Source organism: Muscardinus avellanarius, assembly GCF_963383645.1.
Source record: "Muscardinus avellanarius genome assembly, chromosome: 12".
Classification (NCBI taxonomy): Eukaryota; Metazoa; Chordata; class Mammalia; order Rodentia; family Gliridae; genus Muscardinus; species Muscardinus avellanarius.
In genome coordinates this window covers 746,144-890,322 of record NC_137798.1, presented here as the reverse complement: position 1 = coordinate 890,322, position 144,179 = coordinate 746,144, and the positions used below count along the sequence as shown (strand labels likewise).

Here is a 144,179-nt window from a genome sequence, read left to right as displayed (position 1 = left end):
GTGTATTATATCAGAGTTACATTTCCTTCATAGTGCTTTACAAGCACCCTATTAATGTTATGTATTAAAATATAAACCACTTATTAGATGCTTATCTTCTATAAGTATTTTCCCTTTTTGTCATTTCCAATTTATTTTATGATTTCAATCATGCATGACCGTCAAAATTTGATGTATTTAAGCCATTTTCTTTGCCATTTCTTCCTTTCCTGTGATGCTAAGGACTATTGTACTAGTGTATTTATGCTTCATCTTTTTATGTTTGAATCTTTAAAGCATTTTGGGTGAAGTTCATCACATTCTATCAGGGTACAGTGTGACTCTAAGATTATTTTTAGGTTTAATGAGTTGTCTGCTTGCCATTTATTAATCAGTTCTCTCTTTCACTGATTTATTGATACCATTTTATCATCTAGTAAATTATTGTAAATTATTCTAGGTCTAAGGATTATATAACTTTTGCAATTGTCCTATCTGTCATTTCTTACCATATCATAGTTTACTACAAATTTGTAATGCCATTTAGAGAAGATTTCTCTCTTACAATTTCAATTTCTTTACTTTTTAAATATATTTGTTACATTTGATGACCTTGCAATTACCGACAGTCATATTAATAGTCATATCCACACAATGGAAAACCATTCAGCAAGAAAAAGGAACAAACTACTGATCGTGCTTCGCTTTAGGTGAACCCTGAAGACACTGTTAATTGAAAGAGCCAGAGACACGTAATGAAGCAATGTATGCTTACAGTTTTATGAAATTTATAGAAAAAGCAAATGTATAGAGACACAAATTAAATTCATTATATGAGGGTAGGAATTAACTGTGAGAATAAAAGATCTTAATTAAAGAGTATGTGACATTGTCAAACACTGGTCTGAGATGGTGGCTGCACCCCACGGTAAAGTGGAACACACTGGAAAAAAATCAGTGAATTGCATTGGAAATCAGAGGACTTTATGATACATGAGGTATGTCTCAGAAAATTGTTATTAAAGAGATTATTCTGGCAAGCTAAAGGCTAATGATTACTGTGCTTCATTTGGAATTGAATTGCATTTATGTATTAATTTCAGAATTAATCTCTTATCACATTTGGTTCCTCTGCTAAAATATGAAGAATGTTGTAAATGTATTTACTGGAATTTTTTCACATAATTATTCCTACAAATTTACCATTTTCCCATTAATATCTTAGATAATTCAACTTTTTGCTTGTTTTATTTTTGGGTGGTTTTTATTGGTTGATAACTTTCCCTGTTAAATAAGAATAACTGTTGGTAATGCTTGATTATTGTTCATACGCACACATACAGTTCTGATAATGAAATCACTTATTAGTGCTAACGTTCTGAGATGTACAGAAAGGTATGTGTTATATTGAGAATCTGAGCCGGGCATGGTGGCGCACGCTTGTAATCCCAGGATTTGGGAGGCTGAGACCAGAGGATCGCGGTTCACGGACAGCCTCAGCTACTTAGTGAGGCCCTCTGCGACCCAGTGAGACTCTATTTCAAAATAAATAAAAAATTGGACAAGGGGTATAGCTCAGAGGTCAAATGCCTCTGGGTTCCATCCACAGACCCACCAAAAAAAATAATAATAATCTGGCCCATGGACTTTAGGATGACAGTTAGAGATTTAGTCAAAAATTGAATAATTTTGCTGTGAGGTTCCCCCTCCCAGACTTATTAAATGGACGTCACCTGATCCTGGAGATTTATTAACATTAAGTTTGTCAATTTTCTTTAGAATATTTACTATCAATATCAGATTGTAAACCTATTACTTACCAACATGAAAACAGTTTTAGAGTAGAGATTTTTATAACAGCATGCTTAATAAATTATCACAGCGATTACCATTTCATCGGATTCAAGCATATGTTAAGAGATCATAATCAGAACTCTAGCCATCAGGCGAATTAACAAACCATTTTGCTGGGAGTAGAGTGATTAGCACTGACTGGAATAATCTACCCTGTTGCTGGTGGTTATTGGGAATGAGACAGTTATCTCATATCTCCAAGTTTCAGTAAATATTGAGCAAACCTTTACTGTAGTAGGAAAAATTAGTTGCTTATAAAGGATGTAAACGTGTTTTCTATTAAAAGACGATCTCTTGTACTAACGTGCACTCTAATTGCTAGATAAAGTTGCATGAGAGACGGTGAGAAAGAAAAGTGGTGATCAGTATGGAGAATCCTCAGAAGAATGGGAACAAATCTACCATTTGATCCAGCAATTCCACTTCTGGGTATCTACCCAAAAGAAAGGAAACCAAACTACCAAACTAATGCATATGTATCCATGTTCATAGCTGCACAATTCACCATAGCCAAACTATGGAACCAGCCAAGATGTCCATCAACAGACGAATGGATTACAAAACTGTGGAATATGTACACAATGGAATTTTACTCAGCCATCAAAAAAACCTCAATTACATCATTTTCAGGGAAATGGAAGGAACTGGAGGACATTATGCTAAGTGAGACTAGTCAGTCACAAAAAATAAGAAATCAGATGCTTTCCCTAATATGTGAGAGTTAGGGAGAATTGGGTCATAGGAGGAACTCTAGATGAAAAAGAAAATCCTATGGAGGAGCAAACAAGACAAGCTAAAGGAGGAGAAAGGAGGGGGGAAGAGGAAAATCTCTAAAACACACAATGTACTTAAACATATCAAAGTCAACCACTAAGCCAAGCAAGGGAGGGAGGGATGGGGAGGGAATGGGGTGGGAATTGTGTAGGGGTTAAATCAGTAATGTGTGCATGTCTCTACACACAAGTTTTTTACCCCAATATGATGTATGAATATAATGCACCAATAAAAATTAAAAAATAAATAATATATAAATAATAAAAAAGAACAGTGGTGATCAATTTATAAAAAGAAGAAACAGAAAAAAGGAAAGGGGTTTCTTGGAATTCACTTAGATATGTGAGGCAATATGAGGCTTGAAGTAAATTTGGATAAACTGATCAAGGCTCAGGGATCAGCTTGGGATCTGAAATGAAGCCAAAATAGTAACTTCAACACTTCAATACTTCTGTTGTATCTATTTTATTCAGAAAATTTAATCCATAACTTAACTAGCTATGATCCTATCTTTTGTCATATTTTGGGCCCTGTAAATTGTTAAATTGTTATGCTATCCCATAGTGTGCATGTTCTTATATTTTTCATCATTTGTATTCTAAGCAATAAAAGTGACCCTGGAATATTTGAGCAGAGAAAGTATTAAAAGAATAACAAAGCATATTAGTTCTGTTTATGTGGACTTATGACTTTCATCTGTTTTTGTTTTGATTTGGTTTGTTTTGGTGTTGGGGATTGAACCCAGGGGCATTCTACCTCTGAGCTATACCTCCATCCCCTTTTAGTTTTTAAATTCTGAAACAGGGCCTCCTGGTTACCACATGCTGGCCTCTAACCTGTGATCCTCCTATACCTAATACTTCCAGGAAATTTTAGTCAGTGGTTTAATGTATATAAAATATATAGATGCATTTTAGAAATATGATGTTTCCATCTGAGCACCTCCCACTGTATAGTTTAACAATGTTTCACAGGAAAATTAAGAGTATCTCTCTAGCCAATCAATATTGTATTCTTTGATATATTCCATTTACTTTTGGAAAAAAGACTCCAAAATTATTTGTTTGTAGTCTCAGTTTATTATTTAACTTGCTCACATTCCATTATGAAAGTGTGTATTTCAGAGTTACAAAACCTTTATGTCAATAAAACCAGACTTTGCAGGTTTATCCTGAATCGGCCCATCGGTGCTGGAGCCTTTATAAAGCTCCATGAACCAGGCTTCAGAGTTAGGAAGACAAAGATGAATCCATATTGTGGGATCTATGTGTGAAATCCCCCCCACCCCGCTTTCTTGGTCCTCTTATCCATAGTCCTGTAGCATGCAATATTTTATTTATTTGGTCATTAAGTGAGATTAGTCAGTCACAAAAAATGAGAAGTTAGATTTCTTCATATGTGGAAGGTAGGGAGAAATTGGAGCACTGGAGGGACTCCAGATAAAGGAAGAAAACCCATGGTGGAGTGAGGGAGGGAACCTGAGGAAGATGAGAGTGAGGAGTAAGACTTGAGGGAAAATCTCAATGGCCCTGATGCACATACACAGACTTATCAAAGCCAGTCACTGCACTGAGCACAAGAGGTGAGGAGGGAGAGGGAGTGGGGTGGGAACTGGGGAAGGACTCAATGAGTATGGTATACATGTATGCCTCTATCACCCTGAACTTCATCAAAATGGATGATCACAATGCACTGATAAGAAAAATAGAGCCTTGTTTGTACTGGAGACATTTTGGTAAGAATTCAAATGAAATGCATGTATTTCATGCTCTGGTTCTATCCTGGGAGGTCTTCCTAATCCTTGTTGACCTCAGTCTTTGGCTCTTAGTCTACGTAATTCCAGGTATGTTGGGGAGTGTTGAAAATGATCACTGAAAAGCATATACACTGGGAATGGAAGCAACCCCTTTTGGAGCTGTTTTGAACCTTAAGATCTACTACGCATTTTCATTCAAAAGCCTAAATGTACAACTCTGATAACAATGAATTAAAGTCTCTTATTATGATCAGAAGCAGGCTTCCCAGCAGACTTTGTTTTGCTCAGAAGGAGATACCAGCTTTGAGTCAAAGGTTCTGTTCCACACAGACATTCTTACAAAGTCTGGAACAAGTGTCAATCTGCTCTCTCTATATATCTTTTTGTTTTTAATGCATTGTATTTATACATCTTAATGAAGTACAAGATAGTAGAGGCACATATCCACACATCACTCATTTAGTCCTTCTTCAGTTCTTTCCCCTTTTTCTCTCCTCCCTCCTTCTTATATTTGGTTTAGTGATTGACCTTGATAGGATTGTGAATGTAAATTATATACATTAGGGGATTTTCCTCTTCCCTCCCTCCCATCTCACTCAGTTAGGTTGCCTTATTTACTCATCTATGGTTTCTACTTTGTCTAGAGTTTCTCCTACGACACATATTCTACCAGGCTTCCACATATCAGAGAAAGCATCTGATTTTTTACTTTCCATGATTAACTAATCTCAGCATAATGTTCTCCAGTTTCAATTATTTCCCTGCAAATAACATAATATTGTCCTTTTTATGGCTGAGTAAAATCCATTGTATGAATATCACATAGTTTTGTAATCCATTCATCTGTTGATGGATATCTTGGCTGGTTTCATAGCTTGGTAATTGTGAATTGTGCAGCTATAAACATAGATACACATGCATTAGTTTGGTAGTTTAGTTTCCATTCTTTTGGTAAATACCCAGAAGTGGTATCGCTAGATCATATGGTAGGTTCATTCCCATTCTTCTGAGGAGCTCCATACTGTTTTCCAAGTGGTTGCACTAATTTACAATCCCACCAGCAATAATGTATTAGAGTTCCTACTTCTCTACATCCTTGCCAGCAGTTGTTATTTGTGTTTTTAATGATTGCCATTAAAATGGTGTTAGGTAAAATCTCAGGGTAGTTTTGATTTGCATCTCTGATTGCTAATGATGTCGGACATTTTTTCATACATTTGTTGGCCATTTGATTTCTTCTTTTGTGAAGTGCTATTTAATTCATTTGCCCATTTTTTGATTGGGTTATTTGTTTTCTTAGTGGTGAGTTTCTCGAGTTCTCTGTGTATTCTGGATATTAGTCCTCTATCGAAGGAATAGTTGGCAAAAAAATATCTCCCATTCTGTCAGCTCTCTGTTTACATTCTTGATGGTTTTTTTCTTTTTTTTTTTTTTTTTGCTGTACAGAAACTCTTCGGTTTAATGCAATCCCATGTATTGATCTTTTTTAAGAAATATTTTGTGCCTTTGGGTCTTGTGTAAGATTTTACCGGAGCCCATGTATTGAAGTGTCTGTCTTTCAAGACATGCAAATGTGCATCAAACTCACTGAGAACTGTCTTCCAACAAGTGCATTATCATTTTCTATGCTGCTGGATTGGATTGCTAATATTTAGCTTAGAAATTTTATATCTATTTTCATGTTTGTGATTAGCCAGTACTTTTTATTTCTTGTAATGTTTTAGTCTTTTCTGGAGTCAAGTTACTTTAGCTTCATAAACTAGTTGAGATTATTTTGTCATTCTCTAGAAAAAAAATTGAAGAAGTTTGGTGTTATTCACTTTACATATTTAATGGAATTTGCCAGTTAAAACATCAAGGCTTGGAGTTCTCTAACTGGGAGAGTTTTAATTATAAATATTATTTTAGAAAATATAGAACTATTAATATTTTCTAATTTTTTCTTGTGTCTATCTTGGCAAGCAGCCTGTTTACATATTTGTCAAATTTATATATTGCTATACTTTCATTAATCTTTCTAATGAAAATATTTATAGAATTTACAGATTCCCTTTGCATACTCTATTTTACATTACTTTGCTTGATTAGCTTTTCTAGGTTATATCAACTTTATTAAAATATTCAAAGAACTAATTTATGACTGTTGGTCCTCTGTTTAGATTTTTTCTAATTCATTAAGCTCTGGTTTTGATACTATTATTCCCTTCCTTCTCCTTTCTTAGGTTTAATTTCTTGTGCTTTTTCTAACTTCTTAAAATGAATATGTAGGCCACTGGCATTCATGCTTCTTTCTTTTCAATAACCTCACTTAAAGTCACAAATTTTATCTAAAAATGCTATTAGCTACAGAACACAAATTTTTGACATGTAGTGTTTTCATTATTATTAAGTTTGAAATGGACTTTATTTTATTTTTTCTAACTAACAACACAGTTTCAAAACATACAATGGTTATATAGATATCTGTTTAGTTTTTATTTCTAGCTTAATCATATTGTGCAAATAATATATATTTTATTCTGCTGTCATTGAGTATAATATTCATAATATTCTAGTTGAACACGATGTTCAAAATTTTATATTCTTTTTATCAGTTCTAGAAAAGGTATTTTTAAGTCTCCAAGTATCATTGTGCATTAGTACATTTCTCTTTTTATTTCACTTTCACCTTTGTCTTATATGCTTTACATTACACTCATTGATACAAATTTATATTTATATTTCTGGTAATATATAATAAATTATATCATGATTTTTAAGTAGCGATGCTACTCGCCTTAAATTATACTTTGTTTTTAAGTATTCTATTTTCTTTTTTTTCTTTTTGGTGGTACTGGGGTTCCTGGAATCCCTTCTACCTCTGGCCTACACTCCCAGACCTATTTTATATTTTGGAAACAGGGTCTCTTACGCCAGCGCGGCTGGCTTCGAACCTGCACGATCCTCCTGTCTCCGCCTCCCAAGTGCGGGGATTACAAGCGTGCACCACCACGCCCAGCAAGTATTCTATTTTCTGATACTAATATCATGAATGTATGTTTATATGTATTCATAGTATATATAATATATAGGAGGGATATTGTTCACATTTGTACATAATATCATTTTCTAATGTAACATATTTTAATCCCAATCACTTTAAGAGCACTTACATTTCCTACTCTGACTTTCTCTTCACCATACTTCCAAAATTAGAAAATTTACATATAAAAGACACTTGAGAGGTTTTCTTAGATTTGACAATATCCTAAGATTTTATAATATAAAAAATGAATTGTGAAACTGAAAAGTATTGGGAAAAAAACCCAAATGCACATCACCTAGGAAGTAGATAAACTGTAATAACTTCATGCAATGGAATGTTGTTCAGCAATAATGAAGAGTGAACTACTGATATATAAAACTATATAGATGGACTCCAAAAGCATTATGTTAATTGAGAATACAAAACACAAAAAGTCACAGCATATACCCCATTAATATATTATGGGGAAGATAAAAAATTAGGGACAGAATTTAGAGCCAGGTTATAGGAGAGGAATTAAAATATTACTAGAGGCATGGGAAATATTTGCAGGAACAGAATATGCAGGTCACAGTGGTAGTTCCATGACTTCAAATCATTAGTTAAAATCATGCATATCAAAAGAGTTACTTTTTATATATGAATTCAACTTCAATAAATCAGATTTAAAGGTTTATGTGTACCATTCAAAATTCCCATACACTAAGAAACTAGTGATCAATTTAACAAAAATATGCAAAATATATAAGAAAATATTCAACTTTGTTGAGAGGCATTAAAAGACCTAAGTAAATTTAGAAATATAATATTTTAAAGAATAGAAATAGTCAACTCTGGTCATTTATCCTCAAAGTGTTTCACAAATTCAACTTAACTTGAATTAAACCCAGAGGGATTCTTACAGTACTTAACCACTAATTTTAAATATGTATAGAAACATGAAAGGGCTGAGAGTAGCTAAGGTGTTGAAGAAAAACAAAGCAGAGGGACTGGCATTCCAGTTGTCAGACTTGAAGAGCTACCCGAACGGAGTGTGAACTGGCATGGGGATAGGAGAAGAGAGGCCAGCTGAAGAGATTCCGTGGTTATGAGCACTTTACGACAGATGTGAGATGTTAAATCACATATAAGAAATGAAGGACTTTTGATAAATTGGGGCTTGAGTATTCGTATAAAAATGGACTCTCACATACAAAATCCCATTTGATTAGAGAGCTAAATGTAAATGACAAAACTACGCAAACTATAAAAATGTTAGAAAAATTGCACTTTTCAGTCTGGCTAAAAGTTTTAAAGTCTAGCAATATTAACATTGGCAAGCATGGCAAGCAATACAAACTCAGTCTGCTTGTTCGTGTAAATTTGATTTGGAATATAGTGCGGTGATATGTGTTATATTTCAACTAAAAGCATCTCTTAGAGCCCAACAGTTCCCCTGTCAGCAGCATCCTTTGTAATAGACAAAAATTAGGATTGCCCCAAATGCTTACCAACACTAGGATAACTACCTAAAATATGCTAAGTACATAGAGTGTAACAGTATGCAGTAATCAGAATAAACTACGTGCAACACCATGGATTGATTTCAAAATGTAACATTAAGTGAACAGAGCTATATGCAAAAGAAAGCTTTGTATGATTATATTCACATACAGTTCAAATCAGGGGCTGACTACTCCTGGAGGAAGAAAAAGTATTGGATTTTGGGGGGACACTCAGAGAAAGGGTGTTTCTATGGTGCTTGTATTATTCTCTGTCAACCGAGAGGAGTAATGGGCGTTAGCTTCAAAATTACATGTTAACTAGTATGAATATTTTGGGGCTTTCTCTCTAAGTAGATTATGTTTTATGCAAGCATAAATTTAAAAGTAAGGCACAAAACAGAAATGTTTGGGCACTTGCCTCATGACCTCCATGCTTATTTGCATTTTTTCTAACACTTGAAGTGGAAGCTAACAGTGGCCTCAGCAGTGGAGCAGTTACTCAAACTGACTGGTCAAAGCTTCAGTGGGCTGGTAATTGGCTTTATCATGCCACGATTAGAGTAGTTATACATGTCTTTATCCCAGCGTACAGCTCAGTGATTAGCACGTAAAAACTTCTTACTGCATGATCTCCGAATGAACAGTTACACAAAGGAACGGCAAATGAACCCACAGTGCCGCTCGGGTGAAGCCTGCTGACCCACTATGGAGCCTGCAGGACCTGTTGACTTCTCTGGTCTAGTCCCTCAGTGGAGAACGACAGATTAACATAAAGAAAGAAGAATCTAACTTGGTGTACTTTGGAGTAAATTTTAAAATCATCTATGGACCTTAAAAAAAAAAAAAAAACACAGAAAGGAACTGAGCCCTATTTGAGAATTACTGAGGCAGTGCACTGTTAGGATCCTGTCTGGTGGTTTAAGAACACCAGACTGTCTTCTGATACATCGCCCTTATATGGCATGCTGCAGAAAAAAAAAGGCTGACGAGTCATGTGTGCTCGTCTTGATGTTATCTGAAAATCTGAGAGTATCTTTTTTCCTCTCTTTATATATTTCAGTATATTTCTGTAAAATATACCATATCAACCTACTTTCCATCTTTTGTCAGTTACAGATCCCTATTCAGAAGCAAAATAGCTCTGCATGGTAAGCAAATATGTAATTAAGATTTACTTTGGTTCAGTGAAAATATGCCTTCTTTCTACAAGAAGTCCCTAAGGCTAAGTTCAAAGTAGGCAAGGTTAGATATGGTGGATTTATCAGTAAATTTAGCCCAATTTAACAGGCATGCCTTCAAACCTATTAAAGATGGTGCTTATGTGATGTTCTGTGATGTCTTCCGCCGGAGGATTTGGGCAATCCATGCAGTTTACTTTAGCCTTGAAAGTGGATCTATATGAGAGAAAATGAAAGTGCTGAGAATTTTTTCCCCCCGGTCTAACATCTTCCCTTTGACCGCATAATAGTCCAAAAATTCACACAAGCAGTTCCATATGGAGGGGAGAATGTCTAGCCAAAACAAGTTGTTCAGCTTATTAGCCTTGGGCTGAATAAGTTTCTCAGAATATCTGGCATGGCTACCCCCATTTAAAAGGGAGGGTGGGTGGCTATGTTTGCCTCTTCATTCTTCCCCTAGAGTTTGAGATGAGAAAACAAATGTTTAGTGAGGCAGTGAAGCAGGCCAGAAGCCCTATGCTGAACCATTTTCTCTGAACATTTGAAGTCTCCCAAGAGCAACAACACAGATTTCTTTGCACTCAACTGGCTGCAGAGAGACAGGCACATCGCACACTTTCCATTGTCTCTTCACATTCGATCTGTCTTGGACAAGACTATCAAGTTGCTTTGGTGTGAATCTTGGCAAAAGTCTCTTCCCTCCAAGAATCTGAAATACTGTGAACAGCAAATAAATTGGCTCCAACTGTAATTTCTATCATAAAAGAGATGGAAGATGGAAGAAGGAGAATTAGGGTGTATGCTTAAGATCTCCTCAAAATTAATTTTATTTTTTCAAGGAGTAGGAAATGTAAAATCACACGCGAATTTAATAGTAATACATTTCAAAGTCTCCTCCAGTCCAGTCAGTAGGAAACCCGGTCAATGTTTTTGTCCGTAGTTCGAGTATTAATTGCCATGTCATGTAATTTTGCCTGCCACTTTTGGCATTATTCAGATTCATAAAAATCTCCCTTCCTCTCTTCTTTCCTTCTTCCTTCCCTGCACCTTCTTGCTTGCTTCTACTCTTTTTTTTCTCTTAAAAAAATAAAAGCATACACATTCCTTCTTAGAGAGTTGCAAAGATTTTAAAGCTAATTCTGAGCAATGTTAAAGATGTATAATGCAAGACCCATTTATAAACATAATCAAATTATAAAAAATGCCTAAAGCACACCAAATTTCTAATTTCCTGCCTTTTTTTTTTCACTCTACAAGTTATTGACAGTCTTTTGTGGAAGATCACCTAGTAAATAATTCTGATTTATGCAGCTTTTTTACTAAGCTAACACAGCATGACATCCACATGGAAGATCCTGGTAGAAGAGTGTGTGTTGAGCTACATATCTACTTGGCCTGCAAAATAATTTTATGTACCATCAATCCAATCCAATGAAACCCAACAGACTAAGTGACACTTACAGGCAGCACTTAGGAGCAATTGTGGCAACCACCCACAACAGGGCTTATTTTGCTTGGTTGCAAGCATTTGCACGGTATACAATTTGCCAATAATTACCCTGATATTTTGACGGGGCCTGGCTTGCATATTTGTAAATATTTGTGGTTGCTAAGTTACCAGCTATAGTTATTTGTGTTTGTGTACCATGTCATTTTGTGGCAAAAGGAGATGTTTTAGACTTCACAGCAAGAGACTCCTACCTTCTAATGGATGCCTTTTCAGGATTTTCCAATACAAGTCTTTTAAAATATGTTTATACTGGAAAATTTCAACACTTTTAATGGCTGAGCATTTGTTTTTTTTTTTTTTCTTTTTGTTTTTTAACTTGGTGAACTTGGTGTATTGTATTTTTTCATCATATTGGGGTATAGGGTATTAGACAGATGCATGCACATCGTACTTGGTGCCCTCCCCACCAAACCCCGCTCCCATGAATGTCTTTGATATTGGATTTGATAGATTTGTATACATTCATAGCATCATTTCTTTCTTTTATTTGCCGTACTGAGGATGAAACCCAGGGACATTCTACCTCCAAGATACAACCCCAGCCCTACTTTTTATTCTTTATTTTGAAACAGGATCCGAGTTGCATAGGGCTTCACTAAGTAGCTGAGGCTGTCCACGAACTGCAATCCTCCTATCTCAGCCTCCCAAATGCTGGGATTACAAACGTGCACCTCCGTGCCTAGCTGCATTATTTCACACATTACACTCCTTATGACTAATGCCCCTCAGTCATTCCCCTGGAGTCTCTGCTTATCTGTCTGATATTGCCCTTATTTTGAATCGTTCTCTAGACTTCATATGTAAGAGAAAACATCCATTACTTGTTTTTTTAGATTGGCTACGTTCGTTGAATATGATATTTTCAAGTTTCTTCCATTTTTCTGCAAATGGCATGATTTTATTCTTTATGGCTGGGCAAAATTCCATTGTGTATATAGCGCAGTTTTGTGATTCATTCATTTGTTGATAGATGCCTAGGCTGGTTCCATAATTTGGCTATTATAAATGGTGCTGTTATAAATGTGGATATGCAAGTATCATTCTAATATTCTGATTTCATTTTCTTTGGAAAGATGCCTATTGGCACTATGGCTGGGTCATATGGTGGTTCCATTCTCAGTCTTTTGAGGACCCTCCAGATACTCTCCCCTGGAGCTGTACTCATCTGCAGCCCCACCAACAGTGTATTATGGTTCCTATTTCCCCAAATCTCACCAGCATTTATTATTTGTGTTTTTGATGATTACTGTAGTTAGATGGAATCTCAGTGTAGTTTTAATTTGCATTTCCCTGATTGCTAAAGATGTTGAGCATTTTTTTTCACCTATTTGTTGACCATTTGTACCTTTTCAGTTCTGTTGCCCACATTTTGATGAATTATTGGTTTTAGTGTTAAGATTTTTAAGCGCTGGGCGTGGTGGCGCACACTTGTAATTCCCGCGCTTGGGAGGCCGAGATAGGAGGACCGCGCAGGTTCGAAGCCATCTGAATTTTATAACTATGTCTGAATTTTATCCAAATAAATTGTATAACTATGTTTTTATATCTGTCAGTGAAAAATGATGATGGTATTTTGATAAAAAATTGCATTGAATGTGCAGATTATTGAACGTGTAGATTAAGAGACCCTGTTTCTAAATAAAAATGATATAAAATAGATCTGGGAGTGTAGCCCCGAGTAGAAGGGCTTCCAGAAATCCCAGTACCACAAAAAAAGTAAAAAAAGAAAAGATTTTTAAGCTCTTTGTATATTCTTTATATTAGATCTCTGTCTGGTGGTGAGTGGTAAAAATCTTCTCCCATTCTGTAGGCCTTCTCTCTACATTCTTGATGATTTTCTTTGCTGTGCAGATGCCTTTTAGTTTAATACTATCCCATTCACTGATTCTTGTTTTAATTTCTCAAGCTTCCAGGATCTTACTGAGAAGGTTTTACCTATACCTATACGTTGGAGTATTGGTCTTATGCCCTCTTTTAGCAATTTCAAAGTTTCTGGTCTGATTTCCAGGTCTTTACCCCTAGTTGACTTCTGGGTAGGGTGAAAGATTAGGGTTTAGTTCCAGTTTTTATTTTATTTTAATTTATTTTTTTAACATATGGATAGCCAGTTTTATCAGCAATATTTTTGTTGAAAAGGCTATCCTTTTTTAGTTGATGTCTTTTATGCCTTTATCAAAGATCAACTGGTTAAACATGTGAGACTTTGTTTCTGAGTCTTCTATTTTGTTTCACTGGTCTTTGTGCCAAAATCATGCTGTCTTTTTTTTCTATAATGGGGCTAGAACCCAGGGGCATTCTACCTCCACGCTACACCCCTAGCCCTATTTATTCTTTATTTTGACACAGAGTCTTACTGAGTTGCAAAGGTCCCCATTAAGTAGCTGAGGCTGTCCCTAATCATGATCCTCCTGTTTCAGCCTTCCAAATGTGAACCACCATGTTTGGTTTACCATGCTGTTTTAACTACTATTGCTTTGCAATATAATTTGAAGTCTAGTCTTGTGATGTCTCTGGCATAGTTCTTATTTCTGTGGATTGCTTTGAATATTCTAGGTGGTTTTTTTTCCAAGTGAATTTTATAACTATGTCTGAATTTTATCCAAATAAATTTTATAACTATGTTTTTATATCTGTCAGTGAAAAATGATGATGGTATTTTGATAAAAATTGCATTGAATGTGTAGATTATTTTTGGATATAATCGCTATTTTAATTATATTTATTCTGCCCATCCAAGACCATGGAAGATCTTTTAATCTGTCTAAAGTATTCTATTTTTCAACTTCTTTATTTAGTTATTTATAATTTTCATTATAGAGTTTTTTTGTCTCTGTGGTTAAATTTATTTCTAAATATTTTATCCTTTTTGAGGTTATTGTGAATGGAATTGTTTTCTGTATTTCTTTTTTAGTGCATTTCTGGCTTAGGATATTTCTTATCTGGTTATATAGACTGTTTACATGGAACAAGCTTATGCGTTCACTTATTTATTAATTCATACATTCATTTAGCATAATTCTCTGCAGGGCCTTATTTTTAGGTCTTTTGGGTTATTTGAGGATATGTCCCACTTTTTCCTTTTTCCAGTTAGGGGGAGTTATAGTTAGATATAAATATGTCCCTTGAAGAGCTCATTATTAATGTTTGGAGTTGATATAATTGAGACTTGAGGGTTGTAATCCCAGCAGTGGGTAAATCTACTATAGTGGATTTATCTTGGCGGTGGCTTGGGCCAGTCAGTTGTGGCTGAAGGGTGTGGGTGCCAGGGATTATATACGGCTCCTCCTCCCCATGCTTGCTCTCTTGATTCCGTCCTCCATGATGTGAGGAGCACAGCCTGTGCATTCTCCTTCTCTCCACCTCCAGACACCATGCCCCAAGATCCACTGTCCCTGGCCTCACGTGGTCTGAACCTAAAACTGTAAGAAAATAAGTCTTCTTTCCTCCTAGTTACATGGACAATATTTTAGATTACAGCTGCAAGAACATTGACTGGAAAAGGGACCATCCCCCTCTCCTAAGCATTGCTGTGAGAGCTCAGATAATACTTCCCATATGCTTACAACCTGAGTTGCTCACTTCAATTACGAAGAGGCTAACCCCACATTTTTATTCTGTGTTGGCTTCTGCATATTTTTGTAAAGTCTCTTGAGAAATCATCACATTCATTAAGCCCTCAGATACATATTGTTTCTCGTCAGCCAAGTACACCCTTTCTTTGAGTGAGGAAGCACATCTGACTATTGCACTCTGTTTGTGTGTGTGTGTGTGTGTGTGTGTGTGTGTTTCTGTCTTCCTGCCCATGTGAAAGGAAGGGATGATAGTAAGAAAGGGCCAACACAATGACAAAAAGAAAAACAAGACAGAGGCTGGTAGATGGTTAGGAGAGCTTATCACAGAAGTTTTCTCTAAAGAGGAAACTTTGGACTCGAGTAGTTTCTACTCAAGTTAGTATCCATAAAGAGGATGCCAATCACATGTCCATGGTATTGCAGATACAGGCATTCTTTCATCACTGCTAATTCTCACAATGCCAAAACAGCTATGAGCTGTAGACAAACCCTCAGCTTTTGCCAGACTTACCTCAAGAGCACAGTTTATTTCAATCCCATAACATCTTTCACCTGCACCTCTCCTGCAACTCTGGGGTTACTGGGAGACATCATGCAGTCCCACCATCTTTATGTTTCATCTCTCCTTCTACCCAAGTGCTAAACAGGAACTTTTTCAAGAACAACAATATATAATTATGAATACAAAATTATGCAAAAATAATTGGAAAAGTATTGAGCTTACTCCTCTTTCTGTCTGAACAGGAGACCCATGCAGAGCCATCTATACAAAGTGTCACAGGGCAGTTTTTTTTGCCTTTAGTTCCACCCATGGCACCATCTGAATCTCAGTCTGAAGCCTTCTGTTACATAGATAAAAAGATGTATTTACCATATTAGAGGCAAAAGCAAAGTGAGACAGGAAGATAGAAGAAAGACTGCATCCCAGCAGTGGAGCTCAATAGATGCTTCTTGCAAAAGGTGCTAGCTGGGCTGTATCTTCAGGAATTAATCAGGCCTGCATATTCAGAAGTTATGGGACAGCTTTGAAAGCCTCATCTGTGCATGGTGCTTCTATATCCTGCATCACTCTTTTAAGAGCATCACACAGTGGGAAGCTTTATTTTATAGATGATTAAGTTAAAGGTTCAGCATTATATAAATATTATATTTCACAAATCACTAACCTATATAAGGTGTTTCCCCCTCAGTCCCATCTAAGTTGAGTACTCCTTCCATTAGGTCAGGCTGACTCATTTTAGGCAACGTCTTAGATGATAGGCCTAGAACATGTATGAAAACAAACATTTGAGGGACTGGCCAAATCACAGTGAGTAATGGAGTTGGTTATTTAGAGTTTAAATATCAAAGGGTAGCATTCTATCACATATAAATGAACAATATTATAACTCATGGCCAAAACCAGCATAACCACTTGTGAGTATCATAACTGTAGTGAAAACAGAGCTTAATAAATTTTCTTTTTTTTATTATTTTGGTATTGGAGATTGAACCCGGGGCATTCTACCTCCTAGCTACACCTAAAACTGTTTTCTTTTCTTTTTTTTTCTTAATTCTGAAAAAGGACCTTGCTAAGTTGCTGAGGCTGGTCTAGAACCTGTTATCCTCCTATCTCAGCCTCCCATGTACAGGGATTACAGGTGTGTGCCACCACACCCAGGTCACAGCTTGTGTAGACTTAAATTAAGAATTAGTTGCACAGCATAAAATCAGGAGTACTGAAAAATAGCCTCCACCTTTTGACTGATATTTGAAATATGAGAATATTCCCCTGTTAAGTTCTGAAAAAAAAATCTCTGAAAAAGGGGAAAAAATGAGTATCACTGAGATTATTTGCTTCTTCCTCCCCGAGAGCAGCTTTAGAGAAGCAGGGACCATGAAGGAAGAGGTAAAGAAAGTGGAATGTCAACAAAAAGAGCAAGTCTGGCAACTTTTCTCATACCTTTGCTCTCAACTATATAGCTCAGCTCACACCCCAGCTGTATTCAAAGTAGAGACAAAATCCAGAGTCAAAAAACAATCCAAAGCCACACGGCCAAATGAAACTGAATTTTTAATAAGGAGGAGTCACTTTTTTTTGTTATTGTTGTTATTGGAGCCATCACCAGGTCAGGCAATACTAGAGTGGGAAAACTGTTGCCGAGGAGAGGGAGACGTCTGGTTCACGGAGGTGACAACAGAAGCCCTCCCAGAGCAGCCGTGGACCCTGTGGTCTCCTTGCTGGTGGGCTGTCAGCATCTTCCCAGCTGCTTCCTGGTGGCTCCTGCTAGGCTTGTCTGAGGATATTCACATACTTTAATTCAAATTGCCTTTCAGAATTTTTCTTGAGGGGTTGTGCATCTGGGATCGTATGAGGTGACAGGCAAAGGCATGTGTTTTTGTTTTTAAGGCTACAAAAGATGCTAAAAGAATCATGGAAGGAAATGCAAAATCCAGGTCTTGTGCCAGAGAAAAGCTTTAGCCCACCTTGAAATGGTGCCTAGCCTGATTAGCATTTCACAAAATTGGACAATCTGTTGATTGATCGGACTTCACAGATTCACTAAGGTTGTCAGGAAGGACATGACAGAGTGCATAATTATGCTTAAGTTACTCCAGAACATGGGCTTTTGAGGGCGCATTTTGCATCAATCAATAAACCTAACATAGTTTTCAATTCAAATTTGTGGAATGAATGAATGACTGATTAGATGCAATCCTTGATTGAAATGAATCTTGGCATGAGGAACTTCTGCAAATGGCCTTGTCTCTGTGTGTTGATACAAACCTAGGAGTCTAGATTAGTTGCGATATAAAGGAACTTAAGCTCCAAAGGAAGACAATCATAGCTGCAGTCCATTTCTGGGTTCTAGTTGGAAGTAAAGAAGAGATGCACCCCCCCAAAAAAAAAAATGTCAAGTCATGAGGATTAGTGTCAGGCATCTGCCATTATAATCAGAGTAAATAAGGTAAAATAATATTGTGAGTTGTATTTGTGCCACTTTCCCATGAAAAATGCTTCAGTGTCCCCCTGACACCTCCTAGAAATCAACAAACACATTGGCCAGACTTGTATCAACTTCTCAGAGTAATTGTTCTTTGTTTGAAGGAAGACGTTCCATTGAACATGGGTTCAAATTCCACCTTCTATTTCCCAGCTATGTAGCGCTGGGTAATTTCCTTAACTTTGTAAGCCTGAAAATTACCCAGTACCTGGGCAAACAGCCATTCTTTCTTAGGGATTTGAATTTAAAAGGCCTTTAATACCCAGAGAAAAGGGACATTTCCATAACTTTCACCTAAACTCCTAGAACTCAAAACTCACCTCATAATTATGTTCCACTCTGTTCACTTAACATGTTCTCTGAATTGGATGATAACTAATGCTATGGACTTAATGAGTTTCCACAAAATTCATGTTGAAACCATAACCCCTAAGGTAAGGATGTCTGGAGGCAGGACCTTTGCGAGGTAATTAGAATTAGAAGAGGTCATGAAGGTGGAACTCCATGATAAATTAATATTCTTATAAAAAAGCAAGAAAGGTAGCCGGGCGTGGTGGCACAAGCTTGTAATCCCCGCGCCTGGGAGGCAGAGACAGGAGGATCGCGCAGGTTCGAAGCCAGCCGTGCTGACTTAAGGAGACACTGTTTCCAAATAAAAAGTATAACATAGGTCTGGGAGTGTAACCCGGAGGTAGAAGGGTTTCCAGGAACCCCAGTACCACCAAAAAAAAAAAAACAAACAAACAGCAAAAAAGGTAAAAGACATTAGACCCATCTCCAAATACGCAGTCTAAGAAAAGGTCACATGAGGATATAAGCAGGAAAAGAACTTAATCTATTTTGTGTTGCTATAACAGAATATACAGGATGACATAATTCATAAAGAACAGAAATTTAAGCTGCACAGTGGCATCCTCCTGTTTTCCCGATACTTGGGAGGCCGAGACAGGACTATTTCAGATTTCAGGCTAGTACCATAACTTAGTGAGAACTTGGTGCATTGTAATCATGCCTCCTGATGAAGGTCAGGGTGATGGAGGCATACATCCGCACAGCACTCGGCGAGCCCCCTCCCCGCTCCCACTCTGCTCCCTCCAGTTCCCCCTGCGTGGCACTGAGATTGGCACTGAGACATCTGTATTTACATCCTGTCCACCCCAATGTTTCCTTCATTGAGTCTCCCTCTCTCCAGCCCCCTTCATCATTCCACTAGGGCTGGAGGTATACCTCAGTGTTAGAAAACCCTTTGGTTCAGTCCCCAATACCAAAAATCCAAAGGAACAGATGTGCATTTTCTATTGATCTGAAGGCCAGGAAGCCTGCGATCGAGGCACTGGTATCTGAGGAGGACCTTCTTTCTTTGTCTGTACATGATGGAAGGCAGGAGGGCAAAAATGAACAAACATTGTATCCTCAAATGTGGAAGAAAGTGAACTCGGTTCTGTAAGCCCTTTTTATAACATTAATCCATTCATGAAAGGAACCCTGCGACCTAAGCACCACTCCAAAAGCCATCTCCCCCAACAACACCAGCCTGGGGATAGCTTTTCTAACACATGCATTTTTTCTTTTTTCTTTTTTTATTGGTGCATTATATTCATACATCATATTGGAGTAAAAAACTTGTGTGGACATACTTGTACACATCACTGATTTAACTCCTACCCAATTCCCACACCATTCCCTCCCCATCCCTCCTTCCCTTGCTTGGCTCAGTGGTTGATTTCGATATGTTTAAGTACATTGTGTGTTTTAGAGATTATCCTTCTTCCCCCCTCCTTTCTCCTCCATAAGGTTGTCTTGTTTGCTCCTCTATAGGATTTCCTTTTTCATCTAGAGTTCCTCCTATGACCCATTTCTCCCTAGCTCTCACACATTAGGGAAAGCATCTGATTTCTTATTTTTTGTGACTGACTAATCTCACTTAGCATAATGTCCTCCAGTTCCTTCCATTTCCCTGAAAATGATGTAATTGAGTTTTTTTTTATGGCTGAGTAGAATTCCATTGTGTACATATCCCACAGTTTTGTAATCCATTCATCTGTTGATGGACATCTTGGCTGGTTCCATACTTTGGCTATGGTGAATTTAACATATGTATTTTTGAAAACATATTCAGAAAGTACCAAGGAGTCTGTCTGTCTGTCTGTCTCTCTCTCTCTCTCTCTTTCTCTCTCTCTCTCTCTCTCTCTCTCTCTCTCTCTCTCTCTCTCATACACACACACACACACACACACACATAATGAGCATGATAGAATGATTCCCTGAGAGATAGAGATGTCTTGTTCAAGGTACCCAGTCTATAGTATTTCATCATAGCAACCTGAACTAAGATGATGAGTTATTTTCCAATAATTAGTTCATAAGAACAGCTACTATATACTCTTTAGTATAATAGCCACAATTACTACAGCTTCCCTCTCCTGCTTAATTATTTACTATGGATAATACCTTTACCATTCCAGGTACTATTCATTTAAAAAAATAAAGACAAATCATTATGGTTGTTTTAGTTCATGAAAAGTGTTTGGCACAGTTTCACATACATAGTAAATGTTTAATTAATGTTATCTTACTACTACCAAATCTTTATTATATATCAGGCATTATGTTTTATTTAACTTATCTCATGTAACTTTATAACACCCTAAGGATGTAAACATTACTACGCCCATTTAAAAATTAGAACAAAACAATACTGTAATTTATAGATGTAACTTGTTTAATAATATAAATGTTGAAAGGTAGAGCCAGAACTCAAGACAAGAAAACTTCAGTGTCCAAGTTGCTCCTCTAGTCATCATGACTCTGTTTATCTAGCATAGGGTCCATCCAATGATAGTTTTTAAAATTCTCCTGGTGATTCTCTATGGAGCATGGTTGAGAACCACTAATTTAGAAACTTTTAGCCCATGTCCCTCCAAGTCCCATAAAAAAAACTTATTTAGAACCACAGGCTAGTATCTAAAAAACTGTGTTTTGAACAACCATTCTAGGTGATTCTACTGATGAGAAATCTGGAGGACATGGCCCCTTTTGGCCCTGACCAATAATTGCTCCTATAAGCTATGCACAGGTTGCTTTGGGAATTTGTGGGCATCTACCTACCATAAAGATAGAGGTAGGGGTGAGTAGCTATTATGTGCTAAGTGCTAAACTTGATTAAAATTAACCACAGTTGACCAGCTAAGCTTTACCCCAGTAGTTGCAAAGCTTTAATAAACTCTAGTGCTTCAAAATAGTCACAGTGGAATATGCTGCCAGTGAAGTTATCTAGGTGAGGAGATCCTGGTTCTTTCTACTCTACAGTCTTTTCAGAATCCTATTCAGTTACTTTTCATTACTGAGTATTGGCCTTTATTGGTCTTTCAAGGGACCTTCCAAATGCAAAGACATGTACTAAGTCACACGGAAATAAAATTCAGGAAACAATACTGGGAGAAACTTTGAATTCAAAGGAAAGAAAACAAAATGGCTTGGAAAAATCATAATGGCATATAGATGAGGACACATGCAACATGCACATAAATAGAATATATTTAATGTCCAAGTAAAGTGGTGTCTAAACACTAAAGTTGGCAACCTCTGTTGGCAGTATCTGACTTTACTGATTAAAAAAATTAACTGAAAGGTTTGAGAGTCTATTGAGTATGGAGTGGTGGCATTTATTCTTAAGGCTCTCTGACCTCTTAAAAATGCAGAACAAGAAATAAAAACAAACAAACAAACAACAGCAACAACAAGAGATTACTTTCATTGAAAAAAAATCACCACAACCTCAAACTACAAAATAAATCATACTACCAAAATACTACAAAACAGGGAGCTGGTGAAGGGGAACTCAGAGCTGACACAGAACCCTTCAAACTTTGATTAGGATGCATATGTTCCCTAACTGTATCACAGTCCAGAATGGCTCATACAAGAATCCTGAAATAAGCAAGATGAAAGGGAGAGAGGATAGAGTGAGTCATGAAGGCTCAGGTCAAGTCTGTAGAGACTCATTTGTGACATCTAGCAGTGCCTTATGTGGGGGAATCTGAGGATGACAAAAACAAGATAAAAGAAGCCATTGTTCCTGTCCAAGATTCCTAGGCAAGTAACAAAGAGGACACAAGGAAGCCAAGACTCTCATGAGAGCTAAAGAAGATGAAACATGAAGCATTTTGCTGTGAGCTACTACTGCCAAAGACGGAATGGATTTGGTGAGAGGGTGTTCAAAACCCACAAATCATGTGACTTTGTAACAGTTCCTATTAAATAAGTTTTATGCTGGTTGGTCCAAGGGATTGGGCCAGTCTTTGTTTTGGCAGCTGAGAATCCTCAAGCTGCATATAAGTAAATATACTAAAATTTCCTTTCATTTGATAATTACAAAAAATCTATATGATGAAGTAAAACATTACATCTTAACTAAAAATGAAGTGTATTCACCCAAAACTTTTAACTTCATATGTGAATGTTATCACAAAATTTAGGAGACTTTTTTAAGAAGCCATTTTAAAATGAATTCATAGGCCAGTTCAAAAGAGAATGAAAATGATTAATAGGAACCCCATTAGAGAAATCTGCCAGATGGTTCAGAATGTACTATACTTGAGCAAGGGAACAGAGAGCTTCTTCTCTTGATACCAGGTGTCAATACCTATTAAAGTGGATGAGTCAGACGCTTGGGCATGAGACTGTACTTTGATTGTACTTTGATATTAGTGAAAGACTTTTTTTTTTCTTCTTTCCAAACATTTTCCAAGTGATTAACTTCTACAAGCCCTTTCTGAGTTTTAACTTTTCTACAAATTCACAAAGCATTTTTTCATGCTGAGTTAAACTGAAGGTATTTTGGTTGTGCTTTTATTCAACTTTATTTAATGGCCAGGGAATTCATGCATTGTCTTTTTAAAAATAGATTTCATATTTTTTTGTTTGTTTGTCTTCTTTGTGGTTTTTTTTTTTTTTTTTTTTTTTTTGGTGGTACTGGAGATGGAACCCACGGGACTTCTACCTCTGGGCTACACTCCCAGACCTATTTTTAAAATTTGGAGACAGGGTCTCTTAAGTCAACTGAGGCTAGATTTCATTTTTTGAACAGCTTTAGGTTCATAGAAAAATTGAGTAAAAAGCAAAAAAAAAATTACACATAACCCATACATGCACATTTTTCCCCACTGTTAACAAAATTAATTTGTTATGCCGGGCGTGGTGGCGCATGCTTGTAATCCCCGTGCTTGGGAGGCAGAGACAGGAGGATCGCTCAGGTTCGAAGCCGGCCTCGCTGGTTTAAGAGACCCTGTTTCCAAATAAAAACACAAAAATAGATCTGGGAGTGTAGCCCGAAGGTAGAAGAGTTTTCAGAAACCCCAGTACCACCAAAAAAAATTTAATTTTTTATAATTAATGAACTTATGTTAACATAGTATTACCCAAAGTTCATGGTTTACATTAGGGTTCACTTGTAGTATTGTGCATTCCAGCTTTTAAACAAAAGTATAATAATACATCTCCACTATTATAATATTGTAGAGAACAATTTCAGTGCCCTAAAACATTTCTGTGCTCTGCCTAGTCATCCTTTCATTCCCCTCCCCCTCCAATTCCTGGAAACCATTGCTCCTTTTATTTTCTCTGTGCTTGTCTTCTCCACGATGTCACATGGTTGGAAACATACAGCATGTCCAGCTTAGCTTCTTTCACTTAGTGGTACGCATTAGTTTGTTTACTTTCCCCTGATGTTTGTTTATGGATGGACAGCTTATTTCTTTTTGTGCATAATAATGATGCTCCATCTTTTGGATATGCCATGATTTATTTTTTCATACACATACTGAAGAACCTCACAGTTGCTTACAAAATTTGGCAGTTATGAATGAAACTGCTCTAAGTACACAAATTTTGTGTAGACATTCTTTCAACTAATTTCAGTAAATAACAAGAAGCATAATTGCTGGATGATATGGTGAGGATATTTTTCATTTTCTAAGGAACTACCATAAGTATTCCAAAGTAGTTCTGATAATTTTTGCATTCCCACCAGCAACAAGTAAGAGTTTCTGTTGTTCTGCGTTCTCAAGAACACTGGTTTTGAGTGTATTGAATCGTGGCCATTCTGACAGGGGAATAGTATTATATTGTCTTAATTTGAAATTTTGTTAAATTGATAAGAACAGATACTATACTTGATCATAGCCAAAAGGCTAAGGAGCAAGTAAATTGAAGGACCTGGAGAACATTATGTTAAGTCAGATTAGTCAGTTATAGAAAGTGAAGGGTCATATGTTTTCTTTGGAATGCATAAGCTGGGAGTAATTAGGATATAAGCGAAATTCCATATAACGGAGGAGAAAACTCAGTGGAGCTAGAGAGGTGGTCTAAGGGAAGGGGAGGAGGAAGACTGATGAAATACTACCCTAGAATGTGTGTACATAGGTGAATATATACTGTTACCGTTTCTGGACTGTTATGGTTTGGGAAACTGTCCCTGGGAACCTTTGTTAGGCTCCCCAAGACTATTCTCATAAAACCGCAGGTTCTTGTCCTGAGCTAAATATAGATATGCAATAGCTCGGACTCTTGCAGAAGATTTAAAGGAGTTTATTAAAAAGAGAGAAATACAGAAGACAGTTACAGCGGGTGCTTCAAACAAAATCACCAATAATTCCTGGATACAGAGTATTTTATAGTCAGTCCTCAACCAGACCCGTCCCCTCTAGGGCCCGCCCTTTTGATGTGGGAGGCATTCCTTCCTGCCAGTCTTTCCTGTTTTTAGCATTGACCCCCTCCCCCCGCAGTGTGTTACTTGGTCATCAGATTCTGGTCTTTCTTGAAGGCTTCAGGCATCCTCCCATGATTATCGAAGTCTGGGATCTCCTGAAGGCTTACAGCATCCTTCCACTTCCGTGCGAAATCTTACTATCTCTATTGTCTTGTTAATCTCCCTTGGTCCCTGGAATCCTGCTGCTTCTTTTTCTGAAGCTCCTGGCATCCTTACTACCAAAGATATATTTGAAAAATAGAAAATCTTTTCCAATACTGGTACATTAATACATTTGAAGCCTCTTCCCAATACTGGTATATATACTACTGTCAATTTCAGGTGGGGAGGGAACCACCAAGTGCTATGTGCATGTATGTCATTGTTTACATGATTTATGATGTAAGATTATAATGCCCCAATAAAATCACATTAAAAATTTTTGTTAAGCATTTTTCATATGCTGATTTACTGTCTCTGTATATCTTCTTTGGCGAGTTTTCCATTTTGTTCAGATCTGTTGCCCATTTTTAGTTGGGTTGTTTGTTTTATTGTGGTTTTTATAAAATTATTTGTATATTTTAGATAACAGTTCTTTATAATCAGTCCTATACAAATATTTTCTCCTCCTGTAGTTTGTCACTTCACTCTTTTAATAGTGTCTTTTGCACAGAAGAAGGTTTTAATCTTCATAAAGTCTAACTTTATCAATTATTTATTTCCTGGGTCATGTCTTTGGGACTGTATCTAAAAAGTCATAGTCATAGCCAAGGCCATTTAGATATTTCCCTGTGTTATGTCTTAGGAATTTTATAATTTTGCATTGATGCCTAAACCTCATTGTAAATTAACTTTTGTGAAAAATGTAAGATCCGTGTCTATATTATTTTTTTTGTATTTGGATGCCAAGATTTTATCATTTATTGAAAAGACTATCTTTGCTTTATTCTATTGACTTTTACACCTAAAGGTCAGTTAACTTTATTTACATAAGTTTATTTCTGGGATCTTTATTCTGCTTCATTGTTCTTTTTGTCTGTGTGTTGTCATTTTTGTATCGACAGTGCCTTATGAGTAAACTTCATTATACTCTTATGTTTAGCAATAAATAATAACCAATTATGGGTGAAAATTAAATGTATTCTTACAGCTTTCATTTGTAATATATAATTTATATACCTTTGGATTAGGTTTACTAATATTTTGTTAAGGAATCTTGTGTTCATTTTCATGAAAAATTTTTGTCTGCGATAATTTTTCTCTCCTTTTCCTGCTCTTCCTTCACTCTTTCCTTCTTTCCCAAAAATAGATATCTCAAAGTATTTTAAAAAACAATTTTAGGAACTCACACAGTCTAATTTCAAGAATGATTACAAAATTACTTTGGCATAATGTATCAACATAAAGACAGCCTGAATGATTTATAAAAGAAAGTAGAAAGTTCAGAGATATACTTGCAATTATTGGGCCCATTGCTTGTCAACAAATATGTAACCAAATAACTTCAATGGGAGGGTTAATTCTTTTCAACAAATGATGCTGTATTAACTAGATATCCCTATGTAAAAAATTATATCTCAGCCCAGCGTGGTGGCACACGCATGTAATCCCCGCGCTTGGGAGGCAGAGACAGTAGGATCAGGCTGGTTTGGAGCCAGCCATGCTGGCTTAAGAGACCCTGTTTCCAAATAAAAAATATAAAATAGGTCTGGGAGTGTAGACCGGCGATAGAAGGGCTTCCACAAAAAAAAAAAAAAAAATTAAATCTCAAAACCTATCCTCATGTTGCACTCAACATTATTTTGATATGGATAATAAACTTACTTTGGATAATTGGTACACAAAATGCATTAATAAATGCAAAGCACAAAAAAAGCTGGGGGTGGTGGCACACACTTGCAATCCCAGCATTTGGGAGGGTGAAACAGGAGGATTGCGGTTTGCAACCAGCCTCGGCTACTTAGTGAGACCTTTTGCAAATCAGTGAGACCCCATTTCAAAATAATGAATAAAAAGTAGAACTAGGAATATAGCTTGGAGGTAGAATGCCCCTGGGTTCCATCCCCAGTAGCAGAAAAAAAAAAAATGCTGGGCGTGGCATGCTTGTAATCCCAGTACTTGGGAGGCTGAGGATCATATAGGTTCAAAGCCTGCCTCAAATATCTAGTGAGCCTCTCAGCAACATAGTGAGACCCTGTTTCCAAATAAAAAAAATATAAAATAGTTCTGGGAGTGTAGATGAAGGTAGGAGTTCCATCCCCAATACCACAAAAAAATGCAAAAAAAAAAAAAAAAAGGAAAGCACATAAAAAGACAACAGAGATTTCATTGCTAGAAAGTATAAAGTAAGTATAAAAATGAAGTTTAAAACGAATGGGAAGCTGGGTGTAGAGGCGCACGCTTGTTATCCCCACACTTGGGAGGCTGAGACAGGAGGATCGAACAGGTTCCAAGCCAGCCTCAGCTACTTAGTGAGGCTCTCAGCAACTTAGTGAGACCCTGTTTCCAAATAAAGTATAAAATAGGTCTGGGAGTATAGCCTGGAGATAGAAAGCCTCTGGGTTTCACTCCTAGTACCACCCAAAAAAAAAAAAAAAAACTAATGGGGAATACATGCTAATGTGGATGATATGATTATACATCTGAAAAAAATCAAAGAAATTCCGTAAGAGAGCTCATAAAATATCAAAATATCAATGTCAATATCCTCTCAAAGGTGTTTTATATATGAACAATAGAAAATAAAATGAAGGCAGGACTCTGGGCCCTGGGCTGGACCACTCAGAGCACGCCAGAACCCTGGAGAAACCGGGCCTGATCGTAAGACCCTGGGTCCCGGGTGGGGGTCAGGTGGGACACGCTGGACCCCGGAAGAGCCGGGGCTGGGTCACAGGACTCTGGGCCCCGGGTGGGATCACGCAGAGCATGCCAGAACCCTGGAGAAACCGGGGGCGGGCGTAAGACCCTGAGTCCCGGGCGGGGGTCAGGCGGGGCATGCTGGACCCCTGGAAGAGCCAGGGCCCAGGTCGCAGGACTCTGGGCTTCAGGCAGAGTCCTGTGGAGCACACTGGACCCCTTGGGAAACCAGGCCCGGGTCATAGTGCTACTGAGTGCCTGATCCCACAACCTCCTCAAACCACACATACTGTCTTCTCTTATTTAAAAAAAAAAAAAAGGAAAAGAAAAAGAAAAAAGAAAAATATCAGAATATCAGAGAGGGGTCAAGAAGGCTGTGGCGGATGCCAGGATACTGAAGATACAGACAAAACTTATCCAAATGAACTGGAACTTTTTGAAAAATTCCCCACGAAGGAGGACTGCTTCTTCTCTACATTGTTAAGAATCTTGGACATCACTTGTAAGGAGAGTTTAGCGGAGAACAAGGAGAAAGGCGGTGTTGAAAGCAATCTCCGTGATGGCGGTAGAGATATATTTGGTATACATTCTTTAGTTCAGTGAACACATACACACACACGTACACACACATACACACAAACACTAGTCTCTAGGTCATTAAGTCCATGAATAATTCATTTCAAAAGTAACTGATCAAACATTCAAAGTTTTTATGTATTTGTGTGTTCATGAAATATTATTTATATAGAATAAAATTAGAAATAAAAGTTTATAAATTGAGATTCGTTATTCTTTATTCATAAAATGGAATTTTCATCTATTCAACATGTGAAACATTTCTATTTAATATGGAAAGATCTCTAATGACATTGTGGAGTGAGAAAAAGCAGGTTTAAAAACATTCATCTAAAGTATGATCTCATGTGTACCCTTTTCATATACATCATGAAGCCTACTATCTAAAGCTTAAAAATATTGAATAAAATGTAATGTTGAATATAAGTGTAATAGTGACAGAATTTGTGACTTTTAATTTTTACTTTGGTGTATAATTTAAAACTCCAGCATGAATGTCCATTAGTAATTTTTAAACTATATCATTATTAATCAAATTATGAGTAAACATGTTTAAAATATTTATTTAGAGCCAGGTGTAATGGCGCATGCTTGTAATCCCAGTATTTGGGAGCCTGAGACAGGAGGACTATGGGTTCATGTACAGCTTCAGGTACTTAGTGAGGCCCTCCACAACTTAGTGAAATCCTGTTTCAAAATAAAAAATAAAAAATAGGGCTGACAGTGTAGCTCGGAGGTAGAATGTTCTTGGGTTCCATCCCCAGAATTGCAAATATGTATATATGTATGTGTGTGTGTGTGTGTGTGTGTGTGTTATGTGTGTGTTTGTGTGAATGTATATAATATATATTATATATTATATATATTATATATACACTATATATATAGTGTATTTCCAAGTAATTCTATTCTATGGATATATCTTAAATAACCAGAGATACACCAATTAATTTACATACATAGATGATATATTTATAATTTTAAAAATTAGAAAACGCCAAAAATATGTAATATGGATTTTAGAACATAGATTATGATGTATCCAAGTAAATATTAGGCTTCCATACAATATAGTGCATTATATGAAACAAAATTATTAAAGTTTTGTAGGAAACATGTATGCCTGTACAAATAAGAAAAATAATTGGAAGACAAAGCAAAAGGTTAAGTGATTTTTAACTGAGGAATAGATTCATATTATTAATATTTACTTATAATCATTAATAATTATTGCATATGAAAATAAACATAATAATGGGCAAATTAATTTTGTTTCCAAGGGTGATATATGCATTCATCCCAACAAACACAAAATTGTATATTTTTATAGAAAATAAAACAAGTTTGAGGTAAATTTTCTTTTCCTCTTTTTAACCATCTTCCTCTACCATGTGTCATTTCTTTAAGAGGTAGTTCTTTCTGGGGCTCCTTTCCCAGAGTTCATTAAGAACACCCTTGTTTTTGACAGGAATTAAAGAAGTGTACCATCAAAGAGATAAACAGCCTTTTCCGAGAAAACAGTCTCTATCTTTGGCCTTCCCTGGCCCTCCCTCTTGTCCCTTCTCTTACTTTAGTACTTGAGGAGATTAGAGATTTTAATTGTCTAACTTGTGGAATGTAGTTTTTCTTCCCACAGCTGTGTTTATGGTATATAATCTATTAGCTGCGTATATGCCAGCATTTAAAAGCATTCTGATGGACAATACTTAGCAAGGAATTAATCTTCTCCAGCATCACCCTCTTGACCTGCAAATGTACATTAGCAGGATGGGGGAGGTATAATGCCTGCTCTGACATTCGTTTGCAATGCATCCAAACACATTCTTGGATGCACATTCAGGTTTCCTGGCATTGAGACAGACTGGCAAGTCAGCACTAAGTCATATAGTTCCCACATGTCAGAGTTCAGGGAAAGAGGGCTTGTCCCGCCTGTCCAGTGAGCTCTGCACTGGGTATTGTCGTATCATCTCTCTTGCTGAGTTAGTTTACTGTACTTCACATCAACAAAACCACCTCCAATAATATGAAGGTTACAAGGTAAATAACAAATAATAAAAAGAAGAACAGGATTTGGTCTCTCAAGTGTCCCCTGCATATCATTTCGCAGCATTTTAAAATATAGGCAAAGAGAGAATTGCCTTTGGGACCATCCACAATTCTCCACACACTGCCTTCTCTCTCGATATCTGTAATTTTAGGTTCAAATTCTGGATATACCATCTTCTAGCTGTATGAACTTGGGTAAATTACTTAATTAACTGAAGCTTTATAATACTAGTAAGATAATATATATCATAAGGATTAACAAAATACTTAACACAAAATAAATCACACATGTGAACCAGAATAACCTTGGAGCATAACAGTCTTTACGTGTTTACGGAAACAAAATAACATTTTGTATTTTGAGACTGACTCTCTTGGTCACAAAATAGTATTTTATTGAGTGTGTTTTAAAATTTTCTCTGTTAAAACTGTTCTTGGAAGGAGCAATACCATATGTTAGGAGTTGCCGCCATTTGTTTTAGGTTAGAGAATGGCATCCCTGAAATGAAGACCCATTAGGAAAGGATCACAAAATAAATGTAGAAGAAGCTCAGATAAGCCGATCACCATTTTGTTTGTACGTGTTTAGTCTTCTGGCTTTTAGGAAAATTTCATCTCTTTAAATAATTCAGAAGAATATAATATACATACTAAGAATTTACATTAAAATGTAATGGCATTTCCTACCTACATTTTCTGTTTGGGAATGTAAGCTTCACCCTTCTAGTTATGAAACAGAAAAGAGAAGTGAAATAAACCTAGACCTTGAGGTCGTTTGGATCTTGGATCAAATCTTGCTCTACCACTCTCTCAAATGAGAAATTAGGGGCAATTCAGTTCATCCTCACATCCTTGGTTCCCGTGTGTTCAGTGCAGATAGTACCCACTGCCTACTTCAGAGGGTCATCCTGAGAATTAAATAAGAACTGAGAAAGTGCATCTCCCACAGGCTTCGATATGTTGGCAGGAAATAAAATGGTCATTTTGATAAATGCTATTATTATTATTATCTATTTCTCCGGCTTCTGTCACATTATCCATATTATCAAGAGAAATTCTTTGAGGGAGAGGAAACCAGTCCAGGTAGGTCTGCATGCCCAAGGAGAGTATGCATTTTCAAGCAGTGGTCTGAAGTGGTCATCCATTTCCTGGGCCGACTAAAATGAGATTACAACTGGAAATAGTTATAAATGTCAAATATTTTTCTACCTAGAGATAATTTCAGATTAAACATGTATATGTATAAGTGTGTGTGTGTGTGTGTGTGTGTGTGTGTGTGTGTGTGTTGTTTTGTTTTTTAGAGGCATTAATATTTCAACACTGGTCATTTAACACAGTTGCTACAATGTGCTAATGTCTTACAGTGCAACAACATTAGGAAGACAGGTTGGGTTCATGGTTGGTTCTCTTATGGTGAACACACCATAGAGAACCTTGGGGCCTCATAGTGACGGGTTCAGAAAGAATTCTGGGACGTCCACTTGTGTCAGGTGACTTAGGAGCAGGTTCAAAGAGGCAGGTTTGCTTTAAATTGTACACTGTCAAGAAGGAGTCATTCTAGCAGGGATTATGCAACAGTCACTCATAGCAGTCGGCATAGGGAGTTCCTATCTGATTGTTTTGGTGGTTTAGTCTTCTGGGAGCAGTCTTCTTTTTGTCTTCTTTATGGTTACGGAATGGCCTTGTCTGATGTTGGTGTCCTGAGCCTAACTGAATTCTGGCCTGCTTCTGGCAATACCCAGCCCTCAGCCAAAGCTGTGGGCCCCATCTCATTGCCAAAGGCTGCTTTCTTGGCTACTTCTTCTTAAAGGATAATCCTTACTGGAAACAGGGAATTTATTTCAAGGTAAAATATTATTAAAAATTCTAGTCAAAATTAAACCAGCATCAGGATTTCTTAGAATTAATTCAGTGCTGTATTATATAAGTACTTCCTAAATATTTCAAACGAGGTCCTTTTTCAATTAAACAAATGTATATTATAAAGAAAACTACTATTACTTTATACAAATATTAGTATTTTATAAAATAGAAGGTAAATATAACAGTAAGATAATATAAAGATAATGTAATAAATTCTAGCAGGATATTTTCCACAGAAGACTCTGAGGTTGAAGCTCCCGTTGTTTCAGAGAGAATCTTGAGCATATGGAAAGATTTAAAAACTATAACTAGCTGGGCATGGAGGTGCACGCTTGTAATCCCAGTACTTGGGAGTCTGAGACAGGAGGATCACAGGTTCCTGGCCAGCCTCAGCTACTTACTGAGGCCTTCTGCAACTTAGTGAGACCCTGCTTCAAAATAAAGAATGAAAAGTAGGGCTGAGGCTATAGCTTAGAGGTAGAATGTCCCTGGGTTCAAACCAAAGTACTGCAAAAAAAAAAAAAATCAAAACAAAACAAACCGAAACAAAAAATAAAATTACACAGACTTTCTGTTTGAAGTAATTTGAAAGATTAAAAGATAGAGAGGAACTCAAGTATTACTATAATAACCTACACTATTCAATATTAAGTTATCTAAAAGAATCACACTATCTACTTCACTACTGTATACCTCTCACATTTTAGAAAACATCAACCCATTTACTCTGGAAGTATGACCAGCTGCCTTTGTTTAAAATATCTAGAAAGTCTGGGTGCAGTGGTATATGCCTGTAATTACAGTCCTTGGGAAGCAGAGACGATCATAGATTCTAGGTAGCCTCAACAACTTAGCCATACCCTGTTTCAAAATTTAAAAAAATTTAATATGGCTGGAGTTGTGGCTTAGAGGTAGGAAGCTCCTAAATTCAATCTCTAGTTCAATAAATTCATTCATTTATTCGTTCATTCATTAATCCCAGAAAAAAAAAAAGCATTTTTGCTTTTGGTGATTAATTCCAACTACCTTGTCGAAAACCGAGTGCTTAATGTGACTTGAAACAATAAGAGATTTGCTCTCATTTATTTTAGCAACTTTTTGGAACAGGTTGTTTTGCCCACGGAGGGAAAAACCGTCTGTACTGTGTGGAACTTCACTAAAATCTAGGTTTTAAATGAACATCAACTACACGTGCTCTTTCTCTGCGTATAATTACCCATGCTTCTTTTCATTTCTAAAGCTGCAAGATGGAATGAGCCAAGAACCAGCTGAATATCCCTCTTTCAATGACCATATGACATCACTTGCCTTCAATGTTCACATCACAAAGAGAATGGACAAGATCCATTCCAACTCAGATAAATGTGCCAACGATGAAACAAAGTGATAGACTACAGCAGATTATTATTGCTTTCAAAGAAATATTGTTTTCAAATCCAAATACCTGAGTCATCTAACCTTGGGTGGCATTCGCTGCACTCATAAGCATAGAGTGCTAGAACACATTCTTTCCACGAAAGCCTTCACACAGTAGTATTGATCACACAATAGCTAATCTTACGCATGCAACTTTCCTCGAGCATTTAAACTTTAGCTGCGGATTGAATACTAAGTTGCTTTCCTTTCTTTTGAACTTCGAAGGCTTTTTCCAGATGGTGTTGTGTGGCACACTGCTTGTGTTATAGTTCTTGATGACTTTGAAAGCTTACTATATTAGAGATACCTCCCCACCCCACCGGGGACCGAGAGTAGCCAGCCTTCCCATATGTTCTTGCATCTCCACACTCTGAGCTCTTTTGCTGCCTTGCCTGCATAACAAATACAAATATGGTCCTGGACCTGAATTTCTCCCAGATGAGCAGACTTCAAAGTAAGTGTGAGGCCTCTAGGAGAAGGCTTTCCTTTCTCCATCTGTGTGACCATTGCCAGCTACACATCTTGTGTCCTTAGTGATTGAGTGATTAAAGGAGGTGGCAAAGGTAGGGAGGGAGGGGAGAATCCAAAGAGGTTTGTGAATATCCAGAGCTGAAAGTGAGTAGAGGAAGTGAAACGAAATTAAATTTTCCATCTGGAGCAACAAATTAGGTTGAGAATGACAAATTTAGTGCAAGTAGCAGGTTAGCAGTGACACGACATCAACACATATACTTTAGCTTTGCGTGTCACTAGTTAACATGCTAATACATCACTATTATATGCTCATTACTGATGGCAGCATCACACCAAAGAGGAGATCATTGTTTACTTGAGGGTCATGTCAGTGACTGATGAGGACCATATACCGCAGCAGCCACCATCGGTTTCTCAATAAGAAAATAAAGACTTGTTCTTTCATGCTTGTGTGTAAGAATTTTAGATATGATGGGCTTAGGTAGGTCTTCCAGATCTTTTATAGGTGTGTTCATATCACCCCCCCCAGCCACTTTTCACTTTTTCTTTACTCTCCCACTTTTAAAGCACTTTTCCATTTTTTCCCTTCTTGCCTTTTTTTTTTTTTTTGAACAATCTCTTTCTTGTGGGCTAAGGAGCGTTTTTCCATAAATGATATATTTTTTAATTCTTAAACAATCTAAACATTTTCATTGACTTCTTGTAAGGTTGTCAATGCTTATCAATCAGTCCTATTTTGAGGAACACAGGTCCAACTCTAGAGTTCTTCTAATTCTGGCTGTTGAAACCACACTGTCTTTCATGAGTGTGTTGCAGAGAATCAAACCATAGCATTGGCTAGGTGTGGTGGCACCCACTTGTAATCCCAGTACTTGGGAGGCTGAGACTCACGGCCAGCCTCAGCTACTTAGTGAAGCCCTCCACAACTTAGTGAGACCCCACTTCAAAATAAAGAATAAAAAATAGGGTTGGGGGTATAGCTGGACTAAATATCCAGTATAAAAAAAAATGGCATTGGTGGCCTATTTTAATGTAATGGTGCCTCTTGGTAGAGAGGACAATGGGCAAAAGTGACAGGTCCCCTTGCCCCACGTTGTAGCAAGGCTCCAGGCACAGAGAAAGCAATCAGTTAATAATGCTTACAGAAGGAGAGCCATTTACATTCTGCAGGAGAGTCATTGATACTTTATAAAATGAATAAATGAATAAGTAAATAGAGCGAGTACAATGTCTTCACTTTCATTTCTTACCCTTATTTGAATTCAACACCCTTTTCTTTACATTAGACATATGTGAGCAATGTTGAATTTCTGTTCTAATTACTCCAAAACCTTTCACTGTTAGCTCTTCGCTAACTGAGATAGAAAGCTATCTATTATACTGCTTTAAGGACTGAAGTTATTAAGAGTCATATTTGAGTACAAAACAGTTTAGCTATTGCCATAGACTTGGAGAATCTCATGCTGTTTTTTCCTTTTTCACCTCTTACCGTATTTGGCTATGAGAATAAAATAGGTTTGTCTAGGAAAGCGCACTTTGTAGGCCAATGTTTAGTGTGTGTGTGTGTGTGTGTGTGTGTGTGTGTGTGTGTGTCCTGTTTTATTTTTTATTTTACAACAGGGTCTCACTAAATTACCACATGCAGGCTGTAAACCTGCAAGCCTTCTGTCTTAGCCACTCAAGTACTGGGATTTCAGGCTTGTGCCACTGTGCCCAATTTAGGCCAGTATTTGTTTTACCACGCTCATATTATCTCTTGTGAGAAGCACAAAAATGACAGGTTTGCTGTCAGAACCAAGGGTGCAGTAGATTTGTGCAAAGTATTTCCAAAAATCATTTGGGAAAAATCAAAGTCCATGGAGTCCTTATCAAGCTATTTTCTAATGCTTTCTGTTATGTCACTTAATTTTGGAAAGCTCATGTGGCATATAAAGTTGATGTCAGTTTGAAATATTAACTCTTTTTTTTTAGCCATTTTAACATGTTTACAGTTTCCTATGGTTATACAATAATTTCTATATTTAAATTTTCTGGCCTTATTATAAGATCATCCCTATGGTAAAATTTCAGTATTTATAAATCTAAATGCTTATTGATATTACTGCTATCAAATCTTAGTGGAAATCCTTTATGATTATATTTGAAAAATAATGTGTGATTATATGTGTGATTAAATAATGTGCAGATAATTAGAGTTTATAAAAAGGTAAAGAAATGCATTATTCATTTTGAAAAATCTAAAACCTGTGTAGTTCTCTATAGATTTACTGACAAAACTTCTTGATAAAAATTATAATATTGGAATAGAATCATTTTTGTTTCTATTGTGTTACTGCACTTAGAAATTTAATGAAAGTTTAACCATATTCGGAGAATATCTTATTAAAAATTAACTTAAGTTAAAATATAAAATAATTACTTTATTGAGTGACTAAAGGAAATTAAAAAAAAAGACAACCCAAACCAATATGTGGTTTTCTTTAGCTGTCTTGCCAAATACCGCTGGGGTATTTCACAATACATGGGCACACTGAGGACAGAGTCAGGGTGAAGTCTGCTGTAAAAAGCAGCCCTGCTGGTGGGCTGGGTTAGAGGTAAACATCTGTTCTCTGCTGCTGCTTGTGGAATTCTTGCCAAGAAACCATATCTGATAGATAATCTAAACCTCTAATTATTTTGTTCTGTTGGAGGATTATAGAAGGAACAGGTCTTAAAGTAACCATTACTGAAATGTAGGTTCATTTATGATTTATTCACACATAACTTCAGTGAACCCAATCCTTCTGTGGAACATCTCACTCTTTGATTTTGGCAAATCCTGAAATAAATTTTGACAGCGGCACTTTTTATACCTTTACTTCTCAACCTATTTGAAATTAATATATATATATATATATATATATATATATATATATCTTCATTAATTCTTAACCCATCCATACAGTATTTTGTAATAATAAGTTAAGGTCCAGAAATTTGTTGAGCTCTTCATTTTTTTTTTTTTTTTTGTGGTACTGGGGTTCCTGGAAGCCCTTCTACCTCCGGGCTACACTCCCAGACCTATTTTATACTTTTTATTTGGAAACAGGGTCTTTTAAGCCAGCAAGGCTGGCTCCGAACCAATGCGATCCTCTTGTCTCCGCCTCCCAAGCATGGGGATTACAAGCGTGCGCCACCACGCCTGGCAAGCTCTTCATTTTTAAACACAGAAAAATATAACTTTTGTTACAAATAAATTAACATTCCTAGGAAATGTAAGTTTTGTTCCATATTGTTAAATAATAATCATTGAAGGTTCTAAACATAGAATGGTTTTATTGTAATATTTCCACCTTAATCCCAGCACTTTGGGAGCTGATAAAGGAAGATCATAGGTTCAAGGTTAGCCACAGTAATTTAGCAAGACCCTGTTTAAAAATAAAAAATAAGAAGGGTTAAAGGTGTATCTTAGTGGTAGAATTCCCTCAGGTTCCAACACTAGTACTACACACACACATACACTACACACACACACACAAAATTATTGTCAATAATTTACATCTACATTTATAATTTAAGTTACATATGCTTTAGTTAAGTTTGTCTAGTCATCTTTGCCTAGTGCTTTATATCTTACACAATCTCTTTTTAAAAATTAATATTATATTTATAAATTTTAAGATATATATAAAAAGGTTAAGATATATATGTGTGTATACATATGTATACATACATATGTATACATAGTCTTTATTTATACTATTTGTATAGTCAACACTAATCATCCTCCAAAAGTGATTTACATCTTTGGAGATGGACCCACTCTAAATGAGTTTTTGAATAGTTTTAATATGTTGAATTTGGACTGAGAAAATTTTCTTTAAAACTCAGTAAACATGTAAGCCAGTAACTAATCAGAAAAATAGAAGTAACACTAGATACTTCAGGAGAGGGATTTAATGTGAGACTCTGTAACAAAAGTGAGGAGGCCTTGATGGAGTGGCTTACAGAGCGGGGCCCAGCCTGGTTGGCAGGCTGCTGCCCACGTAAAGCTGCCTCCTCCAGGGATGGCAGTGGAGCGGCTTCTGAAGCATGTCACCAGGTGAGAGGGCCTACTACTCAGGTAACTCAGGAAGTGCTGCTAACAAGACAGACCAGATGAAAGTTCTTCCCCATTCTCCTGTCTTCAGACTGAATAAATCTAGTTTTCCATCATTTTTTTCTTTCTTCAGGTTTTGAGTAACTTGAAGACCACTTCCTTGGTTATTTGAAAAATACCTTACCATTTTTTCTCTATGTGTATGATATTGTGTATATTATACAATATGTACTCAATATGCATATGCAATCCATATACATATGTAATGAATTTTAGCGATGTAAAATAAATTTACCTTCTTATATAGTTAATGGCAATTTACAAAATGATAAGTTTTGATTTTGAAAATTTATTTTTTTAGACAATAAATATTTGAAAGTAAAAGCAAAATGGTAGGCTAAAAATGGAAACACAGAAAAGACAGCAAATGTTATAGGTAAAGCATACATATAGTAGGCTATGATTGGTAAAACGATATTTAAAAATAATGCTGTCAGGTAGAGAGCCTACTGCACCTGGTCAGGATTCTAGACTCGTGCCTCAGTTTCCTCTTTAGAGATACTATTAGAATGTACTTCATACAATTGTCGTGAAGACTGAGTAAGATTGGATATGTCAAAAAACTTAGCCTATCATATAACAAAATAAGTTCTCAAAAGTTCTAGAGACTGAGAAAATTATTAGGCCATGTAAAAATTATAGCTCCATGATTAAAATGGGAATAATAAGGAACAAAAAAGTTGAAAAGAATACTTCATGGCTATATAAAAAGAGCCACAATGTTGAGTTGGGCTTAAATAAAGATGGAGATTAGAATATTTTAAGATGAATTGATAGAATAACTGTTTTAACCTATAAACACATTTTTTAAGGTCAAAATGATTACAAAATGGCTCTAACAGACCAAGAAGGAAATAGGATGCTGTTCAGAGAAGTAATTAAGCAACTTTCAATTTGACCACACTCTCCTGATTAAAGTCTCTTACAATGAAGTAAATTTTAAAGTAAATAGTAAAAATACACATTTATACTTACTGCAACTTATTGCTTTGCAGTCTGAAGGATGAGTATGCCAACTATCATGACGGATTCGAAAAGTTTCATTCATGGATAAAATCGGTTTGGAAAAAAATGTGATGAACTTTTTGTAAAATTCTAAATTTTTTGGCTAGATGAGCCAGGTCCTATACAATGTGCCTAAGCCCATCTCCAGCCCTCCTCATCTATGCAAAGTCATTGTGTTCCACTTCTCCAGACTTCACTGAGAAGGTCACCTTTCCTACTAGTCTTTCACATGTATCCCTAGGCACCTGCCACCCTTTGGCCCCTGCTCAAATGCCAGCCCCTCCGTGGAGGATTCCCCAGCTCCCCCAGCGCAAGTAATCCCAGTGTCTATGCATTAATCACTAAGCATGTTATATAACTTTTCCTTTTGTCTCCTCCACACACACAAAAAATCTATCTTGGAATTAGGAGCTTTGTTATAGTTGTGTTTGCATTTTTATCTCCCAGCGCTGTGCCTATTACAGAATCTATGTCCAATGAATAAATAAATAAATGTTCTGTGAGGTTTCAGGCCTTTTTTGGGGAAATAAGTCAGTTGAGGAAATACAGTTTTTGGAGATGTGGGTGTGAGTGTGCTGCATTAATTAAGGAATAAGGAGATATCTAGGGAAAACAGAACAAAGAGGAGTAAATAGGCCCCAGAAAGAGCTGGAGTCTCAGAATCAGAGGGCAAGGCCGGGGCTACATTGCAATTTTTTCCACAATATAAATCTTCGTAGGTGATAAACCCAAAAGATGTACAGCAGAGCTTTCACAAATCAACATTTTCTAGGTTTATGAAAGATCCATTTGGAGTTCAGACCGACCAGTTCAATACATTTTCCCTCAATAACCATAGAAAGCAGAAGGTATTTAACTTCATGAATTATAAAATGACAAGAAACATTTCTGTATTGGTTGTGGATTCAATCCCACAACAGGTTCAAAAGTTCAGAGACAGCTAATACCCAAATTTATCATAGTATAGGTTACCACATGAACAGCATTTTTAAATAATATATACTTTAAATTATTGAAAGCAAGGATCAACAGGTAAGAACACGGTGTTTTAAAGTACCCTCTTGTTTCCTAAAATGTTTCAGCACTTTTCAAATATTCCTCATAGAAATAACAAAACTCTGCCCACTTTAGCATTATCAAATGGCTACTTACCTTATTTTGTTATAAGCTTATATTTAAGATCTCATTTCCTCAAATATAATAGTTACAAGAGAACACTTATTGAATTCTTATCCTGTGTCTGACACTGAAGAAATACTCTATAAGCATTAACTCACTAAGCTCTCAGGATCTTATAAAGTGGTTTTCATTATTGATCCCATTATAAAAATGAAAATAAAATTCAGGAAAGAGAGCGCCCAAAGAGACTAATCTTTTTAGAAAACTTTGCTTGTTTCGTTGATTTTGCCTGGATGATTTTTCCCTCCTTCAATCCACCATTCCATTCTACTCTCTTCAAGACCGGTTGGAGTTTCTTCCACTGCACTCTCCAGTAATCTTCTGACATTGCCCCCACCCTCCCTCTCCTCTGTAGTTCCATGCTAATTCACCCCATTCATCCTGACATTGAGTAAATAGTTAAGCAAAGAGCTATGAGACGTCCCCAGAGATTTTACATTAAATAAAATATGTTACTTTGTATTTTTTTCACATAGAAAATTTGCTTCCTTAACTAGAACATCAACTGCTTGAGATCAAGTGCCGGATCTGAATCTTCTTTGAGCATGAACGCAGAGTGTCAACGGGTCAGCAAAGGACAAGGAAACGGGTCAGGAAACCAAAGAAACTAGATCAGGGAAAAGAGCATTTGGAGAATTTGGAGGAGGAAAATGTTGGGCACAGTGCAGGTCTTTAGAGTGGTCTATAAAGATGATGAAGAGACCATTTGCATTCAGATAGGATTAGTTGAAGTTGTAAACTGAAACTTGAAAATGCATGTGATGTTACAGTGAGAAGCAGCCGGCTATGGCCTGCTGGCCCAGGATGATCTCTCTGGGCCCCACCAGTGAGTGTGTGGCTACTTAAAGGCACTCAGTTCACAATGTAAAAAATTAATAATAAACAAAACATTGCTGGCCAAGCAAATACTTCTGGAAGATGGGTTTAGCTAATGGAACATCAATTTAAGACCTCTGGGGAGAAAAAAGTAAATATTTACTGAACATTTACTAAGTGCTGAACACCATGTCTGAAATCGTGTTTTCTTGTCTGGAGCACAGGTAGGGTCCTCCTATATTTGGCTCAAGATTATTCTGTTTGTCCAAGGAGGTATTTTAGGTGAGGTTAAATTTGAAATCAGTAGACTGCGTAAAGCAAATTTCTCTGATGTGGATGGGACTCATCTAGTCAATTTAATGTCTAAAGAGTACGATGGAATGATCTTCTCCTGACCAAGACAACTCATCCTGCCCAGTAGGCTTGGGACCTGAGCTTTATTTCTGCCTTTGAACTCAAACTGAAACATTAGCCTTTTTTTTTTTTTTTTTTAGGTACTGGGGATAGAAACCAGGAGCATTCTACCCCTGAGCTACACCCCCAGCCCTATTTTTATTCTTTATTCTGAGAAAGAGTCTCACTAAGTTGCAGAGAGCCTCAGTCAGTAGCTAAAGCTGTCCTCTATCCTGCGATCCTCCTGTCTCAGTCTTCCAATTACTGGTAATTATGAGGGTGTGCCACTATGTCCGGCTAACATTAGCTCTTTCTAGGTCTTCAGGCAATCAGGCTTGGGCCTAGAACTACACCTTTGCCTTTCCCAGGTTTCCAGCTGCCACTTACCCTGCAGACTTTGGGGTTTTACAGACTCTGCAATCTACAATTTATTTATAATCGCATGAACCCATTTCTTACTTATTCTTATCCTCTCTGTCTCTCTCTTCCATTTGACTTTTTTCCTTTTCCCTCCCCACCGTCTTCTTGATCCTGCTTCTCTGGAGAATCTTAACACCCTATGATATAAACTCTATACACAATTTGTTAGTTAATCTTGATATCAGTCCATGAGATTGAGCCCATTATTAATTCTACTTCAGTGTGGAAACTGTGGCATGGCCAGTTTAAGTCACATTCTAGTAAGCCAGCGAACAAGGATTTAAGTTACAACTTCCATACTAGGTCAAAGTTCTCCAAAATGTCCCTGAAAAGGGGCGTCTTCTGCCTCAAAAGTGGTGCCAGCCTTAGGGAAGAAGGCCAGGTTGCAGAGGGCTTGGGAGTATTGAGAAAATGAAAGCAGTAGATCTATATCTCTTATTCAAATATTTAGCAGCTGGAAATAAAAGGGAAACAAGGCACTAATTAAAAAAGGAGAGCAAAGTAAAAAAGAGAGATTTTCAATGTATGCAAATCTGTACACATTAGAAAGTAAAAGGTTGTAGGAAAAAAGAGCTAAAAAACGGCTCCGGATTGTCAAGAAAGTGCCATCTTCCTCATTCTGTAGAAAAGGAGAAAATAATCCCAGACATGCCTCTGGCCTCTTGGCAAATGCTAGGTCACCCTCTAGGCCATTTAACTAGACCATTTAAATCTATTCTTCATCCCTAGCTGCCAGACAAAACATTTTCTTGCCCTGCTGATGAACAAGGCTTTCTGACAGATATTGACCAAATACAGTTGCTTTTTTTCTTTCATCACCATTCAATTTGCTTAAATAAAAAGTCCGATGAAAAATGACTTCCTTGAATATGTCTGCACAGCACCTATCCTATCCCGTTATATTTGGATATCCCCCTGGAGTGATTTGGTTATATGCATGTAACTCCCCATTCACCACATCTAATATGCAAGTCTTAAATTTTTAAAATTGCCTAGGCAATCTATGGACAGTGCAGAAACCAGCCAGGTTGTCCATTTGTGACTTGAAATCTGATGCTCTGAATCCAAAGAAATTAGTCACCATATCCATCTCTATTGCATTTCATGTCTCCTTTTCCTCCCCGTCGTTCACCAGACAGTAATGTTCTCAGATCAAATATTCTCTATAAATTGAGAGAACATTTAGCTGATTTATGGGGCTTTTAGCTATTATATACTTACCTATTCAATAAAAGTAAGTACTTACATCACATGACACATATGCTACCTTCACAATACAAGATCTTTCCTTCAAGGGATTCAGGCATCAAATTGTAATGAGATTTCTTGTAGCTAATACATCACTTAAGGGCAAACTGACATTCTGAATCTATTTTTTTCCTTCTTTCTTTTTCTTTTCATCAATGAATCTCAGGGCATAGCGTTCCTTGTAAGATTCTTACAATTAAGATTTTTATTTTCACATCTTAAAAATGTAAGCCTGTTGAATAAATGGGAATGGGAGTATTGGTTTTGCACTTAAGGTTAGAAAAATACTGAGTTGTTCTTTTATTCACATTGCTAATTTCAAAACAACCAAATATGTAGTAAATACTGCCTTGGCATCCATGCTATAGGAAAGGCTTGGGGGCAAATGCTCATTTTATTTGGAAGTCCCAATCAACAAGTTAATGGTCAATTAATAAATATTTACTTTGCAAAATACTTTGGCTATATAAAGAAATTTAATTAATAATAAATTCCTTGGAAGTCACTAATTCAGAGTTTCTCAATGCTGACCCTATTAACAGTTCAATCGAGAGCATTCTTTGTTGTTGGGGGCTATCCTGTGCCTTGTGGGATGTTTAGCAGAGTCTGTCTTCTAGCCACCGGAGGCCAGAAGCACCCTCCTTCAGTTCTAACAGCTAAGAATTGTCTCTAGGTGTCCCTAGGTGGCAAAAATCATCCCCAGTTTAGAACCACTGGTCTAATTGAACCCATTTATTTAGTCCATCAAGCTGACTTTCTATGTTGCAATTTTGGAAGGTTCAGAATTTAAAAACCCAAATCTGAATCACTGAGAAAGCAGAGCAGGTCGCTGGGCTCATGCTTCACCACTCTACTTTGAACTGACCTAAATCCTCTCTCTGACTAGAGATTTCTCTACTTCCGATCCGGGCAGTATTCATTATCCATCTTCTCATCATAACTCAGACTGCTATTATCTAAAAGTGAACTTACTGAATCCCATTGCAAAATTTATTCTGCTTGCCAATTTCTATTTAGGGAGCCATTAGTCTCTCAAGGTCTCATCTGACTGTCTATATCCTTCCTCATTTCTGAATAATTGCCAGCTGGTTTCTATGGGTTATTCCTTGTCAGTTCCTACCAGTTCTTCTTTGTCAGTACCATGTCAGCTGAACATTATCTCTGCATCAACCAGCTGACTCACTGCTACACTTCTTAACCTCTCCTGGCCTCCAACTCTCCCCTCCTCAACCTCTTCTGCATGGTGCTCTCATAAGCTCTCCCTGATCTATGAGTTTTAATAAGTCTATCACCCTCCTCAAGGACTTATATCAGGTTGCTCTTACTTGTTGAAACACAGATTTCTTAGCATGATATTCTGGATTGTCCTTGTATTTGATCTGATTTTGATTTTCCATCTCAACATGGAAAATGCTTTATTTATATTCTGGTCACTTCAGTCTGTAAACCTTATGGTTTCTGATCTGGAAATCTTTTTTTTTCTTTGCTGCAAATTCAACTTTCTTTTTTTTCCCTTCAGGATCATTAAGTTTATCATAAGATTTATAAGAAACAGAAATTTATTTAAGAGCCATTTCAGGACAGGACAAATTCCCAGGAAAATGTTTCTGAGGTTTCTTCCAGGTGAGGGTGAATGGGGTACCCTCATCTCTAGGAATGTCCAGATACCCTCCAGGAATCGTAGGATTGACTGCAATCCCTGTTGAGAAGCTCCAGTCAGCTTGTGCATCTCTTCTGTAGCTGTCAGAGGCTCCACTGGCCAGTATCAGGGTCCAGGGAGTTGATACTGTCTGTCTTAGTGGTCTGCTTCCACTGGAGACACTTTGATGTTAAATAATCCTCCGCACCTCGGCTTCCCTTTCACTGGAGGTATGTGGTTGGATCCAGGGTGAATCTTTGAGTCGGCACACAGCAGCAACATACTTGTATAATAAGGATCACAACTTTTCTGGTTGCCCACTTCCAGCCATGACTCTTGTCCAGGTTACAGGCTGCTGGCTCGCAATGGGATGAGTTTTTGTGGGGGGTTCTTTTTCTGCCACTGGACTCTGGTAGGATGAGCTGCTTTTGCAGAGTTGGCCTGGGTGGGGGTGTCAGGGCCATGCTGGGGGTCTGTGCTGGGAGTAGGGATTTGTTTCCCTAAGCTGTACAGAAAAATTGCAAGCAGGCTCTCTCTACTCTGCTACAGCTGGAAAAGAGAATGGCAGGGAGGCTTTCTGTAGTCTCCCCTGGAGACAGGAGAGCAGCATGCAAGCTGTCTCTATTCTCCCAAGACACCATAGGACACATTATTAACATCTATGGGGCCCAGGGGAGGGGACCTTTCATCATAATTTCTTTATAAGGTCCTCACTGAGTTTCTTATCAGAAACCCCGGGATCTAGAAGTAAGTGGATTGATATATTCAAAGTTATGAAAACCATACCTGTCAGTCCAGAATCCTATAGCTAGTTAAAGTATCCTTTCCCATAGGAAGGTAGAGTTGGAAGTGTACCTTCACACTGCTGTAACAAAATACCTTAGGCTGGCTAATTTATTAACAACTGAAATTGATCCCCGGGGTTCTGGACGCTAGCAAATCTGATGTCAAGATCCCAGGATATTCTGCAGGTGGAGAGGACTGGCTTCCTCCTCCCAACATGGCACTTTGTCCTCACGGGCTGGAGGGGCAGAAAGGTTGAACTCAGTATCTCGAGTGCTTTCCCTTTTGTCTTCTTGTATTGTGGGGCTGGGGCTTGGGTCCAGGAATGCACTATCACCAAGCTACATCCCAAACTTTTTAAAATTTATTTTCAGAGATGTTCTTCTAAGTTGTCCTGGTTAGCTTTCAACTTGTTAGTCTGAAGCAGAAAGATCACAAGAATTTGGGGTTGTTTTACCACACCTGACTTATATATGTACTTTAAATATTTTATTGATGCATTGTAGTCATACATTTTAATGGAGTACAATATGGTACTTTTAAATAATGTGTGTGTGTGTGTGTGTGTGTGTGTGTGTGTGTGTGTGTGTTTGTGCAGTTCGGGAATTAAACCAGGGTCTTGTGCATGCTACTTTTTTGGGGGGGTGGTACTGGGGGTGAAACCTAGGGGCTTTCTGCCTCCTGGCTATACTCCCAGACCTATTTTATATTTTATTTGGAAACAGGGTCTCACTAAGTTGCTGAGAGCCTCAGTCAGTAGCTGAGGCTGGCTCAAACCTATGCGATCCTCCTGTTTCAGCCACCCAAGCGTGGGGATTACAAGCATGCACCACCACACCCAGCCATGCTACTTTTTAAATATATGATTTTTGGCTTTTTGTTTTGGTACTAGAAATTGAATCCAAGGAAACTTTGCCTTCCAGCCATGTCCACAACCCTACCTTTTAAAAAAATGTTTATTCAAATCCAACTTTATGTGCAGAATAATAATAATAATAATAATAATAATAATAATAATATTTATTAAATAACACTCCCTGCTAGATTTGAGGCTATGTGTTTTAAATACCTTACCTCAGGTATTTTTTTTTCTCACTCCTAAAGCTCTGAGAAATTGAGCAATGTGTCCAGGACTACACAGCCAGTATGCGGAAGAGATAGTATTCAGATTCAGTTCCACCTGAGAGCACCTGAGTTCTTAACCATAATGGCAGTGTGGTGCACAATCACCGATGGCTTTATATCTTTGATGTTAAGTGGAAGGTAGGGAGACACAACCGCAAAAGCAAAGTTTATTTTCTGGAATGGTCTGCCTACCAAATAGGATGCCTGAAAATTAACTCAAGTTGAAGTGTGGCAATTAATGAATTGTTCAGTTGTGAATAGAAATAGCCAGAGACTAAAACAAAGAGAAGCTGCAAATTCACATGTTATGAAGTTAGGAATAAAAAGCCCATGGACCACCTGGGCTGAGTAACTAACCCCAAGGGGCATATGGGAAGCACACCACTAATCAGTGAGGTAAAGACTGCAACCCAAAGAGAGGATGAAAAAGAAAAGGATAGGAGAAAAACTAGATCTTGGTTCTAAAAGTAACTAGGGAAGGAATACCATTTTCTAGCAAGAAGAAATTAATAATCAAATGAAATTTCTATCTATAGTTTTAAGAATTAATTTGGCATAGACATTTTCTTAAGTTGAATTTAATATGCTATAATATGAAAAACTATTTATCATTTGGGTTCATCTAAGCTAATTTATTTGTACTTAATATCCTTCTAAAGAGCTTAGCACGAGGTACTATTAAACCAGAAATGTTAAAATGTGAAAGAACACTGAAAGAAAAATGTGAAAGAAAATTTGAAAGACACTAAGTGTATGAGGGAGAATTTCTTTTGATTGATTTTTTTAGGTTAACTCTTATATAATAAGCTTCTTGCACAATTAGAGCTCAAAATGGAGCAAAATTTGCTTACTGCTGATAAAATATTAGACAAGCATAGGTAAAACAAAAATGATTAGGTTCCCAAAGGGACTTAGAATTTAGTAGAGTAATTATGACAAGGTGGCAAATAGGTACAACATAGAGAAAATGTAATATATTCTGTGAATGTTCTAAAAGGAGCTTCAGAGATGCAGAGAAAAGGGTACATTCAGTTTTCAAAATCAGAGAAGATTTCTTAAAAAAAAAAACATTAGAAGCGGGCCTAATGTGGTTGGGTTGACAGGTATAAAAGGGTGATGGGGAAAAAAGGCATTTTATGTAGGAAAAAAAATTAAAATTGTGGGAGTAGAAATGCAGGGATTTGCAGGGTCTTTACCCATTAACAGCTATAGGGAGAGTAAGAAATCCCAACATATGTTCACCTTTGTGGTGAAATCAGGCTGGATAAGATAGGGCTTGCCCTCAAGAAGTAGAGAGAGCTAAACCAGGTAAAGCTACTTGAGGCCAGCCCATTGTGACCTTTAACTTTCGACCTCCAGCCTGATAGATCTTAATGATATTTAGCTATTTAAAGTTGTAGACAGGGGGTCAGTCATGGTGGCGCACACTTGTAATCCCAGCATTTGGGAGGCTGATACCAGAGGATCGCAGTTCACAGACAGCCTCAGCTATGTAGTGAGACCCTGTTTCAAAATAAAGAATACAAAATAGAGCAGGAGGTGTAGCTCAGAGGTTGAATGGCCCTGGTTTCATCTCCAGACCCACAGACAAACACATACACACACACACACACACACACACACACACACACACACAAATAAAAGTAAATAAAAAGACTAAAAAATAGGACTGGGGATATAGGTCAGAGGTAGAATGCTTCTGGGTTCCATCCCCAGTATTGAACAACAACAGCAACAAAGTTGTAGACAGGGACTCATGTTGTGATATGAATAAAAATCTATTTTAGGCAGATGAATCTCATAGACCAATGAATACAAAGGTCTAGTCAGAGAGAAGACTTAGGAGATTGGTACAATGGTTCAGAAAAAAGATAATACAGGAATGGAAAACAATTCTGTAAGAGAAAATTACAGGAGAGAGCATTAAATTTTGGCAGTTGACTTGTTGATGTACATGTGTTGGCAATAGTTTATCCTTTACAGTCCCATAAGCTAAATTTATCTGCTTTTTGAAGCATGAGAAAATCTTATTAATTATGTGTCTTCATCATCATTTTCTATAAACATAACTGTACTTTAAAAACACTTGATCAAGCCGGGCATGGTGGTGTATGCTTGTAATCTCTGTACTTGGGAGGCTGAGACAGGAGAATAACAGGTTTGCAGCCAGCCTCAGCTGCTCAACTTAGTGAGACTGTTTCAGGAAAAAAAAAAAGGGGGGGGGAGCTTGGCTGTAGCTCAGAGGTAGAGGTAGAATGATCCTGGATTCAATTCTCAGTACCACACACACACAAACACACACACCAAACAAACAAACATAAAACAAAAATACTTGATCAGATATTTCATAGATGTTTTTCAAGAGCAGTATGGCTAGGATTATAATCCTTTGCTTGAGAGGAAACATAAAGGATTAAAATAAAGGTTCTCTGTCAATTAAAGATAATTTTTGTAGGTGATAAGTAGTTTTTTTTTTAGAAAAACTAAAGCAAATATTTTCAAGAGGAAATTAGCTTAAGGAATCTGACCCATCTGTAGATTACAGGCACCAAGAATTTTCTAATTATTTTCCTCTAAAACTGCAAAAATAAACAAAAATTTACACCATAATGTCAATACTTAAAAATAAGAAGGCTTAGCAATGAGGATGCCAAGGAAAATACTCTATCAATATAATGCAGGCACAAGGAATGCCAGCCAGCTTGGAGAAAACATCCTTCAATGCCTTTCTCGACCCAGCACCAACACAACCCACCAGATCTAAGTATAAAACTATAAAAAACACACCCTTATCTGTACTTCTGTCAGCCAGGATGTAAGGGAGCACGGATTGAGTTCACCTCCCATGGCAGGTGATAGACCCAAAGGTGTTGATATAGAAACACTGCAAAAGGAAGACACTTGTCACTTGTGTTGTCTGGGGATATAAACAGGAAAACCAAGATACAGCTAGTGTCCAAATTATATCGCTCCCTGAATGTATAGATGCTGCCACAGGATCTTCACAAATCCCAGGATTTGCTGAAGCCACTGATCTTCCCCCATGTTGGGCATCCTGTAGATCAAAGAGTAGGTACAATGTCTTTGTCATCTGATTGATGTGGGGCACTGTGGTCTAGTCAAAAATCACTGACACGAGGACCATTTCTATCCAGCATTCAAGTTATTGTCTGAGAATATTGGAGGTGTCTGGATCTTCAGAGCACTGCTCCTGAATATAGTGGAGAAAAGCATTTCCCTTGTTCTAGGTGAGTCTGTACTTTAGGCAACATAAGGAACAATATCTGTTTATTAGATTTGCCAGAATAGTGCTAATATAAACTAAGACAGATGTGGTGCTGAGTATTGAAATCAGGAGCATTCTACCTCCAAGCTACATCCCCAGCCCAACTTTACTTTTTATTTTTTATTCATTTATTATTTTTGCGGTACCAGGGATGTAACCCAATGTCACTGTTCCTCTGAGCTACACCCTCAGTCCTATTTTCTTTTAGTATTTTTTATTTTTAGAAACAGGGTTGCTGTTTCTAGAAGCTGAGTTGCTAAGGGCCTCGTTATGTAGCTGACGTTGTCCGCGAACCGCCATCCTCCTGTCTCAGCCTCCCAGATGCTGGGATTATACAAACTTCCACCACCATGCCCAGCCACTTTTTATTTTGAAACAGGGTTTCACTAAGTTACAGAGGACCCCACAAGGTTGCTAAGGCTGGTCAGGAAGCAATCTGTGATCCTCCTGTCTCAGCCTCCCAACTACTGGGATTACAAGTGTGTGCTACCATGCCCAGCTAAGAAAAATCTTTATTTGAAGATGAGGAGGAGGCTAAAAAATTTTTACTTGAAGATGGGAGGAAGGCTGGAGGGTAGCTAAAAAGCTAATGTCATCATCTCTTTTTTCTCCTTCTTCTCCTTCTGTGATTATAAGCATACACCACTACACACTGACAGTGTCTTATTATCTTTAATAGATAATTAGCTAAATAAATCTTCTAGAGCCACAGTATTAGATATTAAATTTGAAATCCATATTAAGGAGGTATATACAATCTAAACAGCACCTCAAGAAATATACTGGGATTTGTGATTTCCATTTTAGTTAATGCTTTTACTTGTCTCATACATGATTCTGTGTTGATGCTGGGTCTCTGGCACTAACTAATATGATTACCATAGATAATTTTAAAAGAAAAAATGAATATCATTATTAATACCCCAAACTATTGTTGAATGGAATTTTTCTACTAGGATACTATGGAATTTTTTTTCTTGGCCCTAAAATGATCATTTTGTTGTGCTTTGTTTTAAATTCAAAGGAAAGTCAGAATCCTGAGTAACTAGGGAGGATACTAGATACAATATTTATCTTTTTCATTGCTTTCCTTTTACTTTCAAGTAATTACTTTGCTTTATGCCCTTGCCAGCTGGACCAAAACCAAGCTCTGTACAGAATCAGTGGAAACTAATACATCTTCCTTGTTGGAGAGGGTTATGGATCGACCCCAACCACTACACTTTCAGGAGACAAACACTCTGGAAAGTCTTCCAAGAGACCACCACCAGCTAGAAATAGTGCCTCTCAAAGACTGTCTCATTTGTTAACAATCATCTAAGAAGGTGACCCAATTTCCAACCCTGTCAACCATCAATATCATGGTCAATGAAACACTAACTATTCACTTACATATGTGTTTGTGAGCAAAATCAAGAGAAAAAATATATGGTAAAGCAGAACTTTTGAACATATCAAATTCCTGACATACTACCTACCCTCTAACAGAAACAAAAACTTTATATTCAGAAAATCTCTCTCACTGGGCACGATGCCACACACTGTAATCACAGTACGTGGGAAACTGAGACAGGAGGATTGTAGGTTTGTGGACAGCCTCAGCTACTTAGTGAGACTCTGAAATTTAGTGAGACCCTGTTTCAAAATTAAAAATAGGCCTGGTGGTGTAGTACTAAGGTAAAATGCCCCTGGTTCAGTCCCCAATAACACACACACACACACACACACACACACACACACACACCCCTCATACTTTGGAATTCTTTTATTTCCCTTTTTTTTAATCTCCAAGATCTAGAGTGGCATTTACATAGAGATTGTACTGAAGGTTCAGAGAAGCTGAATTTGGAGCTTCCAGATGGAAAAAAGTCGTGGAATTAAAGGACCTGGATTTTACTCCCAGGGCCATCATTAACTAGAAGTGGAAGTTAAGTACTTCATTTCTTTGAGCTTAATTTTCTAAATCTGCTAAATGAGAACAAGAATACCTCTTATTCATCTTCTACATAAAGGCTATTATGAGATTTGGAGGAATTTGTGTAGCTCCCTGCCTCCCAAATGGGATACACGTAGTCTTGGGAAGTACTCATCTGTGTTGAAGAACTCTCGAAGCCGCGGGATCCTTCCTAAAGCGTCTGTTCTATTAGACCCTTTTTAAGATATTTGACATAATTTTGAATTTGGCTTTTTCATTAAAGTTAGTACTACTGTGTCATAGATTTTACATAAACTTTTAAGATAAAATATAAGGTTTCAAAGAATTTTCTTACTTTTGAGGAACTACTTTGGGTTATACTCCCAGAACTCTCCTGTTAATCGTGAATTCTTATCTGCCATTTATGATTCTTGACTGAAAACTTTTAATAAACCCTGGAAAGGAAAGTATTTTTAAAAAATCTCTATCTCTACATTGGCTTTCAATCCCTTCGACAAAGTACCTGAAATAAATCAGTGTAAAGGATGAAATTTATGTTGGCTCATGGCTATAAAAGCTTCTGCCCAGGTCATTTGACTTTGTTGTTTGGGGGGGAGTCTATAGTGAGGGAAGTCATTACCACGATGAGTATATGGTGCAGTAAAGTTCTCTGCAGCCAGGAGAGGGAGAAAGAAGAAAGGACTGAGTTCCCAATATCCCCTTCAAGGGCTTGGCCCCAATGTCATAACTGTCTTCTAGTATGTCCTGCCTCCTAAAAGTTCTACTGCCTCTCATTAGCACCACAGGCTGGTGACTAAGCCTCTAGCACATGGGCTTTAAGGTGCAAACCATAATGTATATTAATTTGTGCTTCTGGTAGCAATCTCAATAGCAATTTTGCCAAAAAAGAGAACATCTTTGAAAATGTTTTTTTAAATCTAACTTCTCTATTTGAAATGTTGATTTCATCATTATCTCCTGAATAAACTTATCTATTTTTTTCTTGGACCGATTGCTCAGTAAAACAAATAGATGTGAGAAACTGAACTGAGTGATCCCAGTGATGTCAAGATTCAAGATTGACAAATAGATACTGGCCACACTGGGCCCATTTTCTATAGGGCAAGACTGGCTGAAGCTGCTAGTGTCAGAAGAGTGGTGTTACCCGGTTGGTTACACTCAGCTCCCTCTCCTCTTCCTCCTTTGGCTATGACAGGCATCTGAGCATGCATCCAGGCCTAGAAGTACCCTCACTTTCCTACCAGATGTAACATAGTCTTAACTAAGGACCATGAAGGTTTTAACCAGATGAACAGTTTTGCAGACTGTGTGCTACATTAGGTGCTAAAGGTGTTTGTTCTGGTGTTTCAGTATAAAATAAACTTCTAGGAATGCTAATTATTCAAGAGAATAACTGTGTAGCTAAATGCAAGCTACTCTGATCCATTTTAACACAGCTCAGAATAAGATCCATGGTCTCCCTCTTCCAAGTATGCGTAACTTACTAGTGTATGTAATTTAAATTACTCTTCCATAAGTTAATTTCACATTTGCTTTCATCTTGTTTTATTTGCTCGTTTTATCTAAAATGCTATTATTTTTATATCTTACTACATTGTGTGTGTGCGTGTGTGCATGCATATATGTGCACTACAATAAAAAAGAAAAAAACTGGCAAAAGAGAATACACATGAATTTAAAAGAAGAAATTAGGCTGGGAACCATTTGGCTAGAGTTCCTGCTTATTTGTTAAAAACTCACCTTTGTAAAGTGACCATATGCTCTATCCCCACTAGCTGGCAATAACAACAGGAACAGGCTGCTCCTGGACCTCCTGGCTGGGCTGCTTCTCATTTGGGCCTCTTAAGTCTAGAGGCATCGCTTACTGAACAGCTGTAATCATGCTATTAAAAGCAGTATGTGGAGTTTGCGACACAAACTCGCAGACGTGTGTGTCTATTGTCATTGCCGGGTCATCTAGCAAAAACATGATGCAGAAAAGCCCTGTCATAGCCGAGGGGGAAAGTTGTCTTCTATCGCTCCAGCACTGAAGTCCAACAGTACTTGTGCATCCATGTTAAAACAGAAGTGCTGACGAGGCACCTGTGAGTGAGACTAGTGGTGTGAAGGGTGAAATCCAGGAGATCGCTGCTTCCTCAGCCCAACACTTGTCAGTGGGGAGCAGGGGACTATCTGCAGGAGAGGCAACTCAAAGGGCTGGTTCCCTGGGTTCCTGTGGATCCATTATTTCTAAGATTGTATTGAATTCCATTGTCGAATTTTAATATGCTATCCTTTACCTTTTTGCTCTCTTGGCCACCAATAATTAACCAACCTAAAATGCTCCGATCCAGCAAAGCCAGAAATTCGAGCTGGGGAATCTCAGAAACGTGAATTTCTTTAAATGCTAAAGAGGCCACTTGATCAATTCGGAGGCTTCTAAAACAAAGTGAGCTGAGGCGAGCGAGTTCTCACAACTTTACCACAGTCAGATGTTTACAGTGGCTAAGCTCAGATAGGATCTGATGTTTTTGTTTTTCCCCTAGCACCCAATTTCTCAGTAGCAGAGAACTTCTAATGGGTAGAGAGTGTTTATTGGACTGGAATGATGTGATTTTTTTCTTGTTCTGTTTTCTAATTATTTCCCATATTTGTGTTTTTTCTCATTAGTAAGTTGGGCGGTGAAAGGAAAGGAGAAACAGTGTGCTTATTATCATTCATTTCAGAGCACTTAATATACATTGGACCAATAGATAATGTGGTTAGTATTTACCTTATTTCAATTCCTAACTTCGTACATACTGTTAGAAACTCCTAAAACCACTTGTAATTATGGTTCTTACCAAATGTTACACCTGCTCCCTAAGTACGTGATGCAGAACATGTCTAGACTTCTGAAATATCTATATCTTCAGGCCATATTTGTAATCTTATTGCTTTAAATATTTAATATGGGTCAATTCTAGAGCCAGAAGTCAAATTGTGCTTTTTATTAGATGGGACAGAAATTTCTGAAGTCAGAAATTGTAAAAAAGCAGGCAGATATAATATCCCGAAGTCAGGCAGAATTGCGCCTGGGTCCTGCACTGTGCATGACTAAGTTTCTCCTGCAGAGTCTGCCCATCCCTCTGGCCCTCTCTGGCCTATGACTTTCCTCCACTTTCTCCCTTCTCTTGATCTTGCTGGTGTGTTTGTTCTCGTTTTTACTCCCATCCTACCCTAATGACAGGGCTGTCACTCCTGGTCCCCGGCAGCGGATCTGAGCCCAGAGTTTCAAACCGTCACCTATGTCTGCTTCCTGTTGAAAAAGATACACTCCTCTCCCTTACTAATACAGGCTCAGATATTTACCTAGGCTGTAAAATCAAAGATATTATTAAGCAGTACAAATTGGGCATTTGATTTTGTTCTTTATAATACACTTAAAACTAGTTTAAGAGCCTGAAGGATTCAACTTTTGATTTGACATCATTTAGCATCTTTATTATTTAAAACGTTGCTTCTTTGAGCACAGAGACTATGGACACTATACATTTTATATAGCAATAAAAATAAAATGACTCTTATAATTGCTTTTAATGCTTGAAATAATGACTGCTCAGGAGATCAACGGTAGATTTCGAAACTAGTAGAGAGTTAAACTCAGAATAGCATTTACAAAGTTAAAAAACATATAAATCAAAAGAAGAATGGACTTATCCCAGATAAGAGTGAAAAGTGACTTATAAAAGTGCTTAGCATACCATGTATAGTAAGTGGCACACAAACTTGGTCAGGAACTAGCCAGGTGTCCGAAGTAGAAAACACAAGAAGGGGGAATCTTGCAGATGTTAGTTCAGGTCTTATGGCTCACACAGGGTTTGCAAGTGTCATTCATCTTGGAAGCTTTGGGTTTTTAAGCCTCTTTAGCATTCTATCCTAGTACTTTTATGGGATTTACATTTATTTAAGTAAAATTTTAGCAAGAAATAAGTTCTCCAAAATGAATTCCAAATTCACATGTTAGGACATTAGTGTTTCTAAGGAAAAGTAACAGATGTAAGAGTTTCTGAAGCTGGGCGTGGTGGCACGCGCTTGTCATCCCAGCATTTGGGAGGTTGAGACAGGAGAATCCGGGTTCACAGCCAGCCTCAACTACTTAGGCCCTTTGCAACTCAGTGAGACCCTGTTTTAAAATAAAAAATGAAAATAGGGCAGGGGGTGTAGCTCGGAGGTAGGATGCCTCTGGGTTCCATCCCCAGTACTGGATAAAAAATAAAAGAAGTTTATGAAGTGGCCTTTTATATTTAGAGGTTCTTATTGACTGAATTGCATTAAAATAACTATAGTAACTATTAAAGACATATATTTGCATTATTCCAGATTAGAAATTAAAGAGTCCTTCCCAATGGCAAAGATATATTTACCTAAGACTAACCTGAATGTTCCCTGGGCATGCTCAGGGAGTCTCTCTTGCCTGGGGAGTGGGAGTGAAGGAGGAGGCAAAAAAAAGGCAGAAAAAAAATAATGGCTCAAACTCCCAGGTGTGGATCACTCAATTTTCTCTAACATTTAGAGGACAAATACAGGTAAAATGAAAATAGCTAACATGTGGGGGTATATGGTGATGCTCAATCTCCACTGCTCCCCAAACATACTGACGCCGCACCTGCAGCAGAGAATCTAAAACCTCATGATGAGTGTTTCTTGTCAAAGCAAGTTGGCCATGTTCACGCTGGCCCCTGGCCTCCAGCACATGGAAGGAGAAAAGTAAAATCTCTTTATTTTTATCATCTTGATATGTTCAAAGGGGTTTCTTTCCATTTTCCAATTAGGGTTAAATTGCATTTATTTTTTTCTTCATCTCCTTAGTATCTGTCACGATCATTAGACCTCCTTCCACGTATAAATCTGGTCCATCGGACTACGATTTGCACTGTCAGCTCCTGTGAGTGAGATCTATTGTGCTTGCTGAGCTGTCCTGCTCTTGCCTTTGTAGCAACTTTTAGACCACAATAACTATCATCAGTTTAAAGCAAGCAGATCCATTACATTTCCTCTGTTCCTACAGCTCCACATTAAGCTAATATTATCTATTTCCCAAGTGAAAAGAGTCCTTCCAGTCCTATCAATTATTAATTCCTTGCTTGCAGCTAATGTTTTCTTTGAATTATTTAAATGCATCTTCATTTATCAATAAACATAAAATGTTAAACAAAGAATACTGATGAAGGGCATTATTTAAGCTATAACATTTTATGAGATTATTTCAAACGCCTTTTCTGATTTATTAGCACAATATGTTTTATAATTATTTTTCCATTTCTAAAAAATTATTCTGGGTATTCTCTAGAGTTTTGTGGATGTTTTGAGTGCTCTCTTCAACTTCTATTGTAATTTTTGACAAGTTTCTTTAAAAATAACATATATATATATATATATATATACACACACACACACACACACACACACACACACACACACACACATTGGTGTGTATCTCTCCTTTCTCCATGTATATGTCTACATATACATACTAATGGTGTGAATATTTTTATTTATTTAAATGAACTCATTATCCTTGATCTTGTTTTTAAAAGATTAAAGATACTATTAAGTTAAATTTTGGTTGTGAATTCTACAGTTCCATATTCAGGAAAGCATATTTGTGTCGATTTACAAACATACACACAAACCTGAATTAAGCAAGTTAACAAAGAATATTACTTTTTGTTTCTTAAAGATAAAAATTTTAAATCAAGTTATAAAGACAGTGCAATGTCTCCCTTCTATTCATTTTAAGTCTTAGCAATAATACCCACCCACAAATACCAAGTGCAAATACACAAGATCAACCTTAGTTACCTACATTATATTTCCTCTTGTTTTGTAACCCCAAATAAAATATGATTGTTGAGAAGCCCAGCTATTATAGGGGAATATTTTTAACTTGTCACCTTCTGAAAGAGAATTAAACTAAATATTCTTTTATTTTATTTATTTATTTGGTGGTACTGGGGTTCCTGGAAACCCTTCTACCTCTGGGTTACACTCCCAGACCTATTTTATATTTTTTTTTTATTTGGAAACAGGGTCTCTTAAGCCAGGGAGGCTGGCTTTGAACCTGCGCGATTCTCCTGTCTCCACCTCCCAAGCGCGGGGATGACAAGCTTGCGCCACCACTCCCAGCGAAAATTAAACTAAATAGTCTTAAATAAATATTTCAGGTATACCAAATCATAAAAATCCAACTTTTCTGGAAATTTATAAAATAAAAGCATTAAAATAATAATTAGTATAATTAAATCTAACCCATTTTAGCCCTTCGCTGATATTTAAAATCAATGACTTCTTTTAAATGTTATGTAGTTTGTGTCAGTGGATCTAATAAGCTTCCTCCAATTTAAAGAACTCTGAATTCTTTGATGGTCAAGATTATAAAAAAAAAACTTGTAAGTTTAAAATAGCATGCATTATAAAATATAGATGTGTTTTAACAATAATATATAATTATTTTAAATATTCAACAAAATGTTTTGAAATATTCAAGACTATTTAATTCATGGCACTTCAAAAGAATTCAAATAATACTAACTGTTTGAAAAAACAATTTTTAAATAGATCTTGCAAATCATGTGATCTAAGCCTTACTTTATAAAAACTAAGAAATGTAGACCTTTCAATGTTATTGATTTGCCAGTGGTCATGAAACTAGTAGTATGCACTAGTAAATTCACAGATAAAAAGAAGTTTGCAATATTTACTTTAGAGGAAAGAACACTGAACACTTCAAGTGGTACACATGATTTATCAATATTTGCTTTAGGTTAAAATGAATCAGTGTTTGAAAAGTCAATGGCAATAAAGATGATTCTTAATATATTAAGACTGTGACTTTATAAACAACTTTTTTGCAAACAGAAGTGATGTACAATTATTAAGGAAATGACAGTAAATTGTGGTACCCGCTATGAACATCCATAGGTTTTTAAATTATATAGCATAAGGTTCTATAAATTAATGACATAAACTAAAGAAAATAGTTTTTTTATTGACCTAGGCTATTTTATTTATTTATGTGTGTATATATTTATTTATTTTTATTTATTTTTTAAATCTTTTTTGGTGGTACTGGGCTTGAACCCAGGGTCTTTTCTACCTCTGGGCTATACTCCCAGACCTATTGTATATTTTATTTGGAAACCAGGACTCACTAAGTTGCTGAGAGCCTCACTAAGTAGCTGAGGCTGGCTTCGAACCTGTGTGATCCTCCTGTCTCAGCCTCCCAAGCGCGGGGATTACAAGTGTGAGCCACCACGCCTGGCTGACCTAGGCTCTTTCAAATAGTGACTAATCTCTAAGGTAATAGCTGATCGCTGCTTACCTTGGCATTTAATGTTTTTAGATATCTGATGAAAGTGCTAACCTAGACATGTCAGGAAAAAACATAATTATTACTAACAACAACCATTTCAGCCAGATTGTGTTGCTCCTGTTCTACATACATACGGGAAAACCAACACTCAAAGAATTGAAGTGATTTTCCTGAAGTGGTTTAACTGGTAGAAAAACCTTAAGATCCATAATTTTCTAGTAACCCTTTAAGCTTTAAAGTTTATGAAAGCTAAAAGACAGATATTTAGAGGCTTTTGATCTAGTATAATGGGAAGTGCACAGTATCACCCACAAGACATTTTTGCCAATAATATTTGATTTGAATTTAAGCCCCTACCTGTCCAAAATACTAACCACAAACAGAAACAATGTTTAACTGAATATTTGAAATGTGTTTTTCCTAAAGTGAGATTTGTGTGTGTGTGTGTGTGTGTGTGTGTGTGTGTGTGTGTATGTGTGTGTTGCTAGAGATTGAGCCCAGGGGGATTCTATCTCTGAGGTATATCCCCAGCCCAATTTTATTTTTTATTTTGAAGCAGGATCTCACTAAGTTGCTGAGGGCATTGCTAAATTGTTGAAGCTGGTCTTAAACCGGTCATCCTCCTGTCTCAGAATCCCAAGTACTGGGATTACAAGTCTGTATCACCACAGCCAGCTTGAGATGTGATTCAAGTGTAAAAATCAGGATTCTTAAAGCTTTTAACAAGAAAGAAAATAACTGATATCTTTTAAATATTGTTGATATGTTGAAGTCATATTTTTGATACATTGGAATAACAATGACTTGTTGAAAATAAATTTAAAAAATGCCATGAGACACTATTGTGAAGGTTTCACTTGTTTGATTTAAAAATAGTTTTATTAAAGTATAATTAATATGAAAAGAAATATCATTTACATGTATAATTTGATAAATTCAGACATATGTATATACTTATAAAATGAGTAGCTTATGGGCTGATTTAGGAAAATATGACATGTTAGCAGTGCTGAATCATGAATAAGGCATATTTCTCTAATTATCTAGATCATCTTTAATTTTCTTCCTTGCACTAATAAATCATGTACATCTTTTGTCAAATTTATTCTTAAATATTTTATATTTTGTGTTATTATAAATGATAATTTAAATTTTTACATATGCAATTGTAATACATAAGATACAGTTTTTCTAATACATAAAAATACAACTAGTTTCTGTACACTAATTCACAAAAACTAACTTTGATAATCTCATTTTTAGTTCTCAGAGCTTTTCTAGATTTCATTTAATATTCTATGTAGATAGTCATTTTGTCTATATAGTTTTACTTCTCTTTCCAATCTAAATGCAATTTTTTCTTTTTCTTGCCTTATTGTACTGGCCAGAATCTCAAGTACATGTTTAATAAGTGTGGTAAACATTTCTTTATCTAGTCTTATGAGGAAATTATATAGCTTCTCACCATTACAAGTGGTGTTAGTTATAAGTATTTTATAAATGTAGATTCAGGAAGATCCCTTCTATTTCTAGCTCTCTGAAAGTTTTTATAATGGATAAGTGTGGACTTTTTCTAGTTATTTTTTTTATTCTAATGATATTCATCTGAGTTTTCACTTTTAGTCTGCATTACTGTCTGAATGTTTGTGTCTCTCCAAACATTTCTCCTATGTTGAAATCTTAACTGCTTGTGTAAAAATGTTAGGAGGAGAGGCCTTTGAGAACTGATTAAAATGGGATTAGTTCCTTTATAAAAGATATGCTGGAGCACTAGCCAGTTCCTTTTACCATGTGAGGACTCCATAAGAAGAAGACATTTGTGAGTCATAAAGCAGGACTTCATCAGATATTGAATATGGCAGTATTTTATCTTCTTTTGCCTTCAGGGTCTTGTTGAGAAAGTTTTTATCTGTGCCTATGTGTTGCAGTATTGAACCTATGCCCTCTTCCAGGAGCCTCAAAGTCTCTGGTCTAATTTTCAAATCTTTGATCCATCTTGAATTGACTCTTGCAGGGTGAGAAAGTGGGATTAATTTTCATTTTGCTGCATATGGTTAACCAGTTTTGCCTACACCATTTGTTGAACAGGCTATCTTTTTTTCCAGTGTATGTTTTTGGGCCCTTTGTCAAAAATCAATTGGCTGAAAGTGTGTGTACTTGTTTCTGGGTCTTGTTCTGTTTCATTGGTCTATGTGTCTTTTTTTGTGCCAGTACCATGCTGTTTTTATTACAATGACTTTGTAGTATAGTTTAAAGTCAGGTATTATGATTCCTCCTGCATGATTTTTGTTGCTGAGAAATACTTTGGCTATTCTGGGTTTTTTGTACTTCCAAATGAATTTAAGGCCTGATTTTCTATGTCTGTGAGGAATGATTTTGGTAATTTAATGGGCATTGTATTGAATCTCTAGATCACTTTTGGAAGTATGGCTATTTTGATGATATTTATAATGCCTGTCATTGAACATGGATGGTCTTTTCATCTTCTAAGATCTTCTTTTATTTCTTTTTTCAATGTTTTATAATTTTCTTTGCAGAGGTCTCTTACCTTCTTGGTTGAGTTTATTCCTAAGTATTTTACATTTTTGTGGGAAATCCTGAGTGGAAATGTTTTCTGAATTTCTTTTTCAGTGGATTCATGGTTGGTGTACAAAAAAACTTCTAATTTTTTAAGATTGATTTTGTATCCACACACTTTGCTGAATTTGTTGACGAGTTCTATAAGCCTATGCAAATCAATGCATGAGATTGCATGAAACTAAAGAGTTTTTGTACAGCAAAGAAAATTGTCAAAAACCTCAATAGAGAGCCAATAGAATGGGAGAAGATTTTTGCCACCTACTTTTCCAATAGAGGAATAATATCCAGAATATACAGAGAACTCAAGAAACTCAGCACTAAGAAAACAAAGAACCCAATCAAAAAAATGGGCAAGTGAACTAAATAGACACTTCACAAAAGAAAAAATTCAAATGGCCAATAAGTGCATGAAAGAATGCTCAAAATCATTAGCAATCAGAGAGATGCTAAACAAAACTACCCTGCGATTTCACCTAACTATAAATAGAATGGCAATCATTCAAAGCACAAACAACAACAAATGCTGGCAAGGATGAGAAGTGGGAACTCTAAAACATTATTGGTAGGATTGCAAATTAGTGAAGCCACTTTGGAAAACTGTATGGAGGATCCTCAGAAGAATGGGAATGCACTTACCATTTGATCCACCAATACCACTTCTGGGTATCTACCCAAAAGAAAGGAAACCAAACTACCAAATTAATGCATGCATATCTATGTTCATAGCTGCACATTTTACTATTGACAAACTATGAACACAGCCAAGATGTCCATCAACAGATGAATGGGTTACAAAATTATGGGATATGTACACAATATAATTTGCTCAGCCATAAAGAAAAACACAATTACATAATTTTCAGGGAAATGGATATAACTGGAGGACATTATGCTAAGTGAGATTAGTTAGTATTAAACACTAAAAAATTGGATGCTTTCCCTAATATGTGAAAGCTAGGGAGAAATGGGTAACAGGAGGAACTCTAGATGAAGAAGGAGATCTTATAGAGGAGCAAATAAGGTGACCTAACTGAGGGGATGGGAGGATAGAAGAGGGAAACTCTCTAAAGCACATGATGTACTTAAAGAAACATACTAAAGTCAATCACTAAGCCAAGCATGGGAAGGAGGGATGGGGATGGAATGGAGTGGGGAATAGGTAAGGGTTAATTGGGTAATGTGTCCACACGTATTTTATCCCATTAAGATGTATGACTATGATGCATCAATTAAAAAAAAAGAAGAAGAAAAAAGAATATGCCAGTACCCTGAGTTCCATTTCCTGTCAGAACTTATATTGTTATAGCAGTCCAGATGGAACAGTATCATTTGTTAATATGGAAAATTAGAATGAAGGATTGTTGTGTATCCCTTGCATTCCTGAAATAAATCTTACTTGGTTTTGCAAATTATCCTCTTTATATATTATTAAATTCAAATTGCTAAAATTGTATTTGGAATATGTATTTGAAATTTATATTATTTTATATCTTATTTACTTATTTTATTGGTGCATTGTAGCCATACATATTAATGGGGTACAAGATACATATATGCACACATGACTCATTTAGCACTTCTCCAATTCCCACTCATTCCCTCCCCCATCCCTCTTTCTAATGTTTGGCTTAATGATTGATTTTGTTATGTCTGTGAGTGTATATCATGTACATTAGAGAATTTACCCATTCACGCTATTCACACCTCCCATAACATCAGTTACATCACTTTATTTGCTCTTCTATAGTTTCTCTTCTCCTTCTCTGTCTAGAGTTTCTCCTATGACTCATTTTCCCTACCATCCTTATAGTAGGGAGAGCATCCAATTTTTTACTTTTTGTGACTGATTAATCTCACTTCACACAATGTTCTTCAGTTCCATCCATTTCTCTGCAAATGATGTAATTCTGTTCTTTATAGGTGAATAAAATTCCATTGTGTACATATCCCATAGTTTTGTAATCCATTCATCTGTTGATAAATATCTTGGCTTGTTTCATAGCTTGGCAACTGTGAATTGTGTGGCTATAAACAGATACTAGTGCATTAGTTTGGTAGTTTGGTTTCCATTCTTTTGGGTAGTTACCCAGAAGTAGTACTGCTGGGTCATGTAGTAGGTTCATTCCCATTCTTCTGAGGATCCTCCATACTGTTTTCCAAAGTGGTTGCATTAATTTGCAATCCCACCAACAATGTATTAGAGTTTCTACTTCTCCACATTCTCACCAGCATTTGTTGTTATTTGTGTTTTCAATGATTGTCATTCTAAATGGAGTTAGGTGAAATCTCAGGGTAGTTTTGGTTTGCATTTCTGATTGCTAATGATGTTGAACATTTTTTCATACATTTATTAGCCATTTAAATATCTTCTTTTGTGAAGTGTCTATTTAGTTTAGTTGCCTATTTTTTGATTATTTGTTTTCTTAGTGATGAGTTTCTTAAGTTCTCTGTATATTCTAGATATTAGTCCTGCATCGGACAAATAGCAAATTTTTTCTCCCATTCTGTCGGATTTCTATTGAGGTTCTTGATAGTCTTCTTTGCTGTACAGAAGCTCTTCAGTTTAATGCAATCCCATGTATTGATCTACCATTTACAAAAACAGGGTCTTCATGCCTTTTTCTGTTTTTTCCTTTTTTCAGTAAAAAACTGATTTTCTCTTCTGATAAGCTTAGACTTGAAGTTTTCCATTTGGTCAAGCCTACTTTTTATAGTTTGTACTGATGATTTCACTTCAATGATTGCATCCTTTTCTTCCTTTAAGACTTCTTTTTGATTCCTATTCAGAGTGTCTGATTCTTTATTTGTTTCTTCATTTCTTTCATGCTATCTCTGAATTCTTATATGAAGTCCTATATTATTTCTACTATTAAAGTTCTGAATTGTTTTTCTAGGAATCTCTACAATTCTGTTTTGGAAGGTTCTGTCATTGTGGGGTTATGGAAGTTCATTGCTTCCTTGCTATTCTTTCTTCACATGATTTCTGGCTTCTTAAGTTTATATTTTTGTTGCTTATGGTAGTTTTTCTCTGTCTATAGGTTTCTTATGTCTATTTCTCTTTCTTAGTAATATCTTAATATGGAGGTAGATATTTATCACCAGGTTTGCCTTATAGTTGAATAGCCTCTACTGTATAATTATTTTTTGTTCTCTCTTGTATATTTATAGCCCTTTGATACTAACCTTGGAGACTGTCTTCTATCACCCCACTGTTTTTCTACCTATAGAGCATCAATACTGGATTGAGGTTACTCTGCTGTTCCTTCTGCCCAATGCAGTGGTGATATTGATGGATTTCAGGTGTTAAGGTCTGATGTTTCATCTATCACTTTCTTTACAGGAACTTGACACAGACGTGTGAGCAGAACAGTTTGTGATCTATGCATTTTTGAACCTCAATGTTTGGACTATTGGTTTTTTTTCTTTTGACAGCTATGATTAGTTTATCTTCAGTGTCTGGCAGGCCTTTCCAGCAGTTCACCTCTTTGGTCCAATTTCAGCAATAGGAATTCAGAGGTGTCAGCTGGTACTTACAATGGGAAATTGTGTTGTATTCAATGGTAAAGGTTACATGAGGTAGGAGGAGTCAGTGATGGGTGCAGGAATAGGGTAGAGGATATGGTTGATTAGAATGAAAGTTTAAGTGTAGTAAGATGATATATGGTATAGATCAGAGATAGTGAATATAGAGGAGGATTCTAGTAGTCAAAGTAGAGCATTTAGATATAGTGATATAAAATAAATTTAATATGACACAGAAAAATAAAGGTTTGAGGGAAGAGAGTAGATAGAAAAGAGGTAGAATGCTTATAAAAGGAATGGGGAAAAAGCAACAAAAACAAAAAATAGCAAAACAATTAACTAAACAACAACAACAACAAAAAACAACCCTCCAAATATACAAGTACAAAGCAGACTTGGCCTCTGCAGTCCTCCTGGGCTTGTGTAGATATTTTGAGCATTTAATATTTACTCACTATAGTAGGTTCTTGAGTATATCCTAAGTGTTCTCATTTGCTCAGTAACCCATGGTAGTGATGTCTGTTTGCAGCCTCACTTTGGTGTCTCTTGCAATGATCAGGACCCGGAGCTTATGTCTCTGTCAGTGAGCACTGATGGTGCTTCTCCTGCTGCACACTTGGGTCTCTGAGCTCTTCACAGAGCCTCTCCCTATGCCTCTGTCTGTGTAGGTGGCAGGTGTAATTGGGAATGGACCTTGTGTTAGGATGGGGCTCTGTGCTTTCCACACATCCTGGGCCTGTACCATTCTCTATGCCTGCACTGGTGGTGGGCATCCAGTGTAATAATGAGGTGATCTCTAGAGACCCTGTGTGGGTGCTGTGCCCTGGACACTATGAGCCTCTCTAGTGCCTCTTCTGTGTTGGCAGCATCCTCCAGCCAGACCTCCTTAGGGGTGGACCACAAAGTCTCAGACCTTGTAAGTCTATTGCTTGACAGGGGAGTCCCTGTGGCTGCTCTGAGTAGTCTCCAGATATGCTGTGCAGTTAACTTACAATAGAGCATCCCTCTGGATCTCTGGAGGGAGAGATGGAGGTGGGCTGTGGTGTAGTTCAGTGGTGTTCAGTATGCTTAAGGCCCTGGGTTCCATCTATAGCTTCACAAATATAAATAAGTTAATTATATAAAATATATAATATATAATATATTATATGTAATATATTATATATAATATATTAATATATATTAATATATAATAATAATCATATAATAATGCAGCAATTTGAAAGTTTTTTTCCACTTGATTATAGGCAATATGTTCTGTATATTTTCCACTAAGCACTGCTTAAAGGGCACCCTACAAATGTTGATGACATTATCTTCTTATTTTCATGCAATTTAAAGTATACCTAATTTGAGAAAACTTGTGTGCTCTTTAGTCTATTCAGTTATAGTAATTAGGTTTAGAGTAGCACAGAGGTAAGTGGAGATTCTTAGGAATTAACTGACTTTTTATGAGGGCCATGGGAAAAGAAAGGAACAAATTTAATACATGATAACTTTTGTTTTTAACATGTGAAGTTTGTGTGTGTGTGTGTGTGTGTGTGTGTGTGTGTGTGTGTGTGTGTGTGTTGGTACTGGGGTTCCTGGAAACTCTTCCCCCTCTGGGTTACACTCCCAGACCTATTTTATATATTTTTATTTGGAAACAGGGTCTCTTAAGCCAGGGAGTTTGGCTTTGAACCAGCGTGATCCTCCTGTCTCCGCTTCCCAAGTGCAGAGGTTACAAGCATGCGCCACCACACCCGGAAACACGTGAGTTTTGAGGTCAGCAAATATTTAGGCATGTTATACAAAATTCATTTGCAAATTTGGGAATAGTATTTAGAAATAATAGAATAAATGTAAAAAACTTTGAGCCAGGTGTGGTGGAGGTACACACCTGTAATCTCAACTACTTGGAAGCTGAGCCATCAAAAGTACAAGGGTAGCCTAAGGAACAAAGACCCTGCCTCAAAATAATGTTTTTAAAAAAGTCTGGGGATGTAGCTCAGTGGTAGAGCACCTGCCTAGCATGTATAAGGACCTGGGTACAATCTCCAGTACTGGGGGAATTTTTTTTTTTTTTTTGGTGGAACCCAGAGGCTTTCTACCTCTGGGCTATACTCCCAGACCTTTTTTATATTTTATTTGGAAACAGGGTCTCACTAAGTTGCTGAGAGCCTCACTAAGTAGCTGAGGCTGGCTTTGAACCTGTGAGATCCTCCTGTCTCAGCAATCTAGTCCCTGAATTCACGCTTAAACTATCATACTTTACTGCCATTCTACTCACAAAATGATATACTAGGTGGTATCTTAACAAGTATATACAGTTATAGCAAGGAAATTTTAAAGATATTTACTTCTTTTTTGTTTTCATTTTTAAGAAGAATCAAAGGTTTGTTTTCTTAATTAAGAAGATTCAAAGGTTTGTTTTCTTAATTAAGAAGAATTAAAACATGGTTACACTTTTATTCCCTGTCTTGTTATTTTTCTTTTATTTTTTTTTCAGAAGATAGTCTTATTTATTTATTCATTAATTTATTGGAGGTACTGGGGATGGAATGCAGGGGCATTCTACCTCTGAGCTACACCCCAGCCCTATTTTTTTTTTTTTTTTTTTTTTTTTTTGGTGGTACTGGGGGTGGAACCCAGAGGCTTTCTACCTCCGGGCTATACTCCCAGACCTATTTTATACTTTATTTGGAAACAGGGTCTCACTAAGTTGCTGAGAGCCTCACTAAGTAGCTGAGGCTGGTTTCGAACCTGTGTGATCCTCCTGCCTCAGCCTCCCAAGTGCAGGGACCACAAGTGTGTACCACCACACCCGGCGCTATTATTCTTTATTTTGAAACAGGGTCTCACTAAGTTGCAAAGGGCCTAATTAGCTGAGGCTGTCCGCGAACCACGATCCTCCTGTCTCAGCTTCCCAAATGCTGGGATTACAAGTGTGCATCACCATGCCCAGCCAAAAGATAGTCTTAATGTCTGTGAGGGTCTTACTGAGAAGATGACCATTTTTTGTTGTTGTCTTATTACACAGAGTGTCAGAAAAAAACCAAAGTGTTTTTTTGTGTGTGTATGGAGAAAACCATGTTTTTATACATGGAAAGGCTAACTAGTGTTGGACAGCAGGAGAACAGACCAGCCCAAGAGCTGACCAGCACCTGCTGAAGCAGCCCCACCCTGGCCCAGCCCTGTTCTGCCACCATTCCCGGGCTCTGCCCCCGACTCCTGTTCTGCTCCCAGGGAGCTGTCCTCCTCCTCACTCTCCTCGCCTCGCAGGAAGCTCCGGGGAGAGATGTCCTGGTCCTCCTGGTGTGCGGCCCTCTTTCTCTTCCTCACCAGCGACCTTAGCTCTGCCACGTGCAAGGGCCCCAGAGGCGCCAAGCTCACAAGTCCAGACCCTTCCTCCTTCCTCCGTTTGTACTCCATCATTTGCTGGCTGAGTGCCTCGTGGTCGATCCCACACACACTCAAGTGTGTTTCAGGTCCAGTGGAGTCATGCGCTAACAGGGCGTGAGGGTCCCTCAGAGCATCCTGGGCCAAGCCGTCGCCTTCATCCGCAGGTCCAAAGTCAGCAATTGCCAGCAGCCACTCAACTCAGCCAGAGCTGCGTTTTTTCTATGTCGAATAAACACTATTGGTGGCATATTCCTCAGGATCTGCTGGGACATCAAAATATGTCTCATGTGCGCAGCGCTTTTCCACAGGGTAGCCTCTGCATGTGCGTTCTGCTCAGCCGACAGGCCAGTCTTCCAGTACATGCGCCAGGCTGGGAAGTCTGAAGTCAGGGAGACCTGGGAGAGCGCCACATTCAGGTCGTAGATTTCCTGGCTGACTTCTGGGGTGCACAGCATATCCGTCAGCGCTTTGTAGAGGAGGCCGTTCAGGGCCCGCAGGAGCACCTGGTCTCCCTTTCTGGTTCTCCTTGAGGCTTTCAAATGGAGACTGGAATTATTTGATTATAAACTTAAAGAAACATAATGGGAAAGTATATACCTGATGCCTTTATTCTGTATTAATTCAATCATTTCCTAACAAATTCCATTTGGAACATCTACTATGTGCCAGACATAGAAAGTAATGAGATTACAAATACAGCTAAGACGTTCCTTTTGTCACTGGAGCTGCACAGTTGGTGATTGCAATGTAATCAGAGAGAATAAGCAGTCAGAGCAGATTGATATGAGAAGCAGGAAGAGAGAAAAGGTGGAGTAGATTTTATAGTTTAAATTATTTCAATTCGGGGTGCCAAAATAGAAAGGTTATCAAGTGGCACAGGATTGAGGGATGGGAGTGTTTCAAGAACTGTCCCTTGAAAGAGCAGTGTGGAGAAACAGAACTTTTGAGGAACTCCCATCGGCATTGCCAAGGACAGGCCATGAAGTAGACTGCCATGCTGCCCCCAAGAATGGAATAGCATTGACCAAGCTTGATTGTTTCTGTCATTTTGTTTTTGACATGAGGTAATCACAGCCTCCTCATGGATTTCTTATGAGGGTGAAAAGAGGTGACCTGCATAAAATCTTCATATAACCACGCCTCTTTACAAATCCTGCTTCAGTACTGTCCCCTCTGTGTGGAAGTGGGTTTCTGATGGCATACAGTTAGCATGGTACTGTCTAGGGGATATATTAGAAAAGGCACCAGTTTGAGGATTTCAGACTTAATCCTATATAGAAGAAAGGGCCATTGAAGACTCTTAAGGAGGGCTATTATTTGACTAAACCTCTATTATTTGACACAATAGAGGGAAGAGAGCCTGGAAGACTCATTTGTAATTTACTACAGAAGCTGCATAAAAGATGATAAGATACTAGGGTAGAGGTCTCGGGAAGAGAAAAAAAAGAGAAACTCTCAAGAGATCAAATGGGCTCCTTGGCTTCTGTAGTCCAAGAGGTTACTGGATCACCCAGTTGCTGTATTATGCTTCCAGACATTGGGCTAAGTTAGGGTTAAGACAGCAAGAACCAACATTGACCACTATTTTTTTTTTACTATTGAAGCATTAATATATTTTTGCTTCAATGTCTTCAAAAATGATTCCCCATTATACATTTGACTAGATTGGGCAGAAGTCAGGATTTATTACTCCACTGGCTCCTCTCCCCCAAATTTCCTTCAAGACATGACAAGCACTGTTACAGACTAGATTCTATTCTTAAAAGCCCACCTCTGCTACTACTGCTGCCCTAGCAGCTTCAGCAAGACCCACTTCCTGGAAGAGCATCTCACCATCAGAAGCATTGACTAAGTCTGAGACAACCCTGGAGGCCACCAGAAAGCTTACAGTTGAGACCTCAGTACAACCGACTTGGTTCTGTACTCATTAGTAAAGCATGTAAAATGTTCCTGTCCTTCCTTGAAATATTTTAAAAGGCTTTAGCTAGGTAACTGAGTTAGACAATAAAACCTATACCATGCTTCTTTTCTAGACTAAAATCCTTGTTGAAGGCCACATGATAGTCATTAATATCGCATTAGCTCTTCATGATTAATATTACTACATTGAATGAATTAATAATGATTGGCCACTGCACTAAGGTTTTCCCTCTCCCTACCTTGACATGAAGAGGAATCGGGGCATTGATTATCACAAATATAATGGATTGATTCATCATTTATGGGAAAAGAGCTTCTCTTCCCATAAGCTTATTCTTTTTTCCTCCCTCCTGGAGATATATTATCATTGGCAGCAACTCAAAACCATTCACAGATCAACCATCACTGCGGCTAACAATTATAATTAAGGATAGTGATTTGGAGACCAGCCTTGAGTGAATGAGTGTATCTTACACAAATGAATTGTTATATAGAAGCTGGACGCAAAAGGATCTGTTCCTCTTTCCAGCCTTCCATTGAATGTTCGCAAATGAATGACAAGGTTGTCTTCAGAATAAGATGATTGGTTACCATGCCAGTTTAAATTGTAGGGGGAAAATGGTCTACTCTGTCACCTGCTGCAAACCTCAGAACACATTTATGCACTTGATCTTATGGCTACTCATCTTTTTCTCAGGTGTGCATTTACTGAATTAAGTGTCCCATTGATTCCTTGGGTCTCTTCTTCGGCTTTATAGTCAACATGCCTGTTGAGAAGAGATATGTTTTTGAACTGCTAATTAAAAAGCACTCCTTCTATCAAAATCTAGTCTGATTAAAAGGATAGCCAATGGGATTGGCCTCACACTAGAACCTGTGTTTCAGTATGCTGATATTGGACAGAAACTTGAGTTTATCTAGAAATAGCTTGTTGTAGCAACTCAGAGCAAACTATGCTTTTAGTTGTGTTATTAACATATTGGCACATTTTTCCCATTGACACTTGATCTATAAGCAATAAAAGAAGTTTAGTGTTAACCTCAAAAATTTTACATGTAAGCCATGCATTAAGAAGATAATGTCTGTTTATTGCCACACTTCACATGGTTTGTTGGAGTTTAAGTGGCCTTCAGTCTGCTAATGAGCACTTGTGGTTTCATAATGAAATGGCTAATATTTTTTCCCTAGAAGTTATGGGTAAATGAGCTTCAAAAGTGGTTGTGTTATATAAACACATTTTAATGAACACCAAGAGAAAGAGATGACCTACTATGTTCTAGGTTCTAAGAAAATGAAAGGCAGTGGTTGTGATTTTGAGAAAAAAAAGACAGGTAAGGAAATAATTTCGGTATAGAATAGTATATAGGATAACGAACAGTTGTGTAATCACTGATGTAGAATGAGGGTAAGCTCCATGAAAAATTTAGAGAAGGTGATGACTAGAGAGCTTAGAGCATGAGGTGGTCCATCATGATTCCCGTTAGTTTACACTATTGTGTAAAAGAATTAAAGATAAACAGATAAGTTACACTACCACCCAATATCAACAAGATCTAGATCTATGCTTATCCAGAGTTTTATACCTTGTATAAAGGCTTTAGATTTTAAAATCTCTTTAGTAAATATGTAACTCTACCTCTAAAACTCCATATTATACACACCTTAGGTCTATGATATCATAAAAGCATCCATGAACTTCTTGTCTTCTGTCTACAACCCTTAACTGGATAAATGAAAATAACTGTTGGTAATAGAAAGTATTATAAATGGCAGCCTATCCACAATGATTTTCTCTAAGCTAAAGATGTCTTTATGATAAAAAATGAGATACAACACATCTTGTTTGGGACTTTGTTACTCAGAGGTGATTTTCTGACTAAAGATTTAAACAAAACATGCAAATTTGCTTTGAAAAGCGGGCTGATTATCAAGTCAAGCCAGGGAGAGTTTGTAATTATATGGTATGCTGCAGGAGAATTACTACTTATGTCATCTGACTTTTATATGTTTTTTGGCAGAAATATTGGAAGTAAACAATGATACTGGCTATTACTATCACTTGTAATAGAGAATTTTCTTACAATTATAAAAAGCTAAAAGCTGATAGAGAACTAAATTTGGATTAAAATAGAAAAGAAGAAAGGGAGAAAGGCGTGGAGGGAAAGAGAAAGAATAAGAAAATAGAAAGGAAAAAAAGGGAAAAGGGGAAAGATAAAGAAGAGGAAGGAAAAGAAAGAAGAAGAAAAAATATGAAGGCCAAGGATCCATATAGTTTAGTTGTTTCTGTTGCTTTTGATCTATTGGCTTAATATTTATTTAATTTGAAGGAGAAAAATGCAGTCATTATATCTCAGATCAATGTATCTATAGCTCATCTCATCTCATCTCAATTCTAGCTGCCTATTTTGTTTTATTTTTTTATTTAATATATTTTTATTGGTGCATTGTAGTGAAACACAATGGAACATAAGACTTGTGAGGATACACAAGCACACATCATCCAATTGGCCTTTATCCAATCCCCATCCCATTTCCTCCCCCCCCTCGATCCCATGCTTGATTTAGTGATTAACTTTGATATATTTGTTTACGTACATCATGTGCTTTAAAGAGATTCCATCTTCCCTCATCCTATCCCCTCTGATTGGTCACCTTAATTGCTCCTCCATAGGACCCTTTCTTCAACTAGATTTCCTCCTATTACCCATTTCTTCCTAGTTTGTGCTTATTAGGGAAACCATCTGATTTTTTATTTTCTGTGATATTTCTCTGTGTATGCCACATTGTAAGTTCCGAACCTACTCTTGAAGGCCCTGTCACTGGCCTGGCCACCAAGAAGATTCTGATCCCAGCCTCACTGGCTCCAGCACTGGCCTTTCCTCATGATGGGCTCCGATCCTGGCCTTGCCGGCCCCAACACTGGCCTAACCCCTCAGCAGCTATTTTTTTTTATATAGTTTTATTTGGAAACAGTGTCTCTTAACCCAGCGAGGACTCGAACCTGTGTGATCCTCCTGTCTCCACCTCCCAAGCACGGGGATTACAAGGGTGCACCACCACGCCTGGCGTTCTTCCTTTTTTTTTTTTTAATATGAGAAAGCAGTACATGTCTTTTGCAAAAGTTGGGACTCCAAATACCTAGTGGCAATGAATTTTGTCTTCCCTTTAAAGGCAGAGGTCCACAGCTCTACTTCAGAGAGCAGGCTCTGCTGCTCCATGTGCACCCTGGTCTCCCGCTCTACACAGAGGAGCGCAGTGGCCATGAGGGCTGATGTCTCCCAGAACACGCAACATGGTGGCCCATCCCGGCTATGCAGGGCTCCCTCTGATACCCCCAAACCCTTTTACCAATTAGCATGTTGTCCAGAATTTCCAAGCTTGTGTGACAGGTGCAGTCATCTTTTGGGGAGATTTCCTCAAAAGTTCAAGGTGGTTTGGACTGGATCTGTCTGCCCCTCCAAATACTGGTCACCACCACTGCCACTGTCACCACTGCCATCTCTGTTCTCTCCAGAACACCTTTTCCCCACAGTATGATTTCCATAACTCCCAAGCATGTGCGGCAGTAGCAATCTACCTTTGAGGACATTTCTTTAAAATTTTAAGGAGGGTTGGATTGGATCTCTGCCTCTACCAAATACTGACCACTGCTGCTGCTGTCACAGCCATTTCAGTTCTCTTCCAAGCACCTTATTCACAAAGCATGTTGTCCCAAATTCCTGAGCATGTGCGGCAGTAGCATTTTACCTTTAGGGCAATTTCTTCAAAAGATCAAGGTGGATTGAATCAGATCTCTGCCTCTCCTGAATACTGGCCACCGCCATTGCTGCTGCTGCCACCATCTCAATTCTCTCCCAAACATTTTCCCCACACAACATGTTTTCCAGAATTCCTGAGCATGTGTGGCAGTAGCATTCTACCTTTGGGCGATTTCTTCAAAAGATCAAGATGGATTGGGTCAGATCTCTGCCTCTCCCGAATACTAGCCTCTGCTGCTGCCGCCACTGCTGCCGATTGGTTTGCATCTCTGCCTCTCCCAAATACTGGTCTCTGCCACCCTTGCTGCCACTGTCTTCCTCCTGGTTCTCTTCTGAGCTACTTCCTTACATAGTACGATGTCCAGAATTCTTAAGCATGTGCAGCAGGAGCAGTTCCCCTTCACAGAGATTTTTTTTCCAAACATTCAAGGTGGATTGGTTAGGATTTGTCTGCATCTCCTGAATCCTGGCTGCTGCCGCTGCCATCTTAGTCCCTCTCCAATATTTTTTTAAAAAGAGAAGACAGGCCATGTGCAGTGGTGCACGCTTGTAATTCCCGCACTTGGGAGGTGGAGACAGGAGGATTGTACAGGTTCAAAGCCAGCCGTGCTGGCTTAAGAGACCCTGTTTCCAAATAAAAATATAAAAAAATAGATCTGGGAGTGTAGCCCGGAGGTAGAAGGGCTTCCAGGAACCCTAGTACCACAAAAGAGAGAGAGAGAGAGAGAGAGAGAGAGAGAGAGAGAGAGAGAGAGAGAGAGAGAGAGAGAAGACAGTATGTGGTTTTTAAAGAGGTTGTGAGATCTAGCACTCAGCAGCAATGAATTTTATGTCTCCTCCACGAGTGGAGGCCCATAGTCTCACTGCATAGAGCAGGATCTGCTGTTCTGAGCAGGCATGCTGAGCTCCCTGGGACTCACAGCTCAGCTTCCTGCCCGGCACTGCTCAGCTCCTTCCACCACACCCAAATCATTTTTCTTACAAGGTATGTTTTTAAGAGCTCCCCAGCATGCGCGGCTGAAGTGGTCTTTTCTCTCATCTTCTGTTAGGTTCTTCCAAAAGTCACTTTTCTTGCGTGATGGGTGCCTCCTTGTCATCTTGCTTCTAATTCTGCCATTATTCACTCTCTCTCCTGTATTCTTGATAGGAAATCATGGCTGGAAATGTCTCCGTAAGTTGTCCCAATCAGATATTAAACCAAAATCTGATGTCCAGGGCTTTTCTGAGGAATGCATGTCCTTTTCGGTGGCTGTGGCCGCCACCATCTTCCTCCTTATTCTGCCTATTGTGTTTTAAATTCACCACCCAGATTCACACCTCATTAAAACCTCAGTCTAGCTTCTTCCTATTGTCACATGTTCCTCTGTCACCTCTTTCCTTCTAACAGTCTCTCTCTCCAGTCAGAACAATCCTCCTAAAGCTAGGTCTAACTCTAATTTCCCCACCTTGACAACCTTCAATAATTGTTTCATGCCAAATTAAATTAAAGCCAGGTCTTCAGAATCCTGCCCAGGCCACCTCCCTCTCATTTTCTCTGCACGCTGTCAGTGCCCTTCTCTCTTACTGGAGGACCCATTTTTCATTGAGCATGCCCCAAAGTCTTGTCCCTGAACTTTGTGTCAGACCATTTTTCTTTGCATAAAAAATTCTCCCACCTTCCCATCACCCAGTTAGAGTCTATCCGTTTTGTAGTCTATTCGCAGAAGCGATCTGTTCCACGAGCCCTTTCTTGATCACTTTCCCTTCTCTGAATTTCCAGGGTCTGTGGCATTTGTTTAGTGACACATTCCCATGCATGCATTGGCTTTGTCTTTAAAGAAAAGAAACTACAGATTCTGACTCAAGCAATTCCCCATTCCCTGGCAGAGGCAGAGAAGCACAGAAGTGCTCATGGTAGTGTGTGTTAAGTCTTCTTTAAATCCAGATCCTAGAAAAGAAATGGGGAGGAACGGAAAAAAAAAAAAAAAAAAAAGAACAACTGCAGACTAGTTGACTTGGGAGAGATATCTGAAGCAAAGGACATAGGTAAAAGCTTATCATTTGTCCAGAAATTAGGCCAGAAAGAAAAGAACATTTTAAGATGACTCAGTGCAGAGTCCACAGAAGAAAGGCAGTGTAGGCAAACATGGGCTGTGCTCCTTTACAGGAATGGATCATTAACATTCAGCAGCCTTAGAGGCCAATTTAAACTGTACATAAATCGACATCAGCCATGCTGGGAGTATTTGCACCATATAAATTGGCACTATTATAAAACCTAGAGTGTTTGTTTATTTTCAGAGATCTAGTGAGCTGGGGCATTACTTGTTGTGAGGACACAGAGGAGGTGCAGAGAATTGCAAGTTGCTTAATTTTCTACTCTAGTTATTAATTTGCATCCTGCAGTTAACCACTGACTGGATTGTGAACCTCCTGGAGATAGGAATTGTTCCTATCTACTGAATTTTCCGTGCTGTGCCTCTGAGTAAAGTGGGTAGGCACTGAAACTCAGATCACCTAGACTGAAGAAGAAGTACTTGAGATATAGAAATGTGCTTCTTAAAATTTGAGTTAGATTTATTTGCATTTTATTGCATAAGCTTTTTCTCTCAATCAATATAAACATTTCTTGAAATGTGGGGGTTTAGAAACTTAAAAAATGCTAAGGGATCATCCTTAAAAGTCATTTACAGAATACAGCTTGAATTTACCTACATTTACTTAGCTAACATTTCTAATGACTTTTATTTTTATTTATTTGTTTCTTACATTTTACCTAAGACTGGGAGGATCATTTGCCCAAAGAAAAATTGTCCTACTGACAAAGATGCTTTAGAAGAGGTTATTTCAGTATGAAAAATTTCTTTATATTTGGCTCAAGTTTTCTCTCCATGCTATTATGCTCACTTCTTTCCCAATTACTGACCTGGCTGACCAGAATAACCAGCTATAACAGTTGGTTAAATGGATGAATATCTTACAAAGTAATAACCAACATTTATTGAGCCTCTGTTTGGTTTCAGCTACGGTTCCAAATCTTTGTATACTTGTTTAATGCTCACAAGAACACTAATTTTGTTGGCAGAAAACTGAGACTAACAGTGTAAGCAACTCTTAAAAATCTTTGTAATAACGAGTGGCCAAATGACTGATCAATATAAATGAAAAAAATCTCCTTCATACTTATATGAATGAATGTAAATTAATTTGTTAGGTTTTCAAAACAGAATTAGGTTGACCAGAAACTCAGGGAATTGAGGAATTTATTGAATTTTCTGATGAACTCTGAAAAAAAATGCAGATTTTTTTTTAATTGGTGCATTGTAGTCATACATCTTAATGTGATAAAAGATTTGTGGAGACACACATGCACACATTACTCAATTAGCCCTTACCCAATCCCCACCCCGTTCCCTCCCCATCTCTCCTTCCCATGGTTGGCTTAGTGATTGACTTTGATATGTTTGTTTAATTATATCATGTTCTTTAGAGAGTTTCCCTCTTTTCCCCTCCCATCCCCTCAGTTAGGTCGCCTTATTTGCTTCTCTATAGGATCTCCTTCTTCATCTAGAGTTCCTCCTGTTACCTATTTCTCCCTAGTTTTCACATGTTAGGGAAAGCATCTGATTTATTATTTTTTGTGACTGGTCAAATGCATAAATTTAAAAATTGGTTTTATTTTTCTTAAAACAAGCTGATACTTAATTTCATCTTTAAGAAGAATATGTTAAGTATGTTTTTTTTCTGGGAATGTTTTTCTTTCTTTTTGATTGAAATTTAGATGAGTCTATAAGAAATTTTGACAGCTATTTTCTTTGTTCTGCTATTTTCCCTGAAATTCAAAATATAATAATTGATCAAAATTTCAGCTCATTTGATCCTAGCTAGTTAAAGTTTTAGCACATGTTTTATTCTCTTAATATTATCTTAACATAGAGTGTGGAGTTTGTGCCATTAGAAAGCAGGACCAGCTTGTGAGGCTGGGATTGGAGCCTATCAAGTGGTGAGGCTGGTGCAGGGGCCAGCGAGGCCAGGATCAGAGGCTGCGGAGTGGAAAGCCTGAGACCAGGCCTGCTGCATAGGAAAGGGCCAGTGGGTTCCTGAAATCATGCACTCAGGAAGCACTTGAAACTGCCTCTGCCTCACCCCATCTCTCAGCAGATCTCTAGATCTGACCTCTATTAAAAAGAAAATGGGTGTGAGTGGATCATCTCGTCAAAGTCAGTCACCTTCTGGATGTCATATTTCAGCAAATGGGAATCAGTGTTGAAAATAAAAGGACTTTCAAGGAAGAAATAAACTGTAATTGATTGGGTATGGAGAAGTGGGATTGCATATTAATGCAACCACTTTGAAAAATAGCATGAAAGATCGTCAGAAGAATGAAAATGAACTTACCATATGACCCAGCAATATCACCTATGGTTATCTACCCCCCAAATGAAAACCAAGCTAACAAACTAATGAAAGGGTATCTATGTTCATAGATGTGCAATTCATCATTCCCAAACTGTGGAACCAGCCAAGATGTCTATCAGCAGATGAGTAGATTACAAAACTATGAGATATGTACACAATGGAAATTTACCCAACCACAAGGGAGAACAAAATATGGCATCTACAGGGAAATGTCCTAAAAAATAAGAAATCAGATGCTTTTTCTAATATGCGAAAACTAGGGAGAGATGAGTAATAGGAGGAACTCTAGTTGAAGAGGAGCAATTAAGGTGACCTATCTGAGGAGATGGGAGGAGGGAAGATGGACACTCTTAAAGCACATGATGTACTTAAACATATCAAAGTCAATCACTAAATCAAGCATGTGAATGAGGGAGGGGGAGTGAATGGGATGAGGATTAGATGAAGGATAATTGGATGATGTGTGCATGTATGTCTCCACAGTATTTTATTCCATTAAGATGTTTGACTATAATGAACCAATAAAAATATATTTTAAAATACTATTTCAATTCCCAATTTTTATAATATCTTAATAATATCAATTTTTTGCAGTACTGGGGATGGAACTCAGGGGCATTGTACCTCTGAGCTACACCCCAGCCTTACTTTTTAGTATTTTCACTTTTTGAAACAGGGTCTCACTGAGTTGCAAAGGGCCTCACTAAGTAGCTAAGGCTTTCTGAGAACCATGATCCTCTGGTCTCCGCCTCCCAAATGCTGGGATTGCAAGGATGCACCACAATGCCTGGCCTCATAATATATTTTCTTTCTGGCTAACCTAGTAATGAATGATTTGTTTTTTTTAAAAAAACATATATTTTATGAAAACGTATGACTTACTAAAATCATCATTTTATCCACCTACAGGAAAAATACTGCTATAAGTTTTCTACATTTTTACAGACTTTTTCTTATGTTATTGTTAATAAAAATAGTTATTACTATTTTATTTTTGGGTGGGTGAGTCCTTTACTAAAAGTAAAAGAAGAATTTTTTAGAAAGCATTATGGTTGTTTATTAATTGGCCATAATATGGTATATATATAATATATATTATCCTTGTAATATATTATTATATGCAATATATAATACCTATTTATATATACACACAGTACTGTGTGACTAGACATTTGAATGTAAAGATAGCAATAAGCAGTAATTTTCAAGTGAAATAACATTAAGCATTTTGTAGACTAGGCATATGTGTGTGCACATTCCAATATTCTGAACATTTTTCATGTACCTTTGAGACTATGTCCATAAGCTTGAATGTCAAAGCTTCAACTTTAGGAGGAAAAGCTTCTTGAACTCTTTGAATACCAATCTTTGACTTTCCTGGCCAATTATTTCCTCTGTAAACAGATGCACTCTATGACTCATTCAAGATTACCTAGTTTTCAAAATAAATATTGATAAAACAAACAAACAAACAAACAAACAAAGCAGGACCAGGCTGTAGAGGCCGGGCTTGCTGCTGAAAACTCATTTGATATTTCTTTTCTGCATCTTCAGTTTCAGGGCCACCCTTTGAGTGCCTTACAATAAGAATTATTGAAAGAGTGACACATATTTTGTTCTTTGGGGATTTTGTTTTTTAAAATATGAAAAAGCTTCTACTATGTCTCAGTTGCTTTTTCACCAACCCTATCATTACCATCGTTAAAATATATTAATAGATTATGTCCGAGGAACAATTCTATTTCTTCCCTAGTATGGCTGAAAGTAAACTGTTTACAAATTTCTTCAACTATTTAAGAAAGTAAAGATTATCTGCAGTCCCTCTGGTATCCCAAATACTCCCTAGCTTGAGCATATTAGAGAAAACATATGTACTTTCTATTTTTGTAGTTGGCTAATTTCATTTAACATAATATTCTTCAGGTTCTTCCATCTTCTTATGCCATGACATACTTGTGTTCTTTATTGTTGGGTAGAATTCCACTGGGTGTTCTTCTTTACTGATGAGTATAATTCCATTTTGTGTATTTCCTATAATTTTGTAATCCATTCATCTTTTGATAGATACCTAGCTTGGTTCTGCAAGTTGGCTATTGTGAACTGTGCTGCTTTAAACATGGGTATGCATATGTTACTATAGTTTCCTGGTTTCAATTCCTTTGGAAACCCAGTAGTGGTATAGCCAGATTGTATGGTGGATCCATTCCCAGTTTTCTAAGGACTCTCTACACTGACCTCCATAGTGGCTGCAGACAATTCTCAGTGAACCAGGGAGGAAAGATAGGGGAGGAGGAAGACTGAGGTTCATTAATGGAAAATCTACCTTCAACTATGTGAATGTATACCATTGTCAACATGATCTACATTATTATGTGAGACTATAATGCACCAATAAAAAATAAATCCAGCCGGGCATGGTGGCGCACACTTGTAATCCCAGCATTCAGGAGGTGGAGACTGGAGGATCACTGTTAGCAGACAGCCTCAGCTACTTAGCAAGGGCCCTCACAGCTCAGTGAAAGCCTGTTTCAAAAAACATACAGACTAAAAAATAGGACCGGGGATGTAGCTCAGAGGTAGAATTCCTCTGGGTAAAAACAAAGAAAGATTGTTCTTTTTTTATCACATCCGAAGTTTCTATAGGTGGCAGATTGCATTATTATAGTTCCCAAATATCCTATATTCTTGTGAAAATGTTGTTGTGTCCATTGCTGTGCGATCCACAGAGCCTGTTGCTGTCGTTGCTACTGGTGGTGGTTAAATGGAGGGACCTACCTACATAAGATTTGCCTATATGTCTTACTTGGATGAATTTAAGCTAACTTGATAGATTTTAAAAACAAAGTATTAGGGTGAACAGAAATTCAGGGGATTGAGTATGTCAGCAGATACAGGATGTGTCAGCAGAAAGTTCAAGAACTCTATAGGCTTATGGCTCTAGCTCTCTGGCATGAGGAAGGCATACTCTGGAGAGAAGCTGCTTTCTCAGCCAGATCCAGAAAAAAGATACATACTGCTCAGAGCGGAGCTTTAGAGCAGACATAGTCAGTTGTCTCTAGCCAATATTTAGCCTACTCTATCATTAAACTTTGTTGTTGCAAGCCTATGAGGTTTGAGGGTTTCGTTGCCTCAGTGCACCCTAGAAGCACTGACTGTTACATCATGAGCCATGGCCCCCCAACAAACCTATGTAAGATTAATCACAAGGAGAAGGTCCATGTTTGTGTCTTTTTTCTCATCGTCCATGTATATCTGGTTGCACTACAACCTCATTAAAATGTACATTATTTTACCCATATACACTTAAGGGAAATGGGTATGCTTTCTCCTTTACTGGTAAAAATGGGACATCAGCACCGAGCTCTGTTTCTCTAATTCCTTTTGCAAATTCGTTGCAGGTCGGTTCTTTCTCAGGTTTCCTAATAATGGTTGAAAATATACCACATTTCTGACAATAGAGGGTATGTTTATAAAGTCCTATGGACTCAAGCTTCCTCCAGAAACCTTTTCTTTCCTTTCTGAGATACTTTAACATCTCCCAACCCAGAAAGATAGCGATTCCTCCTTTTGTTTCTCATTTCCAGAACAGAATCCCTGGGTAATATATTGGTTTTAATTTCATGAGTATAGACTTCTGGCTTCTACTGACTCTACATCTAGTTACTGTATCTACTCCCTAAGATATTTGCCCCCTAAGACTCTTTTCCTGTTTGGAAAGTATAGCTATAACCTGATTAAAGAAACCACCCTCTCTTTTCTTAAAGATAGGCTTAGTTTTTACTTCAGAAACAATGTGATTACACGAGATTAGTTAGATTAATCAATGCTTTACAAGGTTAGCAAGCGCCCCTAAATTAGATATTGCCTAAGCTACTCCCTCATCTTGAGCACTGCAAGGCTAATTCAACTGTTGTTTCCTTTTTCCTAAGAAAATCCAATTCTTATGACTAAGTGTGACCCTCACATCCCTCCTCCCTTACTGGTGATTGGGGAGGTTGATATTTTTTCCGGCTCTGTCCTGAAAGAATCAGTGATATAATAATTTTTTTCAGAAAAGAAAAGACCCCATTCTTCAGACATCTGGGATTTCCCTTTTTAAGTCATTAGGAGATCAATCACAGTCCAAGCTGAGAGGTCTCTCTCCAGCAGAACCAAGACTTGGGTTTGTTGGGGTGCTGCATATATGGGCCTGTAATGAGGCACCAATAAGTAAACTGTGGCCCCATTCTACCCTGAACAAAAAAAGGATCAGGAACTGTTAGTTTAGTAATAAAATGAAACCTAGTTTCAACCCTCCCTCCCCCTTCTCCCCGTGCATCTGACCTAGGAATCACTTCTTTCTAAAAGAGTTTACTCTCCTGCTTTGCTTGGATTTCAGGTTCTACAACTATAATTGGAACCTGTGTCAAGGACCCACTTGAAGAGAATTGCTGAAACATCTTAAATGTATCAAGATATATTTTTGATAAAGAATTGCTTAATTATTTCAGATGAGATTTTTGGGTTTTTTTTTAAAGCCATTTATCTTTGATTTTATTTATTCTATAAACCTGGCAACTTATTTTTGGAGATACCAGCAAAGCTGGATTTCGGAGTCAGATTCCTTCCCATATGGTACTAATATATCTCTGTCTTTGCTTTAAGGAACGCAGCAACAGATGTCTAACATTTCTGGTTTTTAATAGGCCTCTGATCTCGGGAAGGCCCTTTTTTGGAATAGGCAATAATAGTATGTTTTTAAAGCTACAGCTCATTTACAAGACTGTTTTTTTTATAAGATTTGTTTTTACTAATGATATAGATTTCACCGTTATTCTGAGAATTTATTTAACACATAAGCTAGCAGTAAAGTTTTCTGGTGTAAGATAAGCTCTTGTATCTTTATTTAATAGCCTAAAAAAAAGGAAAGATCCACTTTTACTCTACCTGTGAGTAAAATATTGTGACCTGTGGTTAGGAACCCTTAATTAACATAGCCTATTTTAACTTTTTGGAGACATCCTCTTGGAATAGCTTTTACACATGCCTTCTGACCCTTTAAGTATTTCTTCTGGTTCAGAATCTGCAAAGAAGATAGTGGAAGGGTAGAGTATTGTTAAGTGAACTGGTTTAGTAAAAGCTTGGCTTAGTTGAAGACTGCTGTTGAAATATTAGCTGGAACTTAAAAAGGATCAGAAACTGCTAAGATAGTAGCTTTTCAGATCTACTTGAAAGAAGATGGATCATGCAGGGAGACTTGTTCACAAACGTTAGACTGGTTATTCTACAAGAGATAGCAACATGTTTCATATTTGTAAATGCTAAAGAGCTTTAAGTAGCCTCATAATAACTTTACAGTTATCTGTTTCCAAATATAGCTTTCTATGATTATATCATATTAAAAATAAAAAATGCCAAAAGCTGAGCTTGGTGGCGCACACTTGTAATCCCAGCATTTGGGAGGCGGAGACAGGAGGATTGCGGTTCACAGACAGCCTCAGCTACTACTTAGTGAGATCCTTTGCAACTCAGTGAGACCCTGTTTCAAAATAAAGAATAAAAAATAGAGCGGGGGGTGTAGCTCTCAGGTAGACTGCCCCTGGGTTCCATCCCAAGAACTGAAGAAAAAAAAAAAAAAAACAAATGTACCTGGAAGTTTTTGGCTAAGAAATATTCAAATCTGAGATCATTTTATTAATATATTCTAAAGGTTCAGGCTACAGAGGCAAACTAAATATATACTTGAATTTCATTATAATAGCATCTAAGATATGTTTACTAATATTGACATTTTTTTAAATGACAATGAATTGGGAAAGCTCCATTCTGAAAGTATTTGAGGAAAAAATGTTGCTTTGTGACAAGATCCTATTCTTAGCTATTTATTCAGTACCCCTTAATTTTCCAGTTTTTAATTAGGTATGAGAAATGTTTCAATTCAGCTGCTTAGTGGTTAATACCTCAGTGGCTATTTTAAACATGAAATGGCCAGTTCAGTAGCACGATGACTTTTGGACACTGAGAAGAAATGCATGTGTATCAATGTGTATTCCTTATCATTAACTTAAAAACAAAAATATTTTGGAAAAATGTAATATTATCCTTTTATTATTGCTCAAAATCATCGCTATAAGGAATGCAGGGTACTTGGATATCTTTCAGAAGATAAATCTGTTTAATGAAAGATTAAGCAGCTTTGTGCTAGAAGAATAGTCAGATCTAATTTATTCTAATTTTTAGACCACCCATCTTCAACCAAGATTTTAAAACATGAATTAAAACATAATATTGGGAGATAATTATATCAATCTACTTTACCTTGGTGCAGAAAGCAATAAAATGGCCTCACAAAGTTTATATGTTGGTTTGTAAAATTCTATTTGCCTTTATTAGCAAGTGCTTAAGGCTAATTTCTCAGCTGAGGCCATAATTTCATCCATTCCTCATGTGGGGCTTTCATCGGGGCTGCACTGAGAGGCTGAGCATCTTTTCCTACTTGAGAAGGCTATCAGGGGGCTGCTGTTTTGATTATTTTTTATTGAAGGCCTTAATTAGGTCACCCCTCCCCAAAAGTATATTTTAGCAACCTTTGTCACTATTGAACAAAAAGGATTTAAATTCTGGTATATAAAGCATTCTTTGGTGTCACACATCTGTTCTAAAACTTATCATAGTAATATGTTCACTGAATTGCATGAACAAATTTGATTAGCATCAACTTCTGGGAATGGTTTCTTGCTGATTGACCTGGGGACCTTATCTTTAAATATTGGAGTTGTATGGATTAGCCCAAATCCAGGAGAATGTTAGATATTAAGGCATATAATTACAGGTTAATTGGAAGATAAAGATGCTTTAATCTAATGTTGAACACAGGGAAATATTGATGGTATTAACTTATTAGCTTGGCTGAGGGAAAGAGTCTTATAAGGAGAACTAAGGTCTTTGTGTAAACGATTCTTTCTTGGAGTATCTGTAATAAGCAATTTGAAGCTGTGGTCCTAGATAAAATTTTTCTTTGATTCTTTGTTGATTTTGCTGTTTTTCTGATGCTCCTCCTTGCATAGTAAGGAGCCACACAAATGAAGAAGATCTCAGATCAGTTAGAATTTCGTAGTTTTTAGGAAATCATAAACTGAGGTGCTTGTACAATATAATAGCCCCTTTTCATTCTCATACTCAAGAAACATAGCATATATTGCAATTTCTAAGAATGGTATTTTGGGTATGTTTACTGACAAAGATTCTGGCTTGGTAAAATGTAAAGAGACATGAAGAAAAAACAGAACCTCTTTCCTAAGGACTTAATCACTTTATGACTTGGCGAGGGGTTTAGGAAATTACTAAACATCATTTCAGAGGTCAGCCTGCTCAAGGACAACTATAACTGAGAGAATGGCACTCAACCCAGGCTTCCCTGCTTGAAATTTCAAGATTTAATTTGTTATGTCATAAACTTATGTGTGAGATACACAATGTACTCGAGGCATAATGATGTCCAAATTCCTTTCTCTGTCAACTCTATCTCATTCATGGTGACTTTATTTATGAGGACACCAGTGACAAAATAAGCCCCATGGTGATGGCTCCAAGTTTCATTCCTCCAAACTGAGGAAGGCGGTCTTTTCCAGTTTCTATAGCTTTTCCTCATGACTATGATTCTGTCATGAACTAATATTGACATTTTTAGTCAATATTAGTTCATATAGTATATGACAAGTATAGTCACTTTCTTAAACCTCATTTCCTATAAAGTATATGTTCGGTAGGGTGAGGAGGTGGTCATGGTCAGTGGTCAATTGGTCATTTCCAATCAGAGTAAAGTGCAAGGAAATGGTAGGATTAAAATCAGTACTGAAACCAACCAACCAATCTATGTTCGGGGGGCACGAATGGCTTTATAACTATTAAGAAAGATGGTTTCCTAGGTCATCTCCAGGTCTCAATGTTAAAATCATGATTTTTCCATTTAGGTGAAAAAACTATTTCTATAAGGTAAGTCACATCGGTTCAGTTCTGACTTTTGTCAGTCTCAAAGGCATGACAAGTCCCCCTTGGTAAGAAATAGGAGGAATTCTAATAAAAATATTTTGAATTTATAATACCTCAAAATATAAAATTTGCATAGCTAAACTTTTTAAGATGCTGAAGTTTTGATGTATTTTAACTGTATCAGCTTTTCTGATAGGTCTCCATCACTTTTGAGCACTTCATTATTCCCTGACCCAGAATTATTTCAGGCTCATTTTTACATATTCAGCATTAAGATCTGCCATTTTCCCCAGAAGACTCATTAGTGGAGAATGATACTCAAGAGCCCAAATCCCTAAGGCTGCCATGAGAAGGAAGGAGGTGGGGAGGTAATGGGGTGGGAATTGGAGTGACGTGTGCATGTATGCCTCGAACATCTTTTACCCCGTTAGGATGTATGATTACAATGCACCAACAAAAAAGAGCCAGATATGGAAAAATTTGTATTTATTGCTGCCAGGTCTCTCAGTAAACAGAATTAGGGAATATATACAAGTGTAAAGAGACATGCACAAATACATATTCACTTACACACTTCTGAGTATGTGCATAGTACCCATGCAGACATCTACTTCAATATCTATGTGTCTTCTATATAGATTGATACAGAAATATATTGATGCAGAAATATATTTCTAAATGTGAGATGATTATGGGCATATATATGGATATTGTCTTATGCTTCATGGATATTTCATGTATATATATATATATATATGTATATATATAAATTTATATGTACACGTGCAAATGTATACAACAGACATATAAATATAATCATGAATTCATACTCATAGCTTCAATCCCAATCCAATTCCACAGGCTTCATTCTAGCCTCCTTCATTTCCATGTTTGTAATTTCCCTTTGGTCAATGGGAAATCTGTCTTTCATTATCCACAATGTATTTACTTATTTTACTAAATCCTAGATTACACAGAAAGCAATTTCACAATTGCTTAGTCATATTCCTATGAGGGAAAAGAAAGCTACAATCAAGAGTTCAAATTGTTCACAATTCTTTTTGTCTTTAGCTCAGGGATATTAAATCAAAAGGTTGTTGGGAATATGCTTGCATTAGCCCTCCCCCTCATTCTGCTGTGGTTGTGCTGTTCAACTGAAATAGAGTTTGCCTCATTTGGTTCTGTTTACTTTTCATTTTAGGGATTTCCCTACCTTTTGGTTATATTTCTTGTTGATTATATTTAACATAGTTCTCAAAGTCATAATTACACAAATATATTAAGAGGAATGTCTGTCATCATTTTTTTATTTCTTCCATATCAGTACTGCCCATTCTCGACACATACACCTCATATCATTAGTTCTTGCTGCATTCTTGCCTCTTGTGCATATGACAATAAAACAGACACTTTCTCTATTCATCTTTTTTCTCATGTTTTCTTTATTTTTCATAAGTTCATAGGATAGATCAATACAGATATCACTCATTCTTTTGTACAGCTCCATAGGACAATTAAAAGACTATACAGTTATTTACTTGGTCAATATTCTATGCATAAACATTTTCTTGATTTTAATATTTTGACATTATAAATGATAATAGTTTGCGCATATATGTTTATGTATCTATAGAGGTGTATATTTAGGCTAACTTTTAAAAGTTGCAATGTTGGGCCAGCAAAATTTGAGTTTGTTTCTTCATAATCTTTCTAATAGAGTGCTTTTCTACTTTTAAACTTTAGAAAAATGGCATCTGAGTAACTGCTTTCTACTATTTTGAGTGTGATGGGCTATCTTCCCAAATACTTGTGTTATTTTAATATATTTTTCAGATGTGCTTATACATTTAGCTAATTTGTCAACGTTTTTAATCTTATTTCCCCTTAATTTTTAAGATTTTCAAAACATTAAGAATATCAATCTTTTTACTTATGTGTCGCAAATATGTTTATCTGGTTTGTTAGTGGGGTTTTTTGTTGTTTATAGGCTTTTTTTAAAAAAATGCAGGGTTTTTTTTGGGTGGTCCTTGGGTTCCTGCAAACCCTTCTACCTCCAGGCTACACTCCCAGACCTATTTTATACATTTTATTTGGAAACAGGGTCTCTTAAGCCAGTGTGTCTGGCTTCGAACCTGCGCGATCCTCCTGTCTCTACCTCCCAAGTGCGGGGATTACAAGCGTGCGCCACCATGCCTGGCGTAAGAAAATGTGTTTTTTATGTACTCAGTTTTATCAATCTTTGCTTTTACTTTGTGTTTTGAAAAGTTTAGCAGAGGACAATATTATGACCTTTCATATCTTTGTGTGTACCTGTGTTTTCTTCTATGCCAAACTATCCCAGTATCTACACTTGTAAGTTTTTTGTATTTTTTCTTTTCTATGATTTTTATAATGTTACTATTCTAAACAATGTATTATTTAATTCATATTTTTAAACTTCAAATTATTCTTTATGTATGTATTTGTGTATTCTTGTGATTTACTACCACTTTATTCTGCTTAGTTATCTTGTTGATTCGTTATTTATCTTATTAACTATGCAGCTTTATATTATTAACTATCTTATTAACTATGCAGCCTTCACTGCTGCATAGTTTTACATTAGTGTCAATATAACATTTTTGCCCCTTTCAAGACTTGTTTTTTTTTTCTGTTATAAATAGTACTACTGTGACTACTATCTCTTATGCCTATGTCTGATTTTGGACACAACACAAAAGTATCTCTAGGACTTGTACCTAGGAGTGAAATTTCTGAGTCAGAGGTGAGAGTTATTTTCAATGCTGGTGAGTTGTGCCAAACTGCTATTTAAAAAAAAGAAAATATCATGATCAATCTCACTAACACGTATGGGGAGAGTAAAGAGGGGAGGGAGTCTGATGGGATCTGGACGGAAGTGCCAAGTACCATGTGCAGGTATGTTTGTATCTGTTTGAACCTCACTATGATGCTTAATTACAATGCACCAAAGTACAAAAAACTGCTTGTATCCATTTATAATTCTGCTAATTCTGCTCACAATTTTTATAAAGTGTTCTTTTTTTCAGTCTGGAGAGAGTGGTTGCAATGAATTTTTAATTATTCATTAAATGTATTGCCAAATTTTTCTTTAGTGAAGTGTCTGGACAGGGCTTTTTCTTAACGATTTATTAGAATTCTTTAAATGTTTTTTATTCTATTTATTTGATTGCTCTCATGTGCAGATATTTTCTACAAGTCTTCTTAGCAGCCGCTATATAGTTCATGTGTTGGAAACTGAATCCCCAGTGCAAATATAAAGAGGTGGGACCTTTAAGAGATGATTGGGTCAAGAGGGTTCACCCTCACCAGTGGATAGTATCACTACCATGGGAGTAGGTTTGTTATCGTAAGGGAAGACTCACGTAAAAGCAAGTGTGGCTCTTCTGGCTCTCTCCTGTGTGTCCTCTTGCCATCTGCCTTCTGCTATGAGGTGGCATAGCAAGAAGACCCTCTCCAGAGGGGGGTTATTTTACCTTGGACTTCTCAGCCTTCATAATTACAAGAAATAAACTTCTATTATTTATAAATTACCCAGCCTTGGATATATCTTATAGTAGCACAAAAGAGACTAAGCCAATGATATATCGGTTAACTAGAAGCTTCCAATTCCCTTATTCCTGTAAAAGTGCTGCATTGTGTCATAAATAGTATAGCCTATTCTAGGGTTGGATATGAGCCTAAAAAAGATCTTCCTGTCAAGTTTTATTCTTTAGGAACATTGCGCTATCTTTGTTTCTTTACTTTTCTCAATGTCTTTTCTATCAGTTTTCAAGCATTTCCATGTTTTCTCCCCATCCTTCGCACACATGCATGCCTCAACACTTTGGCATTTTGATTGTAATTAAATTGAACCCACAGATCAAATTGGAGAGAACTGGCATAATCTCACTATTCAGTGATGTACTCAGAACATGGTATCTCCCATTATTTTCAGACCTCTTCCAATAAAAATTGTATTCTTATCCATAAAGGGCTTCCATATACTTTGCAATCCTTATTATTGCAATATTTTGTGCTGTTATAAACAATAGTTACTATTTCTGATGAATAGTTTGCTTTAGCCCCAATACTTTCCCACTGTAGGTTGTCAGTCTTTTCACTCTTGTAGCTTTCATGATTTCCTTTAGAGTGCTGCAGTTTCACTTAGCCATGTCTTTTTACTTTTGTTATATTACTCATAAATATTTATTCTTTTTAAAATGTATTGGTACATTATTTTTGTGGTACTGAAGGTGGAATCCAGGGGCTTTTCTACCACCGGGCTATACTCCCAGACCTATTTGATATTTTATTTGGAAACAGGGTCTCACTAAGTTGCTGAGAGCCCCACTAAGTAGCTGAGGCTGGCTTCGAACCCATGTGATCCTCCTGTCTCAGCCTCCCAAGCACCACCCGTCTAATTTATAATCACACATCTTAACGGGGTACAAGATGGTAGAGACATACATGCACACGTGGTTCATTTAGCTCTTCCCCAACTCCCACCCCGTTTTCTCCCTCCTTCTCATGTTGCGCTTAGTGATTGATATGTTTGTGAATTTTCATCATGTGCATTAGGGAATTTCCCTATTCCTCCCTCCCATCCCCCTCTGTTAGGTCACTTTTACTCATCTACGTTTTCTCCTTTGTCTAGAGTTCCTTCTGTGTCCCATTTTCTCTCTAGCTTCTGCCTATTAGGGAGAACATTTTCGTGGACTTTTTTTGTGTGTGTGAAACATATTAGGAAGACTTTTTGCAACTGGCTAATCTCACTTAGCATAATGTTCTCTGGGTCCATTGATTTCCCTATAAATGACCATATTTACTTACTCTACCTGATACTTACAATCCACTTTGATCTCGGGCCATTTGGAAAACTCTTATTTCTTCAACTATTTCTTTGGTGCTATATCTTCCTCCTCCTCCTCCTCCTCTTTCTTCTTCTTCTTCTTCTCCTTCTCCTTCTCCTTCTCCTTCTCCTTCTCCTTCTCCTTCTCCTTCTCCTTCTCCTTCTCCTTCTCCTTCTTCTTCTTCTTCTTCTTCTTCTTCTTCTTCTTCTTCTTCTTCTTCTATCATGTGATAAAAGGGCCACATAACCCACAATCTATCCTGCATTACTTCATTATCTTCCCTTCCCTTCCATTTTTATCTTGCATGCTGTATGTATTCTAGAAAAATTCCTCTTCTGATGCACTATCTTCTCCCTTAGTTCAATATAATGCCAACTTCACTCCACCTTTCAAGGGCTTGAATTTTGAAGACTGCTTATCTCCTTTTCAAGATTTCTAATTGGTTTGTTTCCTGTTTTCCTGGTCTTGCTACATTTCTGCCTGTTTTTGTTCCATTAGCCCTGAGTTTTGTTAATAGAACATAGCTTTCATTTCTCTTTGGGCACTGGAAATATTTATGTTAAAGCTTTGTCTGACAGTTTCATCACATTAAGTCACCCTGAGAAAATTTTTGTTCTTTTTGCTGATTTTCTTGCCCAACTTTCTCAGTATTAGTTTTGTTCTCTATTTAGCAGATCGTCAGCAAAGAATGAGTACAGGTAATTTGTTTATAGGGCGAAGTTACCAGCAAGAGAATAGAGAAGGGGGACAGTGAAGGGGGGTAGCCAGTACATGCTGTGTCATTGAACCAGTTACCTGTGTGTATTAGCTACAAGCCAGTCATCCTAGGGGAATTCTGGGAGCCAGTGTTGAAGAAACTTCTCAAAATTGCCCCAAAGGTCAAAAGAATCTTTATGTGACCATTTCCTTAGCCTGTTTTGATACTACACTCCAAAGGCATTACTTTTTTATCCTTTTTAGTAATGCAAGAATAGTGGGCACAACAGGCTTCATTAGCCATGAGAAAACAAAGACAAAGAAATACAGGTGTTACAATAACCAAATTATGCAACCAACCTGGGTGTCCATCCATCAACAAATGAATGAATAAAGAAAATGAGGTATATACACAGAATAGAATTTTACTCAGCCATAAAAAGGAACAAAATTATCTCATTTGCAGAAAATAGATGGAACTGGAGACATCTAGCTAATCAAGATCAGCTGGACTCAGAAAATCAACATGTCAGACACTTTCTCTCATAGGTAGAGGCTAGAGAGAGAATGAAAAATCAAATAAACTTCAATTAAAGAGAGAGACCAATAGAGTAAGAGAAGGGAGGTGGGGAGATGAAAAGGAGGGTTGAGGATGAAAATAGTTCCAATGATATCATGCCTATACATGAAGACATTACTATTAATACACAAAGAAGTGGGAGGGAAGAGCAGGGTAGGATGCAGAGGGGATACATCAAGTGCTGGAGATGAGTATGTTTGTATCACTTTGAATATCACTTGGATGTATAATTACAATGCCACAATTAAAGTATATTTAAAAAAGAAATACGGCTGTTAGAAGTCAGATGAAGAATATGCGTTGAAGTGGTGAGAGCAGAGCACTAAGGACAGTATCTGTTTTCGTGTCTGGAGATTTGATTTGTGAAAGGAGTTTCTCTTGTTTCTGTGTTCTCCCTTTCATGTTTCAGATGTTATTATCTAGCCCTAAGATCCTAATAGAACCTAGAGCCACTTTAGGTGTCCTATCCCTTGAGATTAGGGACAATATTGATCCAGTTGGTCACTGCTAGGCCACTTTGACCACATCCTTGTAGAATGTGTCTGTCCTCTCACTCTCAGGCTGCAGCTTGTTATAAGCCTTGGCCCTTGACCAAACAGCAGCTGATTTCTCAATCCCATTTTCTTGTCTAGAGAGCTCTTGCTTTAAGCAGTCTTACCATGCAGAACATCCTGTCCCCATCACCCGCTGCTCAACCAAGAGGCTAGCAAGTGTGCGGGCTAGCTTTCTATTTCTTTTCACTTGGACATGTTTTTATTTTACTATCCACTTGATTATTTTTGTCTTCCGCTTTGATAATTTTCCTATCATTGATGTATGTTTGGGCAAAGTAAATATGTCAAAGTGTGGTACTATCTTGTTTGGATGCATATTACCTTTTTAAGTGAAATTAAAAATAAAAAGGGTGGGGATATAGCTTGGAAGTAAAAACATTCAAATATAAATGATGTATTTTCAAATAATCATTTGAATGAAAAGAAAGGCATCTCATGGAAAACTAGATGTGTAAAACTTATGGAAACTATTTCCTCCTGACTCCATGTCTTGTATGTGTCCCCTTAGATTAATTTTTTCCATATGTGACTCTTTTGGGAGAGAGAAAGATTTGCTGTTTTGTATCTTTCTACAAACACCAAGTTGTACTGAGAGATTCTCACTGTGAATTTTAAAATTTTCATCTAGAGAAAGCTCTAACTCTAACCTTTCAGTGGTCTAAATATGTCAGCCTAAAAATAAAACAAAGTTCCCTATACTCCCTGTTGACTCAGATGTTCTAAAAATAACCCCAGCTTTTGAGATATACATTGATTTAGAAATGATCTTAAAAGAGGAATGAGACTATTAAAAGGTGGAAGTCAAGGGTGGAGAAACAAGAATTTTTGCAGAGAATATATATGAAGAATTTTACATTTTTCACAAGTACTGCAAACAATTATAGTAAAAGCAAAATATGTCTTCCCCACACCCCTCTCCAACCCTGCCCATACCCCTCATGCTCACCCAGCCTACCCAGAGTTTGAGCAGCCCCTGGACTTAAATGGAGTAAGAATCCATTGGGATCTCTCTGTCTTTTATCCATAAGGATAAAAGACAAATTACAACATCGCAGATTTCCAAAAATTATAGTTGTAAGAACAAAGAAACATAATATACTGAGCTAAGGTAGCTGGCAAAAAAAGACAATTTCATGATAGAACCTAGTTAAATGTTAAAATTCATTTCCTCCCACCATCTCCATTTTTACTCACATGCACCAAGGTTACTAGAATAAATAGATGTTCTAACATAGAGTAAGCCTGCATCTCTGTGTTAGAACACGCCAACTGAGAGAAAATAAACACTGACTCAGAGCAGGAAACAACTGTTTCTTCCATGCAATGAACACTTTTACATTGTATAGGACAAAACTCTATTTTAAAACAACTAAACTCTAGTAGAAGGTACTACCAGTGAGGAATCACAAAATCTCCATTTTTAGAGAATTTTTAAAAAATAACACCAAGACTTCCATTTCATAGACAAGATGAAACTGGCACCCCTGAACTCCCACTGTGTGCCAATGTGTTAGAAAAAAAAAATATATATATATATATTCACTCATTTAAACATTGCTTATGATGTACCAGCCAATATTATTTTACAGATGAAGAAACTGAAATTCAGAGAGCCGTAGTCACTGAGCCAGGATTCAAGTCATCTCTTTGTACTACAACATGGTGGTCCTCCTTGCAGGACTGTGCGAAGACTAGAAATAATACAAATGTAATTCCCAGCACATTGTAGCATGAGATAAATATTCGTTCTTTGTTATACAATTACTGATGCTATTATACCACATGGCCTCCAAGAAGATTAGAATAGGTCCTTTGCTAACCTGATAGAAATCATTTTTTTAATTTATATTGGTGCATTTTAGTCATACATCTTAGTGGAGTACAAGATGGTAGAGGCATACATGCACACGAGGCTCATTTAGCCCTTCCCAATTCCCACTCCATTCCTTTTCCCTCTCTCCTTCTCATGTTTGGCCTAGTGATTTTCTCTGATATGTTGTGAATGTACATCACGTACATTAGGGATTTCTCTCTTCCCCCTTCCCATACACTCAGTTAGTTGACCTCATTTGCTAATCTTTAATTTCTCCTTCTTTATCTATAGTACTTCCTATGACTCATTTTCTTCCTAGCTTCAAATATTAGGGAGAACATTCAATTTTTAACTTTTTGTGACTGACTAATTTCACTTAGCGTAATGTTCTCTAGTCCCATCCGTTTCCCTGCAAATAACATAATTTTGTTCTTTATGGCTGAATAAAATTCGATTGTGTACATATGCCATAGTTATCTCATCTGCTGATGGACATCTTGGCTGGTTCCATAGTTTTCCAATTTCTGATCACAGTTGCTACTTACTACTAGTAGGCAAATGAGAGAAAGAGATAGATAAATAGAGAGAGGGGAGAGAGAGAGAGAGAGAGAGAAAGAGAGAGAGAGAGAGCGCGCTTTTGGAGGCTTTCAGAGAAGCTGTCCCTAAAAACAAAACAAAATAAAACCCAAAGCCCCTTGATCCATTCATTGAAAATAAATACAACAAGGCTTGTAAACTGCATGCGGGTCTCCCGGTCACATTTTTACTTTTGAATTTTACCTTTCACCTGTTCCAGTGTATTCAATATTGAGGACATACCAGGGAGAAGGAAGGGGGAGAACGGCTCATTCAGGCAGTTAGGAGGATGAAAGGCCAAGGAGTCACCATGGCATGGACTTGTATCTGCTTACAACCCCCTGGAGTTTCCTGAATGAAGAGCCAAGAGAGGACCCAGGAGGGCAGTTGGGATTTTCTTGGACTCAGAGCCCTTGGAGAGAGACTCACTGGTGCTGGCAGGAGTGAGTCACAGAGGGGAGCTTCTCCCTCTCTGGCAGCCAGGCTGGTCTGGCCACCAGTCACTCACCACAGACTGTTTTCTTTCTTTTGCTTTAACTTTGTGTGTTTTTATAGATTTTTTTTATTTTGTACAAAACCAGAGGCCCTACTTGCATAGTAGAGCCAATGAAATAGCTACATTTTAATTAAATTTATGTGGCTTTTATTACACCAGTGGGTAGCCTTCACTACTACCCGAAGAAAGCTCGGAGGCATCAAATGCACTTCACGTGTAATTAATCTCTAATGCACGGTTTTGTAAGGTATGTAATAATGTTGCCTGGACAGAAATGAGCGCTTTAGAGAAGAGTCATATTAAAGATGAAGAGAGAAGCTTTTGGAAGAATTGGTGTTCAAGAGAGCAACTAAGTGTGAACTTTATTAAAAGGAAAAGAAATAATGGGAATATCTTACATTAAGTAAAAATTCTTGACATCTTCAATGTTTTCAGTTCCTTTTATTTTGCCCCAGACAAATGTTTCAGGGTTTGTTTTTATAATGCATACCATATGTTATGTTACATCTGTAGCCTCATAGATTTAATATTTGGGCAAGGAGAAGATTTGTTCTATGCAGAAGTTAAAAGAGAAAGAAAAAATTTTTAAAAAATCTCAGTGTGATTAAAGCCTCTGATGGAATTTAAATCTTTCTTTTCTACAAATATTTTGGAATATTTTCAATTAAAAATTTTTAACTTTTATTATTAAATAAAGAGGCATGCCTAAAACAGACACAAATATATACAATGTGCTTTGTAGTTTTCATGATGCCCCCAAATTTATCTTATTTGAGCTTCATGCACAATGGGAAAAAGGGGGACAAAACCATTTTTATGCCCATTACACAAATTATGAAAAGGAGCAGAAGTCAACTTGTTTGTCCAAGATCAACAGGGTCTCTCATGCAAACTACAATTTTTGATTTGCAGTCTAATGGCTTTCCACTCAACCATCCTAATGTCATTCCTAGACCTTTTAAAAATAAGCATACCCCCCAAATAAACCATATCTGATATTAAAGCTATTATAATGATTGCTAAGCTTTGGAAAAATATCTTGGAAATATTATTTCATTATTCTCTAAGAATTTCTTGTTATAACCATGCAGCTTTTAAGACAAACATCAGACCCCTTGGTTGCACCATTCTTTTTCTGGATTCGTACTTTTCTTGGATTGTTGACAGTGGTTAGCAGTATCCATAGCTACTTCATAGGCCTTGCTAGAAAATCTGCATCATTCTTGACTTTTCTCACACATATTACCAAGTTCTTTGATTCTACATTTAAAAAAATAACTTTGATCCCAAATATCATCCATTCTGGTCATCTCTAGTATCACTGCTCAGATTTAAATCCTTTCTTCTGTTCTGAAATATACCCACAAACCATAAATCTAATTTCTTCTTTCCATATTTTCCTTATTATGAAGAGAAAATTGTTATAGGAAATGTTTGATTCAATAATGCTCTTCCACACTCAAAGAAACATTTCTTCCCTTCTGCTTGTAGAGTAATATTCAAACATTTCACCACATCGTGCCTGACTTTTCATGTGAATTTAATACTTTTTCCATCTCATTTCTTTGCTCTCATTCACTCTACGTTGTACTCACAGCACAACTCACCAATCCCCGATTCCTTGAATGAGTCATGTGTGTCCAAACTCCTCTGCCCTTGCTGGCATACACCTTTTTGCATGACACACCCAAAAGTCCTAATCATTCTTTTTATATCTGTTGAAACAATATTTTCCACGATACCCCTTCATCCAAGTAATTTTTCACCCACTTCTGTTTATATCCTATGGAACATCCTTCCATATTATTAATATTGTGTCCTAATTACTCATTTGGTAACTGGTATTTGGGAGTTTAATGGGTTCTGTGAGAAGGAGCAGGTCCCCACAAATCAACCAGAAGTTATTTGACTAAATTTAACCGGAGGGAAGACTTATAGCTTGTCCTCTGAATTAGTAACATTTAGACTTATTTCTCTTTCAGAAAACTCTTTCTATCCTTCAGGAGAGAGAGAGAAATCTTAATGAGGAGGGGCAAGAAGGGAGCAGTGATACTGAGCAACAGTATTACTTGTGTCCTGCTCGGTATAACCACTGGACCCTTTTTTGTGTGGTCACTTGAATGGACATATGCAGAGAAACAAGTTAACAAAGGTTAACTTGAGAGGCAGATTCCACATGGTTTCGTGGGCCATTCCAAACTGCTGCTTTCTCATGATTTTAAGGGCAGGTGTGTGTGTATATGCGTGAGTGTATGTGTGAGTATATGCATTTGCCCATTTGCCTGAGGGGTGTGTGTGTGTGTGTGTGTGTGTGTGTGTGTATGTGTGTGTGTGTGTGTGTTCTATGTTCTCCTTGAGGTTAGCCCAGCGATTCAAAATATTCCTGTAAATGGCAGTCTGAAAATAGGGATATTCACACTTAAAATCATTTGTACGCAGCAAATGTGATGTTTACCAGGCACTCCGTGTTCCCTTCGGATCCTCTCTGCCTCACCTATTTTTAACTCAGTCTCTGTTAGGGATGAGTACGGTACAGTATCATCTATGTCCTGCTTAAGAAGACATGATCTATACAATTCCAACTCTAAAATTATTGAACACTTTATGGCTCAGCATATGGTCAATTTGGATAAATTGACTTTAAATTAAAAAAAAAATTTAAACTTAAAATTTTAAACTTAAAAGTTAAAAAAAATTAAAATTAAAATAATGTATATTCTCTATTGTTCAGGAACATTTGTGTGTGTGTGTGTGTGTGTGTGTGTGTGTGTACACAATACATATATATGTGTTGGCAAAGTAAATTCTGTTATTTTTGTTGTTTTCTATCTTCCATTTTTAACATTTTTATTGGTGCATTGTAGTTATACATCTTAAACGGGTACAAGATGGTGGAGGCATACATGCGCACATCACTCAGCCCTTACTCAAGTCCCACCCCGTTCCCTCTCCCTCCCTCCTTCTAGTGTTTGGCTTAGTGATTGACATTGCTATGTTTGTGAACGTACATCCTGTACCTTAGAGAATGTCTCTCTTCCCCTCTCCCATCCCTAGTTAGGTTGCCTTATTTCCTCATCCATAGAATCTTCATCTAGAGTTCCTCCCATGGCTGATTTTCTCCTTAGTTTCCACATATTAGGAGGAACATTATACTGAGATTATCTTCCATATTTATATGAATTTATTGTCTGCGTGTTTCATCAGTTAAATTTTGATGTTTGACATTTTATTTTCCCCATTATTATGCAGATAACATTCTATTGTCTTCTAGTTTTTACTATGTTTGTTGAGAAATCAACTAAGGGAGTGAATGTTGTTTTACCGAAAGCAATATGCATTCTTTCTTTTTGGGGGGAGTGCTAGGGATTGTACTAGAGATTGAACCCAGGCCGTTCTACATCCAAGATACACACCTAGTCCTATTTTTTTATTTGGAAATAAGGTCTCATTAAATTGCTGAGGGCCTGACCAAGTTGCTGAGGCTGGTCTCAAACCTACAATCCTCCTGTCTTAGCTTCCCAAGTGCTGAGATCATATGTGCATTATACCATGCCTAGCTGCATTCTTTCTTAACAGCTTGGATTTTCTAAAATTTTGCTGTGATAAAATGAGTATATATTTCTATGATTTTCCTTTCTTAAACTTGTATTACTTTTTAAATCCTTGGCTTAATGTCTTTTGTTAGTTTTGAAGAATTCTTGGCTTCAATTCTCTTTAAAAATGCTTCTGCCATCCCCTTTCTCCTATATACAATTATAGTCTTATATCTTAAAACTATAATTGCATACAGGTTAGGCTTTTGAAAAATGTCCCAATTAGTTCTATTGCAATTTTTCATATCTTTCTCCTTATTATCAATGCTTTAGAGTTTTAATAACATATTCATTTTTTATTCTGAAATCCAATATTATACTCACATTCAAAGTTTTTAGTTTAGTTTCAATAATTGTAATTTTCTGTTTCAATTTTTTACTAAATTCATTCACTATATATATACATATATATGTGTTTCATGATATATATGTTTATATGTATATATATATATATGATGAAATTCCTTATTATTTCATCTATTTTCTTGAGTATATTAATCCAAGTTATTTATCAGGGCCTTTTTCTTGACTGGATCTCGGACTTACTTTTTTTTTTCTTTAAAGCATTGGGAACTAGCAAAAACTGTTGAGTTTTCATCTGTGTCTTATACCACACACAACAATCATAAAATCTTCAAAAGGGAGTACTAGGTTAACTTTTACATGTGTCTTTTCTCTCTAGGATTTTGCTGTCTCAAATTCTGGTTCTCTTAATTTAACACTAACTTTTGTTCTTTTCTTTTTTTATTTTTAAAAATTTTTTATTGGGACATTGTAGTCATACATCTTAATGAAGTACAAGATAGTGGAGTCATACATGCACACATCACCCAATTAGCCCTTACACAATTCCCACCCTATTCCCTCCATCTCTCCTTCTCATGTTTGGCTTAGTGACTGACTTTGATATGTTTGTTAATGTACATCATGTGCATTAGAGAATTTCCCTCTTCTCCCCTCCATCTCCTCAGTTAGGTCACCTTATTTGCTCATCTGGAGTATCTCCTTCTTTGTCTAGAGTTCTTCCTATGACCCATTTTCTCCCTAACTTTTGCATACTAGGGAGAATAACTGATTTTTAAAAAAATTTTTTGTGAGTGACTAATCTCACTTAGCATAATGTCTTCCAGTTCCATTGATTTCCCTGTAAATTGTGTTTTTCTTTATGGCTGAGTAAAATTCCATTGTGTACATATCCCACAGTTTTGTAATTCATTCATCTGTTGATGGACATCTTGGCTGGTTTCATAGTTTAGCTATGGTAAATTGTGCAGCTATGAACATAGATACACATGCATTAGTTTGGTAGTTTGGTTTTCCTTCTTGTGGGTAGACACCCAGAAGTGGTATTGCTGGATCAAATAGTAAATTTGTTCCCATTCTTCTGAAGATCCTCCATACTGTTTTGTTGTTGTTTGTATTTTGAATGATTGTCATTTTAATTGGAGTTAGGTGAAATCTCAGGGTAGTTTTGATTTGCATCTCTCTGATTGCTAATGATGCTGAGCCTTTTTTCATGCATTCATTGGCCATTTGAATTTCTTCCTTCGTGAGGTGTCTGTTTAGTTCCCTTGCCCATTTTTTTGATTGGGTTATTTGTTTTCTTAGTGCTGAGTTTCTTGAGTTCTCTGTCCACTATAGATATTAGTCCTCTTTTGGAGGGGTAGGTGGCAAAAATCTCCCATTCTGTCGGCTCTCTGTTGAGGTTCTTGACAGTTTCCTTTGCTGTACAGAAGCTCTTCGGTTTCCTGCATTCCCACGTATTGATTTGCCTTTTAGTTTCTTGTGCCTTTGGAGTGTTGTTGAGAAAGTTTTTATCTGTGCCTATGTGTTGCAGTGTTGGACCTATGCTCTGTCCAAGGAGCCTCAAGTCTCTGGTCTAATTTCCAAATCTTTGATTCATCTTGAATTAACTCTTGTGCACTGTGAGAAAGTGGTATTTATTTCCATTTTTCTGCATATGGTTAACCGGTTTTGTCAACACAATTTGTTGCAGACTATCTTTTCTCAGTGTACATTTTTTGCTCCTTTGTCAAAAAAATCAATTGACTGTAAGTGGGCGAATTTGTATCTGAGACTTCTGCTCACTTGGTCTGTGTATCTGTTTTTGTGCCAGTACCATGCTGTTTTTATTACTATGGCTTTGCAGTATAGTTTAAAGTCAGGTATTATGATTCCTCCTGCATGGTTTTTGTTGCTGAGAACTACTTTGGCTACTCTGTTTTTGTTGTTGTTGCTCCAAATGAATTTGAGGACTGATTTTTCTTCTTTCTTTCTTTCTTTCTTTCTTTCTTTCTTTCTTTCCTTCTTTCTTTCTTTCTTTCTTTCTTTCTTTCTTTCTTTCTTTCTTTCTTCTCTCTCTCTCTCTCTCTCTCTCTCTCTCTCTCTCTCTCTCTCTCTCTCTCATTTTGGTGGTACTAGGGATAGAATCCAGGGCATTCTACCTCCAAACTACAATCCCAGCCCTATTTTTTAGTCCTTTATTTTAAACTGGATCTCACAGAGTTGCCAAGCGCCTCACTAAGCAGCTAAGGCTGTCTGCAAAGCACCATCCTCTGGTCTCTGCCTCCCAAATGCAAGATATTACAAGAGTGCACCACCACGCCCAGAGCATGGTTTCCTTTGTGTTTTTCTGTTCACCTTGTGAGCTTCGTATCTGTCTGGCTACTCATGCTCATGGACTACAATCAAGACTACCTTATTTCTCACTCAAGTTTTCTTTTTAGATTTCCAAAAAAAATTCCCAATTTTTTAAAATTGGTGCATTGTAACCATACGTCTTGGTGAAGTTCATGGTGATAGAGGCGCACAGGGGGATGGAGTGCCCTCTGAGCCCTCCCTTCGTTCCCACCCACTCCCTCTCCCTCCCCATCGTCCAGTGCACCACATGGTGGTTGGCTTTGATGAGCATGTGTGTACATCGTGCCCACTGAGGAGTTTCCTCTTCAAGTCTCCCAGCTCCCCATCTCTCTGAGTTAGGTCTATTCCTTTACTCCACTAAGGTAAAGTCATGGTGTATAAAATATAAAATTGTACATAATAGAGGTAACTTTTTATGTGCATATATATTGTGGAATGTTTAAATCGAGTTAATATATGTCAAACACAGTATTTATTTGCGGCAAAACTTTCAAAATCTTTTCTTCTAGCTTATTTATATATATATGTCCTACTTTGTCATCTATATCCTACTATGTAATATAAAGGAACTTTTTGCTTCTATAGAAGTATAATTTAGTACCCATAAATCAGACGTTTGCTACCATCCCCAACCCTTGACTCTCTTTAGCCTCTGATTACTACCATTCATCTCTGAACTTCTGTAAGAACAATTGTTTTAGATTTTACATATGAGTAATATCATGCATTATTTGTCTTTTTGTGCCTGGATTATTTTATCTAGCATGATGATCTCCAGTTCCATTTAGGTAACAAGAGACAGGATTTTATTCTTTTTATGACTGAGTAGTATTCCATTATGTATATATACCACATTTTCTATACCCATTCATCTGTTTATGAAGAGTTAGATTGCTTCTTTTTCTTGGCTCCTGTGAGTAGTATTGCAAATACCTCTCATAAATTCAACTATACAGGTGAAATAGCTATAATATTATAAAACGCTGATGAGATAAATAGAAGATGACACAAAAATTGAAAAAATATCTTGAGGTCATAGATTAAAAGAATCAATACTGTTAAAATGTCCGTGCTACTCAAAGCTATCTATAGGCTCTATGCAGCCCATATCAAAATACCAGTGAAATTCTTCAAAGAACTAAAATATCATTAAAATGCACACACACACACACACACACACACACACACACACACACCCCAAATGCATCCTGAGCAAAATGAATGCAGCAAGAAGTGTTCCACTGTAGTAATCAAAACAGTATGATATTGAGAAAGAATGAGCACAGATGAATTTCTAGCTTAACACTTATATGTACATTTTTCCAATATAATGGTGTCAAAAGGACTTAATAGAGAATAAAAATTTTTGCCATTTTACTGCATTACTAAGTAGCTCTTTTAAAAAGTGGCTATTTCTAGCCGAGTGTGGTGGTGCACACTTGTAATCCCAGAACTTGGAAGGAGGCTCAGACAGGAGGGTTGCAGGTTCATGGCCAGCCTCAGCTACATAGTTCTGCCCTCTGCAACTTAGTGAGACCCTGTTCCAAAATAAAAATGAAAAAATTGGGCTGGTTGTGATGCCCCTGGGTTCCATCCCCAGTATTGCAAAACAAAACAAAACAAAACAAAAAGAAAGAAAGAAAGAAAAGAGAAAGGAAATAAAGAAAGAAAAGAAAGAAAGGAAGGAGACACTTCTAATTTATAGTTAGTAAAAAATGTAGCAGCCTATTCATAGTAGATTGAAAGTAGGCATTTTACAAACATCTAATCTACTGGCAAAAAAAAAACCCCAAATATGATATGGTGATACAGTGGGAAAACACTAGCAGTACAGAGTATAACCTGTGAAGCATACTGCAACATGAATCAACTTTAAAAGCATGAAGCTGCTAAGTGAAATGATCCAGATGTTAAAACTCCATGTATTTTTGTGATTCTGCCTATCCTAAATTAACAGATATGCATATCTTCTAGAGACAGAAAGAAGACCATTGGTTGCCTGGTCATGGATAAGTGTAGGAATAAATGGAAAATGGGAGTATATCTTTTGTGGGTAATATAAATATTCTAAACTTAGATTGAGGTGATAGTTATACAATTCTATAAATATTGAAAACATTTAGTACTTAAAATGGGCATATAAATGCCCTATTAATATGGCTATTTGATAAGTATGCTATAAACATACTTTGATAACTGAAAAGTAAATAAATTGACCATGTATCACTCCCAGGTAGAATTATTAAGAACCAGAGCATAAGCTGGGCACAGCGGTACATGCCTATAAATAATTTTAGTACTTGGGAGGCTGAGACAAGAGAATCATAGGTTCAAGTCCAGCTTCAGCTTCTTAGCAAGACCCTGTTTCAAAATTTAAAAAAGGGCTGGGGTAGGTCAGAGATAGAACACCCATATTTCAATCCCCAGTACCAAAAAAGAAAAGAAAAGCTACAGCATATGTCATTGTATCTCTTTTCCCTAATTCAGTTGTCATGGGATTAAGTGTCCCTAGTACTCTGGATCTTCTTGTGACTATAATGAGCAATTTCCCACCATCTTACACTAAGCATGTACTATTAGCGTGGAATAAATCATTGTTGGATAAAGCCACCAAGTGTGGGGGGTATTAATTAAAAAATTAAAATACATATGTATGATACCAATGAAATGTATTTATAATATAATGATGCTTTTCATTACAAACCCAGGTTTTTGTACCCTAAATAGCCTATATTTGACACAGAATGTCTATAGATTGCTTGTCTTATGTCACCAGATAATTAAGGCTTTGAAGAGTCCACAGATAGGAAAAAAAAAGGCCTATTCTGCCATGCAGTTAGGGTGTGAGACAGTAAGTTGCACTTGCTTCCTTGATTTTCCCAGCTTGTCATCTCCTAACAATGAGAGAGACAAAGACAGGAGATACTTCGAGCTTCCAAAAATAATTAAAAAGTCAAACAAATGCGGGGTGTCTGTGCTTTATTTTAAAATCAAAATGATTTATGCTACTTATTATTTCATGACTGATGCTTTGACATCCTCATTGCACAGCTGCAATTGAAAATATGTTCTCATTGTGATGTTTATGTTGGAGGTGAGCATTTTTGTTTTTAGTCTTAGCATTTAATTCATTCAGCAGTCTTTTCACTTACTGCTCCCTAGCTCCCCTGGCAAGAATAAACTCAGGCGCCAGCTTAGATCGGCTGTCAACATCTGTGAGCTCTGAGCAGGTCTTAAATTTGGCAGGATTACCCTCCCTTTTGCAAGAAATATTCCAAACGAACAACTGAATGCAGGGCTTTCCTCAGCTTGCAACCCAAATTTCTCAAAAGTCTTTAAACTGTTTCTTTTTCCTTTCAGCTCTCGAGGGAAATTGCACTGATAAGGTTCCTGTTCATCAAAAGCATGAGATGGTGGTGGCTATGCTATTCCCAGGACAGTTCTTGCTGGAAAAGGGCGGCTTCTCCCCTGAGAAGCTATTATAAAGAATAGGAGTTCTCCGGCTCCCATCACCAATGTATCACTCCACTTCAGTTATTGTTCCTGTGGATTCCTTTTCCTCCTGTCTCTCTCCCCCACCCTCAAGCAGTTTTTAAAATCCATTACCTAGGGAGTTTTAAATTGTATCTGACCTATCGATTCCAAGAGATGGCCATGTCCAATGGGCATGCAATACAATATACAACCTGGAGCCTAGAAAAAGGCAACTCGCTGATAAGAGGAGGAAAAATACAGAACAGCAAACCCCAATTTGGAATTGCTAAGGAAAGAAAAGAAATGTTTGTTAAGTGGTCTGATTTGGGGTTCAAAAATAAGATGGTGATATAAAGAAGCTTGGTAAAGCATAAAGCATTATGCACCTATATGATGCTGCCTGTGTTAGTACTAATTAAACAATTGAATCTGGACGAATCCAGGGTTACATGTTATGCCTGTGTTTCATCCTCATATCTATTCTGGATTTTAAGATTCTTTATTGAAAGTTTTCATCAATAATCAAAGGGTGTTTAGAAGGAAAGAAAAGCTGATGGCAAAATCTGTCAGTTCTTGTTCTTTTGCAGTTCTAGGAAAAGGTTTTGTGGAGGTAGCAGAGACATTCAGAAGCAAACACTGCTGGCACCACCCAGGGATGCAGGGCATCTATCAGAGAGGAGTCTGCCAGAAAACTGCATCTTTTGTACTTTACCTGGACGTGCAAGTCTGGTTGAAGGTCACTGCTATGCCATGGTCCAAGATAGTGGGTAAATTGATTTTGTTTAATTAAACCAAATCTTTATTTCATGTTAACCTGTGACCCAATTTCTATACTAGTATCTCTGGGTATATTAAAAATATGTAAGGCAAGGTCCACAACCTCAAGGAATTAAGAATGTAATTTGAAGAAACTTACAATTGAATGGGTTAAGAAAAATGAGGAATGTGCTGCAAAGTTCAGAAGATTCATTTTTTCCTTTTATTTTCTTTAATATATTCACTTGGACAAGCAAGAAATAGTAATATTGGAGGATAAAAATGAATATATAAAAATGAAATGCAGACACAGGTTTTATATTTTGCCTTAAGCCAACAAAGCCTTTTTTTTTCTATGCCTTTCTGTGAAATAAGTAGAGAGACATACCGGATTAGATATATAATGTGTAGCCACTCTTCAGTAACCACTATTGAACTTCAAAATGAGTTTAGTCATTAGCTTTGACAAATGAGGAGCCTGTTATTGATTTTTTGCACATGTCTATCATGGGATCTATTTAAAAAGAACAGTCAATTCTAAGAAAGATTATGTTAATCTTATTGGTTTGATGTCCTAATGGGAGGGGGCAGAGAAGAGAGAATAAAAAAGGAAAGACCTAGATACTGACAAATATCTGTATCATTGTCTTAAATAAGCTTAAAAAAAACAGTTTGGAAAAAATTCAACTGTATCTGTCTTTATTTAGAAAGCTAAGAATATATTGATAAATCATCCCCAACAATGTTAACCAACAGCTTGAGAAGTTCACGGAAGAGGACATTGACAGGAGGGATACAATTACTAATTTATTTGTCTTTTTATGGTTCAGTTAAGAGTATCTTAGGTAGTCTAGCACATGGCAGCTCGTCAGACTTCACAGGGTAGCTGTCATGATTTTGACTGATGCACAAGTGCTACTTGCTTACGTTTGCCCTTCCTTTCAGTAGAGTGCACACAGGTAAGACAGCTTGTTGGTAATTTTTATTTAATGCTCCCAGGATCTATAGCTGTACTTTTATTGAAAGTTCTGACAATAAAATTCTACTCCCTGAAATTTCCAAGGTTTCTGCTGTAAGCACTTCTCCACTTAAACAATATCTTCCTTTGGGATTAGACAACTCTTTAGGGTCTTTTCTGATGCCTTCTGATCTTAAAGACAGCTGTTTAGTATATTGGAGACCATTCTATTTACTTTGGTTTTTGTTAACTTTACTGGAAAGGAATCTGAAAGAAAAATGCAACTCAAGGAATTAGGGTAAAAGCACATCAGGGCTGCAAGGAGACATTTATAATTTGAATTGGCAAACACTAAGTTTTACCCAGTTTGATTATTTTTAAATTCTCTCTCTCTCTCTTTCTCTCCCAATTTGCTCATTAAACTGTTCATGGTGACAGTCTTCTACACAAATAGACTTGTTCCAGAAATGTACCTTTTCTAAAAAGTTGAGTCTTCTAGTCTAAAACCACTGTCAAACAGGCTTGAGTCTTAGACTGTTTAGTGTTGATCAAGAACTTTTAATTATACAACTACAGACCACTTTTCACACCACTTAAAATACTTGGACAGATGATTGAGCAAATTCAAATGTAATATATCCATGGAACTCATTAGTAGAGTAGGTGTAGTTATCTGCTCTACTTCATAGTGGCTTCCTCCTATGAATTATATCAGTGCAATACCTGTGGATGTGCTCTGGGAGATCGAAGCTCTCATGATTTGGATCCCAGCATGCAAATGCAAACTTACTTGATCTTTATTTTTCACATTAGAAAGTCCGAATTACTAGAGAATAAGGCCAGGTTGGTGAATTTTCTCAACACATGCTTTAGTTGTTGATAAAGATATTATTTTCCTTGGAAGCAGAAGTTACATGGTTACCTGCTGTAACCACATACCCTCTTGCATTTGTGTAATCTCAACATTTTGGAATAATTATTTCATAGGAAAAGGGATCTTTGATCACAGCACAAAAATGTAAGAAGAATATAGACTCAAATTAAGTCTAATCTTTTAAATTGCTCAAATTTAGTGTTGTGTAAAAGCTCTTTTCATTATTGGACAAGTAAAGACAAGCTTTATTAGTCTGCAGAAAAAATAATAATTTAAAAACCTTAGGGCTCCAAAGACTACAACACATACCTCTGGCCTTAGCCACATGCACATTAGGGTTTTTTTTTTTTTTTAGGGATTAATATATCATCCCATAAGAATGGGAAACATGAAAAGAGATTCCGATACCCCTCACACTGAACACACATCACTTCCATTCACATTTTTATTCACTTAAGCAATGACATGGCTCAGCTCTAGTTCTGCATACGGGGGTTTAGAACAACACTTCTATGTTGTTCCTGTAGATGTTAGTGGATATTACCTAGTCCACACTTCATCCTGAAGATGAAGGCCCAGTGATTTTCCATCTTGAATTTTTTGTCTCCCACACCAACTGGTCCAGAGAATTATTTATTAACTGAATCATGACTTAACTCCAGGTTAACACCCAAATCATGTTCTTTCTCCATTCTAAGACCTACCCAAGCAGTGCTATGATACTGTTCAATGTATCCAAAGATAAAGACCATATTTACAAAGAAGTCAGAGCCCAGCAAGTGCCCCCTAGCCATATCTGTTTCGTTCAGAGCAATCCCCCAAGTTGATTAGGTCAGGTGATTCATCCTGATTTTTGATTTAAGGAAAATGAAGTTGAGCAGGGAAATGGCTAACCTAATATCCTTTAAGGAGTGGTAGAGTGAGCTTCCTGCCTTAATCTTTGAATTTTCTTGTGCTGGCCATTATGGGATCTGCTCACAATCCAGTGGAATCCACTCCAGAATGAGAAGCTCCCCTTTGACATCTAGTACTCTGCATGGATGTCAATTTCAGTTGTTATCAATCTTTGCCTGTGAACTTCTTTCCATACAGTTCTGATTTAATTTGAATTGAAGCCCCCTAGCCTTGGCTTTTACAAATTTGCTGAATCAGCCCTCTGCTCTGCTCTCTCTCCAGCCACAAAGTGGAAATGCTAAAGCTCATATCAAACTGGAGAGTTAGCACACATGTTTCCCTTATGTTGTGAGCTTGTGACTTCAATATAGACCAAGGCAAAGCAAAACCAGGGGCTGCTTATGGAAGAAACAGCCCACAATCTCTATTCAAACTTTAAAAATACAATTTCTCACATATGCAGTGTTGATTTTTCCTGTATGTTTATTCATTTGATTTTCCATGATTACAAAAGCTTTTCCTTTAGTTCCCATAGTATATTAGTATGTCTTTTTAGCTGACTAACATTAAAACATGTTCCTGTTTTAAAGCGGTACCAGTAAGACAGAAAAGAATATTGTTTGTAAATCACAGGCAGAGATGAATCCTGTTCTACTTCTAAATTTTCATTGATATTCAGTTACATGTTACGAAAGGTTGTTTCTTTCATCAGCCTATCAAATTATCACTGAGATTCTCTATGAGCAAAAGCAAACTTTTGAATCTTTAGAGACAATGTTTACCTGACCTTTGCCCCAAAGTATACAAGAATCAGATATATGCAATAGAAATAGGCTATATATTTTATGATTTTGTTGTAGTTACAGTAAAATTAAACATTTTGTGGGAAATTTATCTTACTGTGATAGGAATGTAGTTGTTTTTGGTCTTGAAGGATTATTGTTACCCTGTGGTTTCTGTGAAGTTCAGATGTTCTCAAGATGCTGATATGTGTGTGTTACATTTAGGGAAATTCAAGCTTTGACATTCTCTCTAGTTAAATAAGTTTAACACTTGGAGGTTCAAATGGAAATATAGAAATGTACATAATTAGATTTTACAGTGTCCTTGAAATTAAAATAGATATCACTTAAGTTGTGTCAATTGATTTTTCTTTTTAATATGTTAATAAAGCTCACTTAAATGGAATCAAGTAATGTGACAATAAAAATGTCAATATATTAAATTAAATGAAAAGAAAAGAAAAGTTGATTTCAACTTTGAGATTTTAAAGTCTTGTCAATATGTTGGAAAAAAAATCACCTTAAAATTAAAATATGTTTTTTCCTGTTTAAAGTACTCCAACAATTATCTCTCATACTAATAGGAAGAGTGAGAGCATTGCAGTGAAATGCAAGAGTAGTTCTGTTAATATCATTTCAAAAGTTCTTAGATTAATATTCAGTTTTTCATTTTTTGATATCTGATCAGCAACCCAATAACCTTTTCTCAGTTATTGACCTCAAATTTTTTTAGAAGATTTGACACTATCATCCATTTCCTTTTGAACATCCTTGTTATGCACCTTTCATGCAACTAACCTAATTTTGCTCTCACAGCTCACAACTCTGATTCTCCTTTATTTTTCTTCATCTTTTCTTCCCCATATTTGATATACATAATGGAATTTGTAATTCTTCATTTTTCTCTATAGTTTCCTAATATTACTGTGACAGTGATTATTTTTTTCTTTTTGAAATGATTAATAAAAGATTTATTTAAGCAAAAATGTATATAGTCATCATTACTAAATTTAATATGAAGTATTAAGTGTTTATGCCAATTTTTCTCCCTAGGTATGTGTTTTGTTTCTTTTTCTATTTGTTTTGAAAACATAATATCAGAAAAAAAGGGGCCCAATTTCAATCACATCTCCTACAAGTGAGTTCTTGGGTGTAGGTCTAAAGTTTTAACAGCTATTTGCTGATCTTTCATGGGCCCAAGGAATCAACGAAGGATCACTGATGAACCCTTTGGGTGGGTCAAATCATGGTAATGGAGAGAATACTCTAATGTAAGCTGGACTGAAATGACAGCCTCCAGGTTTATGGAGATGTGTCACATTTGGCTAGATTGAGGTTTCAGGGCAGAGAAAGCAGGTATGAGGGCTTAGACTTTGGGACCCACATCTTGGTGTCTTGCCACCCAACTTCCCATAAATTATCTTCTAAACTACAATTCCCAATTTTTAATTATGTGATGGACATTAAGTTATTTAAGCCTGAAATCTGACATTCCAAAAATAAACTTTTGTTATCTCTTCTACTGCAAAATTCAAAAGCTCCTACAGATTTTTCATGTTTTGTCATTGGCTTCGCTATTCCCTCGTTGTCCAGCCTCAAAATCTAAGTTCTTTTTCAATCATCCAAACTTCTCATTGTGAAGATGTTCCAGCTCTAAAATGTTTGTGTTCCATTTTATTTGTTTTTAATTTTTTTTATTGGTGTATTTCAGTTATACATTTTTTTTTTGGTGGTACTGGGGTTCCTGGAAGCCCTTCTACCTCCGGGCTACACTCCCACGGGCTACACTCCCAGACCTATTTTTTAACTTTATGTGGAAACAGGGTCTCTTAAGCCAGCGAGGCTGGCTCCGAACCAGTGCGATCCTCCTGTCTCAGCCTCCCAAGCGCAGGGATTACAAGCGTGCGCCACCACGCCCGGCTCAGTTATACATTTTAATGGAATAAAAGATGGTGGCAACATACATGCACACGTCACCCAAATAGCCCTTATCCATTTCCCACCCCCTTCCCTCCCTCTCCCTCCTTCTCATTTTTGGCTTAGTGATTGACTTTGATATGTTTGTTAAGTACATCATGTGCTTTAGAGAATTTCCCCCTCCCCATCCCCTCAGTTAGGTTGCCTTATCTGCTCATCCACAGAATCTTCTTCATTTAGAGTTCCTCCCGCTACCCATTTCTCCTTAGCCTTCACATATTAGGAAAACCATCAATTTCTTAGTTTTTGTGACTGACTAATCTCACTTAGTATAATGTCCTCCAGGTCCCTGTAAATGATGTAATTGTGTTCTTCTTTAAGACGGAGTAAAATTCCACTGTGCACATATTCCACAGTTTTGTAATCCATTCATCTATTGTTGGACATCTTGGCTGGTTCCATACTTTGGCAATGGTGAATTGTGCAGCTATGACATAGATGTGCATGCATTAGTTTGGTAGTTTGGTTTCTTTTCTTTTGGGTAGATACCCAGAAGTGGTATTGCTGGATCAAATGGTAGGTTCATTCCCATTCTTCTGAGGATCCTCTATACTATTTTCCAAAGTGGTTGCACTAATTTGCAGTCCCACCGACAATGTTTTAGAGTTCCCACTTCTCCACATCCTTGCCAGCATTTGTTGTTGTTTGTGTTTTGAATGATTGCCATTCTAGTTGGAAGTAGGTGAAATCTCAGGGTAGTTTTTATTTACATCTCTCTGATTGCCAATGATGTTGGGCATTTTTTCATGTGCTTATTGGCCATTTGAATTTCTTCTTTTGTGAAATGTCTATTTAATTTACTCGCCAGTATTTTGATTTGGTTATTTGTTTTCTTAGTGATTAGAAGAGTAGTTGGTAAATATCTTCTCCCATTCTCAAATGAGGTTCTTGATAATTTCCTTTGCTATACAGAAGCACTTCAGTTTCATGCAATCCCATGAATTTATTCACGTTTTAATTTTTTGTGCCTTTGGGATCTTGTTGAGAAAGTTTTTAACCTGTGCCTCTGTGTTGCAGTGTTGTACCTATGCCCTTTTCAAGGAGCTTCAAGGTCTCTGGTCTAATTCCCAAATCCTTTATTTTTGGTGGTACTGGGGTTCCTGGAAACCCTTCTACCTCCAGGATACACTCCCAGACCTATTTTATATTTTTTTTATTTGGAAACAGGGTCTCTTAAGCCAGCCCGGCTGGCTTCAAACCTGCGCGATCCTCCTGTCTCTGCCTCCCAAGCGCGGGGATTACAAATGTGTGCCACCATGCTGGGATAATTCCCAAATCTTTGATACATCTTGAATTGACTCTTTGCAGGATGAGAAAGTGGGATTTATTTTCATTTTTATGCATATGGTTAACCAGTTTTTCCAACACCATTTGTTGAACAGGCTATCTTTTTTTCTTCCAGTGTATGTTTTTGGCCCCTTTGTCAAAAATCAATTGGCTGTGTGTGTATTTATTTCTGATTCTTCTATTCTGCTCCATTGCTATATGTATCTGTTTTTTTCCTAGTACCATACTGTTTTTATTAGTATGGCTTTATAGTATAGTTTAAAATCAGGTATTGTGATAATTCCTGCATGGATTTTGTTGCTGAGCACTACTTTGGCTATTCTGGGTTTTTTCTTATTTCAAATGAATTTAAGAACTGTTTCTTCTATGTCTGTGAGGAATGATTTTTGTAATGTAATGGGCATTGCCTTGAATCTGTAGATCACTTTTCAAAGTATGGCCATTTTGATGACATTTATTCTGCCTATCCATGAGCATAGAAGATCTTTCTATCTTCTAAACTATTATTTGAGTTCATTTTATTCTTTGTCTTTCCTAGAAGAATATTTTTTTCACCTTAACTTGGACTAGCGAACAGGCCCCTGGATAATCTCCCCACTTTTGCTTCTCTCATGTATCTATCACTGTACATTATCTATCTATCTATCTATGTATCTATCACTGTACATTAACACTGGCCATCAAAACATTCCACCATTCTGCCTAGAAGAAACAAAGCCTGACCTTTTTAGCCTGGCTTTATTGAAGCACCATTTCTCATCTGTACCTACTCATTTTTCATCTAACCTGTTTATTAACCTATATCTTCTACATTTCTTTTGCCTTCATAGGCATTATAGAATTTATTTATTTATTTATTTATTTATTTATTTATTTATTTATTATTTTTTGCAGTACTGGGGATGGAACCCAGGGGCATTCTACCCCCAATCTACACCAGCAGCCCTATTTTTTTTATTTCTTTATTTTGAAACAGGGTCTTACTGAGTTGCAAAGGGCCTCACTAAGTAGCTGAGGTTGTCCTCGAACTATGATCCTCCTGTCTTAGCCTCCCAGATGTTGGGATTACAAGCGTGTGCCACTATACCCCGCTTGGTATTGCAGAATTATTAATTAGCCTAATTTCATCATCAAAGAATATTGACCATAGATTACCAGAATAGAATAACAAAGTGTTTGCTATATTGCTAGAATTACCAAAATGTGACAGACACAGAACACATCCTTCTGGAAAAATGGTGCCTATGACTTGTTTGACACAGGGTTGCTACAGATTTGAACTTGTAAAATGCAATATCTGTAAAGTACAATTGATAGAAGTACAATAAAATGAAGTCTTATCATGCTATTTTTACCAGGAAAATTATTCTATGTTTTCTGGGTGCATCCTGAAATTTCCCATTGTATATCTTTTCTAAGTATTGTACCATAAGTGGCATAGAATGGGGGAAGAGATTTACCCACTTTCTCATCTATGTCTACCAGCCAGTTACCCACCTCAGATACATAAAATGAAGAGAAAAGAGGGGATTGGTACTGAAATACAAAAACACAACTTCAAGGAAAACCTTTACCTTTGAAGGCCTGACAATCACAGGGTCACAACTAAATCTGCCTGACATGTAAAGATTGGAGAACTCATTCTTTTGACATTTTCCTCTCATGTGGTGTTCAAATCCCAATCCTGACTCTTTCATCCAGCTTTATTTTATTCTTTGAATTCAAATAATTATTTTTAGAATTTTTTAGTAATTTTCTTAACTTCACTAATGAGCTTTGTTTTCTGCATAGTGTTATAGAGCTTTATATTCCTGTTTTATCCTTCCTTACCAGGTTATAAACAAGATGAGGACAAAATTTATAGCACTCATTTTATATGTTTTATATCACCCAGCAGGCATTCAAGTATAGGAACTATCTGCATCTGCTTAACTATTCACAATAATGTAAATTAGCCACTTTCTCTCCACTTTAAATTGACCCATTTTATTTAGATTTTGCCCTGACACTATAAGCCACTGATTAGTTCTATTTTTAATATTTTTTTTTTTTGGTACTGGGAATGGAACCCAGCAGCATTCTGTCTCCAAGTTACACCCCGGCCCTATTTTTTATTCTTTATTTTTAAACAGGGTTTCACTGAATTGCAAAAGTCCTCACTAAGTAGTAGCTGAGGCTGTCCTCGAACTGCTATTCTCCTGTCTCAGCCTCCCAATTGGTGGGATTACAAGGATGTGCCACCATGCCCAGCTAATTAGTTGTATTTTAAGTCACTTAAACAGACATCTAGTCAGGCACAGTGGTGCACATCTTTGATCACAGTACTTGGGAGTTTGAAACAGGAGGATCACAGGCTCAAGACAAGTCTCAACAACTTAATAAGACTCTCAACAACCCAGCAAGAATCTATTTCAAAGCAAAATATAAACAAGGGCTGCGTTTATAGCTCATGGTATATATGCCTCTGGGTTCAATCCCCAGTACTACCAAAAATGAGAGAGAGAGAGAGAGAGAGAGAGAGAGAGAGAGAGAGAGAGAGAGAGAGAAAGAGGAAAAGAAAGAAAGGCATTTCTATGTATGTGCCTATGGTCTTACTGTTAGGATTCTGTGAGATAGTATGTTTTCTTTGAATGTAAGAGAATGACTTGCATGTTTAACCTTATGTCCTGCCAAAATCTTGCTCAATACCAGAACGCAGTCCATGCTTAATGTTTAGTACCTCAATTTTTACTAAGTTATTATATTTTTCAAAACTCAAAATATGAAGCACCATTTTGTCTTGTGTATTTTCACATGAATTATAACAATTTTTATATCTGCATGTGGAAAGTAAAAGGGGTTCTCAATTAGATATGATCTCTAAGTCACACATAGCAGGAAAAAATCTACAAACATTTGTAGAGGAAAGTTTTCCCCTTAGAGTCAAACTGAGGAATCTGCAGAATGCCATTTATAATTATGGATGTAGGGTTATCCTGAAGCTGGCAAACATCTACATCTTTCACATCTGGAGCAGCATCTGTTCTGCATTGTTAGAAGAAGAAAATTGGGGTAAACAGCACAGCACAATATCAAATTCTACAAATCTAACAAATGTATTTAGTCATCGTTGATCAAGTGGCCAAGAAGCAGTGTGAGGCCCATACTAAGATGTATGATAATTGCATTTCTCAACTCTCTTTAGAAAGTGTCCTACTCTAGGCCTGGGAATAATAAGCTTTTGCATAACAGCACCAGGCCTATAAATAAGAAACTCATTAAGCTACCTGTAGCGGGCTTCTACCCCCGGCCCTGCGCTGGTTTGGGGAGTTTAATGAGGTGATAATGAGGAGAAAATGGTTTAGCTCCTTTTTGGCCTGGTGCGTGATGGGTAGGAAAATCCAAATTTTCAGTGAAACAGTCACCATAGAGCCCAATTCATCATTGAGGGTGGGTCTATATCAGAGAAATAATTTGCTTCTAGGCCCTGAAGTTATTTGGCTCTCTTGTCTATGGAAACAAAGCAGGCTATTCATTCACATTTGAAGGGACTGTCCAATAACACCAATAAAGGGTGTTAGACTAGCTGGTGATTAGCATTTGAAGGGAATGGCCAAATAACCCCAACAAAGGGTGCTAAACCAATCCACATTGTAGGTAGGTGGTGGGAAGCCTGTGCAATTCTAAGTGGATTAATGCCAGCATTATTTTCTCACTATGAGCCTGTCCTCTCTAAGGTTTCATGTCATATTCAAGGCAAGACCAAACCTTTTTGGCCAAGCTCTAACACTCTCCCTTTTTTTCCTTCTATAAGACACTAAAACAGTGAGTGAAGGGTAAGAATATAGCATTCAGCATATTAGAGAAAAGATAAAATCATCCAACCTGCTGGATGTCCAGGTCAAAATACCAGGTTCGGTGGGGTACTCTATGGCTGCCCCTGCCCCAGGAAAGCAGACCAGTGATAAGTTTAATTCGATTCAAACTTTTTTCAGTTATGCAAAATGCTGCTGATGGAAAGCTTCCCAAGTAAAGGGAAACTGAAACAAAACTGAAAGGGAAAGGTGAGATCAATCGCAACCAATCCTCAACTATCAAACATCACGCTATCTTATGTTCTCACAGAAATCCTATGCACAATGTCCCTTAGGAAAAGACACTCATCCTCCAGTTGAAAGCAACCCAGGAAAGTTAGGAAAACAGACGGCTGGGTTCCAGCCACAAATTCAAAAGCAAATTGTTGATGTCACTGCTCTTCCACCGGGTGGAGGGAAGCAAGATGGCAGGTGCGTGCTGTGTAATCAAGGATTTTACTTATATTATTGTCAAAATGCCTTTGCACAGCAGAAAATAAGTGGCCTCATTTTGTAGAAAAAAATGTGTTAGCTTAAAAAGATTAAATAGCTTAGCACAAGTAGTCAAGTTCTGTAGTCAAAACTCACATGTGGCCGGGCGTGGTGGCGCACGCTTGTAATCCCAGCACTTGGGAGGCTGAGACAGGAGGATCGTACTGGTTCAATGCCAGCCTCAGCTACATAGTGAGGCTCTCAGCAACTTAGTGAGACCCTGTTTCCAAATATAAAATAGGTCTGGGAGTGTAGCCCAGGGATAGAAAGCCCCTTGGTTCCACCCCCAGTACAAAACAAAAACAAAACAAAAAACAAAACAAAAAAAAAACTCACATGCAAAGAATACGGCTTTCCATAATATAACTGGTGTCAGAGGATCTACAACTTCAGCTGATAAGAAAGGTGATACTTTAGAAATAATTTTCAAGAAGATATCAAGCAAACCATAGCATATTGACTATATGAATTTATCTTGAACCCTCACCAAATCAACCACAGAGAATAGAAGATTTTGCAAGCCCACCAGGACAAAGATAAAGGGGAAAATTTTTAAAAATAAAAGTACACATTACTTATCAAATCAAATAAATAGATAAATATTGAACTCTTGTTTTCTGTAAGGAATGAGAGAAGGCAAAGCCAATAAGAAGCAAACTGATTTATGCTGCAGAAAAGGGTAGAGTGTGGAGAGTATGGGGTTTAGGATGTGAAACGGATCCAAGAGTCAGGCTGAGGCTAAAACATGACTGGCTCAACATCTATTTTACTCTCTAAACTTTCCACTAGGTCACCAAGAAAGGCACCTGTTCTGGTATTCTGTATCTCCTAGCCAATTACTGTCCATTGGTCACATCAATCCATACTATGCCATAACCTTAAAACTCAACATATCCAGAAACTTCATTTCCCCTTTAAATCTAATCTTACCTGAAATTCTCTGAATTCCTGCTTCTGGTGAAGTTTGCCATCATTCTTCCAATCATCAAGGCATGACTTTTTTTTGGCTTTTAAATTATGTTATTATTAAATATATTTCATATAGACATGAAAAAGTTAAGTTTTGAAGGATAATATGAAAAAATGCTCTAAAATCTACCACTCAGTTTAAGATTTAGACTATAAACCACATTTCTGCATTCACCAGAGTATTCCTTCCTTTTGCTTACTCCTGTGAAAACCAGCCTGGATTATGTGTTTATCATTTGCTTACATTTTTAGATGTTTTTTCATATGTATATATACCCTACAAATATATGTTATGCATATATTTGTATATATATATGCATATGTACCATAAATATATGTGGAAACAGACAGTGATGGTTGTTGAAGATTGGTTGCGATTCTGACACTTTTTCCTTTTAATTTCAGTCTCCTTTTACTTGGAGAGCTTGCCATAAACAGCATTTAGCATGACTGTTTGACAGACAGGCACCTACACACAGGTACACCCAACCTCGTCCCTAATGAAAATGTTGTGTATATTTCCTGTATATAGTAACTTTTTACTTGCTAATTAAAAATCAAAATGTTTAAAATCCATATATATTATAGGAGTGGCAGTTATTTTTTTATTTTTTTTTAATTTTGAAACAGGGTCTCACTAAGTTGTGGAGGGCCTCACAAGTTGCTGAGACTGGCTGCGAACCTGTGACCCTCCTGTTTAAGCTTCCCAAGTACCAGGATCACAAGCATGTGGCACCATGACTGATTCCTTTTTGATATTCTATATATAAATATACCTCAATGAATCCATGTGTTTCTAGACATATTATTTCTACTTTTCTGCATTTATATGCTGTTCATATTTCTTGGTGTACTTGATTGTATTAATTTATACTTTCAGTAGAATAGAAATTTTCATTTATCCATCATCTGATTAACACATCATAAAATTTAATATTTCCCCCTATATTTGGTGTAAGATTTTACCTGTAATTCTACTTGGCCAATTGTCAAAAAATTGAGTAAATTGGCTTTTCTTAAGACTTAAATATTTACTATATATTTTCAGAATCTAATTGTCAGGGTCCTTTAAAAATTTCCTTTGGGGTTTGAGCAAAATTGTACTGAAACATTTCACTGATTTTGGTATTTTTTAAGTTCATAAATTGTTATTGCTATTTATTGAGATTGTCTTTATTTTATTGTGTGTGGGGGGTTACTGGGGATTAGTCCTGTGACATTCTACTTCCGAGGTACATCACAGCCCTATTTTTATTTTGTATTTTGAAACAGGGCCTCACTAAGTTACTGAGGTTTTCCTTGAACTTAAAATCCTCTTGTCTCAACACTCAAGTACTGAGATTACAAACATGTGCCACCATGCCTGGTTCTTTATTTTTTTTCTGAATATATTGTTCATAATATTTTTTTCTGAATATATTGTTCATAATAGTCTTGGATGTTTTTATAAGATTTATTTCAAAAATCATCTATTTTGTTGTTATTGTATATTTTAAAGCTTATTTTTCTAATTATATTTTTACTTTGGTATATAAATGTATATAAATGTAATGAGATTTTCTATCCTGATCTTAGATACCTAACAATCTTACTAATTTAATTTTGATAAATTATTCTCTATATTAATTGTGAATTGAGAAGCTTTTTTTTTTTTTGGTGGTACTGGGGTTCCTGGAAGCCCTTGTACCTCTGGGCTACACTCCCAGACCTATTTTATGCTTTTTTTTATTTTTGGAAACAGGGTCTCTTAAGCCAGCACAGCTGGCTTCGAACCTGCGCGATCCTCCTGTCTCTGCCTCCCAAGCACGGGGATTACAAGCCTGCGCCACCATGCCCGGCGTGAGAAGCATTTTATCAACAGATAATCGTGGTTATGTTTTTTCTTTCCGCAGCCTTAGTTATTTTTCCTATTATCATTTGAGTTAGAAAATGTAGGACGATATTGGCAATGACCAGAGCTGGCGGACATCTTCCTGAGAATAACGAATATTGTTCTAATGTGTCACCTATATATTGTAAGAATTTCTGTACATATTCTTTATAAGTCAAAGAATATTCCCTTTAAATCTTACCTTGTTTTAATATTTTGTGTTTATTTCATAAAATATTAACTATATTAAACTCTATCAAATACTTTTTCTTTATTGAGAAAGCAATTTAAGTTTTAACATGCGAACTACAGTTATATGTTTTATAGAATTAATCTACCCTTAAATTCCTATACTAAATCTAACTTTGTAGTAATTTATATTCTTTTTAGAAATTTTACATATAAATTTATGAATAAAATAAATTTGAGATTTTCCTACATTATATACTTTTGATTTTTAGGTCAGAGTTGTACCTGTCTGTAATAAATGAATTAATACTTTAATAAATGTATAATATATTGTTTCAATGCCTTTCCAATACATTAATATTATATTTTTCTATAAATATGTACAATTTTCTACATTTAAAATTTTATTATTATTAATATATTCATGTTTTTACCTGCATTTAATTCTAGTGCCTTATACAAATATTTTCCAGTTTCTTTCTACTGTTTCTTATGCCCCTTTTTTCTTTTTACTTTCCTTTCTTAATCATTGTTACTTGTAGTTCTCTTCGAAGAACCATTTTTTTTAATATACACGCTTTCAATTTTGCTTTCTTAAATTAAATTTTATTTTATTTCTGTTCCTATTTCTATTAATTGCTTAGGTTATTTTTAAATTATTCTTTAATAATCTAGAGCTGTAAATATCCTTTAAATTAGCTCTGTTGCTGCATTCTACAAATTGTGTTATATAGTACCTTAGTCATCAATGTCAGTTATTTTTCTCCCCAAATTTCATTATGCTTTTGTTTTTATCATATTATTTTAAATTATTTTTTCAGTTTCCAAAGCATTTTTAAATTTGTCCTCTGTTATCATTTTTTTTTTACAAAATTGGATTGCTATTAAAAGAGTATGCACCTAAGGCATAATTTCTCTACCCAGAACTAGTATTAGCATTTAGTTCAAGGGCTCCATTTTCTTCCCTATATACTTGTGTCTTTCTACCCTTCCTCTGCTTTGAACTCACTGTTCATTTTATTGAGGAATGCATTTATTAGATTCTAGGAATATTTCCTTTTCATGTGATTTAAGCAATTTATTAAAGCATATTTATGTTAGTACCTCTAATTTTTTTTTTAGTACTGGAGACTTACATAACATTTGCTTAATGTCTAGTGAACTCCAATTTATTCTTTCTTGTTTCTTAACTACAAGCTAAGGAAAGAGAGAAAATGCATATTATTGATCTAAAAATTTTTCTTCAGCTAAGTATGCTTAATTTTAGATGAGCAAGAAGTTTGGTATAGGTTATTTTGTGTGTTGATTTAAAAGATCTTCCTTTCTTGCTCTTACTAAAAGATGAATAAATAGAAGAGATGGTGTTGTCAAATTTTCTCTGTATAAAGAAGTGATTAGAATAGATGAACTCTAAGAGGACTTTTACTTCTAAAAAATTGGCCTACGTATAAAAAACTTGAAAATAGTATCTGCCATGAATTATCCGCCAGGGAATAATTGAGAGTTAACTAAATATTGCATTTTCCGTATGTGAATGGAGCAGCAATGTCTAAAGTACTTTTTAATCCTCTAGTCCTTAATAACAATCTAATGCTGCCCTCAAGTTGCTAATAACTATGGCCGTATGTCTTCATCACTTATAGATTGAGATTTAGTACAGTCGCTGCTAGGAAATGCAGATGGATAATCCATCCCTAAAATCAAAGTTCAGGAATGTATCCTTGGAACAGGACTCTGGGGACAGAGCAACCACATGTCTTACAGCATATACCCAGACAGTTTGGAAGAACAGGCTTATTGAATGGAAGAAAATGTGACCCAGTGATTTTTATGAAGTCAAAATCCAGGAAGAGGAAACTGAGTTTGCAAGGTTAAGAAAATATAAAGAGTGGCCTTGAGAGTAATGGTCATGATCTGTGGAAACAACTATTGAAACAGTATTTATGAAAATGCAGGTGCTATTTGGGAACACATTGCAGAAAAATTTTGTTTTATAACTTAAAACTCAGAAGAACAAGTTTTTCAAGCCACCAGAATAACTTTACACATATAACAAACACATTAATATGTATGTGTACATATATAAAATACATACATGTGATAGCATATATATATACACACATATGAATAAAGTATATATGAATATATAAAGTGTGTACATATACACATATGAATATATAAAATATATATAAATATGAATACACATATGAATATATATATACACATATGAATATATAAAGAACTTTAAAATGGGTCATTAGCTTTTGACAAAAATCGTGAAGACTAGATTTTGTTTGGAATAATTTAAATTCTCTTGGAGTATTGAAGTACAACAGCACCATTAATGATCTTTACAGGGTCATAATTATGCTTGAAAAATCTATAAATCATGCTTTAAAAATAAAACTTGAAAATATTTCTGAGATCATATTCATAGAAAACCTATACATATAACTACTATTGGCTTTAATTGGCATGTGACAATAAAATATAAAAGTAATAAATATCACTAGATAAAATTGACATCATTATGTAGGTAATAATTCTACTTCCTAAAAATTAGTAAGATAACTCAGGATTGATGAACCTGTATGAAGCACATTACTGTAAGGTAGAAAATTTGATATATATTTTTCAACTTGAAAAGCTGACAGTTGAAATATATGGAAAGGAGTGACTAAGCAGCACACAGATATTAATTTTAAGTTAAATAATTGGATAAATCAAAATAGATCTCTGCCAATTGCTTTTTGGGAGCAAATGAAGTTTGTTCTAAGAATTTAGAGCTTAAAATTTCTACTCATTCTCTAATTGTCAAATGTAACTTAAAGATCTTATGAAAGAGAGGAAAATGTCTCAGTAATTTATTGTATAGAATGAGTAAAACAGAAGTCTCCACATAGTCCCTTTAAGCAGCAGCTCATCAAAAAATGGGTGAATTTTTACAAATTATTCTGAGAAATTTTGTCTTGTGTAACGATTTTCTTATGAGAAGTGAATCAAGAGCAACGGCTTCATTGTTTGTCAATGTCCTCCTGTGATTGTTAGCAATGCATCCTTGCACATATTGTTTCAGACAAAAATTAGTATTTTGCATTGGAAGAGGATAATTAGGCAATAAGATACAAAAGCTAGTGTGGTTATCATGAGATAAACACACACATGGGGTGTTATGAGGCACAGCCAAGTGTCTGTAATCCCTCTAGGGTATGATTATCTCGTGATAACCACACACCCTGGAGTTGCCTTATTGCTATTATAAAATATCTTTATTATAGAAAGAAATGTGCATTTTTGTGCAGAAAGGAGATGGAGCTGGCAATTTAGAATGCCGAACAGCAGTTTCAGCTGAGCTATGTGGTTTACATAGATTAATCTATCCCATTGGAATGTTTTCCCAGCCAAAAAAAATGTTTCCTAAATCCAAGCAGTCATAATCTGTAGTGATGTGCAGCTATTTGGAGCATTTGAGAAATTCCCTGCCTGGTTCTTAGTCTGTTGGTTTGATGTCTGCATGGGATGAATGCTGAGGTCCACAATGAGAGTATCTACATGCACCACGTCTGGAAACATGGTGATCTGGGATCCCAGATCCTGACTTAAACAAATGTTAAAACACACAATTTTATCTGGCTTTTTGATCAAAATAATTTTTTTTTTTTTGGTGGTACTGAGGTTCCTGGAAGCCCTTCTACCTCCGGGCTACACTCCCAGACGTATTATTTTATATTTTTATTTGGAAACAGGGTCTCATAAGCCAGTGTGGCTGACTTCGAACCTGCGTGATCCTCCTGTCTCCGCCTCCCAAGCGGGAGGGGGGGGGGATTTTTACAAGCGTGCGCCACCACGCCCGGCCAAAATAAATATTTTAAATGCTTTGCATATAATAATTTGTCTCCCTTGCCAAATTTTGTTAAGGCAGAAATAAAAATTGAGATGAAACTCAAGAAGTTAAGGGGAGAGTTACTGCACATCTCAGAGAAGGGATTACATACTTGATTCCAGAGTAACAAAAAAAATAATGGGGGCTTTAAATCTGGGTAAATGAAGGCCAAGGGAAGTAGAAATGGACATCCATATAGATCTTACATATAGTCATAAGGAGTCAATTTATTCTCTATATCATGAGAGAATTTAAGTGAAAACATGGAAGGAAATTGCATTTTACCATAAGAATTCACTTTTATTTTATTTTATTTATTTATTTTTGGGTGATACTGGGGTTCCTGGAAGACTTTCTACCTCCGGGCTACACTCCCAGACCTATTTTTACATTTTTATTTGGAAACAGGGTCTCCTAAACCAGCACGCGGCTGGCTTGGAACCTGCGCGATCCTCCTGTCTCTGCCTCCCAAGCACGGGGATTACAAGCGTGCGCCACCACGCCCGGCCAAGAATTCTAAAACTTAGGTGATTACAGAATATAATTTTCTTTTCTGATAAAAACAGAATTATTCATGTACAAGCTGAATGACAAATCGGGGACAGGGATTCCTTCATTATAGAAGCCTTCCCAAGTCTCTAAAACGGATTTAGCAATAAAAGAAGTTATGACATCTATAAAATCTGAGATCAGCATCAACAAATATTCAAGGACTGAAAAGAAACCACCAAGAATATTCAGATACCTTCTACTAGGAATAGCAGTAATTAGTGCATACATCATGAGGCTTTAGGAGTGCTAAACTTACTAAAATAAAACTTTATTTGTATTGAGATCTTCTTGATGTTCAGATGGCAAATAACAGCCCTATGAATCTTCCTTGATTTACAATTTGCAAACCCTTTTTCATGAATCTGACCAGTTATCAACCTTCTTAAAATGTGATAGAATTAGAGAATTGCAGTAAATATTTTGTTTGAATGCATTTCTACTGTTATTAAATAAACTGTAGGATATAATCAGCAATAGACCAGCCTATAATTGTAAAATAAAACTATTTATTTCCATGTTTGGACAGCCATATCTTTAGAGAAAAAAAATCCGGAGAATTTAGCCTAACTTTGATAATGTGTGGTAGTCATCAAAATGTGCCAATATGACTGTTGTTTAATGTGAAATATAAAATTGATGTAACTGATTTGATTGAATTAAAAAAATCTTTTATGGATATATACCTTGACTTTTAAAATGCAGCAAAGCCAGTAATTGCTTTAAATGTAAAAATAGATTGCATGTAGAGATCTCTTACCCAGCCATGGTGATGCTTGGTGGTGTCTGCATTTCACTAACTGATAAGCTTTCATGTAAAATCAATACTCCCAGGCTAGTATATTTTGCATTGTTATGTTGCGGCTTCTGAAGGCTAAAATATCTTTTTGATGTATAACTCCAAATCTTTATTTTATAATAAAACTTGCCATGGGGGAAATTTAAAGGGGCACCATTTGTTTTCTAAATACGCAAAAGCATCTTTCACATAATTGACAATTGTTTCAACGAAATGCTATCATTTCTAGTCTAAACCCCCCATCTTTTAATTTAGCCCTAGGCCATACCTTTTAAAAAAAATTGCCATCCATGAAATATCAGATGCTTCAACAGGGCCAGACTTGTGTACCTCCCTAGTAGAGCTGTGTGAAAATTTTCACACCTACGCTGAAACTGCCAAAATATGCTTCTTCACTCTTTTCAGTACCAAGGGGAAAACATATACTTTTTCCCTTTGGGCAGTTTTGACAGTTTTAATACAAGTGAAGAGCAGGTTTTGCCAGCACAAAAAAAGAGAAAAAGGAAGAAATCTTGAAATTATAATGTGAGAACCTCATAGTCTTCGGGGAGGTAGAGGGGAATGGAAAGTGCGAATATCAGTTAATACTCGGTCTTATCCAAGGCTGACCACATGAACAGCAGCACACAGTTGCTAGGGGATATCAAGGCCAGTGAAGGAGGCTAGGCACTTTAAGGATCAAGCCAATGCTAAATAATAAAAATTGGCAACAAAAACTTGAGCCTTCTACGGCGTTTTCCCTCCAAGCTAAATCATAGGTAAAGGCAATTATTTCCAAGATTCCATCCCACATTTGCCAACTTCCCTCCCTTCTTCTAATATACCCCAGGTACTGTTGAAATTTAGAAATTGTTCTTGGCTTCTAGGGAGAGAGATAAAACTATACAATCAACCAATATATCCCAAGACACCTCATTGCCCTCTGGACAAAAAATAGTAATAATAATTTGCCTTTGCTTCTTCACTGACTCTCCCTTCAAATTTTTGAAGAATCTCGCAGCTTTATGAAAGAGCAAAAAAATTTGTTTGCTGAAAGGTTTTTAAATAGAAAATTGCCATTTATGATGACCACTTTACTCAATCACTGTAATCCTCAAACACTCAGAAGATTTAAGGAAAGGAAAGTAAATAATAGGTATTGAAATCATATCTAGATGTAGATCAGGGGATTCAGCCAAGTCTAGACCCATGAATTCCTCTAGCATTTTGACACTTTATAGCCAGTCTTTAAAGACCTAACAGACATCAAGTCAGTGGAAAATAGAATGTGCTGAACCACTCTGTACCCACCCAAACACATAGGGTGGAATATTACACTTTCAGAACACATGGAATGAATTTTAAGCTTATTTATTTATTTATTTATTTATTTATTTTTTTTGCGGTACTGGGGATGAAACCCAGGGGAATTCTACCTCCGAGCTATGCCCCAGCCCTATTTTTTAATTTTAATTTTAAAACAGAGTCTCACTGAGTCACAAAGGGTCTCACTAAGTAGTAGTTGAGGCTGTCTGCGAACCACGATCCTCCTGTCTCAGCCTCCCAAGTGCTGGGATTACAAGAGTGAGCCACCATGCCTGGCTTAAGTTGATTCTTCATGTGGAAGTCCACACTACATGCAGTTAAAAATATTTACATAAAGATGTATCTTTTGTCACATTGAAGGAACGGTTAGTAGGCACTGAGAGACAAAATTTAACGTGCCTTTATGTGAAGAGGAGAAGTAGTTTTCATTTTGTTTGGCTTTTCTAATAATTGTAGACGAAACTTTTGAGTCCTAGATTTGTAAAGAAAAACTGCTAGTGAATATATGTATTTTAGGATTTGTCCATTTTTATTGTTATATACTTTACCCATAAATAAATGTTATTTTAACTTTTCTCACCTAAGCTCCATATACTGCTGAATTTATAAAAACTAGTGTCTATTACTTAAGCAAAAGCTATGCCACATGCCAATACTTGGAATGTATTTTTGCTACTTTTAGAGCTTTTTTTAAAAAAATGCACATTTATTGGTGCATTGTAGTCATACATCTTAATGGGATAAAAAATGGTGGAGAGCCGGGCGTGGTGGCGCACGCTTGTAATCCCCGCGCTTGGGAGGCGGAGACAGGAGGATGGCGCAGGTTCGAAGCCAGCCGTGCTGGTGTAAGAGACCCTGTTTCAAAAATATAAAATAGGTCTGGGAGTGTAGCCCGAAGGAAGAAGGGCTTCCAGGAACCCCAGTACCACCAAAAAAAAAAAAAAAATGGTGGAGACATATACATCACCCAATTAGTCCTAATCCAGTTCCCGCCCCATTCCCTCCCCATTCCCTCCTTCTCATGTTTAGCTTAGTGATTGACTTTGATGTGTATGTTAAGTACATAATGTGCTTTAAAGAGTTTCCCTCTTTCCCCCTCCCATTCCCTCAGTCAGGTTGCCTTATTTTCTCTATAGCATTTCCTTCTTCATCTAGAGTTCTTTCTGTTACCCATTGTTCCCTAACTTTCGTATATTAGGAAAAGCATTGATTTCTTAGTTTTTGTGACTGACTAATCTCACTTAGCATAATGTCTTCCAGTTCCATCCATTTACCTGTAAATGATTATGTTTTATTTATGGCTGAGTAAAATTTCATGTGTACATATCCCACAGTTTTGTAATCCATTCATCTGTTGATGGGCATCTTGGCTGGTTCCATAGTTTGGCTATGGTGAATTGTGCAGCTATGAACATAGATACAGATGCATTAGTTGGTAGTTTGGTTTCCTTTCTTTTGGGTAGATACCCAGAGGTGGTATTGCTGGATCATATGGTAAGTTTGTTCCCATTCTTCTGAGGATTTTCCATACTGTTTTCAAAAGTGGTTGCACTACTTTGCAATCCCATCAACTATGTTTTAGAGCTCCCACATCCCCACATCATCACCAGAATTTGTTGTTGTTTCTGTTTTCAATGATTGCCATTCTAGTTGGAGTTAGGTGAAATCTTAGGGTAGTTCTGATTGCTAATGATGTTGAACATTTTTTCATGTGTTTATTGGCCATTTGAATTTCTTCTTTTGTGAAGTGTCTATTTAATTCACTTGCCCATTTTTATTGGGTTATTTATTTTTTAGGTGGTGAGTTTCATGAGTTATCTGTATATTCTAGCTATTAGCCCTCTATCAGAGGAGTAGGTGGCAAAAATATTTCTCCTAATCTGTTAGCTCTCAATTGCAGTTCTTGAGAGTTTCCTTTGCTGTACAGAAGCTCTTCAGTTTCATGCAATCCCACATATTGATTGGCCTTTTAGTGTCTTGTGCCTTTGGGGTGTTGCTGAGAAAGTTTTTTTTTTTTTTTTAATCTGTGCCTATGTGTTGTAATGTTGGACCTATGCCCTCTTCAAGGAACCTCAAGGTCTCTAATCTAATTTCCAAGACTTTGATCCATCTTAAATTGACTCTAGTACAGAATGAGAAAGTTGGATTTTTTTTTCTGCACATGGTTAACCAGTATTGCCAACACCATTTGTTGAACAGACTATCTTTTTTTCAGTGTATGTTTTTGGCACCTTTGTCAAAAATCAATTGGCAGTAAGTGTGTGGATTTGTTTCTGAGTATTTTATTCTGCTCCATTGGTATTTGTCTATTTTTGTGCCAATACCATGCTGTTTCATTACTATGGCTTTGTAGTATAGTTCAGAATCAGGTATTGTGATTCTTCTGGCATGAGCTGAGGCCTCATTTGTCTCCTGAGGACTCATTCCAAGCAGCCATCTTTCAACACCATGGTTCTAGGAATTAGGGCTGAATTTATGGTGCTTTGTTGCCATCAGAGGTGACTTCCATTGATTTTTCTCCTGCTATTTCTTTATACTGAAATTGGCCCTCTCATTCACCTGGGTGCCCCCATCCCTGCTGATGCTGGCTCCAGTCTGACTTCCAAATTAAACCATGTACAAGACTGTGGCACTACTCAGGTAGGAACTGCCTTTACCATAATGCTTGGTCTAGAGACTTTGAGAGGACATATGCCTCTGCCTTGCTCTTTTCCATCAAGTCTTGTAGTCTCTGAGTGAAGAATGTTTCTCATTAAACAGTTTTAGCTTTCTTTCTCCTAAAGAGTAAGATGCATGTGCATAGAACCTGAGACAGAAAAGATGCCCCAGTGGCCAACTCTGAGTTATCACCACGCTATTCCTTCCCTCCAGCAATGAAAGTGATGCTGTGGGACCCAGCCTTTGCCCTTGGCTTCCTCTGAGGACCATTTCTTTTCAAGATGTGTGCTCTACTCATCTCAATCCCCAGACATGCAATTCCCATTTCTTCCTGGGTAGGTGGACAGAGGACACTAATTTTCTTCCAATGTCCACTTTGCTCCTAAATTTTAATAACTAATAGAATCTCACTAATTCACCCTGAATCTCAAAAGCATGTGGAATACCAGCTAGGCACTGGTGAGGGCCACCTCAATGACTAAATTCTTGTGGTAGATTCAATAAAAATGACCTTTTAGGGTTTTGACCATAAAAAAACAACTATTGTACTATCATTATCCCCTTTTGTCCATTACAAAATGGCAAGAACTGGAGCTGCTGCCAACCAGACCAGAGATGGAAGGCACATATTGAGAGTGGCAGAGCAGACCACTGCTTGGGCATCACAGTCCCCTTGAGAGAGTGAAGAAAATCTCTGGATCTTCTTTTTTAAATGATCAGCTGAAGGGAAAATGGGCTTCTATTTTTGAATATTATTTATTACAGCATTTTTACTTGTACTCTAAATAATATGTTATAGTTAAAAAGAGAGGAAGTTTCGTTATATATTTATAATATGCCAGAAAATGTAGTGAGGTAATTAATTCCATCAACTTCTTTACTTTGGTAAGAAAAATATATATATTTTTTGGTGGTACTGGGGTTCCTGGAAGCCCTTCTACCTCCGGGCTACACTCCCAGACCTATTTTTACATTTTTATTTGGAAACAGGGTCTCCTAAACCAGCGCGCACGGCTGGCTTCGAACCTGCACGATCCTCCTGTCTCTGCCTCCCAAGTGCGGGGATTACAAGCGTGCGCCACCATGCCCAGCCAGAAAAATATTTTTAATAAAATAATTCCATAATCACATCACTGAAATGCTAACAAAAGATGACTGGCCACCTTTAACTTTGGGATTGACATACTTATACATACATAGAATCAATATTTTTAAATGAAAAATAAGGTTGCATATGAAAGTAAGTCATATATACAAAAACTTTATAAATCATAGTATTGGTCACATAAAATTACTGATATAATTATTTTGTTTTAGCCTATTCAGAGAACTGAAAATAGTATATTTCTACTAGCACATTAAATAAACTCTAATAACAGACAATGGGACCTTTTATTTATTTATACTGGAGATTGAACCCAGGGATATTCTACATCTGAGCTACATTCCCACCCCCATTAAAAGAAAAAATAAAGCAGGTTCTTGTTAAATAGCATGCTGAGACTGGCCTTGAAACTTTGATCTTCCTGTCTCAGCTTTCTAAGTACTAGGATTACAGGTGTGTACTACCATACTCAGTCCAATGGGACCTTTGAATGCTTCATTCACACATTCAAAATATAGCCAGACATGGTGGTGCACACTTGTAATCCTAGCATTTGGGAGGCTGAGACAGGAGGATCACAGTTCAAAGATACCTCAGCTACTTAGTGAGGCCCTCCACAACTTAATGGCACCCTGTTTCAAAATAAGGAATAAAAAATAGGGCAGGGGTGTAGTTCGGAGGTCGAATGCCCCTGGGTTCTATTCCCAGATCCAAAAAAAAAAAAAAAAAAAGAAAAAAAGAAAAGAAAACTAAACAAAACATATCTGTGTACTGCCTGCAAAAAGCACTGGTTATATGTGTTACAGAAGGACAATGCAACAGTGACCCTATAAAAATACTCAAATTTTATATGATTGAATTGAGATCCATAGTCACATAAAGCACGAAGATGCTTTTCATATTCCCCGATGTGTATGCGTCAGTTTGTGCTCACAACTATAGTATAGCTGCTTATAGAAAAGTGCACGGGCCAATGAGGAGCTTGCTTAAAGGAACATTAGAATGTGGTTTTGGAAACTCTTAAGGAAGCTGTAACAAAAGAAATGCTTATTTTAAAGAACAATCAAGAAAGAAGAGAAAGATATTTTTATGGGACTGCATTCGGGAGGAAACTTGCTTGTTTTCTTACTTGAAATTTGTGGGAAGCCTCCTCCTAACATTTTGTAGCTCTTTTTGCGGCTACAAAACATGAAGGTAGCTAGGCCAGGGAAGTGTTCATTGATCTAAGGGAATGGGTCTGAGGGGAAGGGCCTGGCAGCTGGGACCGCTTATCAGAAAAGAGTTGTTCTTCCCACCCCATTTCTTCCTATTTATTCTTAAACCAGAGAAAATTCCCCCGGGAGCATAGTGGCCTCAGAAGGAACATTTCAGAGACTCAAGAGATGAGAAACGGTTTGGAAATGAGCATTTAAAACATGAAAACATGCTTGTTTTTAAAGCCAATGAGTATAAAGTACCAGTGGGAGACATGAGCTGACAGCTGGGACCCTTCATCTGTCTGGCCGAGGGATTCGGAGTCAATTGCTGATGGATGGAAATTAGGACTGGGAGAACTTGGGCCTGTCAGAAACTACTCAGAGTTCCTGGGCTTGCCATTTCAAACCAAATTCAACCCTTCCCAAGCTTGAGATTAAAGAGAATGTTTACAGAAAAAAATAGGTTTGAAAATGCTTATTAAGAGTCATCTTAGGGATCTTTATAAAGCATCATCTGTGATGATTTATATGCAAATTAATCTGAATGTGCTTGGCATACATTATGTAGAGTTTTCAGATTTTATCAAATCTATGCTGATCAAGAAGGCACACACACACAGCCACTAGAGAGTTTATTTATTGATTGATTGATTGATTGATTGGTGGTACTAGGGATCCTGGAAACCCTTCTACTTCCGGGCTACACTCCCAGACCTATTTTTATACTTTTTTGATTTGGAAACAGGGTCTCTTAAGCCAGCAGGACTGTCTTTGTGTGGTGAGCCGCCATTGAAAGATGGCGCCGGCTTCCTGCCTCTGAGCTTGATTAGGCACATGGCTGTGCAGGAAGCAACTCCATATTTGGAGGCTAGGGTTGCGTAACACATGACGTGGTGGTAACCTGACGAGCGTGAGCCAGTGAGTGAGTGAAATGTGGCAAAAAGTGATTGGGTGAGTTAATGTTTATAATGCCCTGCGCGAGGCAGATCTTCGCCATTCCGCCATTACGAGTATCCTGAATAAACGGCTTGCAAGAAGAGCTTCGTGTCGTGTCTTAATCGCTGGTCGAGGGACGCGACAACTGGTGGCCCGTACGGGGAAAAAACAGCTCCCGTGCGTGAAGCTCAGAACTTGCTGTCGTCAGGGAAGGTGCACCGGTAAGTCCCCTGGTAAGTTGGGGGGTCCGCGAAAAATGCGGGTAACGGCTCTCACCTGTGGATAAGGGGAGAGCAAATCCAGTAGAGCTGCGATCAAAGCAGACGGGAAAGTGACAGTAGAGCCGCGGTCAAGCAGACGCGGGAAAGTGAAAGTGGAATTGCGGTTAAAGCAGACGCGGGAACGCAAAGGTAAAGCCGCGATTAAGGCGGACCATTTGTTGCGGTCAAGCAGACGCAAAAAAGTGAAAGTGGAATTGCGGTTAAAGCAGACGCGGGAACGCGAAGGTAGAGCCGCGATTAAGGCGGACCATTTTTGAATTTCATTTTGAGCTTAGTTTTGGGATGGGGGCTTCGCAGTCTCATCCAATTTTTTTGGCTCTCCAGGAGCTACTTTATTCTAGAAGTTTAGAATTTAGAGAGTCTACTTTAGAGAAATTTTTAAATGATTGTGACAGAGCTGCTCCATGGTTTGCTGTCTCAGATAACCTGACAGTTCCTAGTTGGGAAAAGCTTGGTCGAGATCTTGAATATGCCAAGCAACAGGGAAGCCTTAATCCCTGTGTTCTACCTATTTGGAAATTGGTCAAAGGTTGTTTAGAAGATCAAAAATATGATGATGCTATTAAGGAAGGGCAAACCGCCCTCGAGTTACTCAAAGAACAGAAATCTGAAAAGCATAAAAGTCAGAACGGGCAGTTAGTGAAGCAAAGGAACCTGTCCGTTCCTCACTCTATCCGAATTTGTCTGAATTTAAAGGGCCAGACTCCTCTTCTGATTCTTCTGATGAAGAAAAGGGTTCGTTAAAGAAACAAATGGCCTGTATGTCAATTCATTCAGCCTCGAAAAAATCTCGTTTGCCTAAATTAGATCCGGACTTTCCTATGCCCTCAGGTTTACAAGATCCTCCTCCTGGGCCACCGCCATCCTTACCATCCTCCACTCAGGGATCTCATAATTCCTTTTGCCCTCAAGTTTGGTCATGTGTTAGAACTGAGCTCCCGTTGGCCTTTCCTATTTTTCAAGATACACAGGGTGCTTGTTTTTATGAACCCCTTGATTTTAAGGTCATTAAGGCATTAGCAGAATCAGTTCGCATGTATGGGGTCACAGCTTCCTTTACATTAGCCCAAGTGGAAGCTCTGGCTAGAAACTGCATGACGCCAGGGGACTGGAATGGATTAACATGAGCGTGCCTCACCCCTGGACAATTTTTGGAATGGAAGGCCTTTAACATAGAATATGCCTCTGATCAGGCTGCTGCTAATGCTCTTGCTGGAAATCCTCAATGGGATCGAGATATGATTTTAGGACAAGGGCTACATGCCCAAAACCAAACCCGACTTCCTTTGGAAGTTTATAATCAAATAAATTTTTGTGCTATTAGAGCATGTAAATCCCTTAGGAGCTCAGGGGAATCTGCTGGTAATCTAACCAAAATTAAGAACAAGTTGAGGTATTATGGCAGCTTGCTCAGCTTGGATGTGAATGGAGATATCCTGGTCTCTGTGTTACCAGCGTTCAATATGAAAACTTTACAAAAGCCGCTAACCTATCTCGGTAGTTGTCAATTTATCTTTTAGGCAACTGGACGGGAGAATTTGAAACCCAACTAGAGAGATTACGCACTGCCGTGGTCACCGTCAACTTGACTCGTGTGGACATCAGTTTGGCTGAAGGACTGTCATCTTGGATAACTCGTGCCATGAATCATCTAAAGGAATGGGCTGAATTGGGGGCCTTGATGGGATTATTGGTTGTGGCTGTGTTGTTTTGTGTCTGGTGCATTGCTCGTCTTCGCCAAAGTTTTAATCATAATACAGCCATGTTTATACAGGCCTGTGTGGCTATCGAGGCAGGACAATCACCCCAAGCCTGGCTCGCGGCAGCTAAGGCATAGTGGCTCAGGTTGCAAGGCAAAGCACTGCAGCTGAGGGCACAAGTTTGGTCCTCAGGAAGAGTACGCTTGACTGCACACGGGTTAGGCACCCAAGTACCCGTCCCTAGAAAAAGGTGCCAGTGATTAATAGGGGTCAAACCTCTGCTCTTACCTGTTGCCTATAAAAACAAAAAGGGGGAATTGTGGTGAGCCGCCATTGAAAGATGGCGCCGGCTTCCTGCCTCTGAGCTTGATTAGGCACATGGCTGTGCAGGAAGCAACTCCATATTTGGAGGCTAGGGTTGCGTAACACATGACGTGGTGGTAACCTGACGAGCGTGAGCCAGTGAGTGAGTGAGATGTGGCAAAAAGTGATTGGGTGAGTTAATGTTTATAATGCCCTGCGCGAGGCAGATCTTCGCCATTCCGCCATTACGAGTATCCTGAATAAACGGCTTGCAAGAAGAGCTTCGTGTCGTGTCTTAATCGCTGGTCGAGGGACGCGACATCTTTGAACCTGCATGGTCCTCCTGTCTCCGCCTCCCAAGCGCGGGGATTACAAGCGTGCACCACCACGCCCGGCTACCACTACAGAGTCTAAAGTAAGGACCTTGTCCATTTCTGGGATGAAGCAGATCAGGGGCGAGGGAGAACAGATCAGTGCTTCTCGTTGGACTATTTAAGATTAGTTTTTGATCCTAGGGTACATTCCGAATCCAGAGACAGCCTCAGATACGTTGGGAGCACGAAGTCCATCAGACCTTCAGATTTGCACTGGAGAGGTCTTGGAGTGGAAATTTACCCATTGCCTAGATAACTCCAGGGGCTATAATCTTACTACAGGGCTAATTGGGGGTTTATGCCTGAGAAGGTTAGTATTAATTTTGACGCTAAAGGGTAAGGGAGGTTTGGGATATGTACAGTACTCCAGCAAATAGACAAGATCTTCCCATTTGCGCCTTACCAAGTAGTTACCAGCTCTATTAGTCAGGATTTTTATAGCAATAATCTGAAGACCTGACCACATAACTTAGAGAAAGGAATATTTGCTCATGATATCAGTCCATATGAGGCCAGGGACAGAGCATCTTTGGGCATGGCAGAAGTAGGAAGTGGAACCCAGCAACCAGAAACAGAAGAAAACATTGTCAGTGTCAGGCTGAAGGGTCCAGTGAGAAAATGGTGTCACTGGAGCTTAGAGAAAGAAAAAGAGAGGGTGCCAAAAAGGTAGTGGCTATTTCTAGGGGTGCAAAAGTATGGAGGAAGCCGGGAAAAAATATCCCAGACACTTTTCCTCCTGCTGAAGTTTTTATTGGTTTAAACCAGCCAGAAGTCTAAGGTCAAGGCAGCCTAGTCTGTAGGCATTGGCCAGGGCAGGGAAGAGGTGAGCACAGAAGATCCTCGAGTGGGATCTTCAGGTCTGGAGTAGAAGAATAGTCAGCACACGGCTCTAATCCTTATCATTTTCCTATGGCTTGACTGGAATTCTAAATTATATTTATGCCACTACACAATTAAGTTACAATCTTATTCCAATACCTAGATTAAATGTCACCACTTTGTGGTTTTCATACAAAGAGAGCAGTGTCATACCAAGATGCAGCCTCTGGTTTTTGGGTTCTTGGAGGATATGCCATATCTCACATACTTGTTACTTGACACACCATATCTATGCCAATTAACACCCCAGAAAATTCATATGAAAATTCATAACTTCTTAAAAAGAAGATAGTTTTCAGTTGAGATGAATTATTATCCCTCTCTGGATTATTGAGTCCAGTTAATTCTGTATAACAGACAGCTTAAACATTGGTCAGAAGAATTAACATATGGATGAATAGCTCCTCCTTTTCTCCCAGTTTTTCTAAAGAAGCTCTATTTGGTCTATAATTATTAGGATGAATACCATACCTCTTTCAGGAAACCTTGCTTGGCTGTCACTTGTCCACTCCCCAAGGGTATTCTGGGCACTCCACCTGCCCTACACTTTGACTATGACCACATGTAATCTCAGTAACATGGTTCAGAAATGGTAGAAGCATAGTCCAAACCAAGTTCTACTTAATTCCAGACACTGCATTTTCTTGAATAACTACCTTTATTTTCAAGGAATATGTAGAAGGGAAAAATATATTTAGACAGTGAGATGAGAAAAAAAATTTACAAAAAGGTACTAATTAAATTATTCTTTCAATATAATGTATTTTGATAGGTAGGCATGAGTAAAGCAGGTACTATACACAGAAAGAATGAAATGCATAAAGATGTGAGCCTACTGTAAAGCAGGAAATGTTTGGCATTTGTGAGAAATAAGTCTCTTTATGGTTGTTGCCATATTGTTATAGGACCTTTTTTGTAGGGTCTCTAGCTGCAATCTGAGCACCCCAGGACATGGCAGAGGAGACAACAGTGGAGAGAAAATCCAAAAGCATCAAAGAACAAATCTAGCAAACTAAGACATTTTGTGATGTGAAAGTATTTACTTTTCTAGCAGCTTGTTTAACAAGGGCCTTTAACTCATAAAAGTGATGCGCTAAAAATTTTAAGTACGCAGGAGGAAAGGTGATTGGTTAGACCTTGAAAATAGCATTATACATACATTACACATACATCCTTTACACATGTGGTCCAAAGGAAGGTAGTGGTGAACATGGATTGCTGTGGATTGACACACTCACTTAGTCTGATGAAATGCTTACAAGTGCAAGACTGCAGGAAAGAAGCACCAACCAAATAAGAAGGGATTAAAAAAAAAGAATTCCCAGGTGGTTAATCCACTGCTGTGTGCTTTGGTCTCACATACAGACTTCTGTTAATGATTATTAAAAGTAATGGGAATAATTTTTGAAGTCTCAACTTCAAAAATTCCTCCTCAAATGTTTTTATGCTCCATTCTCTCACATTATTCCGAGGCTCTAATCTGTAATGTATTATGTATTTTTCCTGTCTTTCACATTTCCTATGCATTTTTATTATTTTTGTTATTGTTTCTCCTTGTATTTTTAGTTTGCATATTTTCTCCTCATCTACCAAGACACAAATACCAACTTCTGCTTGTTTAATCTGTTATTAGATCCATCTGAGTACTTAATTGCAGTTGAAATTTTTAGTTCTGGAACTCGAATTTAATTCTATTTTATAGTTCTAATTTTATGGTGAAGTTCTTCATTTTTCTTCTATTTAATCATTTTTTTCTATTTTTGAACGTGTCATTGTTTACTGTTATGGTTAGATATAGAATGTACCCTGAAGAGTTTGGGTACTTATGTGCAGGTTGATATAATTAAGTCATAAAGGCCATAATCTCAGGATCTAAAACCATTATAAAGAGTTTACTGGGCAGTACGGTAGGCAAATGGGGGTGGCTATAGCAGGAAGGAGGGTTCCTGGGTGCATGACCTTAGGGAGTGTGCTTTTGTCTTTGAGTCCCCATGTTTGCCTGTTCTCTTTCTTCTTGTCTCCAGGATATGAGAAAAAAAAGTCCTTGATTTCCCCCTCTTTATTCTTCCTGACACCGTATCTGAGATCTTCATACCTTGGCCTCACATGGACTTAATATGAAATCTCAAAAAAATAAAAAAAACTGAGCAAATAAATCTTCCTTCCTCTAAAATTGAGTGGTCAATTGTTTGGCTTATAGCAGTGTGAATGTTGACTGAGACATTACTATCATTTTTTTTTTTTTTTTTTTTTTTTGGTGGTATTGGGGTTCCTGGAAACCCTTCTACCTCCAGGCTACACTCCCAGACACCTATTTTTTATATTTTTATTTGGAAACAGGGTCTCTTAAGTCAGCAATGCTGACTTCAAACCTGCACGATCCTCCTGTCTCCGCCTCCCAAGTGCGGGGATGATAAGTGTGCACCACCACGCCAGGCTGAGACATTAATATCTTTGAAAATTCAAATATTTTTGTTTGGTTCTCATTCTTGGCATGTTAGTATGACTATTTTTGGTTGGAATATTGACTTTATATAATAAATCATAAGGACCTTGGCTGATATTATCTTCTCTCAGGGAGGGTCACCCTTTTCTCTATTAGGTAAGAATAAAAGATGCTCATTACCTTAATCCAATCAAGTGTTGACAGAGCTAAAAGAGTGGATGGCAGGTTTAGAAAAGCTCAAGTCCTCCAGGTTACCCTTGTTTTTAGAGGTAGTTCTCCAAGGCTTTCATGCTAGACACTGTGATTCTTCATCAGGACTTATTTTTGTGAGCTCCTATACTCAACTCTCTCTACTCAATAAGGTGAGAATGCAAAAAATACATATATTTTTATATGTATATATAAAGTATATGTAAAAAAATACACACATATGTCTGTGTGTGTGTCTTTCTCTGTGTGCTAAAGTTCATCTGCTTAGTTTCATATGCTCTTGTCCACAGCAGCTTCATAGTTCAGAAAATATCTCAAGGGCGAGATCAGCTGTGTGTCAGGACCTCAGTTTCCTATCCCTTCCTCCTCACTACAACTTTAAACCTCCTAGCTTCTAATTTTGTCTCTCTACTCTCCCAACACTGCTTGTTTCTCTGTGTCCCATCAGGGGTTCTCTAACTAAGCAAAATCTAGCTTCTGATCTTTCTGCCCAATGCACAAAAGCAGCAAATTCCCCCAAAGGGAAGTAAGTGACTAAAATATAAGCTTATTCTTTCATGGTTGCCCCTCTCAGTATACTTCCCTCTTTCTCTCTCTAGTTCCTACAGCAGCACTTTGGTGTTTTGTTTTGTTTACAGATTTGATTAGTATGCTTTTTCCAGTGGTTCTAAATGGGCATGTTGGTCTGCTATAAGCTACTCTACTCATAGGCAATTTCGATAATTGTAGTGTGTGTGTGTGTGTGTGTGTGTGTGTGTGTGTGTGTGTGTTTCTAGGAATGGAACCCAGGAACATTCTGCCTTCCAGCTACACCTCCCAGCCATATTTTATTTCATTTTATATTTGGAAAGAGTTTCTCAAAAAGTTGCTGAGAGTCTAGCTAAATTTCCAAGGGTGACTTTGAACCAGCAATCTACCTGACTCAGTTTCCGAAGTACTGGGCTCAAATTTCATTTTAAAAGAAAAGAACATATATAAGTAATTGGATTAGTATGCCACTTCACAGTTTGAGATTTCAACTGAGAATTCAGGTACTTATGATACATCTGATTCTGTAACTATACAACCGTGACCACTTTGTCTTCCTCAGTATCAGGTTTTTCATCCAAAAAAATTAAAAGGTAGCCGGGCGTGGTGGCGCACGCTTGTAATCCCCGCGCTTGGGAGGCTGAGACAGGAGGATTGGGCAGGTTCGAAGCCAGCCTCGGCTACTTAGTGAGGCTCTCAGCAACTTAGTGAGACCCTGTTTCCAAATAAAATATAAAATGGGTCTGGGAGTATAGCCCAGAAGTAGAAAGCCTCTGGTTCCACCCCCAGTACCACCAAAAAATAAAATAAATAAATAAAAATTAAAAGGTAATATAAGGTGAACTCTAGAATATTTTGAATTATTATAAGCATGTATCTTTGTGATTTGTACAGTTTATTAGCTTATAGGTGAACTTTAGTATATTGTCAGAGCATTCAACATGCTTACCATCATAATAAAAACAAATAATAAACAGATGCCTAGCAAATTATTTATCTTCAACATTCTATGTTCATGGTAGATCAATCAACCTAATCAAAATGTTTTTAAATAACCGAGCTAACATGTTCTATAAAGACATTCACATTGACTATTACAGGTAAGATAACCATTTATCCTTTTCTTGTCTGGAACATTATCAGTTCATGTTTGTTGCCCTTGAATAATTACTGTAGCTGTTTTCCTGTAGCTCTCAGAACTCATTCTGGCTGGGTTCAAATGATATGGTCAGTTTAATAGCAAATTCCAGAAAAACCTAAGTTGGTCATATGCATACTCTTTTTTAATGACTGTTTTGAAATTAGAATACTGATAACCCAAAAAGCAGAACTGACTATAGCAACTGGATCATTTAATTTTCTCTAAAATATAGTATTGATAGGATCTAGAATGTCCAGGCATTGTTTGAATCTCTGGACCATATGACAGGTTTTCAGATGTGTTTGTGTTTCTCACAGAAGAGTGAGAATCAGTTGGACAAGGTGTTATTCACAATAGGCCAATACAAGCATCCTCTAGCAAGTATTGGAGCTTTTAACAGACCTACACAGGGAAAGGGAAAAAAAATCAAGAGTGCAAAAGTCATTGTCAAAGAACCACTCCTCTTACACAAACTATCTCTACGGGCCTGTTACCCTCTTGTTGCGACACCTTGAGTTTTAGTTGTAAGGCTGGAGTGTCGCCTGTTGAAGTATTATTTCAGTTTGTCACTAGGTTTCATATCTAAAGAAATTAATTTCACTAGTTACCTAGCTTACAGGAAAATGTGTGAGAGAGATTCAAAGTGTTCTGGAAATTCTTAAAAATTATCTTTATTAACAACTCATCATTTTATTATTACTACTACTAGTGGCATTTCTTTTCATTGATTATGAAGTGTGTATAAAACTTCTTAATGTTTAAAAATATACCATATCAGCAGGAAAATGAGTGCCAAAATTATATTACAGCTTGAGGAAACATAGTGAAATTGACAGATTTTTTTTCTTTTCTTATAAATCTCATTTTGTTGCTGTCCCCAACTGTCATTAAGCAAACTAATGCTTATTTCTTCTAACTCTACTGATAGGAGAGCCTAGAAAAATAATAGTGTACCAGATCTAACTACAATCTACTAATTTAGTAACTCATTAATTCATTTGCATGTTCAAGAAATCTATTTTAGACATTGATTTGGGGCTGGCTTGTATTGATTTTAATCATTTAATATTATGAAATCATAGTATTCCTAATCTACTGCCTTGTATTCAAATTCATAGTAATTACTTACTAATACAATTCCACCAAGTTTATGTGAACAGTTTTCTTAATTATTCTTCTACTGGCAAATTTAGGTTACTTCTGAAGTTTTTCATAACTGTAGAGCTATAATAAACACCTGCATATAAAGCATTTTGCGTGTTGAGGATTATTTAAATAGAACTAATCCACAAGTATTATTTCCTTCTATCAGAATTAGAATCCCTAGGTCAAGGAGAATTTGTTTTATTAAGGTGTTTGCTATATTTCCAAATTGCTTTACAAACTAGCCATATCAAGGTACATTACTAGCAGCAAATTGTCAATTTAGCTTTATAAATGAAAATGTTGTTTTCATTATAAACAGCACAAGCATTAAAAATAACAATAAAATCTGATATCAGGGCATTAAAATAGACTCATACTTGAATATTTTAAAAACACTTTTTAAGATGAAAATAATCTAATTTTTTCAGATAACTTATTTTCTTTTAACTATGTTTTACCTTAAATTTTACAAAAGAAAATAAACCAAAATCACTGTTAGTATGAAATAAAGAATGTAAATCTGTCAAATAGAAAATATGACTTTAGGTAAAAAAAAACTGGAATTATACTACTAAATCATGTAAAGGTAAAATAATATTGCATGTTAAATCCTCTTTCCTTACTAGCTTTTGTTCTAACTTTAAGTTTATTTTAAGTGTATTTAAATTTATTACCAGCTAATACATTTAGATGCATATAACAGGGATTGACCCCATACCTGTGTAACTGCTAACTTAGTACTTATATCTACCCTTAATTCAACCATAATAGAATAAAGGTTTTATTTCAGCCTTGTGTTCAGATTATTTTCCATTTGAAGATAGTCTCATTAACTTCTCCATACTGCTTCCACTGGAGCAGCACTGTCCTTTACAGTGGGTGTTTATTCAGTATACTGAACAGTAATCTGACATTGTTGGATTCTTGATATGGTCTTTGATGTTCTAAAATGAAGTTTGATCCCATTAATATCTGTATTACTATTTATGGCAGCAAAGTTTTGGGAAAGCTTATAGAGAACGTCCTCCCCCTCACACAAAGAAACATACACACCAAAAATAGAAATATTCTTTGAATAAAGACTTGGAAAGGCATCTCATACTGCTTATGTTAAAGGTCTTTTTCCAATAAGAAAAATCCTAACATTTTCCTTTTTATGATCTAACACACACACGCACAATACTTACATCTCACTTTCCTACATGTACAAACTATGGTCCAATCTGCCCTAGCAGATGCTAAAATGAAGAATTCCATATAACCACAGCAGAACAAATTATCTAAAGTTATAGTTTTCATACTTATGACCAATGATTACATTAAAATCCTCAAATTATAATGCATCAAATTTATAAATTTATTCAGAAAAAGAAGCATTGATTTTATCGGAACCCAAAGCAATGTGATTGCTTAAACAGACTAATGTAAAATCCATGTAGAATATTGGACGATAGACTGATACAAGTAGTCATTGGATGGACTTGATTCAGTTACATATATGTACACAGTTAATAAATCTTCTTGTAGTTAGTACAAGAATCAGAGACTAAAGTTTTCAAAATTGAGAGCTTACATTATATTTATGGTTTGATGTTTGGAAACTAAAGATTTTCTTTCTTCTGGGCATTTGATATTGTATTCCAGTCCTGACTTCCAAGAAT

General features: G+C 37.0%; 1 protein-coding gene across 1 annotated transcript; it reads right to left on the bottom strand.

Moving 5' to 3' along the window:
* Nucleotides 1-68,588: 68,588 nt before the first annotated feature.
* LOC308271527 (putative ribosome-binding factor A, mitochondrial) lies at nucleotides 68,589-119,037 on the bottom strand (the record flags this gene model as incomplete). Its single annotated transcript, XM_080707906.1, is given in 4 exon segments — nucleotides 68,589-69,067; nucleotides 69,070-69,411; nucleotides 116,620-116,750; nucleotides 118,982-119,037. Coding segments are annotated over 4 exon segments (1,008 nt in total).
* Nucleotides 119,038-144,179: the final 25,142 nt, after the last annotated feature.